Source organism: Eumetopias jubatus, unplaced genomic scaffold (genome assembly GCF_037043125.1).
Source record: "Eumetopias jubatus isolate StellerSeaLion01/CBP00866 unplaced genomic scaffold, mEumJub1_p1.0 scaffold_11, whole genome shotgun sequence".
Taxonomy (NCBI): Eukaryota; Metazoa; Chordata; class Mammalia; order Carnivora; family Otariidae; genus Eumetopias; species Eumetopias jubatus.
This window is the reverse complement of record NW_028274817.1, coordinates 14,404,880-14,549,058: the sequence shown is the minus strand read 5'-3', so window position 1 is coordinate 14,549,058 and position 144,179 is coordinate 14,404,880. Positions and strand designations below refer to the sequence as shown.

The 144,179-nt window shown below is 43.1% G+C and overlaps 2 protein-coding genes and 1 pseudogene across 3 annotated transcripts; 2 read left to right on the top strand and 1 right to left on the bottom strand.

Annotated features, from left to right (window-relative positions):
- The first annotated feature begins 1,955 nt into the window (after positions 1 to 1,955).
- On the top strand, positions 1,956 to 3,198 carry LOC114201457 (alpha-1,6-mannosyl-glycoprotein 2-beta-N-acetylglucosaminyltransferase-like; annotated as a pseudogene).
- A 22,560-nt stretch (positions 3,199 to 25,758) lies between these two features.
- MMGT1 (membrane magnesium transporter 1) lies at positions 25,759 to 36,743 on the bottom strand. The gene is made up of 4 exons (XM_028094123.1): positions 36,421 to 36,743; positions 32,525 to 32,577; positions 30,409 to 30,512; positions 25,759 to 28,820 (listed from the first exon to the last, which is right to left on the bottom strand). The coding sequence occupies exons 1-4, from the start codon at positions 36,497 to 36,499 to the stop codon at positions 28,661 to 28,663; spliced, it is 396 nt and encodes a 131-aa protein (XP_027949924.1). The 5' UTR covers positions 36,500 to 36,743; the 3' UTR covers positions 25,759 to 28,660.
- Positions 36,744 to 45,185: 8,442 nt separating this feature from the next.
- On the top strand, positions 45,186 to 96,195 carry SLC9A6 (solute carrier family 9 member A6). 2 transcript variants are annotated; one of them, XM_088028634.1, is made up of 17 exons: positions 45,186 to 45,519; positions 55,742 to 55,941; positions 57,340 to 57,417; positions 57,697 to 57,773; positions 58,081 to 58,193; positions 60,927 to 61,032; positions 64,650 to 64,791; positions 66,874 to 66,979; positions 67,272 to 67,360; positions 70,153 to 70,266; positions 74,318 to 74,429; positions 75,336 to 75,489; positions 79,595 to 79,684; positions 80,872 to 80,902; positions 83,186 to 83,265; positions 88,704 to 88,809; positions 93,496 to 96,195. In XM_088028634.1, exons 1-17 carry the CDS (start codon positions 45,186 to 45,188, stop codon positions 93,766 to 93,768), a joined length of 2,205 nt encoding a protein of 734 aa, XP_087884760.1. In that variant the 3' UTR covers positions 93,769 to 96,195. The 2 variants fall into 2 exon arrangements, with proteins under 2 accessions (XP_087884760.1, XP_027949909.2); XM_028094108.2 differs by lacking the exon at positions 79,595 to 79,684.
- Positions 96,196 to 144,179: the final 47,984 nt, after the last annotated feature.

The following is a 144,179-nucleotide window of genomic DNA, read 5'->3' as shown; positions in this document are numbered from 1 at the left end:
CCCTCTTTCGGTGTTTTAAAAGCATAGAATGTGCAAGTCAACCCGCACATGGTCTTCCCTTCCTACCTGCCTGACCGGCTCCAACATCATACCTGCAGACAATGTCCTTAAGGGACTGCTTGAGCCAGTTCTAAGTAGCAACCAAGTTCATTTTATATATTTATATATATATATATATATACACTCGTATATGTAATATACATACATTAAAATCTCCCATTAGTTCTGCTTTTCGGGTTGAAGGCTGACTGATACAGATTGTGGCACTGAGAGTGGTTCCAAAGGAACAGAATCTTAACAGTGCGTTCTCTGAATTTGTACTGGGTTTCCTGGAATACATCTCCAATTAGACTGGAAGGCTTTAAGACCCTGTTTCCAATGGTAAAGTGGGCACTGTTAGTCCACAGCAGGAAGTGGCAAAAGCGGTAGTCAAAAGTTCACCTTTAGTTACCTATGATTAAGTACCTATAAAAGACAAGTCTCCAGGTCACCAAGTGTATGATATGTTAGAATATTTTCATCAAAATAAGGAGTATGAAGAAAAAAAAATAGGAGTATTATGGAGTTGATTTGTCATTTCTAAATGAGCTTCAGAACTTGAGGAAAGAAGACTGAGCTCAGAACCTTACAGTCCCAGATCAAGGTCCAAATGAAGGACCTGAAAAGTCCTGATAGAGGCCTGAAAGAAATCGTTATCTCTTGTAGGCATGGGTGCAAGACGTGGGGAGTCCAGATCCAAAGTTTAATCTTTGAGTGGCTGAATTACAGCACAAATTAATTTCACAACCTCACCAGGGCTCTTCTGTTAATATTAGGGCACTGATTGGGAGAAACAGGATACTGGAATTTGAAATGGGAATATATGGGTGCATGTCAGTGAGTCCAGGTCACTGAACCTCTAAATTATGTGTTTTTGCCAACAGAAGCAGCCCTTCCACTCCTACCTGAAGAGGTTATTTCCCCTTTGCCTGAAGAACCTCTAAGGGTCTCACCTGAGATGGTGGCCTGCAGGGCCCTGCTCATCCTCCTCTGTAGCTCCTACCATCACCTCTCACTTCTCTTTAACCTATACCTAGACTCGAGGGCCCACAGGCCAAGACAGTGAGTGAAAAACTGAGACCCATGGCAAGATGTGATAGTCACCAAAACAACAGCCCATCTTTTCCAATAGATATACAGTAGCCTGGGGTAAATGTGTGAGAATGGTTCTAAAGGTTGGGGTAAGGAGGTGGAAGCAGTATAATGTTGGATCTTGTTCATGTACAAGTTCTTGTGTGGACACATGCGTCTATGTCTCTTGAGTATGTACCTAGAAGTGAAATTGCTGGGTCATTTAGTAATTTTATGTGTAGTTTTTTCTTTTAAAGATTTTTTATTTATTTTTTGACAGAAAGAGAGGCAGTGAGAGAGGGAACGCAAGCAGGGGGAGTGGGAGAGGGAGAAGCAGGCTTCCCGCGGAGCAGGGAGCCCGATGCGGGGCTCGATCCCAGGACCCTGGGATCATGACCTGAGCTGAATGGCAGACGCTTAACAACTGAGCCACCCAGGCGCCCCTATGTGTAGTTTTTTGATGAAATGCCAGCCTGTTGTGCCAGGTTGCCTCATCATTTTGCATTCCCACCAGCAATGTGGGAGGGTTCCAATCTTCTCAGGACACTTGTTAAACACCTGTTAACAGCTATCCCGGTGGGTGTGAAGTGGTAGCTCATTGTGGTTTTCATTCCCAGCCCCCTCCTGACATGTTGAGGATCTATTCCCATGTTTAAGACTGTAAACATGAGGTCCCCCTCGCCTTGCTGGGTGTCAGCCAGAGGCCACTGTCAGGTCCTAGGTCCTCCTGCACACCTTCTCACGTGGACCCCTACACCTTCAAAGCGTCAACCCGTGGCAAATCCTTCTTGACTTCCTCTTCTTCCTGACCGAGATAGCTGCCTGCCTTTAAAGGACTCACCTGCATGCGTCAGGCCCAGCCACAGGACATCTCAGGGACAGTGAAAATAGAGAGCTTCTGCCAGCGGCAAAAGCCCATCACCAGAGGTCACTGCCGGGGTGGGAGGAGGCTGCGGGGCAGTGGCAGCAGCGAGCACCAGGACACGAGGGCGCTGGAGGACCAGGTCACGGAGCTGGGGTGCGGTAGGGCGGCGGCGGTGAGACGCCTTCCCAGAGGACCAGGACCGGGCAGACCCTGAGCCCTGGCTCCCAGTGGTGGGGGCGGTGGCCACGCTGCAGCTGCCGCGCCGGGAAGTGCGGGGAGGGGGGCGGGGCCCGGGGGTGCGCGCGGGCGAGCTGAGAGCCTTCGGGGGCGCCCCCACCCATTGGGGCCGAGGTGAGTCAGCGAGGGCAGCTGCGGGGTCTGGCGACGGCCCCGTCAGTTTCTGTCGGGTCCCGCAGGTGTCTGTCCTGGCACCATCCAGTCGTTCCTCAACGAGTCTCCAGGCAGTGACCCAAGAGACGGCCGCAGAGACCCGCGTAATGCAGCTTTGAAGATGGGGTGCATTCACGCCCAATATCCCAACTCCTTCGGCCACTAAGGAAGGGTCAAGTTCTCCCAAACCAAACATCGGTGGGGGAAGCGGCATTTTGTATGGGAAATGGTCAAAAATACTCAGGACGCTGCTGGACTTGCGCTTATACTAGACAAGGATCACCACTTAGCCGCAGGCTTTTACCACGTCTTCAAAAAGATGGGAGAGTTAGAGCAGCAGGAACGTCCTGAGCGCGATGTTCTCTCTCTAGGGACCGCGACTGCTGGGCGCAGTTTCTCTGGCACTGCTGACAAGCTGAAGACACTTGGCAAGCCCGCGAGCACAATATGGGGCTGGCCTTGACCCAGGATGTGTATCAGAAGCTGAGTGAATGCAGACACTTTCTGTACTGATGATGATTATCTCTGGGACAGGATTCTTCAATATTTGACAGGACCCTGGCTGCCAACATTCTGGAAAGTGCAGTTCCTCAAGTTCCTAGCATTTTTCATGCTGGAGACTGGTATGCAGCACAAGAAAACCTGTAGGCCACTTCCCAGAATGCCCAAACTGAGTCCCTCTTAAATAATAACAAATGGCACATGTTTCCAGAAACTCTATCAGTGAGAAGTTCATTGTGGCAGCCATTTCTCCACCCACGAAACCGGGGGCGGGGTGGGGGGGGAATGTTAGGGACCGTGAACTCTGTGAAAGCTGTGGAAGACCTCAGTGAAAAATCACAATCACAAAAGCAAAAATGACAGTCCTCTATCAGATATTAGTCCAATCAGGATATATAATTGAATAAGAGGTTTGGGGAACTGGTTTCTGCTTTAATACAAAAAAGAAAAGGTTTTAGAAAAGGTATCCAAATATAAGTAAACTTTTGCAGTTATATCTGATTAAGATTTAAAACCTAGGTTTTCAGGGAAACAAGCCATAAGTGACTCTTAATGACAGAGAACAGACTGAGGGTTGATGGAGGGAGGTGAGTTGGGGGATGGGCTAGATGGGGGATGGACTTTAAGGAGGGCACTCGTTGTGATGAGCACTGGGTGTTGTATGTAAGTGATGAATCACTGAATTCTACTCCAGAAACCAGTATTGCTCTGTATGTTAACTACCTAAAATTTAAATTTAAAAAATGATAAAAGGAAATAAAATAAAAAATAAAACTTAGGTTTTCATTTGAGGGGTTGTATTTTATTTTATTTTTTAAAGATTTTATTTATTTGAGGGGGGTGGGGGGCAGAGGGAGAGAGAGAAGCAGAGACCTCACTGAGCAGGGAGCCCGATGCGGGCCTTGATCCCAGGACCCTGAGATTACGACCTGAGCTGAAGTCAGATGCTTAACCAACAGCCACCCAGGCACCCCAGAGGGTGCAATATTTTAAAATTTAACTCCTAGCTGCTAAAGGTAATCATTGATGATGAGGGAAGGGGAAACCTTATTAAATTGCATCTCTTAATCATTTTATCTGGAATTTTGTACACTTTTCCATTTTCAAAGCCTATTTTAAGTATAGCAAAATTTATATAAAATTGTCATAGCAGTAAAAAGTATTACAGTGAAATTGTTAATTAATGGAACATGCTGTTTCACTCTTGACACAGTTGTTTGGAAGGGATTGCTTGACTGCTTTTAGAATTCAAAAAATGTTTTCAAACACCCTGTCAGAGAGAGTTATTTTCAGTATTACAGATTCCTGTACCATTGTGTTAAGATTTGCCTGTGCTTTGGGACCTTCATAAAACATACTCTCATTTGGAAAATATTTGATTGATAATGAAGTTTAAACATTGTTTTCACCTCACTGTAGAAATATCATTTTGTTTTTCTTTTAATGCTATCAAAATAAAATACTCATTTTTGCATTAAAAAACATCCCACCACAGCAGTATTCATACTAGTGCTTGAATAACCAGAAGACTGGAATATGGGGGGGGGGGGCATAATTAGAATCCTGCCTCCTACAAAGGCCAAAAGTGGACAGTGGCTGCACTACAGTCCCACCTGGGACAGCCCTGAAGGACACTGGTGAAGGGTCAGCCTCCCAGAGGGAAAATTTTGAGCAGTGCGCCTGCTTGTTCACTCTGCCTAGAGGAGAGATGGCCAGAAGTATGAGTGTATAACCATGCATAGGCCATGTCCGAGTCATTAGCTGAATGGTCAGGGACTTTGAAAATACATGATTGAAAGTTTGTGACAAGGAGGCCTAGGGAAGAGGTATATGGATACACTCATCCGAACAGACATATGATATGAAGTGTGTCCCATGGGTGACCAGCAAAGAATAACCTTACCAGCGCAGAAGTTTAATAATCTGCTGGCTAGAGGACCCATTATGTAAATACCCATCAGGCCCTTCCCCAGCCGTCATGTCAGAACCCAGTGGGGCCCAGAACTAAGTGGCCAAGTGGCAGGGATGGAGGTTATACTCAGCAACATGGGCCTCCACTCACCAAGGCTGATCTCACTACAGCCATTGCTGAGTGCCCAATCTGCCAGAAGCAGAGGCCAACATGGAGCCCCTGATACAGCACCAATCTGCAGAGTGATCAGACGACTACCAGATGGCAGGGCGTTCACAGTGGAACACTTCTATTAAGGGAGGAGCCGTGCTTTGTGCTTACTCAAATAGATACTTAACTCTGGATATGGATTTTCCTTCCCACCTGTAGTGCTTTTGAGAAACCAATATTTGTAGATTTGAAAACTGCCTTATTCATCATCATGGTATTCCAAAGACCATCATTTCTAAACAAGGAACCCATTTTATAGGAAAGGAGTGCAGCAATTGAGCAATATTCATGGAATTCACTAGTCTTAGGTTTCTCCTCATCCTGAAGTGGAACTTTTGGAAGACCCACTTGTTTCTAGCTAAGTGGCAGTAACTTGAGGATCTGGGACAACAGCCTCTAGGAGATGGTCATGATCTATCTAAGCATTTATATGCATAGGTATAAGGTGCTGTTCCTCTTATCACATGGATTTTTGGAGCCTGCAATCAAGGTATGGAAATGGGAGCGCCTCTCCTCACTATTACCCCAGCAAGACAATAGAAACTTTTTGCTTCCTGTCCCCACAACAAGAGCTCTAGCTCTTCTGGACTAGAGGTCTTCGTTGCAAAGAAAGAAATGCTTTCACCGGGGGATAAAACAATGACTCCACTGAATGGGAAGTTGAGACTTCCAGCTGGCCACTTTGGACTCCCCAGACCTTTCAATCAACAGGCAAAGAAGGGCTGTACTGTACTGGCTGGGGTGACTGAACCTGACTATCAAAGGAAATTGAGTTCCTACTACAGAAGAGCTATGGAGGCGTATGTCTGATATGTTTAGAGAGCTTCTTGATACTCCTGTGTTTTGTGATTAAAAATCAATGGACAGCATATGTATATCACATCATCACGACGTACACTTTAAATATCTTACACTTTTATTTGTCAGTGAAGCTTGGAAAAAAGTCAATGGATAATTATAATAACCTAGTGGAGACAGAACATACAATGGCCAAACGATTCAAGAATGAAGATCTGAAGGGCGCCTGGGTGGCTCAGTCAGTTGAGCGTCTGGCTCTTGGTTTCAGCTCAGGTCGTGATCTCAGGGTCGTGAGATCGAGCCCCGCACCAGGCTCTGCACTCAGCTCGGAGTCCGCTTCGGATTCTCTCCCACTCCCTCTGTCCCTCCCTCCCCCCTGCCCCCTGCTGTCTCGTGCATGCCCATGCACATTCTCTCAAACAAATAAATAAATAAATTCTTAATAAAAAAAGAATGAAGGTTCGAGTCATCTCCCCAGGCAAAGAATCATGAGGCGCTGAGGTGCAGCTGAGGACAGCGGTAGTGAAAGAAGGCCGGGGTCAGTGCAGCAACATGACCTGCTGTAGACACCAGGACTGTAGTAGGATTTGGCCTGAAGAGTTAAGACCGTACCCTTCCTCTAGTGGGAAAACAAACAAATAAGAAAGCAAACTATATTTTCAATGGATATTCTTAAGGCCAAAGCTAAATTTCACTGATGGAGAATCATAACATTAAAAGGCTCCACTGCTCTTTTGTAACCTCTAGAAGGCAATTAATTCCCTTGAGTGCCACAGTCTAGGAAGCCAGCAATATCCAACACCGTTCTACAGCACAGCAAACTTGTCCTTGTTTCTCACAGATAGATGTGATAAGAGGTTATGTTTGTGATGTAATTAACTTTGTTGTGAAGACGGTAAAAATTACTTTTTCTAGTGCCTTCTCAAGGTCGTGAATCTTTTTTTTAAACCTGAAAATAAACAGAAATGTCATTAACCAAAAGATGCCTAAAACACCATGCTGTGCAAGACATTGCGGGGGATACAAAAAGGAGCTTACAGTGTACATGGGACTATAAAATGAATCTTCATGAAAAGTTGCAGGATACTAAACACACAAAAATCAATTGTGTTTCTGTACACTAACAATGAAAAATCTGAAATGGAAATGAAGAAAACAATTCCATTTATAATAGCATCAAAAAGAATAAAACACCTAGAAGGGCACCTGGTGGCTCAGTCAATTAAGTGTCCGACTCTTGGTTTCAGCTTGGGTCATGATCTCAGGGTCCTGGGATCGAGCCCTGCGTTGGGCTCCATGCTCAGTGGAGAAACTGCTGGATATTTTCTCTCCCTTTTCATCTCCCTATGCCCCTCCCCGCCCCGTGTACTTGCACACACACACTCTCTCTCTCTCTCTCTCAAATAAATAAATAATTCTTGAAAAAAAAGAATAAAATACTTAGAAATAAACCTAACAAACCAGTGAAAGATTTGTACGTTGAAAACTATAAAACATTGCCGAAATGGGGCACCTGGCTGGCTCGGTCAGTAGAGCATGTGACTCTTGATCTCAGGGCCATGAGTTCAAGCCCCATGATGGGTGTAGAGTTTACTTTAAAAAATTGCTGAAAAAAATTAAGATGACACAAATAAATGGAAAGACATCCCATGTCCATGGGTTGGAAGATTTAGTATTGGTAAGATGTTTATACTACCCAAAGCAATCTACAATGTAATCCCTATCAAAACTGCAATGGTGGGGCACCTGGGTGGCTCAGTCGTTGGGTGTCTGCCTTCGGCTCGGATCATGATCCCAGGGTCCTGGGATCGAGCCCTGCATCCGGCTCCCTGCTCAGCAGGGGGCCTGCTTCTCCCTCTCCCACTCCCCCTGCTTGTGTTCCCTCTCTTGCTGTGTCTCTCTCTGTCAAATAAACAAATAAAATCTTTTTTAAAAAAAAGAATAAAAAGAATCTTAAAAAAAAAAAGAAATCAACTACTTCAACATTCAAAAAAAAAAACTGCAATGGTGTTTTGTGCAGAAATAGAAAATAGAAAAATTCATCCTAAAAATTCATATGGAATCTCAGGAGACACTGAATAGCCAAAACTTTTTGAATTTTGAAAAGGAAGAATAAAATTGGAAGACTCACATTCCTGATTCTAAAATGTATTATAAAGCTTCAGTAATTAAAGCAATGTGGTAATGGCATAAAGATGCACAAATAGACCAATAGAATAGGGATCCTAGAAATAAATCCTTGCATATATGGTCAAATGTGCTTCTACGAGAGTGTCAAGACCATTCAATGAGGAAAGGAGTCTCTTCAAAAAAATGTTACATGGTAGGGGGCATGTGGCTTGTTCAGTCCCTAGAGCATGTGACTCTTGATCTCAGGGTCATGAGTTTGAGCTCCACATTGGGTGTAGAACTTACTTTTAAAAAAAATGTTAAATGGTACTGGGATGGAATATTACTCAGACATCAGAAAGGATGAGTACCCACCACTTGCACTGACATGGATGGAACTGGAAGGGATTATGCTAAGTGAAATAAGTCAAGCAGAGAAAGACAATTATCATATGGTTTTGCTCATATGTGGAACATAAGTAACAGTGTGGAGGACCACAGGGGAAGGGAGAGAAAAACTGAACAGGAAGAAATCAGAGAAAGAGACAAACCGTGAGAGACTCTGGACTCTGGGAACCAAACTGAGGGTTACAGAAGGGAGGGGGCTGGAGGGATGGGGTAACCAGGTGATGGGTATTAAGGAGAGCACATGTGATGAGCACTGGGTATTATACACAACTAATGATTCGTTGGACGCTACATCAAAAACTATATGCTGGCTAACTGAACATAATAATAAAAAAATAATATAAATAAACTGGGAAAACTGAATACCCACATAAAAAAGAATAAAGTTGGGCCCTTATCTAACACCATAAATAAAAGTTAACTCAGAATGGATTAAAGACCTAAATGTAAGACCTAAAACTATAAAACTCCTGAAAGAAAACATGGGAAACTTCATGACATTGGACTTGGCAATAATTTCCTTCTTTAAAAGATTTATTTATTCATTTGGGGGGGCGCCGAGGAAGAGATCAGCAAGCAGACTCCCCACTGAGCATGGAGCCTGACCCAGGGCTCAATCCATGACCCATGAGATCATGACCTGAGCTGAAACCAAGAGCTGGACACTCAAACAACTGAGCCACCCAGGCGCCCCAGTGATTTCTTAGCTATAACACCAAAAGCCAAAATAGACAGTGCTGTATGTAGAGAAGGTATGTGCAAGGGAGGAAGTTCAGGAGTTCAGTTTAAACACATGGAATGGGTTGAGTTTTAAATGTCTCTTAGACGTGCAAGTGGAGATACCATGTATGCATTTGAATTTGACTCTGGAGTTCAGGAGCAAGTTGTAATCTAGAGGTATCAATTTGGGAGTTGTTGAAATACACATCATCATATTTAAAGTTCCAAGACTATGTGGGATCATCTAGGGAGAGGGTATATTCAAGGGAAGAAGGCCCAAGATCAGGATTAGTGGCCCTACAATATTTAGTGGTGGGAATGAAAAGAAACAACCAGAAAAGGGGAATGAAAAAGAGTCCCAGTAAGAGGGGAAGAAATCAGGAAAATGTGGTTTCTAGAAACCCAAGAAGGTTTTCATGAAGGACTGAGTGAATGACTGTGTCAAATACTGCTGAGAAGTTAAAGACAACATGCAGCAGACACTGGGGACTTGACAAGGACAGTTTCAGTGGGGCAGTGGAGGCAGAAGCCAGACGGCACAGGGTTAGAGGATGAACAGGAGGTGAGAACATGCAGAGAGTGAGTGCAGGCCCATCGTCCTGTTGAGCCCATCATCTCCTACTGCCCCAGAGACCTGTTTCATCCTACTAACTCTGGCAGCAACTCCAAATGGTTGCAGCTTATTAGATTCTTTCCCTTCAACTTGCAAACATTCTCCTATCTGTTTCTCAAAGACATAATTACCTTCTTCCTCCCTATTTCATTCACAGCAAGGCCATCCTCTACCTTCTCTTAGAGGACAAAGGACTGCTGGGTTCTCCAGGATTTTTCATTTTGTTTTCAAGCCCTGCAGCAAACTCATCTGCTTCATCGGTCATCAGTCACTGAAAAAAAATCAATCAAATTATCCATTAGTGACAAAAATGCAACTGTTGCAAAGTTGGAAAGTCTGCATATGTGTCTAAAATCATGTATTTGCATCATTAATGTAAGTTTTAATCATGCGGCAAAAATTTACCATCCACCAAGAAAGGCTCTGTTCTCAGAAATGCAACTTAATTTTAATACAGTCTAAGTGGAATGAGGAGGAGGAGAAAATACAAAGTGTTGTCCAAAGCCAAACATGATACAACCATGATTCATCAAAATGTTTGGGGAATGAGTGGCTCTCATCAACCAAAAGAAGCCATACACATGGTTACCCATTAAAGAAGTATAACCCATTCTGTGTTAATCCTCTTTAGGGGAAATCATTCATGCATGTGTGGGTCTTTTTATGCTTTAAACTCATCATTAACAAAACTGATTACCACTTAACTTAATGCTACACATAGATGGTGAAGGGTAGGGTACTTTGAAAATATAAGTCCCCAAACACAGGGAGATTCAAATATGTACACCTAGGTGCCAGGTAGAGAGGGGTGCTTTTCAAGGTTGGGGAATATGGACCAGAAGTATAGAAGGTTATCTTAAAAAAAAAAAAAGGTTATCTTTAATCTGTTATCATCCAAGAATAACCAAAACTATGCCCCCTGTTATTTGAATAAAAGCACAAGAAACAATTTTTCATACAATTTGCATTTCCCACAATGGAAGAGTACAAAGAGGGTGAAAACATTTCATTGAGCATTTACTACCTGCCAGGTACTATTCTAAATGCTTTACCTGTAACTCACTTAATCCTCTGCAGAGCCCTGTGAACTAGGTGTGATTATCATCCTCATTGTTATAAATTTCATGAAAGAAATTGAGGAAGACACAAAGAAATGGAAAAACGTTCCATGCTCATGGATTGAAAGAACAAATATTGTGAAGATGTCAATGCTACCTAGAGCAATCTACACATTTAAAGCAATCCCTATCAAAATACCATCAACTTTTTTCAAAGAAATGGAACAAATAATCCTAAAATTTGTATGGAACCAGAAAAGACCCCGAATAGCCAGAGGAATGTTGAAAAAGAAAAGCAACACTGGTGGCATCACAATTCCGGACTTCCAGCTCTATTACAAAGCTGTCATCATCAAGACAGTCTGGTACTGGCACAAAAACAGACACATAGATCAATGGAACAAAATCGAGAGCCCAGAAATGGACCCTCAACTCTATGGTCAACTAATCTTCGACAAAGCAGGAAAGAATGTCCAATGGAAAAAAGACAGTCTCTTCAACAAATGGTGCTGGGAAAATTGGACAGCAACACGCAGAAGAATGAAACTGGACCATTTCCTTACACCACAAACAAAAATAGACTCAAAATGGATGAAAGACCTAAATGTGAGACAGGAGCCCATCAGAATCCTAGAGGAGAACACAGGCAGCAACCTCTTCAACCTCAGCTGCAGCTCAACTTCTTCCTAGAAACATGGCCAAAGGCAAGGGAAGCCAGGGCAAAAATGAACTATTGGGATTTCATCAAGATAAAAAGCTTTTGCACAGCAAAGGAAACAGTCCACAAAACCAAAAGACAACTGACGGAATGGGAGAAGATATTTACAAATCACATATCAGATAGAGGGCTAGTATCCAAAATCTATAAAGAACGTATCAAGCTCAACACCCAAAGAACAAATGATCCAATCAAGAAATGGGCAGAAGACATGAACAGACATTCTTCTTTCCAAAGAAGACATCCAAATGGCCAACAGACACATGAAAAAGTGCTCAACATCCCTTGGCATCAGGGAAATCCAAATCCAAACCTCAATGAGATACCACCTCACACCAGTCAGAATGGATAAAATTAACAAGTCAGAAAATGATAGATGTTGGCGGGGATGCAGAGAAAGGGGAACCCTCCTACACTGTTGGTGGGAATGCAAGCTGGTGCAACCACTCTGGAAAACAGTATGGAGGTTCCTCAAAAAAAATGAAAATAGAGCTACCATATGATCCAGCAATTGCACTACTGGGTATTTACCCCAAACATACAAATGTAGTGATCCGAAGGGGTATGTGCACCCCAATGTTTATAGCAGCAATGTCCACAATAGCCAAACTGTGGAAAGAGCCAAGATGTCCATCAACAGATGAATGGATAAAGAAGATGTGGTATATAGATAGAATGGAATATTATGCAGCCATCAAAAACAATGAAATCTTGCCATTTGCAATGATGTGGATGGAACTGGAGGGTATTATGCTGAGTGAAATAAGTCAATCAGAGAAAGACATGTATCATATGATCTCACTGATATGAGGAATTCTTAATCTCAGGAAACAAACTGAGTGTTGCTGGAGTGGTGGGGGGGTGGGAGGGATGGGGTGTCTGGGTGATAGACATTGGGGAGGGTAGGTGCTATGGTGAGTGCTGTGAATTGTGTAAGACTGATGAATCACAGACCTGTACCTCTGAAAGAAATAATACATTATATGTTAAAAAAAAAAAGAAGAAGATAGTAGGAAGGGAAAAATGAAGGGGGGAAATCGGAGGGGGAGACGAACCATGAGAGACTATGGACTCTGAGAAACAAACTGAGGGTTCTAGAGGGGTGGGGGTTGGGGGGATGGGTTGGCCTGGTGATGGGTATTAAAGAGGGAACGTATTGAATGGAGCACTAGGTGTTATACGCAAACAATGAATCAGGGAACACTACATCAAAAAGGAAGGAAAGAAAGAAAAAGAAAAGAAAGAAGAAAGAAAGAGAAAAGAAAATAAAAAATAAAAAATAAAAATAATGATAACAAAGAGTAAGATATAAGGTTAGCATACAAAACTCAATTGCTTTCCTAAATACCAACAATTAAAACTGGAATTTGAAATTTAAAAAACAATACCATTTGCAACAACAGTATTGTGTTGGCTATTCAGGGTCTTTCATCTTTCCCTATAATCTTTACAGCCAGTTTGTCAATAACTACAAAATAACTTGCTGAGATTTTGATTGGAATTACTTTGAATCTATAGATCATGTTAGACAGAATTGATATCTTATTAATACTGAATCTTGTTTGAAATCAAACAAAATATGTACCGGATCTCTATGTGGAAAACCACAAAATCTATATAATAAAGAGATACTCCATGTTCACAAATTGGAAGATTCAGTATTAATCCTTTATTATATAGATTTTGTGGTTTTCATCACAACAAGTGCCCTCCTTAATCCTCATCCCCCACCCCCCATCTAGCCCATCCCCCACCTCCCTCCCTCCATCAACCCTCAGTTTGTTCTCTATCGTTAAAAGTCTCTAATGGTAGGGCGCCTGGGTGGCTCAGTTGCTTGAGCATCCGACATTTGATTTCAGCTCAGGTCATGGTCTCAGGGTCCTGAGACTGAGTCCCACCTCGAGCCCCACATCAGGCTCCATGCTCAGTGGGGAGTCTGCTCAAAGATTCTCTCTCTCCCTCTGCCCCTCCCCCTGCTCTTTCTCTTTCGAAAATAAATAAATCTTTGGAAAAAAGAGGCTCTTATGGTTTGTTTCCCTCTCTCCCTTTGGAAATGAGCTTTTAAATTCAAAACCAAAAGCATGATTCATAAAAGAAATTTGATAAGTTGGACTTTACTAAAATGAAAAACTTCACTGTGATAGACACTGTAAAGAGAACAAAAAGACAAACCACAGACTGGGAGAAAATATTTGAAAAACACACATTTCTAGAAGACTTGCATTCAAAATATACAAAAAATTCTTGGGGGACGGAGCAAGATGGTGGAGGAGTAGGAGACCTGGGTTTTGTCTGGTCTCAGGAATTCAGCTGAATAGGGATCAAACCATTCTGAACACCTATGAACTCAACAGGAGATGAAAGAAGAGAGTAGCAACAACTCTCTGAACAGAAAAGCGACCACTTTCTGGAAGGTAGGACGTGCAGAGAAGTGAATCCGAGGCGATATTCAGGAGGATAGACGGCGGGGGAGGGGGCCTCCGTCGGCCGCTTCTGGCAAGTGATAGAGCCGCGGAGCACAAAATCGGAACTTTTAGAAGTTGGCTCTGCTGAGGGACATTGCTCCAGTGGCTAAGCGGGGGGTGGAACCCTCGCGGGACAGTGTGGTCTCAGGACCCTCGGGGTCACAGAAAAACCGGGGGTGCCTGAGTGCGGCAGAGCTCCCAGGTATCAGAGCGGGGAAGCCGGCTGCAGAGATGGAGCCGAGGCGCGGGCGCTCAGCTCGGGGTTGCCATAAACTGTGATCTGCGGCCCAGTCGGGCCACTGCTCCTCCAGCAGGGACCCAACAAGCGGCAGAGCCAGGGAGACTCCCCTTCCTTCCCGGGGAGGAGCGGCGCGGGAGCGCACCACAGGGATCTGCTGGGTTTGGAGACTCCACATGGGATCGGGAGCCAGAGAGAAACGCTTGGTCACAGGCCGGGTGAGCACAGAGTGCGGCTGGAGACCAGGGAGACGGGAGTGATTGCTTTTCTCTGGGGGCGCACTGAGGAGCGGGGCCCCGAGTTCTCAGCTCCTCCGGGTGGAGATTGAGAGGCCACCATTTTCACCCTGGTCCTCCAAAACTGTACCAAGAGCTTGCAGGGAACAAAAGCTCCTGAGAGCAAAACCGAGCAGCTTGCTTAGCCCGGACCGACAAGGGCGGGGCAATTCCGCCTCCGGCAAAGACATTTGGGAACCACGGCAACAGGCCCCTCCCCCAGAAGATCAGCACGAACAGCCAGCAAGCCAAGACCAAGTTTACCGATCAAGGAGAACGGGAGAACTCCAGCGCTAGAGGAATACTGCACATAGAATTCATGGCTTTTTTTTACCATAATTCATTAGTTTTTCAAAGTTAATTTTTAACTGATTTTTTTAATTTTTCTTTTTCCCTTTTTCAACCAACATCTTATCAATCCCTTTTTTAAAAAAATTTTTATTTTTCATTTTTAGAGTCATATTTTATCCCTTCATAGTAGTTACCCTTATTTTTGGCATATATATATAAGTTGTTCTCTCTTTAAAATTTTGAGATACAGTTTCTCCTAACAGATCAAAATATACCCTAAATCACTAGTGTATGGCTTTGTTCTAGTCTCCTGCCTGATCACATTCTCTCCCTTTTCTTTTTTCATCTTTTTTTTTAAATCTTTCTTTTTTCAAACAACTTCTTATCTTATCAATTCCTTTTATAAAATCTTTTATAATGTTTATCTTTACAATCATCTTCCATCCCTTCATTGTATCAACCCTTATTTTGTACATATATGTCTTTCTTCCTTTAAAATTTTAGGAGGCACTTTTTTCTAACAGACCAAAATATGCCCAAAATCTAGTGTGTGTCACTGATCTATGCACTAGCCTGATCATATTTGATCATATTCTGTTTTTTTGTATTGTTCTGTTTTTGTTTTTATCTTTATCTTTTTCTTTTTCTCTTTCTTTTTTCTTTCTTTCCCTTTCTTTCCCCCTGGTTTCAGGTCTTTTCTGATTTGTATAGAGTATATTTCCTGGGGACGTTTTAACCTGTTACATTTTGTTCTTTCATTCATCTATTCTCATCTGGACAAAATGACAAGACGAAAAAAATCACCTCAGCAGAAAGAACAAGAGGTAGTACCGTCTGCCAGGGACCTACTGAATACAGACATTAGTACGATGTCGGACCTAGAGTTCAGAATCATGACTTTAAAGATACTAGCTGGGCTTGAAAAAAGCGTGGAAGTTATTAGAGAAACCCTTTCTGGAGAAATAAAAGAACTAAAATCTAACCAAGTCGAAATCAAAAAGGCTATTAATGAGGTGCAATCAAAAATGGGGGCACTAACTGCTAGGATAAATGAGGCAGAAGAGAGAATCAGCGATATAGAAGACCAAATGATGGAAAATAAAGAGGCTGAGAAAAAGAGAGAGAAACAACTACAGGATCACGAGGGCAGAATTCGAGAGATAAGTGATACCATAAGACAAAACAACATTAGAATAATTGGGATCCCAGAAGAAGAAGAAAGAGAGAGAGGGGCAGAAGGTATATTGGAGCAAATAATAGCAGAGAACTTCCCTAACGTGACGAAGGAAACAGGCATCAAAATGCAGGAGGCACAGAGAACCCCTCTCAAAATCAATAAAAATAGGTCAGCACCCCGACATCTAATAGTAAAACTTACGAGTCTCAGAGACAAAGAGAAAATCCTGAAAGCAGCTCGGGAGAAGAGATATGTAACCTACAATGGTAGAAATATTAGATTGGCAACAGACCTATCCACAGAGACCTGGCAGGCCAGAAAGGACTGGCATGATATCTTCAGAGCACTAAATGAGAAAAATATGCAGCCAAGAATACTATATCCAGCTAGGCTGTCATTGAAAATAGAAGGAGAGATAAAAAGCTTCCAGGACAAACAAAAACTAAAGGAATTTGCAAATACGAAACCAGCCCTCCAAGAAATATTGAAAGGGGTCCTCTAAGCAAAGAGAGAGCCTAAAAGCAGCATAGACCAGAAAGGAACACAGACAATATACAGTAACAGTCACCTTACAGGCAATACAATGGCACTAAATTCATATCTTTCAATAGTTATCCTGAATGTAAATGGGCTAAATGCCCCAATCAAAAGACACAGGCTATCGGAATGGATTAAAAAACAAGACCCATCTATATGCTGTCTGCAAGAGACTCATTTTAGACCCAAAGACACGCCCACATTGAAAGTGAGGGGGTGGAAAACCATTTACCATGCTAACGGACACCAAAAGAAAGCTGGGGTGGCAATCCTTATATCAGACAAATTAGATTTTAAAACAAAGACTGTAATAAGAGATGAAGAAGGACACTATATCCTACTTAAAGGGTCTATCCAACAAGAAGATCTAACAATTGTAAATATCTATGCCCCTAACACGGGAGCAGCCAATTATACAAGGCAATTAATAACAAAAGCAAAGAAACACATTGACAATACAATAATACTGGGGGACTTTAACACCACCCTGACTGAAATGGACAGATCATCTAAGCAAAAGATCAACAAGGAAACAAAGACTTTAAATGACACACTGGACCAAATGGACTTCACAGACATATTCAGAACATTCCATCCCAAAGCAACAGAATACACATTCTTCTCTAGTGCCCATGGAACATTCTCCAGAATAGATCACATCCTAGGTCACAAATCAGGTCTCAACCGGTACCAAAAGATTGGGATTATTCCCTGCATATTTTCAGACCACAATGCTTTGAAACTAGAACTCAATCACGAGAGGAAAGTCGGAAAGAACTCAAATACATGGAGGCTAAAGAGCATCCTACTAAAGAAAGAATGGGTCAACCAGGAAATTAAAGAAGAATTTAAAAAGTTCATGGAAACCAATGAAAATGAAAACACAACTGTTCAAAATCTCTGGGATACAGCAAAGGCAATCCTGAGAGGAAAGTATATAGCAATACAAGCCTTTCTCAAGAAACAAGAAAGGTCTCAAATACACAACCTAACCCTGCACCTAAAGGAGCTGGAGAAAGAACAGCAAATAAAGCCTAAACCCAGCAGGAGAGGAGAAATAATAAAGATTAGAGCAGAAATCAATGAAATAGAAACCAAAAGAACAGTAGAATAGATCAACGAAACTAGGAGCTGGTTCTTTGAAAGAATTAACAAGATTGATAAACCCCTGGCCAGACTTATCAAAAAGAAAAGAGAAATGACCCAAATCAACAAAATCATGAATGAAAGAGGAGAGATCACAACCAACACCAAAGAAATACAAACAATTGTAAGAACATATTATGAGCAACTCTATGCCAGCAAATTAGATAACCTGGAAGAAATGGGTGCATTCCTAGAGATGTATCAACTACCAAAATTGAACCAGGAAGAAATAGAAAACCTGAACAGACCTATAACCACTAAGGAAATTGAAGCAGTCATCAAAAATCTCCCAACAAACAAAAGCCCAGGGCCAGATGGCTTCCCAGGGGAATTCTATCAGACATTTAAAGAAGAATTAATACCTATTCTCCTGAAACTGTTCCAAAAAATAGAAATGGAAGGAAAACTTCCAAACTCATTTTATGAGGCCAGCATTACCTTCATCCCAAAACCAGACAAAGACCCCATCAAAAAGGAGAATTACAGACCAATACCCTTGATGAACATGGATGCAAAAATTCTCACCAAAATACTAGCCAACAGGATCCAACAGTACATTAAAAGGATTATTCACCATGACCAAGTGGGATTTATCCCTGGGCTGCAAGGTTGGTTCAACGTCCACAAATCAATCAATGTGATACAATACATTAACAAAAGAAAGAACAAGAATCATATGATCCTCTCAATAGATGCAGAAAAAGCATTTGACAAAGTACAGCATCCTTTCTTGATCAAAACTCTTCAGAGTATAGGGATAGAGGGTACCTACCTCAATATCATAAAAGCCATCTATGAAAAACCTACAGTGAATATCATTCTCAATGGGGAAAAGCTGAGAGCTTTTCCCCTAAGGTCGGGAACGCGGCAGGGATGTCCACTCTCACCACTGCTATTCAACGTAGTATTAGAAGTCCTAGCCACAGCAATCAGACAACAAAAAGAAATCAAAGGCATCCAAATCGGCGAAGAGGAAGTCAAACTCTCACTCTTTGCAGATGATATGATACTGTATGTGGAAAACCCAAAAGACTCCACCCCAAAACTGCTAGAACGCATACAGGAATTCAGTAAAGTAGCAGGATGTAAAATCAATGCACAGAAATCAGTGGCATTCCTATACACCAACCACAAGACAGAAGAGAGACAAATCAAGGAGTTGATCCCATTTACAGTTGCACCCAAAACCATAAGATACCTAGGAATAAATTTAACCAAAGAGGCAAAGGATCTGTACTCAGAAAACTATAAAATACTCATGAAAGAAATTGAAGAAGACACAAAGAAATGGAAAAACGTTCCATGCATGCTCATGGATTGGAAGAACAAACATTGTGAAGATGTCAATGCTACCTAGAGCAATCTACACATTCAATGCAATCCCCATCAAAATACCATTCACTTTTTTCAAAGAAATGGAACAAATAATCCTAAAATTTGTATGGAACCAGAAGAGACCCCGAATAGCCAGAGGAATGTTGAAAAAGAAAAGCGAAGCTGGCGGCATCACAATTCCGGACTTCCAGCTCTATTACAAAGCTGTCATCATCAAGACAGTCTGGTACTGGCACAAGAACAGACACATAGATCAATGGAACAGAATCGAGAGCCCAGAAATGGACCCTCAACTCTTTGGTCAACTCATCTTTGACAAAGCAGGAAAGAATGTCCAATGGAAAAAAGACAGTCTCTTCAACAAATGGTGTTGGGAAAATGGACAGCCACATGCAGAAGAATGAAACTGGACCATTTCCTTACACCACACACAAAAATAGACTCCAAATGGTTGAAAGACCTAAACGTGAGACAGGAGTCCATCAAAATCCTAAAGGAGAACACAGGTAGCAACCTCTTCGACCTCAGCCGCAGCAACTTCTTCCTAGAAACACCACCCAAGGCAAGGGAAGCCAGGGCAAAAATGAACTATTGGGATTTCATCAAGATAAAAAGCTTTTGCACAGCAAAAGAAACAGTCCACAAAACCAAAAGACAACCGACAGAATGGGAGAAGATATTTGCAAATGACATATCAGATAAAGGGCTAGTATCCAAAATCTATAAAGAACGCATCAAACTCAACACCCAAAGAACAAATAATCCAATCAAGAAATGGGCAGAAGACATGAACAGACATTTTTCCAAAGAAGACATCCAAATGGCCAACAGACACATGAAAAAGTGCTCAACATCACTCGGCATCAAGGAAATCCAAATCCAAACCTCAATGAGATACCACCTCACACCAGTCAGAATGGCTAAAATGAACAAGTCAGGAAACGACAGATGTTGGCGGGGATGTGGAGAAAGGGGAACCCTGCTACACTGTTGGTGGGAATGCAAGCTGGTGCAACCACTCTGGAAATCAGTACGGAGGTTCCTCAAACAGTTGAAAATAGAGCTACCATATGATCCAGCAATTGCACTACTGGGTATTTACCACAAAGATACAAATGTAGGGATCCGAAGGGGTACGTGCACCCCGATGTTTATAGCAGCAATGTCCACAATAGCCAAACTGTGGAAAGAGCCAAGATGTCCATCGACAGATGAATGGATAAAGAAGAAGTGGTATATATACACAATGGAATATTATGCAGCCATCAAAAGGAATGAGATCTTGCCATTTGCAATGACGTAGATGGAACTGGAGGGTGTTATGCTGAGTGAAATAAGTCAATCAGAGAAAGACATGTATCATATGACCTCACTGATATGGGGAATTCTTAATCTCAGGAAACAAACTGAGGGTTGCTGGAGTGGTGGGGGGGTAGGAGGGATGGGGTGGCTGGGTGATAGGCATTGGGGAGGGTATGTGCTATGGTGAGCGCTGTGAATTGTGCAAGACTGTTGAATCACAGATCTTTACCTCTGAAACAAATAATGCAACATATGTTAAGAAAAAAGAAAAAGAAGAAGATAGCAGGAGGGGAAGAATGAAGAGGAATAAGTCAGAGGCAGAGACGAACCATGAGAGACGATGGACTCTGAAAAACAAACTGGGGGTCCTGGAGGGGAGGGGGGTGGGGGGATGGGTTAGCCTGGTGATGGGTATTAAAGGGGGCACGTTCTGCATGGAGCACTGGGTGTTGTGCACAGACAATGAATTATGGAACACTACATGAAAAACTAATGATGTAATGTATGGTGATTAACATAACAATAAAAATTCTTAAAACTCAATAAGAAAACAAACAACACAATTTGAAATTGGGAAAAAGATCCAAATAGATACTTCACCAAAAGAGAAATACAGCTGACAAATAAGCATATGAAAAGAGGCTCAACATCATTTGTCATTAGGGAACTGCAAATTAAAACAAGATATCATGGGGCTCCTGGGTGGTTGACCCAGTTAAGCAAATGACTCTTGGTTTTGGCTCAGGTTGTGATCTCAGGGTTATGAGATCAAGCCTGGTGTCAGGCTCTGCACTTAGTGAGGAGTCTGCTTGTGACTCTCTCCCTCTCCCTCTGCCCCTCCCCCTACTCTTGCCTTCTCTCAAATAAATAAATCTTTTTTAAAATAAATAAGCAAAAAAAAAACAAAAACAGGATATCACCACATACCTATTAGAATAGCTAAGACCTGACCATGCCAGCAGCTGACGAGGATGCAGAGCAACAGGAACTCTCATTCACTGTTGATGGGAATGCCAAATGGTACAGCCACTTTGGAAGACAGCATGGCAATTTCTTATAAAGCTGAACATAATCTTACCATATGATCCAGCAATCATGGATCTTGGTATTTACCAACTAATAGGAATAATTATGTTCACACAAAAACATGCATGCAAGTGTTTAGGGCAGCTTTATTCATAATTGTCAAAAACTGGAGATGTCCTTCAATAGGTGATGGGTAAACAAACTGTGGAACATTCATTCAATGGACTATTATTCAGAGATTTTAAAAAATGAGCTAAGCCACAGACAGACATGGAGGAATCTTGACTGCATACTGCTAAGTAAAAGAAGCCAGTCTAAAAAGGCCACATACTGCATGATTGCAGCCATATGACATTCTGGAAAAGGCAAAACTATAGAGACAGTAAAAAGACCAGTGGTAAACTGGGGCTCCAGGGAGAGGGACAGGGTTGAATAGGTGAAGCACAAAGGATTTTTAGAGCTATGAAATTATTCTATATGATAGTGCAATTGTGGATACATAACATTATGGATTTGTCAAAATTGTTGAACTTCAGGGCACAAAAAGTGAACCCTGGTGTATACAAATTTTTAGAAATCATTTAGGTCAGGGGAATTCCAGGGCAGAAGGCAGAATGTGACAAAGCAATCTAACTGTATTAGACTTGTGAAACAAACATACTGAAGGAGAGGGGGTGCTGACTTAAGTAACTTTGGAAATGAGTGGGGTCTGTAAAATAATGGCAAACACACACACAATCACTGCTCTAGTTGGAAATGCTGTCTTCCATGGGAGTACAGGGTAATGTTTCTGAAATTGTGTATACTGGATTTAACAATTCAAGTAAACGGGTAGCAGATGGTGGGAACCAGGTTTCTTAGTGTGGGAGTGGAAGTCTGCAGATCAGCAGAAGTGGTTAGAAAGATTTATGTGGTGATGGATGGAACATCAGTATGAATTCGTGTTTCACTTAATAGAAATACAGAGGTTACATCCAGAAATATTTATATATGTGTATATGCACAGGTTAGTGCACACATATTTTCTTGCTCTGTCAGCTAAAAGGGCCTTGAAGCAACAAAACGCCAGCAGCACTGGGTACAACTAGGACCCAGATCCTGGTTTCTAATACCATTCTTCTGTAAAAGGAACCAGGTTCCCTGGAGAAAAGGCTGATTCTAAGACTGGGGAAGGAAGTATACACGAAGAGCCTGGGACATCTTGTAGTGCCAGAAAGTATGGAAGTGCTCAAAACAAAACAAAAAAGTCCAAAAAAATTTTTATGAGTATGTCAACGGGAACAGGAGTCTAATGAAAGAGCTCTCGATGTCCAAAACTGGAATAATTTCAACCTCAAAATAAAGCAGTGTTACATGATAACCCAAAGTATAAAAAAAAAAAATCCAAGAGCCCAAACTCCTATAAATAAATGATTGAATAAATTAATAAGTGGGAAAGAAGAAATATACCTCCTGTGCAGAAGAATGCCAAATAATTGTTGTAGATCCTCCATCTTTGAGGAAGGTGGAGCATAATTCCCCACTCCCTAAGTGTGGGCTACGCATAGTGACTTCCTTCCAAAGAGAACAGTATGAAAATGGGGAAAAAAGGGTAGCTTCACAGTGGAGAAACCTGACAAACACTAACTTAGGTGATCAAGAATAATATCAACAGTGATGTCATGTTAATAAATATGCACCCTTGATATGATAAAAATAGCACACATAATCCTAGTATAATAATGGTAAAAACATCAGACAAATTCCAATAAAGGAACATTTTACCAAATACCTGACCAGTATTCTTCAAAGCTCTCAAGGTTGGGGCGCCTGGGTGGCTCAGTCGGTTAAGCATCTGCCTTCAGTTCAGGTCATGATTCCAGGGTCCCGGGATTGAGCCCCGTAGCGGGCTCCCTGTTCAGCATGGAGTCTGCTTCTCCCTCTCCCTCTGCCCCTCCCTCCAACTTGTGCTCTCTCTCTCTAATAAAATCTTAAAAAAAAAAAAGCTGTCATCAGAAACAAGGACAGTGTAAGGAACTGCCACAGCCAGGAAAAACCTAAGAAGACATCACAATTAAATGTAATGCAGTATCCTGGAGTCCTGGAACACAAAAAGGACATTAAGTAAAATCTGCAGAAACTTGAATAATAACTGTAGTTTACAATAATGTATCAATATTGGTTCCTTGCTTGTATCAAATGTCTCATGGTAACCTAAGATGTTAGCAGTAGGGGAAACTGAGTATGGAGTATGTGGGAACTCTGCACCATCTTCCCCATTTTTCTGTAACTCTTAAAACAGTTCTGAAAAATAAAGTTTATTTAGAAAATATCATTTTAAAAAAAGAGGTAGGGGGACTGTTTAAAGTTAGAAACTGGAGAGACACACTAAACAATATAATTTGCGATCCTTGGTGAGGGCAGCTATGAAAGTCATTCTGGGGACACATGGGGAAATTTGAATATAATATTGGATGATTCACCATTTTCTTCAGTGTGAGAGTGGTACTGTGGTTAAATGGGAAATGTCCTCATCCTTATAGGAACAGAGCACTGATGTATTTAGGGATGTCATGGTGTTGTGAAGTGTGATTATGAAGTCCACACTTAACCATAAACTATTCAGGAGGGGACAAAAGCACGTTTGGAGACAACAAAAGCAAAAGTGGCAAAATGTTAGGAATGGTGACCAAATGAAAAATATATTGGCATTCCTCATATTATTCTTTCATGATTTCTGTAAGTTTGAAATTTTTCGAAGTAAAATTTTAGAAAAATATCAGTAGGATTCTAGAAATGGACAAAATGATACTTAAAGTCCCTCTGGAAATATAAACATGCATGAATAACTAGGAAAAAGTCCTGAAAATAGTAATAATGCAGTGTGGACTAGCAATGTGAAATATGAAAGAGTATAGCGACTTAAAATAATTAAAAGACTGGTAATTTTTGTAACAGACTTCAGAGCTCAGAAACAGATCTAAATATACACGGAAATTCAATGTATGGATGAAGATGGCTCTTCAAATCAGTGTGGGGAAAAAAGTAAAAAAAGTGGGGCTGGGATAACCAGATAGCCATTTGGGGAGAAAAGGGTTGAATCCTTACCTTGTTCCTTCTACCTAAATAAAGTCCAAATGAATAAAAGATTTAAAGGTTAAAAAAAAAACTTAAAAGTACTGGAAAAATACATTAAATTTATTCTTAAATGTAAAGAAGGCCTTTTTAAGCAAGGCATGAATCCCTGAAGCCATAAAGACTGATAAGTTTAACTACATAAGTAAATAAATAAATCTCAGGAAAATATTCTTAAACATATGACAATGGACCAATTTTCTTAGCTTACAAAGAGCTCATACAAATCAGTAAAAAACAAATCATCTAATAGAAAACAGAACATGACCACGCAGTTCACAGAAAATGAAATATAAGTAACCAATAAGTATGAAAATGTGTTCCATATCCTTCATTAACATGCAATATAGCTAACGCAAGTTTAGCTTATCATTTATTCCGCTTCAGATGATCAAATGTTTAAAAGTTTAGTACCCAGTATCAGCGCGGGCCTTGGAAATAATTGTTCTTACAAATTATACGTGGGAGAATAACTGGGCCAAGATTCCTGGAGAACAATTTGGCAATAACTACTTAATTGAAAATGAAAAATATCCTTTGATCCAGCAATTCTATTGCTAAGAATTAACTATGTGGGTATAATCTCATTACATGTATAAGTATGTTCACTGCAATATGGTTTAGCTATAGTAAAATATTGAAACCTGAGATCCTCTCAGTGTTTGGACACTTGTAACACATTCCTACATTGGAAAACCACACAGTCATAAAAAATAATGAGGTATTTCTGTATATTCTGATACAGAAAGATCTTGTAAGACACAGGTAGCAAAAAACAGCAAGGTACAGAAGAATGTCTCATTCCTTTAACATAAAGTTTTTAAAATATATATTTGCTGGCAAATATTTTTCCCCAAACGAATATACAGGACACTCTAAGCTGATTCCCTTTGGAGAGAGGCATTAGGCACAGGAAGGAAGGGGACAAGTTTTAATGACATGCCTTTCTGTACCATCTGATTTTTTTTGTTTTTGCCACATGCATATATCTTTCTTTTTCCCTTTCTAAAGAATACTTGATTTGGATAAGTGCCAAGTTTTACAAACCAGAACTGCCCCTTGGGTTTTCATCAGACTCTGGATTTGCCCCTGATGCTTTAATCATAATGATTTCCCATTAAGTCTAAAGTTCTAACAAATCTGTGATGGAATGATTGGACACTGCTACTCAAGGACTGAAATTCTTATATCCCAAAGGTCCTTTGATAATTTATAAATATAAATGAGATTACACATTCTATTTCGACTCTAAAAAAAACATAAAATTGCAATTCGACTTTACATGTACAATAAAAAGTAAAGTATCCATTGAATTTAGTAAAACAGCATCACACTTGGAAAAAAAATACAGTCATAAAATTATCTCTTACATTTTTCTGGGGACAGAGAAGAGAATGAGATTTAAAAAACAAAAACAAAAACAAAAACCACTACCAAAAACAGGGTGAGACAATCATTTATTTATTGGACAGGGCAAGGCCATTTAAAGAGAGGAAACATATCCAAAAGAAGGTGTTTAGCTTGGTGTTACAGGCATTGATGTTCACAACAAACAACACTACTCAATACATCATGGAAACAGGCCACATACAACCAGGAAGCTGCTGTCATGCCACTCAAAAATAAGCCACAGTGCTTTGGAAACAATCATTAGGGAGTTACAGAGCATCATGGTGTCCAATCCGCCGATCTGCATTTTCTGTGGCTGGGCCATTAGCCCATAGCATTTGGCTGGTTCCCTAGTTATTAAGAAGTCTCTTCCTATATTCTAGACAGCCTTCAATAGTGCACACTTCTGAATGTCACTACAATCGCAGTCAACTGCAGGCTTAACTAGTCACAGCATTACATTTTTTTTTTGGACTACCCTAGGTAGTCATGGACTGTCTCAAAGTATTATAAATAAAATTCTGAATTTAATCCATTTAGCACTGTTATGATGCACCCAAATCACCTCTATTCCTATGGTACATACTGGAAAAAGAAAACAGAAATTCACTGGAGGAAACTGAAGAAGAAATTTGGGAAGCTCACCTGGCCTGAGGTATACAAGCTGCTAGCAAAGTTAGATGCACCTGAAAACCATGTCAATTCTCTGCCAAACTATGGGGCATCATTTTTACTGGGACTTTCCTGACTGGGCAGGCAAAGATTTCAATATCCATTCTAGAGACTAGCCAAAATATTATAAATAGTAGTATATCATGAGTGCTTGGTTATGAGGAAAAGCCATTCAGCCTATGATTGACGAAGAAACGTGGTAAGTGCCTGGCCCTCCCTACTCCACATCTGATTTGACCAACCACTTCCTTTCACAGCGATCACAGTTCTCAAGGGGAGAAGTTCTCACTCCACATAAAACAAAACTATACTTGGGAAGCCAGTCACTAAAGACCAGACATTGTGAGAATCCATTCATATTAAAGGACCAGAATAGGCGAATCTAGAGAGGCAGAAAGTACCTTAGTGGTTGCCTGGGGCTGGGAAGCGCTGGGGCAGGGGGATATGAGAGGCGCCTGCTAAAGGGTACAGGGTTTCTTCTGGGGGTGATAGAAGTGTCCTAAAATGCATTGTGGTAGTGGTTGTACAACTTTGCGAATATATGACAAAACCACTGAACTGTACCCTTTAAATGGCTGCACTGAAGGTATGTAAATAATAAAAAAGGAAGGCAGCCCCCAAAGAGAAGAGGTTCTTTTGAATCAAGTCACACCTGAGGAAATGGCAGGCCAGCCTGATGGAAGGAGCTTGTTTCTCATACAATATTTTGATTTAATTATCACATTAACCCCTGAATTCCATTTTTAACTCATTTCTAAATTATCTTGGGCTATCAGCAGATTTCTAACTTTGTTCTCCTTAGAGAGCAGAGTCAGTGTTCCATTGACATATTGGGTTGGCAAAACAAAACTAAACAACAGTAAAAGCTCAATGACAAAAGAGTCTCGTGCTTTGGGGCTGTGTGTTACCAGGCAGAATAGAAGAGCTGAAGTCCATTTCTAATGGGAAAAATGCCATCCAGCAGAAGGGCCTCTTATGACTCTTGCCGAAAGCGTGTTGCTTTTCAAGTCTGCATAGTTATTCCCTTTGCACCTATACAATTCAAAGAAAGCAATGTTTTCATACCTGCACAGTTCAACAAAAGCAACCTTCTTTACAAAGAAATATTAAGCTACCTGCAGATCAAAGGGCTAGCCAAATCCCCTAAACCCAAAATTACTGTCTCTAATAAAAGTCTACTCTGTCCCCTCATCCTCAACTTCGGCAGCATCCAACAAAGATGGAAAAACTCTAAGCCTGCTAACGAATCCGAAGCTATAAAATAGTTTCTTAAATGACTTGGATTGTTTTTCATTGAAGATATTAGTTCCAAATATTTAAAATGTATTTGTCCCAATGCCTTTGAAGCCTACCTTTGATGAGAAGTTTCCTGTAGTTTTACTAATTTGCTAGTTTAGTAAGCAATAAAATAACAGAGACTTTGAATAAGTTAAACTGGCTGATGACAAGTAATCAGTTTTCTTCAGTGTTTACGATTTTTCTACACAAACAGGATAATTCATGAAATCATGAATGGTCTTTTGGTCTATCTTCAACTATTCTTTAACTATATAATCAATTGGGGAAATTTCTGACAGAGAAATGAAGAGAACACAAGTAGCTTTACAGCAAGTTGAATTTGTTAAATATATTTATGACAAAGAATTTCTGACACAAGAATTGCTCACTGCACACAGAACCCCAGAGAAGTGATGAAACAAGACAGTCGATGTTAGAAGGTATATGGGAGTGGAGTGGGGCGAGAAGTCATGAGAAATTAAAAACCGGCAAGCATCTGCTGAAGCAGAGCCACTTTTTAGGGGTCATAAGAAAAACTGATAAGCCACCATTTTGGTCTCTTTAGAGAAGTCCGTTTGTTGTTAAGAACCGAAGACTTTTTAACTTTCGCTCATGCTGCAAAATGCAGTAGTCACATTGTTTCCAAAAGGATCCTAAAAACTCAAGTGCAAAAGAAAAGAAATCTAAGAAAATAAATAATTACAAAATCATCAACATTTTTCAAAGTAATGTGTTCAAAACAGTGACTTTTACAAATGATATGAATTTGTTTTAAATGGAAAAAAGAATTCTCTCTATGAAAGATCGAAGACTCACTTCACAGATAACTTATACTCCATTAATGATTTGATTAACAGTGTACAAACAAGGGCCATAGACTTTTTTTAATTAGGTCTGAAAGATCAATATAATATAAATACTGATGATGGGGGGAGTGTTTTATACCCCAAACTCCAATATTCCAGCTCTGTGTCCTGTCCTGTTATTATAATTTGTAAAAATCTTAACGACGCAGTGATTCAAGTTTTCGTAACTTCAATGATGTGTTCGAGGACAACGCATCTTGATTTGAAGAGTTTGTTGTATCCGAAGGCCGGAACAGTACTCGACCACGATGATTAAATACATAAAATGATGGGTGATTCCTTAATGTGTCAAATGTCCTTAAAAGAAAAAACAAAGCATCCACTTTAGATACATCTGTACAAAAGCCTATTTGAAAACAAGCAGGCTTCTAATGAATTATGAATTTGCTATGGGTTATACTCTTAACTAAGTTTAAATCCATGAGATCAGGCTATACATGGCAATCATACTGTCTCGTGATTTTTTTTCCTGTACAAGGAAAATAAGAAACCTGGAACAGCAACATAAACCTCTCAAATCTTTCTTTCAGCCACTCCTTCCAAGATGCCTATGAGCACAAATAATCGCTCAGCTTTAATCACTTCTGTAAATCTTAAAACTAGCTAGCCCGTGCCAAATAGTCTTTTAAAAAGCCAGTACACAGATTGTACCTTTGATTATTCTCATTTGGCCCTCACTATTCAAGCAATATGATCGTTTCACAGATCTGTTTCCAAGAATCTTTCAAATACAACAAAAAAACTCCTCTGGCCTTCTGTACCTACTGTTGTCCAAACTCATATATTTTGCTACCACCTACTAAATTTATATATTTTGCTACCACCTACTTAATACCATTCTGTTTTACTTCTTCCTTTCCTGGCCCTTTGCCTGTGATTCCCGGTAGACTCTTTGTAAGAACTATAGTGGGTGGTAATAGTAGAGTATCCTTTCTTCTTTCCCAGGGAGATATGTGTAGTCGAAAAAAGTTCACAAACACCTAAGTGTACGGCTTTTAGTACTGGTTTGTTTAAACATTATTTTCCTGAACAAAGACAACTCTGGCTTGATAAAAACTCAAATCTCAAAGTCAGCCCACCTAAAATTCCAAGCATACTCCTACATAAAATAGGAAGCCTGACATGTGACTATTTAAAATGTAAATTGAAAAGTAAAAGTAACAAGAGGGTGAGTTTATTCTAACAAATGTTTATTGTGAACCCTTCTGAGGACACACTGTAAAGGGTTAAAATTTCCAGGCTCAAGAAGGTAGGTAAAGTCCAGAGATGGAATTGAACAAAGCTAAAGGATAACTTTATGAAAGTAAGCAATATGGAAAAGAAAAGCAAGCCAAGCTCAAGAAAATAGCTTAGAAGCAGCACAGGAGAAAAGAGAAAGCAGAATAACAAATATACTGTAATCCAAGAATAGGAAAGGGCCAAAGAGCAGTTTAGGTCACAGTCTAGGCTCAAGTGATAGAGGAAACGGACCAAAAACCCCTATTCTTCCAAAGACTAAGCTGGGACATGAGGATAAAAAGAGGAAAGAATGGAAGGGAGGGGGGTGGGAGGGGAGGGAAGGAAAAAAGAAAAGATGAAAGGAAAACATTTCTGAGGGAATATCTTCCTATTTGTCTATCCCCTTCCACCCATCGAACCAATAAATAATTTTAAGCAAATATAACATGACATCTGAGTCTAATGCCAATAATCTGTCATTCAACTTCCATTTTTCTATCATATCAAACACTGCCTCAATATTTTGACCTCATTATTCACACAAACTGCATCATCAAAATGTAAAAACAAAATCAGCTTTTATGTACCAGAAAACATACATTTTAAATTATGTAAATGAAGCGAAACCCCTAGGAAACGAAGTGCCTATGAAAAGGGAAGGACTTACTTATTTTTTAGTTCCGAAGTGGCATCCATGTCTTTAAACTCTCCTGCAATATGAACTATACCGTAACAGGTAACTGCAAAGGCCAGGAGTGTCTGAAGAACTATCTGTGAGTATAAAGATTAAGATTATCAAATAACATACAAATGTTATCATAAAAATGTATAATTTTCCCTCCATCTCTTTTTAGCCTCTGACACGTATTTCTCCCAGATCCTATCAAGGAGTCAATTCTCACTTTAAATAATTCGAACTCAGACACAATAAAATCTTCTATAAATTCTGTGGAGCAGCTGCAAAAATACTTCTAGGTTTTGCTCAAATAGCAAACAGGTACTGAGCCATTCAGAACTCGGTTACCAACAATTACCTGCTTCCAAGAGCAACCAGGAATTTGTTAATGTATTATCGTTAAATATCATAGAGTATAAAGAAGAATACCCCTGGACCCACCACCCAGCTTAGGAAATAAAACTACCAGTCCCTTTCAAGTCCCACGTGTCCCTCTCCAATTATTTCCTTCACCAACCCCCTCAAAGTTAACGATAGTTAACTATAGTTAACTATTGTACTGAACTGTACATTAATCAATTCTTTAAGGTTCTTCTTTATAATTTTACCAGCTATGTATGTACCTCTAAAAAGTATATTGCTTACTTTTTCCCATCTTTGAACTTTTTTTGTGAGAGTCATCCCTGTTGTAGTATATCGTTAGAGCCATTCATTTTCTTTGTATTTTATATTTCATTATATGAAAATACCCCAATTTATTCATTCCACTGCTGATGGCTATGTGGGCTGTTTCCTGTGCATTACTTTCACAATGCCTATATAGATATCCTGCAGTAGGTCTCCTGGCACATGGGAGTAGAACCACTGGGGGACAGTATACACACATTCAACTTCATTAGGTAATAACCAAAACGTTTTCCAAAGAGGTTGTGCAAGCAACAACTTGCAGTGTTTGATATTAACAAACCTGGGATTACAGGCACATTTGATTTTCTTGATTGTGATTTTTCTGTATTTTTCAGATTTCCCAGTTTGTAAACAGAAGCAAGCCATTTTAAATAGATATAAATGAGTATGTATGTGGTATTGGGGGAGGGGTAATCTACCACAAAGCAAAGCAAAGGTGATAGGAGAGTGGCTTAATAGTCCCATCTATCATAACTTTCATTACAGACAACTAAAGTCAAAATTAGCCACAAGCTATTACTCTTTCTAAATTAAAACTAATGTCACATGTTATACCAGCTTACACATTCCCGCCACCAGTGAACCAAGACCTATTTCATACAATGCAATCATAGGCACCATTAACAAGAATGTGGCAAATCTATGAGTTATCATGAAGTTACGTCAAGATAAATAATGTTAATAAAAGGCTAATTATAAAACTATACACATATACACATTTTATATATAGAGAGAGAGATAGTAACTTTAAAAGAAGAACTGTTTTGATTAGGTAAAACTACACATAATGTAAATAAAGAATGCTGTTTATGCACAGGAGGAGAGCTGAACTACTGACATACTCCAAACTGGTGGGAGTAGCAGCAGAACTGCTGAGCAGTGAGGTCACTTGTCTTTTTTATTGTATGGGGTCAGTTTTACTTTTTACGCTTACTGCTTGATTCTGTTACAAAGAAGTTACTATTTTGTCATTTAAAATCCATTAAAGATTAAAAAAATGGTGACTGAAGTTCACATAGCATTTCAGCTTAAAAAAAAAAAAAAACCACTTCCTTGTTTTTCTTTACTTTTGCCACCTACATATATGTCCCTAAACAATGTTTAGTTTTGTTCTTAGACTTTACATAAAAAGGAACTTTGCTAAGAAATAAAGTCAAGTAATCAACTTAAGTCCATCTCAGACTATGAACAGAGCAACTTCTAGAACAACTACTTAAACTACAGTTCGAGAAACCAAACAGAGAAATCTTTTGTTTCCAAATCTTCGGGTTTCACAATGAGTGACAAAGAGTAAAGTAGTGAACAGATGTTACTTCATGTCGGGAAAATTTTAAGAGAACAAGAACCAGTAAAAAATTATTATAAGCTATGTGGCTAATTTTTAAAATATATTTTAACGGAATATAAATGACCAACTTACATCTATTGGCAGTGATTCATCTTCCTTTTCTGTTAATCGCATATAAGAACGATCTATAAACCAGAAGCATACCATTAAGGAAATTGTAGCCCATTTTTCTTTCTTAAAATGCAAGCAAATCAATATACCAAAGAAGCGGCTGACTTATATGCTACATAAAGTAATGCTAATCCCGGATTCCTCAAAAACCTCTATCTTCTAAGGCAGTCAGCCTGATCTTGAACTATTTTACTTTCATCATGACCTGCTTTGTCACCTTATAAAACACGGTAAGAGTGAAAGGTGAGCAAGTATGAGGAAGAAATACCTAAACATATTTTTTTTCCTTTCGGTACTATGGGAAAACTAGAATCCTCTGAAACTAACAAGTTTCTTTCACTAACTGGTCAAAGAAATCACAATTATTTAAAAACGGATAATCCTACAGAAAAATCTCAACTCTGAAATAGCACCGCCATCACACAGTATGGATAAAATAATACTGGCATGGACATGTTTTTTTCCTGAGAGACTATGTTGGGGCAGTGGTGGGATAGGATAAATTCCAGAATGTCAATTTCTGCCTCTCTGATTAAGTCCTAATTCTGCGGCTGCCTTAGCCTCAGGAAGCATCAATGTATGAAAGAAAAGGACCAGGATTTGGAAGCTGATAAGCTTGGATCATAAAACCAGTTCCTCCACTTACTGTCACTGACTTTATCTCATCAAACCTTAAGACATCTTCGTGCACTGTAACATGTATCTCAATTTCGGAGTGTTAAAATGTAGGAGTGGGAGGGGGAGTGTGTCTTAGAATCAAAGAAATACAGGATCTTTCTGCTGCCTAAGTGTCTGCAACAGTAAAATGGGGACAGTATGAATATTACAGCAGATTACGTGGTAGCCATTCCGCCATAACAAAGTTCATCCCAGCAAAGGTGAGCGTGCCATAGTACAACAGTGTGCTATCTGCTGCTACAGTCTGACATGACACAATTAGCTTCAAAGGTAAATATTAGTCCTTTTGCAACATGAGCATTATAAAGAGGTCCCACTGCTGTGACAAATGCCACAAGGCATTCTCATCTCACCGGAAACACAAAAACACAAAATCCTAATTCTAGAAAAACCTGGCACAATCCCTAGTTAACAATGTGCTGTGGACTTAAAAACCCAAATTGCTGTGAGTGAACATGCAGTGACTCTTAAAAGAAAATGTGTTTAGAGACATTTCTGAAGTTTTATCTTACAGGTTTAACATAAGGACCGGTGTAAAAGAAACATCAATCCAATACCAAAAATAGGTTTGGCTAACTTCCTATTTGTCCGTTCAATTCCTAGCCAGCTTTCTTCTTTGCATGCAGCCTAATCTGATTCTAACACTACCTCTAACACTACCTCTAACCAGGCATTTCCTCATCTGTAAAACGAAGGGGTTGGACTTTAGAGATCTCCTTGCTCGAGTACTGTAAAATTTTACAGCTGAAGCCAACTGTAGAAAATGACGCAGTACTCCACAGTATCCTGATCTCTAGGGTAGTGTTTCTCAAACGAATGTGCAGACAGATCACCTGGGGATCTTATTAAAATGCAGATTAGGATTCAATAAACTCTGGGGCGGGGCCTGAGTTTCTGCATTTCTAACAAGCTCCCAGGCGGTTCCCTGAAGGCTGGTCCGTTGAACACCCTTGAGCAGCAAGGCTCTAAGATAGTCCCTTAAGCCCCTCGTCCCCCACCTCCCATCCCCGGCCTGTCTCCACACATCCTGACATACTCTTAGCATAGCATCTGTATCACTTTATTGTGGTTCTTTATTGATTCCACTTGACTTTGAACTCCCTTGGGGCATCACTGTACCTCTGGCACCTAAGCACAGCGCAATTTCAACCACTTACACAAAACTGAATTTCACAAAGCAGTGTAGCACACAGGCTCTAGAGTCAAACTGCTTGTCTTTGAATCCTGGCCCCACCATCATCGCTGTCAGTTTGTGCAAGTTTCCCAGCTTGCACAAACTGCGTGTCTCAACTTCATCTTTCAAGAGCGGTAACAACAATAGCTACCTCACAGGGCTTTTGGTAGGACTGAATTAGATAATACATGTAAAGCGCTTAGTTCCGTGCCTGGCACATAGTAAGCATTTAATAAACGTTAGCTATTATTATTGTTATCATTAAAGACTGGAGCTTTGGAGAAACTGTCACAGAATAGAGAAGACCGGGGAAACATGACAATCAAATGTAATGTGCTACCCTGCTTGATTCCTGGAATAGAAGACCTTATTGGAAAAACTGGTAAAACCCAAATAAAAGTTAGACTTTAGTTAGTAGTATTATACCAACGTCAGTTTCTTAGGTGTGACAATATACCGTGGTAATAGAAGGTGTTATCAATGCAGGAAACTGGGTGGGGGTATACAGTAACTCTACTATCTTTGCAACTTTTCTGTAAAATTTCAAAATAAAAATGTATTTAAAAAATAAAGCAGAGTTTCCATCAGACAAATGTCAATACATGTTTATAAAAAGTAGTTAAAATAACTGGATCATTTTAATTCTATATAACAAACAAAAGGTTTTATCTTGAAAAAAAAATAAAGCTTTGGAGGAATTCACATTTCATTTTCTACTTTATTCCTGAAGATGGAAGGTAATCTAGCAAATGAATAAAGTTCAAATTTGAAGTCACTTCCTTCACTCAACAAATTTATTGAGTACCTACTGTGGGGAACATTGTGCTAGGCACAAGGATCGCAGCAATGAATAAAATGGGCTGCCCCCGTGGGCTCTACAGGCTGGGACAAAGGTTAGCAAACTTTTCCTGTAAAAAGTCAGATAACAAATATTTTGGGCTTTGCAGGCCATACTGTCTCTGTGTCAACTACTCAACTCCCCACTTGGAAGGCAGCCAGACAATACCTAAACGAATGGGTGTAACTATCTGCCAAGAAAACTTCACTGATGGACACTGAAACTTGGATTTTATATAATTGTCATGGATCATAAAATGATATTCTTTTGCTTTTATTCCCCAACAAATTAAAATGTGAAAACATTCTTAGCTCACTACAAAAACAGGAGAGGCCGCATTTGGCCCACAGGCCAGTTTGCTGACCCCTGGTCTAGTAGAGAAGGAAGACCACAAAACAGATCAGCTGTCTCAAGAGTGCACTACCTCCTCTGCTAGACTCCAAGTTTCTTCTTGATAATACAATTGCATATGTATGCTAAAGTACTTTTACTTTTTTTCTTTTAAACTTCCCAGTGACTCTGTGACATAGAAAAAGAATTAAAATCCACCTCAATGAAGGCTCAGAGAAGGGACATGACTTGCCCAAGGTCACACAGATTTAGCGGTTAAGCAAGTTTTTCAGAACCAGCCCCCCCAGACTCCCAGTCCAGTGCTCTTTCTCCTGTACCACAGTGCCCCCATGAGGCAAACGGTCACTTAACTTCTCAGTCTCTGCCTGGACAGCCCAGGCGTGCCCAAGATGTTGTCCACCTAGTTGTCATGGGACCATGAGCATCGAGGTCCTCAATCTGACACTTTCTTTGCCTGCTCAGCCCCACGCTGGATCTGACATCACCTGTCCCGGATTCCCGGACCGACGCCCTCTCTGGCCACCCTGCAGCCTGACATAGACTCCCTCTTTGCCCACCCTGCAGCCAGCTCAGAGCCCTCTCCCAGACACCCTCTTCCCCTTCCACCCCTGCGGCAATCTCGGGTGCCCATCTCCTCAAACTCAGACTCCGAGCCTTCCACCAGGAAGCCCCGCGCCGCTTCTCGGAGTCACCACCTAACTCTAAGGGTTCAAATGACCATTCCTGGGACACTCGGTCCGACACTCCCTCAGGGTGCTCCCACACACCGCCCCCGGAGTCCCACACAGGAGCGGTCGCAGTTCCCCCAGCACTTACGCTGCGCAGCGGAAAAGGCCGCGTGGGCTAGGGCAAAGAGGCCGACGCCCACCAGCCCCTTCCACAGTGACGGCGCCATGATTCCGGAGGAGCAGCAGCCCAACAAAAGAGGCGAAGGGCGGCGAGCGGTTCCTTCTTCCACTGGCGGGTGTCCGCGCAGCGCAGAAAGATGACGTCACCGAACCCCTGGGCGCGAAGTGCCTCAGAGGTGGAAAAACCAAAGAGCCGTGAGAAAGCGGAAGCAGGAATGCCGGGAAGAAGGGGAAAGCGACACGGAATAAGGTCCGCGAGTGACCATGAGCCGAGCCTGCGTGCGCGGTCTCTCCGTGAGGGGCGGAGCTAAGCGGAGAGCGTACCAAAGGAGGCGAAAGCGGATCAATGGGGAAGCGGAGCGGAAGGGCGCCAGCGAATGAGCGCGGGCCGCGGGGCAAGGGGCGGGGCCCGCGAGAGGCCCGGGCGGGGCCGAGAGGCGGGGCGCCGGGAGGGCTGGAGGCGGAGGTTCAAGGCCGGCGGCGCTGGGTCTCTACTCCTCGCAGGGGGATTTGTTTGTTTGCTTTGCTTTTTCCTCCCGCTGGGTCCTTTGTTTTCTGCTGGCGGATACAGTGCTTCGGCCCTCTGGGAGCCAACACTGCTGAAGGAGGCAAGGGTGTGAAAGCGAAGAGGCGGGTGGGGTGTAGAGGAGAACAACCCGGTGTTTGGAACCCCAAACACGTGGCACGCGTGGGATGCTCCGTAAAAGTTAGTTCCCTTCTCCTTACCTTCAAAAGGTCTTGAAGAAAGACTCGCGCCTCAAGGGGTGTGGTGCCGCGCGGGAGGGTTTTGTCCTGAAGAGAGGCAGTTTACGTTAGGAAGAAATGGAAGAATAAAAGGACGCGCACAACGCCAGCCCACCTCATCTATCTCTGATCAGAAAAAAAAGCGTACTCTCCTTTCTCGATTTGTCTTTGTCTTCATCCCCTAAAATGTACACATTCATTAGTGAGAGTCTCCCCTTCTTTCCACTCTGCTCTCCTTTGGCGAGCTCTCCTCTTCATTCCCACCGCAAGCGGTAACACAGTAATTCCAAAGCGATCTCAAATGTCTCTCTTTGGCTCCAGACCTGCTAATCGCTTATTTCTATCCTGCGACACTTCAAACCGAATATGGCTAAGACAGAATTCATCCATTTTTCCAAACTCTGCACCAACTCCTCCAGTGGCCCTTGTCAGATTGGCACAGCGTTGTAAGCTGCATATCACAAGGTAAATGCCCTCAACCTTGTCAGGATTCTACTTTTTAGCTGCATCAGTTTTGCTAACTCTCATTTGCTCAAAGATGCCTATCCTGGACACCCCTTTTGAACTTGCAATCTTCCCGTTCCTGGTCCCCTTAGCCTGCTCTATTTCTTTCTTTTTTTTTTTTCAGTATCAACTTCTGAAATATTCTATAATTTACCTGTTTCTTATGTTTGTTGTGTTATTATTGTTCACTGTCTCTCTTCCCCCATTGGAACATAAGTTCCAAGAGAACAAAGATTTCTGTCCATGCCTAGAACATTGCCTGTCACATATGGTAGGCATTCAAAGAATGTTTGCTGAATGAATTATGGGAAAGAAGTGGGGAGTGAGGCTACATCACTTTCAAACAAGGATCTCTATAGAGAGTCCTTCCATTTTTTTGAATTGGGTTCAGAAATCCCTGGGACTTGCATATACTCTTAAATTTTGATGACCCCTTGATTGATGATAAACATTTTCTGACATACTTGAGCTTCCTCAAAGCTGAAAAAAAATTAGAATATAAAGAAGGCATCCAAGAGCCTTCAGATTACCTTTATACGATTTTTGTCCTCCATCTCATTTTCCAAACCTTTAATTATGGTCATTATTTTCGTCTGGGCCCACTCCAGTTCTTTCACCTCTAAGCCAAGATTTGACACAGTACTCAATCAATGTCAAGTACAGTGTAATGTATTCCTTACAAATGTAGGCATATTTATAAACCACACAATCAGGAAGAACCAGGAAATAATCTTTCTGTACTTGACAGGAAAGTGCTTCCTTCACCCCTGGGAGGTGGCAAGATAGAAAAGATAATTGACCGGGAAAAAAAAGTCTCAACCCTTGGTTTTAGCTTTGATAATGGTAAAATTGAAAATAGCCTTTTCAGGCATCCTACTAAATTATCTCTGCTAATATTAATTTATCCGAAGCAGAAAAATGATTAGGTTTCTTAAGGGAGCTGAGATCTGGTTCCTTTCCTTTGAAAAGATGAGGTTACAGAAAAGGATCGAGTGAGACAACACATATAAGTTGTTTAGAATAATCCCACTCTTGATCTCTGGGTTGTAATTTCGAGCCCCATGTTGGGTGTGGAGATCACTTAAAAAAAAAATAAAATCTTGAATAAAAGAATAACCTCGCATGGTGAGTACTCAATAAGTGTTAGCCATTATTATTGCTGCTGCTGCTTCTGTAGACTCTTGTAGCTATTTTTCCAGACTAAAGGGGTTCTTTATCCCTTTAGTCTTTCTGAAAACATTAGTTGCTTCTCCCCTTTGGTTATTTTAATTGCTCTTCTCTGGACCATTTCTAGATCTACTAATATCTCTCTTGGGGGTTCATTACCACATCTGCACAAAGTATCCTAGGTTACTTGTCTGGGGTTAATATGATTATTTATTTCAAGTAGCCTTGACATTGAAAATGACACCAAAAGTCTTATTCGCTTTTTTAGCACACTGAGCTGGTATGTTCAGGAAATAAATGTAAAACTCTAGCACCATACTGGGTCCTAACTGATATTTGGGTTTTTGTTGTTGTTGTTTGTTTGTTCAGAGAGCAAGAGAGAATGGGCAAGCATGCATGTGGTAAGGGGGAAGGGCGCAGAGGGAGAGGGAGAGAGAATCCCAAGCAGACAATGTGCTGATCAGGGAGCCCAACGCAGGGCTCGATCTCATGAACCTGAGATCATGACCTGAGCCAAAATCAAGAGTGGGACATTTAACTGACTGAGCCACCCAGAGACCCCTCCAACTGATATTTGTGACCTATTCTTCCTCCCACTTCTTCTTCTTTTTTTTTTTTTTTAAGTAGGCTCCACACCCAGCATGGAGCCCAATGCAGGGCCTGAACCCACAACCCTGAGATCAAGACCTGGAGCTGAGATCAAGAGTCCGACGCTTAACCGACACTTAACCGACTGAGCCACCTGGGTGCCCCTCTCCCACTTCTTGAATATACACATTCCCTATACCACTGCCCTAAAACTGGGTCTCTTTCTACCCTTGGTTCTTCGGAGAACACACGAACTCCTATAACTTCAATGTTGTGTGTGTAGCTACCACATCTTTCACTGGTCCTGACTTCACTCCTGAATTGCAGAGTATCCCTCCACTTGGATATCCCGCCAGTCCCTTAAATCCAACCTGTTCACAGCCAAGCTGTACCTCCTGACTCCCATTTTTAATGCTATTAGCAGCCCTGTGTTTTCAGGTTATGTGGGTTCAAAACCTTGGAGTAGTCTTCCAATCGTTCTTCCTCAAGCATTCCCCATCTACCCACCCGATCAGTTGCCATGACAGGTTAGTCCTACCTCTTCATCAGCTGCTGTACCCAGCCTCCCTTCTCTCCTTTCCATTCCTACTGCATACAGTAAGTTAAGGCCTCCTGACTTTTCAGCAGGACTACGTTTCTAGCCCCCCCCTTTTTTTCTTTTACTTTTCTAACCTGAACCGGCCTCCCCTACTGCCCATCTCTCTACATTTCATTCTTCCCCCTTTCTGCTGCCAAATTAACATTGGGGAAGCTTTGACCAGGGAAATGAATGAGTTAAAAATGTCTGTGGCGTAAAGATCTTCCACAGTATGGCCTCAGCTTTGCTTTCCAGCCTTCCCCTTTCCCCCCAGTACGGGAATGAGTCAATTCAGTGTTTATCAAGCACCTCAGGTAAGCCAATGACTGTGCTAACCACTGGGCTAAACTTATCTACACTTTTCAGTGATCAGGTATTTACTGAGCACTTACTATGTACCCAGTACTGTAGAGTTCTCTTTCAGTTTAATCCTTGAACTGAGTCTATGTCCCTAAGAGAATTTAATGTCATCTGCAAACACGGAGATTTCCTTGGTCCTCAGTTAAATTTGAGAGACATTCATTGATGCTTAGGTGTGTTTTATTTTTTTAAAAAGATTTTATTTATTTGACAGAGAGAAAGAGAGAGAGAGAGCGCACAAGCAGAGGGAGCGGCAGGCTCCCCACTGAGCAGAGAGCCTGACACAGGGCTTGATCCCAGGACCCCGAGATCATGACCTGAGCCAAAGGCAGACGCTTAACCCACTGAGCTACCCAGGCGCCCCTCAGATGTGTTTTATTGTGTACCTATTTTGGTTAGACCTTATGCTAGATGCTGTCAGTAAAGAAATAAGTAATGCCTAGTTCCTGCCCTCAGAGTACCCATGACCTGTGGAGTAACAAAAGTGTAAATCAAGCATGACAATATTTCAGGAGGGCTAAGAGAGAGAGAGTTGCCCAGTGGACTGTGGGAGCTCATACAAGGGGCCCCAAACTCAGCCTCAGGACATCCCGGAAAGCTTAGTGACCTTTATTCTGAGTTTTGTCAGAGGATAGAGGTTAGGTGAGGAAAGGGTTGAAGGACATTCAAGCAGAGGGAACACATGGAAAGGCACATACATGTGTGGAAACCACGTGAAGCATTCAGGAAACTGCAGAGTTCAGAATGGCTGAAGCAAAAGATATTTGAGGGAGAAGGGTAGGCTATGAGGTGAAGAAGTGGTCGGGAGTCGGGGCTTATGGAGCATCATGGGCCAGGCTAAGGAGCCACAACTGACGACAACGGGGTCACTGGAGGGTTTGGAGCAGGGCTGTGCTATATATAATCAGATGTGTGCTTCAGAAGGATCCCTCTCATAGAAGTATGGAATGACAGTTGGTGGAGACCAAGGCCAAGGTCAGCAAACCTTGCCCGTAAAGGACCAGACAGTAAATATTTTAGGCTATCTGCAGACTCTACAGTCTGGCAACTACTTAACTCTGCCTTGCAGTGCAGAAGCTGCCACAGACCATAGGTAAACAAATGGGCACAGCCGAGTCCAATAAACCTTTACTGATGGACACTGAAATGTGAATTTCACATCATTTTCATGTGTCACGAAATGTTCTTCTTTTGATTTTTGTTCAGCCATTTAAAAAAAATGTATAAAGCATTCCTAGTTTCAGGCCATACCAAAACAGGTGGCAGACCAGATTCCATTGGCTGTACTTTGCTAATCTCTGGACTAGCAGATAAGAGTGTAGAGAATGTAGCCAACTCTTTGGAGAAGCTCATCTCTGACGGGGAGAGAAAACTGATGTGGTAGTGGAGGCAGGTGTAGACAAAGGCCTGTTTCTCAGAAGAGATCTGGAAGTGGTTTTGGAGAACAGGAAGAGGTAGTGGGCCAGTTTTGTAAGAAATGAGTCATGGGGATGAAAGGCACAGCATAGGAAATATAGTCAGTGGTATTGTAATGGCGTTGCGTGGGGACAGAGGGCAGCTACACTTGTGGTCAGCACAGCAGAACGTATAGACTTGTGGAATCTCTATGTGGTACACCTGAAACTGATAATGTAACACTGTGTGTCCACTAGACTTCAATAAAAAGAAAGCTAGTGGGGCGCCTGGGTGGCTCAGTCGTTAAGCGTCTGCCTTCAGCTTAGGTCATGATCCCAGAGTCCTGGGATCGAGCCCCGCATTGGGCTCCCTGCTCAGCGGGAAGCCTGCTTCTCCCTCTCCTGTTCCCCCTGCTTGTGTTTCCTCTCTGGCTGTCTCTCTCTCTGTCAAATAAATAAAATCTTTAAAAAAAACAAAAAGAAAATAAGAAAGCTAGTGGACAAGGAGTCGTTGAAGATGGTGGAGGGAGATGATGGTTGGAGTAGATCCTGGAAGAGGCAGGGAGGAGGTGATGGAATGCAGAGTACAGACTGCAGTGTATGTTTCGTAAGGGAGGAGGAAACATCTCTTTCACTGAGGCCAGAGGGGAGGAAGAAAGGAGGGGCATTAATAGGATACCTAAGCAGGTGGCAGGGTAAGGACGGTGAGGACTATTTTCTTGAGGATCTTGATTTTCGCAGTGAAAAAGGAGGCAAGGCTCAAATTCCAGGTGATTTATTGGTACGGGCCTCGAATCAGCCAGGATGAAAGCAGGGTGGGGGAGGGAGGTTGCTGTGACCCAGATGCCCACAGCCTCCATGAATGTGCAGGAGTGACCAGGAAGTCATTAGGTGACAAGGAATGGAGAGTGTTAGAGCTTAAAATGAAGGCTGGAGGAGTGAGGAGCTTGGAACAACAATGGGCAAGTGAGCTGAGTGGCAACTCCTTCAGGCCACATGATATAGGGCGTGAGTTGCACTTATTGTCTGTGTGCATGTGTAAGACAGTGGGGTGGTGAGGAGATAGCACCCCCTGAAACAGCCTCAGAGCACGTGATGTCCTGGGTGATTCAAGTACCCGTTAAAGGAGGAGACAGAAGGGACATCAGTGCAGCAACTGGCTTGGGTTGAGAGAGGGATACATTCTCAGGGGAGCCAAAACTCATGGGGATTGGCCCACTTGGTAGAATCATTGCCATGTCAAGATTCCTCCTGGAACTGTGATATAAAGAGGTGGCTGGGTGAGGGGGCATACTAAGTAGCTGGGGCCTGTAAACAGAGGTAGAGTCCGGTGCTTGAAGACATTTGCTTACTGGTCAGGCAAGCAATCTCTGACTTTGGTTTTTTCTTTTTTTTTTTTTTTTCCAAGTTCCGAACACTAAGAGACTGAAAAATGATTTTGTGCTGAGGCAAAACAGCCTTGGATTAGGTTGGTTCTTCAGGCAAAACAGGTAAACTAATTTGCTAGGTCTTCTGGGGTAATCAAGCTAGGTCTGGGGAAGGGACAGTGGGGAGACTGAGAAAGATCCTCACCTGGGTCTCCTAAAGGCCAGCCCTGTGTGCACAGGGCAGTGTGGTTAGGCTGGAACCAGGGTATAGGGGACAGGCAGCCATGAGATTTCTTGGGAAGGTACAGACAGAGCCAAGTACTAACAGGAGAAAAATGGCCTCACAGTCCCTGGGACAGTTCCTGACCTGACAGGGACAGAATTTGGAGTTGAACACCTGTTCTAGGTCTTTTTTTTTTTTTTTTTAAGCTCACTATCCTCACAGAACGTAAAGAGCTGGTTAGTGGGAGTGAATCCAGAATGGGGTAGCTGGGAGTTGCCTGGATGTTATTTGTCTTAGCAAGGAGGTGATATAGCCATGAGATGAAAGCGTTTAAGAATCAGGACTTCTAGTAGGACGCCTGGGTGGCTCAGTCGGTTAAGCGTCTGCCTTCCGCTCGGGTCATGGTCCCAGGGTCCTGGGATGGAGCCCCGCATTGGGCTCCCCACTCAGCGGGAAGCCTGCTTCTCTCTCTCCCTCTCCCACTCCCCTTGCTTGTGTTCCTGCTCTCGCTGTCTCTCTGTCAAATAAATAAATAAATAACATCTTAAAGAAAAGTCAGGAGTTCTAGACAGAATGATAGGAATTGGATTGATAGTACCATTGATGGTATGCAAAATTTGAAAAAGAATTCATGTTTGTAAGGGGAAGATGAGCTCATTTCAAAGCTGTTCTAGGTTTTTGAGCTTGGTAGGTCCCTCAACAGGATGTGCTCAGTATCCCACTGGTAGAGTCCTGAAGGGAGAGTGGCAGGTCAGGGCTGGGGATTTGTAGTGCAGACGTGTAGAGGTAGAAATGAAAGTCCGGAGAAGACAAAAAGCCCACACAGACTAAGGTGTGATTTGATAAGTATGGAGAAAACAGGAAGCCACTGTTCTCCAAGAGGTGAAAACTGTGAATCTTCTGGGGTGCCAGGTGGAGAGGCTGAGAGTAGAGAAAATACTCTTGGAGGAAGAGAGATGAGAGATGGTGTCAAAGGTGACTTCCAAGCTGGGGAAATTTGTGTTAGAACAGCAGGAAAAAGGAGCAAGAAGAGAAAGAGAAACGCACCACACCTCAAAAGATTTCCTCTTTGGGAAGGGAGAGGACTGTTTGGAGCTTGGGTAAATTTGAGCACACACCGACTGAATCTTCTTTGCGAGATGAACGAGTGTCTCTGTACAGGTTCCTGACGTGAGAGATGACTCGCATCTCGGGTGGCTGACATGTAAGGAAAACTGAACGTACAGACACACGCATATTCCTTGCCTTTGAGTCAATTTTTTTATGAACTACTACAGTGTTGTTGGTTTTTTCCCAGTGAGGACAGAACAAGGAGAATCCGATTTAAATGACAGAGATGGAGTTCTAGGCGTCCCCCGAGGGGACAGCTTCTTATCCAGTTAAGAGACACTGGGGGACAATATTGAGATGGGTTATGAAAGCTCGATTCCCCTGAGAGCTCTAAGAATGGGACCAAAGTAGACCTATCTCGATCCGCCTCTGCTTGATTACGCCGAGCTGAGGTTTCTTTTCCAGAAGGCCGTGGGCTAGATGCGACAGCCTTTCGTTCCCTGGCAGGACCTGAGTGTGCGGCTGCGGGGAGCCGGTGCGGTGGAGGCCCGAAGGGCAAAGGGATGGGGCCGAGCGAGCCGGGCGTGCCGCGTCCCCTTTAAGAGCGGCGGCGGTGGCGGCTGCCGCGGCGGCCGCGGCGGCGGCGGCGCGCGCTCCGACGGCTACCCTGGGGCCCCGCCCCTTTCCCGTGAGCCCTCGGGGAGTGGTCCGACCGCGGGCGGCTGCGGGTGAGGAGCGGGGCGGGGGGCGGGGGGAGTCATGGCTCGGCGCGGCTGGCTGCGGGCGCCCCTCAGCCGCGGCGGCGGTGGCGGCGGCAGTGGCCCCGGGGCCCGCCGGCTCATGCGGCCGCTCTGGTTGCTCCTCGCAGTGGGCGTCTTTGGCTGGGCCGGGGCTTCGGACGGCGCCGGCGGAGCGGCGAGAGCCATGGACGAGGAGATCGTGTCCGAGAAGCAAGCCGAGGAGAGCCACCGGCAGGACAGCGCCAACCTGCTCATCTTCATCCTGCTGCTCACCCTCACCATCCTCACGATCTGGCTCTTCAAGCACCGCCGGGCCCGCTTCCTGCATGAAACCGGCCTGGCTATGATTTATGGCAAGTGCCTCAACCCTTGTCCGCCCCCTGGCGCTCCCCCTTTCTCTGCCCGCCGGCTGCTTCGCCTCCTCTCCTGGCCCTGCTCGGCCTGCGTTCGGCTCCCCTTCTGATTCCTTTCATTTTCTGCCTCGCCTTCTCCCCCACCCCCGTTTCTCAGCCTCGTCCCCCCTTTTTCTGTTTTGCCCCCCGTTTTTCTACCTCACTCCATTTCCTCAGCTTCGCCCCCCGTTTTCTCTGCTTCGCACCCCCTTTCCTTTGCCTGTCCACACCTTTTTTTCCTCCGACCCCACCCCCTTTTTCTTCCGCGCATCACCCCCCCTCCGCCTCTGCCTACAAAGCTCGGGACCCGAGACTGAGGATGGGAAGGGAGTGGGTGCGGTGTCTCGGATTGGGCTGGGGACTGGGGGAGGGGAAGACAGCATAGCGATCTATTTCTCTGGGGTGTCAGTTTGTTTAAGGTCCACTGAAGCTGCAGTAGTATCTCTACTGCTCAGGATCTGGCGTCCTTTTGGAACCAGAGTCCACCTTTACCCATCACCCAGCTCTTGCTACGCCCTGTCCTTTCGAGGTTGAGAATGAAAACCTTACCTCCCGTGTAGCGCAAGTGAAAACCCGAACGCAAAAGAAGCTACAAGGAAGGCTTGGGATATTTTTAATGACATCCTGATTTATTGTACTGTGCTCGTAATATCTGACTAGGATACGTATGGTCTTCGGTCCTAATCGAGGCGTATCGAGGTGAGGACAGGAAAGAGTTAAAGATCTCCCAGCAGTGTGTTGTACTATACGCTGATCAGGACTGTTCAGCCAAACAGTGATTAGGAACACCACACATATGCAGTTTGGGTGACTTGCTGATGGCATAAGGTTATTGACAGATCACTGAGTAAATGGCTTCAGTTCTGTTGTCTTAGTGTGCTTTTTCCTTTTGAGGTTTCTCATTTATGTATTTTTATATTTTGGTCTTAAAGCGAGAAGGGCAAATCAAACCATGGGCTCACAGGCATTTTGGCCTGCTCCGAGGCCTCATGAGAGGTAAAGATGTATATTTTGCTGACTGTCTTAATGTGACTGTGAGGGTATAGGTGGCTGAAGACATGAGGGTGGACAGACAATCCTTTCTGTGCAGTCCGTGAGTGAAGATTATCTTCATATGGAACAGGCTTAAACTGATGAGCTTGTTGAGCTTTGTTTCTCAGACTTGCAAATAGGTAGAAGAAGCCTTGGCACAAAAGAGACATTTCTCCACGACCCTCCTCCCCAGCCCTTTCCAGTAAATACAGACTTCTGGAATGTGCATATGTGCATCTCAAGGGTGACAAAACAAGGCAGTTATGTGCATCAGGAAAATGCATGAACTCAGGTTTATTTTTCATCTGTAAGGTAATATGATTCTAAGCCTGTGTGCAAATATCTCTGCTCCCTAGGATTCTTAGTTTTTAGACATATTAGATGGTTTTCATACTTCATATTTTTTGCATTTTACTTGCAGCGCCCCTTAAGCTACACATCTCTATATAATTTCTCTGTATAACAATGTATGATTTATATTTACTATATTGAACAAACATTTGCTAGTCAGCCAACTATGTATTAGGCACAGAAAATACAAAGAAATAGATCTCCACCTTCAAGGCACTTAGCCCTCTTGGGTAGACAGATCACATAAAGAAAATAATGGCATCTTAAATTCAGTTAAATGCCAAATGAGTATTATGGTGTTAAAATAAGGAACTGATCACAGAAGCCTCTTTCCTCCCTATGGAGAGAGTATGATGTAGTGATTAAAGGTGCAGGGCTTCAGGGGCGCCTGGGTGGCTCAGTTGTTGAGCATCTGCCTTCGGCTCAGGTCATGGTCCCGGGGTCCTGGGATCGAGCCCCGCATCGGGCTCCCTGCTCAGCAGGAAGCCTGCTTCTCCCTCTCCCACTCCCCCTGCTTGTGTTCCCTCTCTCGCTGTGTCTCTCTCTGTCAGATAAATAAATAAAATCTTTAAAAAAAAAAAAAAAAAAGGTGCAGGGCTTCAGACCAGACACAATTTTTTTCTGTAAAGGGCCAGATAGTAAATATTGTTGACTTTGTGGGTCACATAGGTCTCTGTTGCATTTTCTTCTTTTTGTTTTTTTCTTTTTACAAAGCTAAAAACCATAAAAAAAACTATTCTTAGCACATGGGCCATACACAAACAAAGCATCACTGTGGTTTGCCAACTCCTGCTTTAGAGTCAGACCAGGATTCCTGTCCCACTGTGCTAACTGTTCTGTGTGATCTTAAGCGAGTCCCTTACCCTCTTACACTGTGATCTATAAATTGGGGAAAATGATAGGAGGGTTATTGTGAGGAAGAAATGTTTTTAGCTTAGTACCTGACCCCTAAGTAAATGTTCAATAAATGATAGCTGTGATACTATTATTATTGCTGTTATAACTGCATTTTCTCAGGTTAGGCTTAAAATAGTTCTTTTAATTCCTTAGTCGTATAAGAGGCAAACAGTATTTTTTTAGTATCAAATAAGTACTTAGAATTGCCCCAAAAATATTTGCTCCTTGGTAGTTGATACCATTAACTTCCTCTAACTCTTCAGCTAAATAGAAAAGTGGTATTACTGACTGCATTTCCTGATGTTTCTGGTAGTAAAAGGTAATGGAGTACCTTAGTGTTAGTATTTTGTAAAGGAAAAACAAGAGTATCTCTTGCCGAATATCAAGTGGAAGGGTGTTATCGGGAGTCAAATCTGGGCTTGCTTTGCCACGACTTGGCATTCTTTAGCCTGTTCCATTTTCTCAGTATGGCAATGGGGGATATGGATAAACAGCCTCCTAACTAACCCCCAAGTCCAGTTTGAGAACAGATGGGATTGGGTCAAAGAATTTTCAGTGCCATGGGAATCAATGTTTTCTAATCCTAATTACTGTCTGCCATTTACCTTTTCTTTGACTCTTATACCATCATAGCTGTTATGTCAATATATTATTTTAAGACCTTTATTTTTCAGCTTGACTTCTGGATGAAAAGGCTCCTTACTCTGGGACTATCTACCCCTCCAAGATTCAGCCCACCGATGATTTTATTTCTGTCATGTCGGTTTAGCTACCTAAATCCTGGAAAATGCTATTTAAAATAAGCCTCTCCTTTATCTTCTCGAGAATCAAGAGTAAAAAAAGAAAAGATTAAATTGTGATCAGTTTCTAGATTGTAATATAGCCTCATTGCTCCAATTGCAAACACAATGTGAAAGCACCCAAGTGTTCTGTTCACTGGGCTAACTTGCTTAAGAAGCTTAAAAGTGAGTCACCATTAGTAAAAATTGTCAGGGTAGTTAACTAAGTCTGAAAAGTGATCACTCACTGTAGTGTGTTTACAGATAGTATAGAAAGCAAGGGACAGGGAAGAAATATTTTGCCTGAAATTTCCAGCATCCAGAGTCCTACGCTTAACTGACGTGCTTCATCAATAAATATTAAGTGTCTTTGACGTATGAGATATGATGGAAAATACAGATATGAGTCATCATCCCTGCCCACAAAGCACTTACGATCTAGTGCCTTAATAGGTAATGTTTATTGAGCATTCTAATGTGTTCATTTAAACCCCCTAACAACCTTGTGAGATGGGTACTAGTATCTCTCCCATTTTACATATAAGGAAATTGGGGCAGAGAGAGGTTAAATGACCTGCCTGAAGTCACATAATTTGTAAGTATTGAGCCAGGATTCAGACCCAGTCAGTCTGGCCCAGCAGCCCCATTCTCTTAGCCCCTAACCTTATTGCCTTATACTGAAGAGATAAAACTTAACCATAAAGATAAACCGGTTAGTATTATCATCACTACACATAAGGAAACTGAGGTTCAAGGAGAGGTTATCAACCCTAAGGTCACAGACTAGAACTTGATGGAGCCGGAATTCATACATCTATCTGAATTTCAAACTTGTGCTTTTTCTCCTACATCATGCTATACTAAATTTCATAAGATCATATATGTAGAGAGATAATACTTATGTTGTAGAGGTTTTGGAGATAGATTGTGAGGGAAGGCTGTGAGGGAGTAGAGACCTTAACCACTGGAGCAGTTCATTGTGATATGAGAACGAGAAGATGATTAGGAAGTTAAGGGAGGCTTGGGGGACTCAGTCGGTTAAGCGTCCAACTCTTGATCTCAGCTCAGGTCTAGATCTCAGAGTCATGAATTCAAGCCCCGCAGTGGGCTCCACGCCAGCATGGAGCCTACTTAAAAAAAAAAAAAAAAGGATGGGGGGCGCCTGGGTGGCTCAGTTGTTAAGCGTCTGCCTTCGGCTCAGGTCATGATCCCGGAGTCCTCGGATCCAGCCCCACATTGGGCTCCCTGCTCAGTGGGAAGCCTGCTTCTCCCTCTCCCACTCCCCCTGCTTGTGTTCTCTCTCTCAGTCTCTCTCTCTCTGACAAATAAATACAATCTTTTTTAAAAATTAAGAAGAAGAACATTAGAGAGGCTTTGGAAATAGAAAAACCAGACTTCAGTGCTGGTTTTATCACTTAATGCCAAATACTGTTGGCTAAGTCATTTATCCCCATTTTAGAGATGAAGAAACAATGATTGAGAGATTTGTAATAATATCTACTACATAAGGTTATGAGGATTAGATAATATATGAAAGAATTAGGATGGGGATTGATTGATTCAGGTGCTAAGTGAAAGAATTCCCTTGGAAAAGAGGTTGATCTTTCCCCAGAGAGGGGCTAAAGAGAAATGAGCTAATGTTGACACGGGGAGGCTTGGAATTGAGGCAGCTTACATCAGATGGCCTGTGGCTTCTCCGAAAAGGAGGCAGTGAGATTGAAGATTTGAGAAGGAGGGTAAAGGTTGGAGGAGCTGCTGTAGAAAATGTTCTAGGAGACAAAAAGATGAATAAACACATATAAAACTAACCAGAGGTCGGCAAAGGCCTTGCCTTTTTTGGCCATCTTGAAGTTGAATTAGCTTTTTTTTTTTTTTTTTAAGAAAGATTTTATTTACTTATTTGACAGAGAGAGACACAGCGAGAGAGGGAACAGAAGCAGGGGGAGTGGGAGAGGGAGAAGCAGGCTTCCCATGGAGCAGGGAGCCCGATATGGGGCTCGATCCCAGGACCCCGGGATCATGACCTGAGCCGAAAGCAGACGCTTAACAACTGAGCCACCCAGGCGCCCCATGAATTAGCTTTTAAAACAAATTCTAACAGCATTCTTCAAGAAGTAGATAAATGTTATATAATACACACACATACATATGTGTATGTAAATCTCTTTGTACATACATACGCTTGTTAATCTGTAGAAATTTTATCAATTTTGACCACAGTTGATATCCCAGCAATATTCCTTCCATATTTTTGACTATCAGAGGCTTTTAGTGTCATAGCCTGGGAGAATGGGCCGAGATCCCTTAGAAAACCAATTTCCATTGACCGTGAGCCCCATACAGTGTTGGAGCCCTGGGTGATACACTGAGTTCTTTATCCCTGGGAGGGGATCCAGCACAAGAGGGTCAGGAATGTGTAGGAGAGGTGGGACCTTTCTATTCTGTGAAAGATATGTCTTTGAGGTTGTATTCTTTGTTGCCTATTAGTGGTAATTTTAAATTTCATGATGTCAATGTTTTTTTGTGCCTCTAAGTAGGAGGCTGAAAGTTTTCTCCTTATCCCCTTAACAAAGCACTCTTTTTGTGTACTTCTCTTCACTGAGAATTGCTTTAACTCTATGATTATGATTTGACCTTTCAGAGAACCCAAATTAACTTGAACTGTCAACTTTATTCAGAGAAATTCCAATTTTTCAGATGTCTGATGCTGTAATAAAAGGATCTCAATTTTTTCCAACCTAAGTAATTATTCTCCTTGCTGAAGTTTTGACTGCCAAAGTGTGTGTTTCAAATTTGTCCAAGTGCTGAGTCCTCCTCAGGGCACCCAGTGACATTTCAGCATTGAGTCGGAGTGCAAAACTGGTAGATACCATTCCTTACACAGTCGGCCTTAAGGACATGGAAAGAATTTGTGCTGCTGTTATTATTTGTAGTGGCTTAGCTAGGCTTGTGGCACATAAATATAAAGGGGGGCGGCTTTTACTGAGCCCCTTAATTAGGAGGTCTTACGGGATAGTAGAGAAAGAGCTCTTTCTGTATCATATAGGCAGGATGACTGTGGATCTATAGTCTTTGCTCACCCAGGTTATGTTTATCAAACCCAGCTAATACCCAACTGTCCCTTTTTTATTTTGTTTTTTTAGAGGTTAGCTATTTTCACAGTGTATCTTTCATTTTTTTAATTTTTAAATAAACATACACGTCTTCACTAATTTCTTCCACCTCCCACACCCTGCCTCTGGCAACCACCAGTCCGTTCTCTGTTATCTATGAGCTTGGTGTTTTGTTTTGTTTTAGATTCCACATATAAGAGGGATCATACAGTATTTGTCTTTCTCTGTATGACTTATTTCACTTAGCATAATGCCTTCAAGGTCCAGCCATATTGTTGCAAATGGCAAGATGTCATTCTTTTTATGACTGAGTAATATTCCATCATGTATATACACCACATTTTCTTTATTCATTCATTGATGGACACTAGGTTGTTTGCATGTCTTGGATATTGTAGATGATGCTGCAGTGAATATGCGGGTACATATATCTTTTTGAGTTAGTGTTTTTGTTTACTTCAGATAAATACCCAAAAATGGAATTGCTAGATCATATGGTAGGTTGTTTTTTTTTAATATTTTGAGGAACCTCCATACTGTTTTTCACAATGGCTGCACCAGTTTGCATTCCCACCAACAGTGCACAAGGGTTCCCTTTTCTCCACAGCCTCGCCGACATTTAGTTCTTGTCTTGTTGATCTTAGCCATTCTGACAGGTGTGAGGTGATCTCATCATGGTTTTAATTTGTATTTCCCTGATGCTTAATGATGTTGAGCATCTTTTCACGTACCTATTGTCCATCTCTATGTCTTCTTTGGAAAAATATCAGTTCAGGTCTTCTGGCCATTTTTTATGGAAAAATGTTCAGATCTTCTGGCCATTTTTTAATCAGATTTTTTTTTTTTTGGCTATTATGTGTATTTTGGGATATTTTGTATCCTTATCAGATATATGTATTTTAGATATTAGTCCCTTAGCAGATATATGATTTGCAAATATTTTCTCTTTCATTTATTTTCAATCTGGGACTTTGTTAAAAACTTTTTAAAAATTTCAGGTGATCGTACTGTTTAGCAGTTACTCATTGCTGCTCGCTTTAAAAAACGTGTGACTGTAAGTTGCCTGGAGAATCCCTCATCTCTGCACCCTCCCCACTTCCCACATTTGTCCCCACTTCCCACATTTGTCCCCTCTCCCGCATTTATCACTTCCCACTTTGGCCTGGCTTCTGCCCCCACTGCTCCACTGGAACTGCCCTTACCAAGGTCACCTGTGAGCTCCTCGTTCCCACACCCGATGGACCCTTCTTAACACCTGTGTTCCTTGAGTTGGCTGCAGCATTGGCTAGTTTTCATCACTTCCTCCTCTTCCTTCCTATTCCTGGTACTTTTCTTCCTTCCACTCCTTCATCAGCTCCTCCTCCTCTACCAGCTCCTTTACATTGGCTATTAAATGTTGGGATAAAATTCTGGGCGTATATCCATAGTCCTCTTCCCATTTTATTTGCTCCCCAGGTAATCTCAAAGGCACCTGACTTCAGCCATCTCCACTTGAGACCCCCTACTTCCTTGAGCTCCAGATCCCACACACTCAACTGTGCATGTTGTCACAGGTACATCAAACTCAATAGGTCCGAAACAGAACTGTACGTTTTCCCCTGTGAACCTGTTCCCTTTCTCACTGAATGGCCCTGCTACCTATCTGGTTGCTCAGGCCGGCTTACCCATATAGTTGCCAAGTCAGTTTGGCTCCTCTTAGTCTTTCTCCCAGTCTCCCTTCCTCCTGGTCTACTCAGTCACCGAATTCTTCTAAAAGATAATACCTTCTAAAAATCCCTCTCCATCCCTTTCTCTGCCCTCTTAGATGAAGCCCTAAGCTCTTAGTGCCTGAAGGACTGCAGTGGCCTTCTATCTGGCCCCTTCAAACCACTGTGGTCTAGAACAACCAGTCTTTCTAAAATAGAAATCTGATGTCAAGCCACTGTTTATTTATAATCCTTCTATGACTTCCTTTTGCTTTCAAGATAAAGTCTAAACTCCCTTCCCCAACTTGCAAGGTCTTTTATGACTCAGCTCCTGCCGATCTTTCACGCTCAACTCTCACTTATAACCCAGCCATACTGAACTACGTGTGAGTCCCTGAATGGCCTGTGTTCTCCCACTCTTCCATGACTGGATGTGTCCTACTGTATCTCCTACCTGGAAAACCTCTTCTTTTACTTTGTTTCCTTGCTTAGGTGACTCCTCTGGAAAGACTTCCCTACCATCCCACTACCCCTTCCCACTTTCCCCGGCTGGGTTAGGTAACTCTTTTCTGTTTTTATAACACCTTGTATCCATATCTACCATACTATAATTGTTTATTTGGTCTGTTTTCTCTGATTGGGCTGAGAAGGAGGGACCTTGTTTTCATCTCTGAACCCCGGGGGCCTACTCAGCGTAGTACTCTAGTCACATATATTAAAAGAGTGGCTGGCAGGTTAGTGTGAAAGGAAACAGGGAGGTAAAGTGTAACTGATAGTGGTATGCAGTACATCTTGGAGTTAAGGGAAGTTCCAGAAGTTTGAGTTCAGTTTGCAGTTGAGCTATATCTATACCATGGAATATTATTTGACCATGAAAAGGAATGAAGGTCTAATACATGCTACAACAGGGATAAACCTTAAAAATATGATGCTGAGTGAAAAAAAAAAGCCAGACATGAAAATTCAAATATTGTGGGATTCTGTTTAAATGAAATGTCCAGAATAGGCAAATCTATATATAGAGAAAAAAGATTAGTGGTTGCCAGGGGCTGGGAGTTGGGGGGTGTGGTGAAAAGTGACTGCTAATAGGTATGGGGTTTCTTTTTGGAACATTGAAAATGTTTTGGAATTAGTGGTGATCAGTATATGACCTTGTGAATATACTAAAAGCCACTTAATGGCTTAAAAGGGTAAACTTTATGGTATGTGAATTACATCCCATTAAAGCCATTATCAAACAGTTTGATCAATATAGGTGTTAGTACCTAGAACATTGTGCACATTTAAATATCAATATGATGGTCCACGTACAATTCTAGCAATATGTTGATGTCATAGCACTGGCCTGAGGACTTCTATTCCATGTTTTGATTTTGAAGCACATATTTTTATATCTTTTTAATTTTTTAAAGATTTTATTTATTTATTTGCCAGAGAGAGAGAGAAAGAGAGCACAAGCAGGGAGAGGGAGAAGCAGGCTCCCCACTGAGCAAGGAGCCCGATGCAAGACTCGGGGATCATGACGTGAGCCGAAGCAGACGCCCAACCGACTGAGCCACCCAGGTGGCCCAAAGCACATATTTTTAAATTAAAATATGACCTTTTAGTGGTAGAAGAACTCAGTCGATCTACAAATGCAAATGACATTCCGATTTGTTAAATGTGTATTATTTGGCCAGCCAGGTGCTGGGAAGTGTTGCGTGTTTAACAGTCTTATGAATTGATGGGTGGAGGTGGAGGTGGTAAACACATTTGGTTGGGACACCTTGGAGCATATTCTGTGTACAGATCATTTGAAGATATTTTTTATTTTGTTACATTCCTAATCACCTACTTATTATCTTGATCTAGAAATGCAGTGATATATGCTGTAACCTAGGGAATGTTTTTTCCTCTTGTCGCACTGGATTAGATGAATATTAGACTCTTAGATTTTCAAATTTAATAATACTTTAAAATGGGGGCACCTGGGTGGCTCAATGGTTAAGTGTCTGCCTTCGGCTCAGATCATGATCCCAGGGTCCTGGGATCGAGCCCCACATCGGGCTCCCTGCTCCGCGGGAAGCCTGCTTCTCCCTCTCCCACTCCCCCTGTTTGTGTCCCCTCTCTCATCGTGTCTCTCTCTGTCAAATAAATAAAATCTTAAGATAATAATAATAATAATAATACTTTAAAATGTAACTGCATTTGGTCTAGAAATTGGTTCTGAACCACAGGGGACTATCATAAGAGCTTTCCTGTTAGCAATCCAAAGGTATGTGTGGGGTACACAAGAAGCAGTCTTTGTCCAAAAGAAGAGCTTATATGGTTCTTTTATTATTTCCAGGTCTTTTGGTGGGCCTTGTGCTTCGATATGGCATTCATGTTCCAAGTGATATAAATAATGTGACCCTGAGCTGTGAAGTGCAGTCAAGCCCAACTACCTTATTGGTAAATGTTAGTGGAAAATTTTATGAATATACACTTAAAGGAGAGATTAGTTCACACGAACTCAATAACGTTCAAGATAATGAAATGCTTAGAAAGGTAAGTTCTTCGTTAAAGGGAATATTTGGATGTTTTTTTGAAGTGTGTAACTAGCAGCAAAGCGATTCAGGAGAAGAATTAATAGTGAATGTTTAATGATGTTTAAAACCAGTCTCTTAAAATGGAGAAAATCTCAATTAACAAGTGTAATATAATGCTAAGGAAATGGACATCTGTACATTTCATTTTCTGATTGAGGCTAAGTACTATAATCCTTTTTGTTCCATTCTGTGATGTTTATAATTGTAATAAATGGTGACTAGTATTGACTTAAGCAGAATTTGTAAGCATTTCTTTCAATTTGCAGATGGTCCTTAGAGTTTATTGGCACATTGAGTTTATTTGATAATACCTAAAATATTTCATTAATATTTCTTTGAATATTATTATTTCTTTCTTGTTTTGACTGTGTCCTGTATGGAGGACAATTTAATCTTTCTTTGATTCATAATCTGGCACAACTTTAGGGGCCTCATTCTGAGGATCAGTTACTGTACCATGCTGTGCATAAAGCTTTATGTAGGAGGCTGTGCCGCAGTCTTACTGGCCCCCAGACGTTCCTGGAGCTGTTTTCTCCTGTCCCTGCCATAGTCCCCCATGAAGCTTCTCGGGGCCTCTTTGCTCGGGTCTCTTGTTTGCCGCCCACCCTCGGCCATGTGCCTCCACTTCTGTCTTCTGCATGGGCAGGACTTGGCTTTCATAGCTATTTGGATTGTGGTTCTGACCATCTTTAATGCTTTTTACAATTTCATACGAGCTTAATTTACTTTGCAGCGAGAGTCCTTTCCACCTGTGGAAAATTCCAGTTCCTTAAAAGTTCTAGTAAATGAAATTTTAACATGGGTATGTGTGTAGCTGCTTTGTGTTCATGTCAGATCCTGCTGCAGCCTTATGAACAGAAAGGGGCATCTCTGTTATTATAAGGAATAGATATTAAAAGAAATAGGCTGTCAGGACTAGAAATCTTAGTCATTCAGAAATTTCTTACCATAATATTATGCTGTATACCTTTAGAGGCATGACCTGTGTGAGAAGTCTGTTTCTTAATGCCAGCAATAATGGCATACCCCCAAATTTTGTTACCAGTTTGGGGGTGTCTCTTGTATTTAAAGCAAAGATATGTTCATGCTTTTTCCCGTTTTTAAGATTTTTAATGTCATAGTATTTTACCACTCTTTCCACAGATATGACTTAACTGATTGCTCCAACACTGTCTCCTTGTCATTTGGTTGAGAAATAGAACCACAGCTATCCTATATGAAATATTTTTCAGTGACCACAGTAATAATCTTGCCTTTCACCAGTTTAACATTCAATCTTTTTTCTTTTTCATAATTTGATAATGTAATACGAGGTCTTCTACGAGAATTCTTCTAAAAGAACTCTTTATTTTAACAGGTTACCTTTGATCCAGAAGTATTTTTCAACATATTACTTCCTCCTATCATATTTTATGCAGGATATAGTCTGAAAAGAGTAAGTGCTTATGTATTTCATATACTTTGAACAACTTTAAACTCCCTGGACTTTGTCATGTCTGACACTTTAGAAACAGGCAGTTCTTTCCAGCTTTCCCTCCCTTCTCCTCTCCTTGCTGAAATTTATGCCTGCACAAAAATTCTTTCTCTTATTTCCTTTAATGAATAATGCATTTAATATTAGCAAAGCACACTAGAATAGAAAACCTTTTCTTTTTCAAATAATTGGTAAGTATTCTAACACACTGTAACTTTTTAATTTTTTCTTTTTTGTTAGAGACATTTCTTTCGAAACCTTGGGTCTATCCTAGCATATGCTTTTCTTGGAACAGCAATTTCTTGTTTTGTAATTGGGTAAGTACTTGAAGGTTAAAACACTTTTTATCCTTCAAATTATACTTTTTAAATAATGCATATTTGATTTATGCAGTATTGTATTCTTGAGTGTGTCTAAGGACCTTTTTCAATGAAATGCGTTCACATAGATAATAAGTTGTTTGAATTCTCCTTAAGGCCAAGGTATTACCATATTTAAATGACACAAGTTAAATTTGGGATTAGTCACAAAGTACTACAGTAGACCCATCTTATTCTTACTGTATTCTGACTTCTTTAACAGTTGCTGTTTTTTTTCTAAAGTAGAAATGTGTTTATTGACCAGGTCAATAATGTATGGCTGTGTCACACTGATGAAAGTAACTGGACAGCTTGCAGGAGATTTTTACTTTACAGACTGTCTGCTGTTTGGTGCCATTGTATCAGCAACTGACCCAGGTATGTGTCCATGAGAGTGGAGCTTCAGTGCTTAAAGTTACAGTGTTTTGCTAGCAAAAGCACATGTGTGCAGTCCTTCCTTTAGGTGTAGAATTCATAAATTCCCATAGTACTGTACTTCCAGTTGTAGAGGAAAAAAACAAAATTCATAGGTCCTTTTGGCTTAAGCACACATTTTTTTTTATTTCATTTTATTTATTACATTTGCCCATTACTGGTCCTCAGCTTGATGCTGTTTAGACAACGGCTGTAAGGCCTTTTCTTTAGAAATTCAGGTTGGTGTCTATCTTTAGTAATTGGGTATTTGGAGAATATGAACTAGATTAGTTAAAATGGGTAATAATGGTACACTCCCTTTAATGCTTCTGGAAAACCAGTTCCCTAAAAATCTTCTGTTTATATTCAGCTATCCACATATAAGAATAAGAAAAACAGTTTTTCAATGATTGTTAGAAGGCAGTTGTGCTACTGTTAGTGTGATTTGGCATCACTGGTGGGCCTTACTATACATTAAAGAATTGTTTTTATAAAATCAGCTATATGGTTATGAAATAGTTTTTTAAGGTTTTATTTATTTGTTTTAGAGAGAGAGAGCTGGGGTATCTGCATGGCTCAGTGGGTTAAGTAAGCATCTGCCTTCGGCTCAGGTCATGATCCCAGGGTTCTGGGATCGAGCCCCACCCCCCCACACTCCCGTCAGACTCACTGCTCAGCAGGGGAGTCTGCTTCTCCCTCTCCCTCTCCCTGTGCTCCTGCTTGTGCTCTCTCACTGACTCGCTCGCTCTCAAATAAATAAAATCTTAAAAAAAAAAAAGAATGCTTTAGAGAGAGAGTGCACACATGCAAGCAACCCGGGGGTGGGGGTAGAGAGAGAGAGACTCTCAAGCAGACTCCGCACTGAGCACAGAGCCCCATGAGGGGCTTGATCTCACAACCCTGAGGCCATGACCTGAGCCAAAACCAAGAGTTGGATGCTTAACCGACTGAGCCACCCAGGCACCCCGGAGATAGTTCTGATATGAGCACAGCTGGAGAATGAATACAATTCTATGGAGTTAGGTGGTAGTTTTCCTAATACAGTATTGGTGAGCCTCACAGCTATGTTCACTGTAGGAACTTAGAGAAGATGCAGGCTGAAGACCTAGCATTGGGACTGGGGTTTTTGAACTAAGGATGCAAGGTTTCTTTCACCGGGCTTTAGGACCTTGGCATAGGTTTGTTCTGTTTTATTTTTTGCTCTTGTAAGTTAATCATCTTCTTAAATTGTCATGCAGCACAATTAAAGATAGGATCCTAAGGTTATCTCTGAATTCCTTTGTTAACTCTGATAACACAGGGCATTACATATAGGGAGTAGGAAAATATGTTCTCTGCTCTATACGAGATGATTTTATAAAGCTCAGAGGGCATTTTACAGAGCGATTTGTATAGTTCAGCATTTTTAAAACTGAAAATCAAATTGCTCCTTTCAAGACCATCAAGGCTGCCCCCTTACTGTTTAGAGCTGCTCCCATTATCTGTATGAAGGTAAGATGGTTTTTGCAAGGAGCCAATGGTCTCCGTTTTCTGTGTCCTTTTGCTTAGAAGCAAAGTCCTTGACTTTTCAACATCTATGAGAAATCTAAGTCAATCGGACTGGCTGTGTTACTTCAGCCTTCTGATTTTGTGTTGGTAGAAGTATTGCCGGGATGCTCAAGCAAAACTGTTCTGCTCATATTAAGTTGGACAGTTACATTTCTTCTGAGTTATATAGGCCTTTTCCCCTATAATAATTCTGTTATTTTGCAATAGTTTACTTGCTAGAAGGGTGAGCCATAGGTTTTCTTTGCAAAATTCTTCAGCACCGCTTTTGCCCTCCTTTTCTCAGTAAGCTTTTTATCAGTATATTCCAGATGAAATGCTTTGCAGTAGAAACTACATCTTTTAAAATGCAAGTATCCTGTTTTTGTTGGTTGGCATTTGAAGGGGCTTTCCCATCTCTGGTTATAATAATCTTTCATGTCTGCTTGGGCTTATTTAGTGAGTGATCTGTATGTGACTCAGCAATTAAAGTTATATTACAACTTCAATCTCATCTGATTTTTCTAAGAATTCTCATGGAATTGTTGCCTAGAAGAAGGGTTTGTTTGTTTGTTTGTTTTTTTAATCTTCTCAGGCTGTAATAGCCTGATCATTGGCTTCTTATTAAGCTAAATATAGCAGCTGTAATTCTGGTCATAAATTTTATCTCAGCCAAAAACCAAACTTGTGCTTTCATTTCCTAACTGTCTTTGCTAAACTAAACCAGTGTGCTTGAAATTTGCAAGTCAAATAGAAATGAGTTGTAAGGCTCCAAGGAGAAAATGAAGTTTGTAGCAAAAGATGCTTTTCGTAATACCCTTCTTCATCAGATTAATGATCACCTGGTCTGTAAGAAGTTCTGTATATATTCTTTATGGAAAATAAATGTGCAAGACAAGCTGATTAGCATTTGCATGAAACATATAGGTCAGCTCAATCCTCCAGGGTTAATTTCAGCTGTTTGTAAGCTAAAGGAAATATTGCGGGTACACAATTAGGGAAAAGAGAAGTATCAGCAGGAACATACTGAATCTTTAATATGGTAAGAGAATGTTTATTGGGATCGGATCCTAAGAGGAAGAGATGAATTTCTAAGTAGCCATCATAATCATCTATGAAGGGGACTGTGTTACATTCGTGATGTCTAAATACTCCCCTCTTTCTATTTGCTAGTGACTGTCCTTGCCATATTCCATGAGCTTCAAGTGGATGTTGAACTCTATGCACTTCTTTTTGGGGAGAGTGTCCTCAACGATGCTGTTGCCATAGTGCTGTCTTCGTAAGTGTTTGTTTTCTTGTTATTTTCTGTATTTAGAATGTTGGGGTACTAGGAACCGAAAGTCACTTACTGAATGAAGTGCATTATGAATGCAGATGTTTGAAAGACTGAGGCATTGTGTTTTTCCTCTTAAAGAAATACATACTTACGAAAATGTGGGGAAGAAAAAATGGTATATCCTTCTCACACCTAAAGGCAATTACTGTAAAGATTCGAGGGCACTGACTTTTATTCTTGTTTTCTATGCATGCTGTTTTTACACAGTTGTGATTGTGGCGTGTATATGATTTTTTATTCTGTTTTAACGTTATAACATGAACATGTTTTCTTTTTTAATTAAATTAAATTTTTGGAACAGATAATATATTTACATGGTTCAAAAATCAAAAATGTACAGAGAGGTAACATAGAAAAGTCATGTTCTTACTCCTCTTTTTATCCACCTGTCCCCCCAGCCCCTTATATGTAACCATTTTGATTAGCTGCTTGTGTATCCTCCTATTTCTTTATCCAAATGCAACCACACATATGAATAAATATTCTCATTTGCCTCTGATTTCTTATTTTAAAAGTAGCATGCTAAATATATTCTATGCCTCACTTTCTCTCACATAACTATATTCTGGAGATCTTTCCATGTCGAGGCAGAGAGTTTTCTCATTCTTTGTTTGCAGCTGCAGAGTATCCTATGTGCTGTACTATGAACTGTTAAAGTTGATTTAATCAGTCTCCTATTGCTGGAAGCATAAAAGAGTTTTCAGTCCTTTGCTATCCCAAACAATGCTGTAGTGATTAACTTGACCTCACCTGTTTTATACATTAGTAGGATAATTTTCCAGAAGAAGTGAGATTAGTATGTTAAAGGATAAATACATTTGTAATTTGGTAGACATTGCTACATTGCCCGTCAAAAAGATTATGCCGTTTTGCACTTTAAGCACTGAATTATGGGAGTGCCTGTTTCCTCATAGCTTCCCCAACAGAATATTTGTCAGACTTTTACATTTTTGCCAGTTTGATGATTGAGCAATATCTCATCGTAGTTCAATTTGTATTTCTCATATTTAACATAAGCATTACAGAAATGTTTGTTAATTTTTAGAAGTGTTAAGACAGTTATTGAAATGAGCAATACTTTAGTCTACTTATAGAAGTTACTATACATGTTATTAGAAAGTGTTTGCAGGTGAAAGAATGAGTCTGAACCTCTGAGGGACTCAATCCTGCCAACCCACTCCTACTAAGGAAATATCTAGCCCCGGAGACAGTTGCCTTTACTCCATGCCATCTAGTGGGTGGAGGCCAGGGACGCTGCTCAATATCCTTCAGTACACAGGACAGCATCCACCACCCAACAAATAACTACCTGGCCCCAAATACCAACAGTGCCGGAACTGAGACACCCTGGTGTTTTAACCAAGATCACTTGTACATTGTTCTCAACATTGCAGTTGGTATTGTCTACTCTTTGTATGGTACCTTTTTGTCATTATTTATGATAATAAAATTAATAATGTTTGTAACAATCTAAAGTATTTGACTTAGTAGAAAATTCCTGAAATTTCAGCTCTCAAATAACCACTATTAAGGTTTTCATCTAGGCTTTTCTATTAGGATATTAACATACATATAAATATATTGATAATTTTTATTTTATTTTTTAAATTTAATTTTTTATTTAAGTTCAGTTAATTAACATATATGTATTATTGGTTTCAAAGGTAGAGTTCAGTGATTCATCAGTTGCATATAACACTCAGGGGGCGCCTGGGTGGCTCAGTCGTTAAGCATGTAACACTCAGTGCTCATTCCATCAAGTGCCCTCCTTAATGCCTGTCATCCAGTTACCCCATCCCCCCCACCCTCTATATTAATAATTTTTAAACAAAAAAGGCATAGTATTAAACATACTCTTCTGTAACTTGTTTTTCTCACTTGGACATTTTACTGTGTTAATACTTCTATTATCCCATTGTATGGTACACCACAAATTTACCTCTCCTATCCCTTACTGGTTAATGTTTGATGTTTTCTAATATCTTTTATTGTGAATGGCACTGCAGTGAACATATTTATGTGCAAATCTCTGTGAATCCTTGTGAGTTTTTCTGTATGATGGTTTTTAGAAGTCGAATTTCTAGGCCAGTGGATATGATCAGTAAAAAATTGAGAGATACAGTCCTATTTCCCTCCAAAAATGTAATATAGGTCTAATTTGAAAGCAGTTGCACTACATGTAAGAGGAGCCATAGGTATAGTAATACCCAGCTTCCAAGAATGTAGCACAGGGAAATAGTCCAAAATTTGGAAAAAGTGCAAATATGCTCTTTCACCTCTTTATTATAGTAGCAAAAATATTAGAAGCAACTTTTACATGTCTAACAGTAGGGAAATGGTTAAACAAATGGTTATATCCATTTGGACCATTTTTGGTCTTAAAAACCATAAATGGTGATGGGACCCTTTATGTATAGATAAGATAGCATGACATTAGAAGCCATTTCATATTTATGAAAATAATATTTTTTTAACTTAACTATGGAGGTATGAAAAGAACTTGGTGTACATGCAAGCCCATTTTTCAGACTTGAACCTTAAAAAACACTGTTGTAACCACGGGGAGAATTCATTATATTCCTGGGAATGTGTTTTTTCTCTTTTTTTTCTTTGACATGACTTGTATGATGTCTTTGAGTCCAGACTTTTTATAAAAACACTGGTACGTCAATTAACTGAGATGAGAACTGATTTACTAATGGTAGACACTCTCTCCAGACACCTGCTGACAGTGATTTTCTCAGCCACTTCTATTTCCCAGGGTGACTATTTTAAAAAGAAGCATTTTTGGACCAGGTTTGGACTCGTAAGTTCAAGACAGAGAGTGTCTCCTGTCATTGTGTGTCTTGGCCTCTTGCAGAGTGACTTTCTTTTCAAAAGTTTGAGGTAGAGATCCAGCTGGGTAAGCTAAGTGGATTCTAATTCCTTGGATGGACTTTCAAGCCCTTTTCCCTATAAAAGTCTATTTCAGTGAGTGAATAGATGTTAGGCATTGGGCCCATTCTGGTATTCTAAAAGTTGAAAGGGTACTTCAGTCATCTTTTTTTCCCATAGGAAAAACAAAATGTGACCAGGTTGAGTATTGAGCAGTATTCTTTATATTCTTATGCCTCTGCTGAAAACAAGTGGAATTTTTCATTAGTTTGTTCACATTAGTATGTTAGGGCTTGTAGGCACTCAGTGCTAGGAAGTCTTGAACAGAGTCATAAAAGAATAGTACGGCACAGTATCTTGACGCTGGAGAAAAAGGCTCGGTACAACTTCACACAGAAGACCTTAGAATATTCTATCTCCTGAAATTGTCATTTAAATTTTAGCTGAATTTTCTTGCCAGCTGGATCCACCACAGGGTGTTTTAGTAACCTTTTGTCCTTATTTTGGCAATTTAAATCAAAAGTTTTTGTCCCCTCTCCCCCCCCCCCACCCCTCCCCCGGCCCTGATTTCATCTTTCAAGCTCTACTACCCTAGAGAATGTATTTATTTATTTATTTCATTATTTTTTAGATAGTTCGTAACATAAAAGTTGCTTCTAGAAGTAAAAACAATCTCTCTCTTGCAGCTCAATAGTGGCATACCAGCCAGCTGGGGACAACAGCCACACCTTTGATGTCACAGCCATGTTCAAGTCTATTGGGATTTTCCTTGGGATCTTCAGTGGATCTTTCGCAATGGGTGCCGCTACGGGTGTGGTGACAGCTTTAATATCCTTTTGTTAATCTTTCCTTGTTAACCTAAAAAGTGGTTGAATCCTGTATTCCATGGTCTCTCCTATTCCAGAATTGCCAGTGTGTTACAATTATGTTTTTAAGATTTATTTTTTTAAAGATTTTATTGATTTATTTGACAGAGAGATAGGGAGCATGAGAGAGCACAAGCGGGAGCAGTGGCAGGCAGAGGGAGAGGGAGAAGCAGACTCCCCACTGAGCAGGGAGCCCGATGCAGAGCTCCATTCCAGGGCCCTGAGATCATGACCTGAGCTGAAGGCAGATGCTTAACCCACTGAGCCACCCAGGCGCCCCTATTTATTTATTTCAGAGAGAGAGAGAGAGAGTGGGGAGAAGGGCAGAGGGAGAGAATCTTCAAGCAGACTCTCCACTGAGTGAGGAGCCCAGTGTGGGGCTTGATCCCAGGACCCATGAGATCATGACTTGAGCTGAAACCAAGAGTCGGATGCTTAACCGACTGAGCCACTCAGGAGCCCCCATTGTGTTATAATTATTAACCTTATAACCAGGGACTTGGTTTGAAAACATTATGTAATCATCTTTACTGATAAATAAATAAGGGAATTTCCTTGTTTTGCATTAGGCTCCATGCTCTCCAACTTACACTACACAGGTCTGATTAGATGCAGTGACCCTCTGGGAGTGAATTTTAAGGTTGTAGACGAAATTGATATAAAGGTAAATATATTCCAAGGAGCCTCTGGGTATTCTGCGCTGCTGTTCATTTGCTCTTTGTTGAATAGGACAAATAGGAAGTGTACGACCATGATGTCAATTGAACAAAATCAGCTTCCTGGGTTTGGACAGATGGGAGTTCATCTCAGCTCTCAACGGTTTTAACCTTCTGTTCTAGAGTCCTTGGCACGGCCACCAGGTTGCTATTAAAAGTGTTGGGCAAGTCATTCTTGTGCTCATTCAGAAAACACTTGATTGCCTGCTGCATGCCAGATGCAATGCTCTGGGCATCAAAGATGGACAAGACAGACATGGCCTCTGCCTTCCTAGAGCTTCCAGTATAGGAGCACTGACACTTCACCTGTGGGCCCTCAGTGTAGGAAGGTGGCAGTTGGGGACAGCAGGGAAGATGAGTGGGACTTGATAATCTCTAAAGAGCTTCCAGCTCTAAAACTTCTAAGATATTTTCATACAAAACAAATACTTTTGAGAGCCCCTGACTGGCTCAGTCAGTAGAGCGTGTGACTCTTGACCTCGGGGTTGTGAGTTCGAGCCCCACATTGGGTATAAAGATCACTTAAGATCTTTCAAGAAAATAAAAACGCAAATACTTTTTTTCAAGGATCTGTAAGTTTGCTCTCCTTCAGCCTAGTGCTGGAAGAGACTTGTCTTATGGCTCTTTACAGGTGAACTAAGGCACAAAGAGACAGTAAAAGGTTCTGAAGGAGGAGCCAGGACAAATCGTATCGCTGTCCCATTACAATGTCCTTGAGGGGAGGGAGTCTGTCTTGTTCATCTTTCTGCTGTGGTACACATTTGTGGAAGCAGATGCAGATTCCAGCCTGAGATTTGTCACAGGTCTGCATGGGCCCTTCCCCGGTTGACTAACAAATACTTTTTAGATTCGTATAAGTGAGTGACATGCCCCAGTTTCTTTATCGTGGAATGCTCTACATCACGGAGGTGCTAGGGGATCAAATAAACATGAAATCTCATGGAAATGTCATGTTCTTAGTAATTGTAAATTGCTATAATTAGGGAAGCTGTCTTGCTTTGGGTTGCAGATTAATAGAGGTGGCCTGTTGTGTGTCTGATCTGTTGCTTGCATCTCTGTCCTTTATGATGTGGTTCCTGGCAAGGCATGCGATACCCATAAAACAATTGACAAAACTGTGTGACTTCCTCATGGAAGCAAAGACTGCTGACTCCTCAGTACAACGCTCATTTTAAGAGGTCCTTCACTTTGGCGCTTCCTTATTCTGTGACTTGTGTGAGATTGGAGAACCCTTCTTGCCCTTTCATGGTTGTCTTGCCTCGACTATTATTCTTTGTAGTCTTACTTTGTGTATTACAAGATCTTGTTACCAACCTTGACAGTCTTACGTGACAAAGTTCACCAAATTACGGGAGTTCCAGCTGTTGGAGACAGGCTTGTTCTTCCTGATGTCCTGGAGTACCTTCCTCTTGGCTGAAGCATGGGGCTTCACAGGTAGGGTCCTTTCTCCTTTTGATCGTAAGCCTTCACAGGGAGTGACTTTGCCAGTCATTGTTTCTACACGGGGGCACATCCTCTAGCATTTGAACGTACTTGTTAGCATTGGGATTTATGCTGCCACTTTAGAATATAAGAAAGATGTTTAATGGAAGTGGTTCCTCTGAACAAAGTAAGTCACAACTGGAAATTTCAGCACTGAGCATATGATCTTCTGTAAAATACAAGCCTCAGTATGAAAGTTGGGAAGTCTCCTTTGATGTGAACTTGGAACTTGCTCTCTTTATAGGTGTGGTTGCAGTGTTGTTTTGCGGCATCACACAGGCCCATTATACATACAATAATCTGTCCACAGAGTCTCAGCATAGAACTAAACAGGTAAGAGAAGCTTTATAGTTTGTGAAGAAATGTTTCCTCCTTGGCAGCAAACCGAAGTCTTTCTTTACTGAAAAATCATCTTTAGTTGGTTCCAAACGATGTCTACTCATTTCAGCTCCTCTTCCTTTGACTCCAGAGAGAGATGGGATTGGCAGGTCGAAGGGTGGCCACACTGAGGGTAGAGATAGTTCAGCAGAATAGCTAGGGGCCATTATTATTGTGGTTCCAGTGATCAGTTGGCTTCCCTTCCTTGTTTTCCTGATCAAATCCCTTTTAAGAGGAATGTTTTGGAAGTTCACTCAGGTCTGACTAGAAGGACTGCTGGGTGATAGAAACAAGATTAATTTCTGATCTGACTGGCTCTACTGCTGGGTGACACAGAGAAGATTGACCTCCTTCGAGTGCCTCGCAGCTGCTCTGTCTCCAGGAATGTCAACTACACCAGTGGTTGCGTTTTATATGGTGCCAAACGATCAGGTGTGCAGGGTACCTGAAGGGAATTATAAAGGAAAGAGGCATAGCATTTCCTAGCTTCATGAGGCGTTTGGGACAAATGAATGAATAATATGTAATGTCTGGAATAGAAACAAATGAGTACTTGATTATGATTAGATGCTTTCAGTTTTGCCAAATGACTAGAACAGAGTGAGATTAGCCTTGGAAGGACTCCTGATAAAGCAGGAGCAAATGTCCTTATTCTTTTCTTCTTTCTTCTGGAGCCACAAATTTAGTATGTGACCTGATTAGACTTTTCTTCTCCCATGCATATACACTGAGGCTACAAATCCCTTTTACGAATTAATTTACTGCAGTAAGTGTAGAGAAGAAAATTAGCTGGGGTGTTTGGTATTTTTCTAGACGATGGAGTGGGGAATTAAAAAAAAAAAACAAACAAACAAGGTAGGCGTTTCCAGTCTTGTTGGTGATATGAAGCTTGAATAACATTAAAAAAAAAAAAAACCCCAGACTAATGGAACTTCTAGATTGTATGTTTCAAATGATATGTCATACAACAGGTCAGAGAAGCGGGGAAATGGTTTGAGGCTTGAGGAGGCTGGAAAACTGTCATTGAAGAAATGGTGTACCTAGAAAGATCGGAAGGATTCAGAAAAGCATAGAAAAAGGATAAGAAAAGAAGCCATAGGGGAAACAGTACTCGTAAAGGCAGGAACAAAAAAGTAGCTAGCATTAATGAATGGAAGGCCGCAAAGTGTGGCTCAGGGGTTGGCAGACAACGGCCAGACCTCCCTGTAAGGTCTGTGAGCTGGGGATGATGTTGACATTTCTAAATGGTTGGAAACAAAAGAAGATTTTTTGACACGGGAAAATTATATGAAATTCAGACTACAGTGTCCATTAGTAGTTTTATTGGCACACTGCCACACCCATTTTTTTTTTTAACATGTAGTCTCTGGCTGCTTTTGTGTTACATTGGTAAAACTGAGTGACTGTGACAGGGACCATGTGACCCACAGAGCCTCAAATATTTACTTTCTGTCTCTGATCCTTCACAGGAAAAGTTTGCCAACCCTTGGTGTTGTGGATTAAAGCAGAGAGTCTGTGTTGTTCCAAATCCTGGTTCCACTACTTGCTGGCTGTGTGACCAGGGGCAAGTTACATAACTTCTCTGTGCTTCAGTGTTGTCATCTTTAAAATGAGGATAATGATAGTACCTACCTCATGGAGTTGTGAGATTAAAATGAGATAAAGCTTGTAAAGTCCTTAGCATAATATCAGGCACATAATAAAAACCAGATAAAGCTTAGCTATTATCGTTAAACAAATAAGTATAATTATAGTATATTAAGTCATTTAAGGTAAATTAGATATATACTTATTTCCATTTTTAAGTCTCATTTTTCAAGAATGAGGCAAGCCCGGTTTAGAAAGGTTAACTTGCCCAAAGCCATGCAGCCAGCAAGTGGGAAAAGCAGGCTTGAAGCCAGAGCATTTTGACCCCTGGGCACGTGTTACTTCACCACCACCCTGTTTAGTGGCGCAGAGGGCGCATGTGCAAGAGCAGTGGTAGATAACTACGACAGACCGGGGGATGCTGGGTTACAGAGGGCCTGGGACTCATGCATTGGGGGGCAAGTCAAGTTGCAAGTGTCGGGTCCCTGCTGTGCCAGTAATCCTTGAGGGGCAGTGGTGTGAACGGGCGGGGCACGCAGGCAGCCTGGGCAGGGAGGAGCATGCGCAGGGCTATAACCCGCAAGCCCCTGCTCCCCGAACAAGGGCTGAGACCCACGTGAAAAGGGAAACCACACGACAAGGCGGTGATACGGAAGTTGTCATGAAGCATTTGATGCCAAGAGAAAAGAATCTGTACTGGATCTTCCAGCCTAGAAGAGGGAGGTGTCTTCAAAGTGGCGCATCCAGAGAGACTCACTGGGTGAGGGTGTAGGATGGGGGCAGCAGGATAGAGTGAGGGGCCCTTTGCAGTATTAGGGGTGGGGTGTGATGATAGCTTTAGACTAAGGTGGTGGCAGGGACAAGGAACATCCCCAAAGAAAACTTGACAAGGTTTGGAGGAGGAGGAGGAGGACAGTGACTGAACATGGGGATTGACAGAGGAAGTGATGGGGGGACGTGCGGGGGCAACATCTCTGGCTTTATCTGTGGGACTAGAAATGTCATCTCTACATTTGCTCCCCTCTGAAGCACCTGCTTTGGGGATATACATGAGCTTTACATACGTGGAGTGTCTGCTTCGTTATCTTAGCGATACTCATGTTTTCAAATGATGTAACTTAATGTATTTACTGGACTAACCTTTTAAAATTTCGTTTCAGTTGTTTGAGCTTCTCAATTTCTTGGCAGAGAATTTCATCTTCTCCTACATGGGACTGACACTGTTCACATTCCAGAACCATGTCTTTAACCCAACATTTGTAGTAGGCGCATTTGTATCCTTTATTATGTGTTCTATTTTGAAAAACTTCTTTTCAGTTGAGATTCGCCCGTGTCTTCTGGAGAGGTGGTTGATAAGAATACATTTAAGTATATGAAATTTTCCTCTGAGTAAAACAAAGAAGGATTGCAACTCTTTTTTCCTATTCCATTTATTCTGTTCTCTCTTCATTTTTGTTTACTGCACAAATAACACAGGTTGAGATGACAGAAAAAGGTCTCCGGCCATTCCATCAGTCCCCCAAAATAAAACTATTTGTCCTCTGTCACTGAAGGGAAGAGAGAGAGAGAGTAGACCCTGGGAAAGAGCTCTGCACCACGGGGCAGTAGTTGTAGGATGGTGAAGGGCTAAAGGAGGCTGCTTGCCTCTGCCTCTGTCTCTGGCTTTAAAAATCAGTCAAAATGGAGAAGCGGAGCGCATGAAAGAGCACACTCAGGAGTGCCAGCCTCGGGAGAAGGCAGGAGAAAATGGAATCTAACACATGTGGGGGGCGGCCGGCCTCCACCATTGTCCTGGGAGAGGACAGGGGATGGAAAGCTGCAGGTACACACCTGTAAGATGGAGTTCCTGTCTGATGGCTTCTAGTTTTATCTGTAAAGTAGGAGGTGAGGGCATCTGCTGAGAGGGCGGGAGGAGCAGGGGGCCTATCAGTTATCTATTGTATAACAGAGTACCCTAAACTGTAGCAGCTTAAAACAACAAACAGATCACCTCACACAGTCTCTGAGGGTCAGGAATCCAGGGACAGCTTAGCTGGCTTCTGGCACCTCTCCTGAGGTTGCAGTCAGGCTCTGGACTGGGGCTATGCTCTTTCAGGACTTGACCGAGGCTTGGAGGATCCTCCCCAAGCTCACTCACATGGCTGCTAGCCAGAGGCCTTTCTCCAGGGGACCTCTCCATGGGCAGCTCACAGCACAACTTCCCCCAGAGGGAGCGAGCTGAGAGAGCAGAGCACTAAAGATGGAAGCCGAAGTGCCTTTTATGACCTAATCTTGGAAATGACCATCATCCCTTCCACCACATTGACTGTTGGCCCCTGGTACTTAGTGTGAGCAGGGACTACATGAAGGTGTGACTACTAGGAGGCAGGGATCGTTGGGGACCATCTTGAAGACTGGCTTCCACAGGCGATAGGAATTTTGAGGAGAAGGTTGGGAAACAGACGTAGAGAGTGTGGGCGAGCGAGTGAGTGAGTTGACCAAAGAAATGCAGTCGGATTGCTGAGCAGTATTAAGGATGCATGTGAGTTTGAGGAATAGGTACAAACAGTAGAATCAGTCTACTTTGTCCAGGAGTACTACTTGGCTGGAAGCATGGAGAAGAGAGATGGGTCCTTCGAGGTTTGGGGTTTAGTCAAGTGAGTGCAGTGAAAACCCAGAGAGGGGCACATGAGTATAGGGTACCAGGAGGAGTGTTGCTAAGATGTGGCTGAGAAAGGAAGTGAAGAAGGGAGCAGACTGGTTGTTTGAGGAAAGAGTTGAGGGCTCTTTGGATGGGAGGTCCCAGAGAGGGGAAGGTGGGGGAGCCAACCAAGGGGGATAGATAAACGTGAGACATGGAAGCAGAGAGTGTGGTTAGAGAGGGGGAGGTTTGAGTTAGTGGTTTCCAAAAGAAATATTTTTAAAAACTACTTCAGAATGAAGTTTCTGCCAAAGAGATTACCAGGAATATTTTAAAAATTAAAACTCTAAATAGAATCTCTTTTAGAAAATAAGGTATTACTGAAATGCCATTCTGTTGTGTTTTAGTCTTCTGGGAATGAACTTCAGGCAAAAAAGAGAAAACCCTTTTAATAAGAGAAGAACTCCAGCTGGAAGACTCCCATGAGATCAGTCCCTTCATATCCTGCTAGTCTTTGAGAAACTTGAGCAGTCACCTGGCGTGGTCTACTATACTTATCCAGAAATGAGGCCAAATATTCTCTATACATTTCTGAGTCTGTGAGGGATTCAGGTTCCTCAGTGCAAGAGCCTACCGTGAAAATTGACTTACCAGGAGAGAGTTGTCCTCTTGCTGTAGTTAGGATATAGGCTTGACGTGACGTGACAATGACCCAAATTAACCAAGGCTTAAACAAGGTAGAAGTTTCTTTCTTTCTCATGTCAAAGTCTGAACTGTTGTGGCAGCTCTGCTCCACAATCATCAGGGACCCAAGCCGCCTTCTTGCACCCATCCCTCAGGAGTTGCCCTTATTCTTAGGGGCCAGCAAGGCTCACCCCTCTGTCTGCCACTTCCCTTTAAGGGCATGACCCAGAATAGGCACACATCACTTCCAGTTAACATCCATTGGGTTACACGTGCAAGAGAAGCTGGGAATTCTGTTCTTCATCTAGGTGACTATGTATGCCGATGAAAATTGGAGGTGAGAGTGAGGGAGGGCCCACCGCTAGAGAGGAAGGGAAGGGTGGATATTGAGGATGTAACTAGCAGTCACTGCCACATTGGCCCGTGTGTTTTGTTGTTATTTTCTTATTTTTTTAGGGAAGCACCATTTTTAATAACTTTTGCATTCTCGAGTAGTTTTAGATTTACAGAAAAGTTATGAAAATACTACAGAAAGTTCTCCTGTACCCCACACCCAGGTTCCCCTGTTGTTAACATCTCACACGAGCATGGCACACTTGCCACAATTAATGAACCAGTACGGACACATTATCATTACCTGAAGCTCATACTTCATGCAGATTCTCAGTTTTTCCCTAAAGGCCTTTTTCTAGTCTAAAATCCCATCCAGGATGCCACATTTCATTTAGTTGTCATGCCTCTTTAGGTTCCAGTTGACTGTGACAATTTCACAGACTTCTTTTTGATGGCCCTTGATAGTTTTGAGGGGCTCCTGGTCAGGTACTTTGCAGAATATATCACAGCTAGAATTCCTGATGTGTTCCCCATGATTAGACCGGGCTTGTGCACTATTCCCAAATAAGACACAGAAGTAAGGTGCCATTCTCATCACATCATGTCAAGGGTACATACTTATTAACATGTGAATGATGTTGTTATTAGCCTTAATCACTTGACTGAGATAGTGTTTGTCAGGTTGCTCCACTGTAAAGTCATTGATTTTTTTTTTTTCCCTTTCTATATTGTACCACTTGGAAGGGAGTCACCATACGCAGCAGGGAGTTAGGTTCTTAAGGACAGAGTATCTATAAAATTATTGGGAATTCTTTGCATGGGGGATTTATCTATTGTCCATTTTTATTGTCATTTATATCAGTATGGACTCATTGATATTTATTTTATACTTTGGGTTATAACACATTACTACTTTTTAAAATCTTGTTGCCCAAACTGTTCCAGCTTTGGCCATCAGGAGCTCTTTCAGTGGGTACTTTGTCCCTTTAGCACACTCCCATCACTATGTGTTTTGAATTTTTTTTAAGCACTTCCTTACTTTCTATGGAAGATGCTTCAATGCTCATCTTGTGTATTTTCTGCTCCAGCCTCAGATCAGCCATTTTTCCAAGGATCCCAGGTTCTTTTTATTGGGGAACGGTATTAGAAACCAAGATCTGGGCTGTAAGTGTGTTCAGTGTTATTGGGTTGTCCTGGCTTCTAGGCACTCTCAGCTGACACAGGGAGGAAACATGTATGTATATACTAGCTCCTGTATGTACATATACCTATACATATATATGTAATCATCCGTATCTCTATTAAGCTAAGCATAAGTTCATACTGATGTCTCTACTGCTAATCCATTACCACATGCATCATCCTGCCCTCCTCTTCTTGATGACCTGTGAACTCCCATTCCAGTAGTGAGAAACGTGGCTCCCACTGTCCACCATCCCACTCCCTTAAGTGTTCCATTCCAGCATACATAGGGGCATCAGAATTGTTAACCAGTACTCCCATGGGAAACAACTTGACCAACAAGCCCATGATGCTTATGTGCAGTTCTTTGTGCCTTTAGTCTTACAGACTCTGTCCACTTCTCCAAAGTTACTGAAGCTTCTGAAGATAGTCTTTCACCGTCTTGAGTGTGTAGTCTAGATAATATTAATAGTGAAATGAAATTAACCTTAACCTATTAATTTTAGATTGCTATTTTCTTGGGAAGAGCTGCTAATATTTACCCCTTGTCCCTCTTACTTAATTTGGGTAGAAGAAGTAAGATTGGATCAAATTTTCAGCACATGATGATGTTTGCTGGTAAGTTGTAACTTTCCCTCTCTTGGCCCACTCCACGAAACCACTCACAACACATATGCTAGCTTGATTTTAAACAGAAATGATGTGCTAGTAATATAAGAGTCCCTTAAACATTGAAGTTGCAACCTCCAATAGAAAATTCTTTTTATAGTGTCCCATTCCCTTCTGTGGAAATTTTCTGGTTTCAAATTCCTGGTTCAGAAATCTGTCACATGTAGTAAAGAAGATAAAGATGTATATATTTTCACACAGAAACCTGTATGTGAGCATTTATGGCAGTTGCAGTCATAATTGCCAAAACCTGGAAACAGCCCAGTGGGTGAACAAATAGGCAAGCTGTAAGACGTCCATGAGGCCGTGGGGTGCTCCTTAGCACTAAAACGCACAACTGGGGATACACTCAACAACATGGATGCGCCTCAGAGGCATTGCGCTGAGTGAAAGAAGCCAGTCTCAAAGGGTTACATTCTCAAAAGGACAAAAGCACAGTGATGGAGAACAGCTCAGGGGTTTGGCAGAGTGACAGAAAGGTGGGGCTGGAAAGATGTAGTACCAAGGAATTTGGTGAGGGGGTTGGCGGGGGTGGTGACACTGTTCTGTGTCTTGGTTGTGCTAGTGGGCCCACGCCTCTATGCATTGTCAAAACTCGTGGGACTGTACGCCCAAAAAGAGTGGATGTTACTGGGTATACGTTTAAAAATAAAATTTAAAATATTGTTAAAAGGTCAGAGCATGTCAGGATCCTCTACCAATTCTCTGTATCTGTATATACTTTTGTACGTTAATACATGTTATATATTTGTTCACATGCTTCTATGTTCTTAGAATGTGCCTTATTTCTCTGAATTTCTGAAGCTAGCATTGGTAAGGAGTTATGGAAGAAATGCCTCTTTCATTCCATTGCAGGCCTCCGTGGCGCGATGGCATTTGCCTTGGCCATTCGAGATACTGCCACTTACGCACGGCAAATGATGTTCAGTACCACACTTCTGATTGTGTTTTTTACCGTGTGGGTATTTGGTGGTGGCACCACTGCCATGCTCTCATGCTTGCATATAAGGTAGGTAGTGCCTGGGAACCTCATTTTACTATTAAGCTCTAATTTAGGGTTTTCTTTTTCAATTATGAGAAAAGTTTAAGCTTTGACAAATGTATAATGTTTTATTTTTTCCTTTTAAAAATTATGTAACCTGTAGTACAGAGAAAATGGGAAATGTGCAAAGGAAAGTTAAAAACCATTGTTTACACTTTGAGGGATGTCCTTCTAGATCTCTTGCTATGCATTATATGTATTTTTAACAAAAAGGGGCAACACTGCAGGTGATCTTGTAAGGCAGTTTGTAAATGTAATACAGCATGGACATTTATGTTAGGAAATATATTTACATCAGAACTTCATGGCTGCATACACCATAATTTATTTAACCAAATCCCTATCTTTGGACTTTTGCATCGTTTCTAGGATTTTTCTGTTAACCATTACCATTTGAGGATTTTGCTATTAAGTGTTACCATTAACAGCGTGAACATTCATAAACGCACACACCACTGTGCACTTGTTTGATTATTTCCTTAGGATCCATTCCTAGGAGTGGCATTGCTTGGTCAAAGGATATGCATATATTTAAGGCTTTTGATCCATATCACCCAATCAGACCGAAAATGTTTCTTCTCATCTGCAGCATATGAAACAGTCCGGTTTATCTCAACCCTAATCAGTACTAGACATTATCTTTCTTTCTCAACTTTATGATCAGCACTGTCTGTGACCTGACAATCTGAGGCCAAAATTGCAAGGTCTTAGTGTTAAATGCATACTAGTTAATGTATTCAATTGGAAAGCTCCCTGTCTCTCAGGAGTGCTGCATTGTTTCCATGGATACAGCAGCCTGTGTTGCTAAAGCTTTTGTAGATTTTAGTTCTGTGTTTGGCTGAAACTTCATAGACCTTCTGCTGAGCCTCTAGAATGTGTAGGGTTCATTAGAGAAAACAGTATTTCACATTTTATAGAATCTGTTCTCCGTTTTTTCCATTCTATTATGCCTTTCTCTTAAACGTTCTAGAGACCAGCCGGCCCTAAATCACACTTTGAATGTTGTTGTTATTGTCTTGATTTCTTTTTACTTTTCAAACTCCTTTCTTACCATTTCTGTGCTATTATTGCGTATAATTGAAAATAATGTTCTTCTAATCCTGATCATGACTTCAGGGAGGACCTGGCATTTGTTGAGCACCTACTATGTGCTGGGCATCGTGCTAAGTACATTTCACGTATTTATCTAATCACAATAGCTCCATTTTACAAGTGAGGAAGTAGTGGCTCCAAAAGTTTCTAAGTTGTTCAAGGTCATACAGAGAATTAAGTCTCAGACAGAGGACCCTCCAGTCTCACCTCATTTCTCGTAGACCATACTGCATCAAGAAATGAGGGTGTTCACTTTTGGAAGGATTAAACTCCTTTCTTGCCTTAAGAGCTTGTAAATGACGATTCTTCCTTATTCTGAGAAGAACAAAATTAAATATAAGATAATTTATGAAAAATAATGCTCTTCAGTAGTCTCAGCTTTTCCATGGACTCAGTTCTCTTTCCTGACGACCCTCCACACAAAATACCCATGCCTCCCACCCCCCTAAAAAAAAAAAAAAAAAAAAAACCCACCTAGAGTTGAATCCACCTCACCAGATTTGCAAGCCGTTTGGCCCCATCTTGCCTGTCCTGGAGCATAGTTTGGCACTTAATTATATGCATTGCCTTACAATCTTAGGTTAGTTCTTATTGTGGTTGTTTGGCGGGTTTTTTGGCCTCTTTGTGAGCAGAGGATGGATTTTAAGTTTCCTTTCCCTCCCCCCGGATTTGTCTAGTACAGTTTTGGAGATGCTGAGAAGTCCTTAAAGTTTAAGACTCGGGCAGACTGAGATTTGACTTTGAGTTCTTGCTCCTTCATTCTCCAATTCTGTGGGCTTGGGCAAGTTCTTGACTCTTTTTACGCCTCAGGTTCCTCATTTGTAACGTGTGTGATAATACCTGCCTCCTTGAGGGTTGCTGGAAGGATTCAGTGAGCTAATGTCTGTAGAGCTCTTAGCACAGCATTTCCAGTGTGCCTTTTTATTCATTCATTTGATTAATACCAATTGATCGCCAACCATGTGCCAGGCACTGTTTTAGGCTCTAACTTAGTGGTTCTCAATGGAGGGGTGCAATTTGGCAATGTCTGGAGACATTTTTGATTGTCACTAAGAGAGGAGGCTGCTCCTGGCATCTAGTTGGCAGAGGCCAAGGATGCCTCTAAACATCCTGTGGGGCATAGAGCAGCACTCCCACAACAAAGAATTGTCTGGACCAAAATATCAGTAATGCAAAGGTTAAAAGACCCTGCTCTGGAGGGATACAGTGCTAGCAGTAAGATAGAAAAGGTCCCTGGTCTCATGAAGTCTACACTTTAGTGGGAGAACACAGACAATAAGCTAGTAAACAAAGAGATGAAGGAAACAATTTAGATGATATTAAGTGCTGTGATGACAAACACAGTATGGGATAGTGACTGGGGATAGAGTGAATTTTATACGCAGAGGTCAGGTGAGGTCTCTCCGAGGTTCCTTTGGAGCTCAGTCCACTTGAATGACAAGAGATTGTGAGTTAAACAGTGAGCAGGAACAAGAGTGGCCCAGCAGTAGGGAAAAGAAGTGCAAAGGCCCTGAGGCAAGAGCAAACTTTGCCTGTTTAATGAACAGAAATAAAGCCCACATGGCTGGAATATTAGTGAATGAAGGGTAGGTGGGAGCTGAGGTGGGCAAGATCCTACAGGGGCAGGGGTTGGCAAATGTGTCCTGTAAAGGGCCAGATAGTTAATATTCTAGGCTTTGCCGGCCATATGGTCTCTGTCTCAGCTGCTCAACTCTAGCGTGAAAGCAGCCATAGACAATGCGTAAATCAGTTGGCCTGGCTGTATTCCAGCAAAACAGGAGGCATACGGGATGGGGCCCTGCCATCCAGTTTAGGGAGCCCTGCTCTCTGGCCTTGTAGGATGTGGTGAGGAGTTCAGATTTTAAAATCTTGTAGGATTTTAAAGCAAGGGGGCGACACGATCTGTTTGACCGTGTGACAGGATGGCTCCAGCTGTTGTGCAGACAAAGGATCCTCAGTGAGCGAGAGCCAACCAGTGAGCTCTTCCTGTGTCCTTTCACGTAGTTTGTGACAGTGACACTTGGCTCCCTGTCATTTCCCGCACAGACTTGGCACTTCTTGGTCTCCGAGCCTTTGCTCATGCTGTTTCCTCTGCCTGGGCTTCTCCTTCGCCCCCCAGGAACTAGCACAGCTCAGAGGCCTCCTCCCTTTGCCCTGTTCTGTGGGACCCCCTCTTCCCTTGGCTGAACGTGGGCATGCCTGTTACAGCGCCCCTCTCGGCCAGCCTCGGAGGGATAGCAGCGTCAGAAGAGCTACTGTGTGGTGAGAGTGAGATGAGGCATCAGGCACTTGAAAAATCTTTAGGTACATTTTCTCATTTAATCCTTGCATCAACTCTGGTGGATATGGTGCCCATTTCCCAGGTGTAAAATTGGGGTTCATCGGGCTGCATAGCCTAAGCTCACCCAGCTAGAAAGGAGCTGAGGCCAGATGGGAGCCCAGCCCTCCCCAGTTGCAAAGCCTTTGGGGATTGCACTCTAGTTGTGTCTGTGCTCCCCACTAGTCTGTGAGCTCCTTGAGGGCAGGCGCTGTGTCTCATTCATGTCTATGCCCTGTGCCTAGCACAGTGCCTGGCAGATAATAAATGCTCTATAAATGTTTATTACACTGAACTGGCTTCCAGTAACGTTCCATCTGAGTATTACAAATGTGCTATCCCCAAGACCACTAGATGTCACTTTAGATGCACAAATGTGTCTAGAGTTTAATATGGCTAAGAAGGCATTAAACAGCTTCTGGCCATTTAACAAAGACGAGACGAGCCTGTCTTTGAATTATGAATCTGGTCATGGCCATCTGTTTTCAAGTACTTGACCATGATTCACTCGCCTTCCGGATGAGGTCTTGCATCATTTTCCTCCCTTTCGTGTATTCATATTCTGGGATGCTACTGCTACAGCTTCTCACGCTGCTATTTTTTCTGTGTTGTCTGTAGTAGTGACCTTAATCGATAAACATTTGAGCACCTATTGTGTATCAGGTACTGTGCTAGACTCTGGGGCTACAGAGATGAATTGAGACATGGCCTTTACCCTCAAGGAGCTCGCAGTCTATTTGGGGAGACTGACAGGTAAATAATTATACTCTACTGCGCTAAGTATTATAATAGAGTAATCTAGAAAGTGCTGTAGGACAGAGGAAAGAATGGTTCCACCTGCAGGGGTCATAGAATGGTTCCTTTGGAACTTGCCGAAAGAGCAGGAAAAACATGAGGGACAGTGCATTTCAGATAGAGGGCAAAGGCATGGAGGCTTGGGAGAGGACAGGTCTGGGGAGAGGAGTAGGCGGGGGTGGCTAACATAGGGTGTATAGAAGAGAACGAGAGGAAATGAGGGTGGAAAGGTAGGTTGGAGTGGCAGGGGTCACTAGTCTGTAGAGAGTCTTCAGTGCCGCCCAGAGGGCTTTAGACTTGACCCTCTGGGTTATAAGCCACTCTCAGAGTCTTCTGCCAAGGGAACGACCCTGTGAGTTCTGTGCTTTAGACAGCGAACTCTAGGGGACAGCCTGGCAGCCGGACAACTTTACAGCCAATTGCAACAGACCTCCTGAGTCACAATGAGGCCTGAGCTTGAGCTGTTGGAATGGAAAGGAGAGAAGATGGAAGAAACCATGTAGGGAAAGAACGAACAGAGTTGGTGGGTGCCGGTGTTGAGAGAGAGGAGGCAAAGAGAGCTTCCTAATGAAGCTGTTCCCTGGGCTACGGAAAGCAGGAATTTTAAGCAGATAAAAGATAATTATGAAGAAGCCAGGCTAGTATCTGTCCATTAGGCTGTGAAAACAACAGTAACCGGGCCCTCTCTTCAGTCATCATAACAGAACGTTGCCATGAGAGCCGAGAGGCCCGCAGACACGCAGCTCCCTCCTGGAACTGCGCCGCGCCGGCCTTGTGTTCGACACTACCCGGTGGTTCCTATTCCGCAACTAGGGCAGCTCTCCTCCCCCCGCCCCCCCCCCCCCCCCCCCCCCCGCTTCTAGTGCCCTGCCATTCAGGGAAGAGAATGTTATTTTTCCGAAACTGGTAAGTGGGATTGCAGGAAGAGACTCCCTAGTAGACCCTGCCTGCCTCAGGATCCAAGCTGTTGCTAAGGAAAGTGGCAGGAGCCAAAAGTCTACATCAACAACCAGAGAGAAGCAAGAAAAATATTCACCATTCCATAGCTTGTGTGTTGGGGAAAGTAGCAGCCTGACAAGGCACGTATGGGAATAGACCTTGTTTTGGTCTCAAGATCTCATTTGCCTTTTGTGTTTCTCCTTTAGGGTTGGTGTTGATTCCGACCAAGAACACTTGGTAAATATGCATTTGTGTTGTCTAGCATTCCTGTCGAACGTGCAGCCGTTCGGAAAGAAAATGGCCTACCGTAGACTTCCTGCCGCTATTATTTAGATCCCGTCCTGTTTGTACCAGCTTTTAACTGACACCGTCCCTGGCTTTTCTCACTGCTTGATAGAGACAAAACCAAATTTTAGACAACATGTGGTTATCAGGGGTGACAGCTCTCCTATCTGTGGGCCAACCCGGGCTTTGGCCAGGGTGGGGAACAGTCCCGTAAGCGCTCCTGGGTTTTCAAGTGACGGCTCTGGCACACGGAGCTTTTTTCCACTCCGGTTTGCGCATGAAGGCTTGTCTCTGATGTCAGCCCCACTCCAGCTGCTCTTCCTGTGTAACTTTCAAATTGGATGACCAGCAGCTGCCCTTGAGAACCGCCCAGAAGCTTTGCAGTCCTCAACCAGTCTTCCCTGGCTGTTCAGGAGAATGTACTTTCTTGTCCCATGCCTCTACCTTGCCCACGTCTCCTTGCTTAATTCCAGGTGTCCTTTTCTCATTGGTTCCTCTGAACCTGAGCCTGGTAGGTGCCTTCTCTAAACTGGCCACCCTTTTCTGGTGTTTTTCCATCTGCTTTTTAATGCTTTCTGAGCACCACTGAATACATGACTCCATCCTAGACATTAGATGAGAAATCACAGAAATTATGTCTTTAAAGATGGAAAGCCTCTCTTCCAAAACACATTCTTTTTCTTGTCTGAAACAAGCCACAGTCTATTTGTCTTCAGGGTGTGGTTCCAAAAAAAAAAAAAAAAATTTCTCAGATTCGTTTCCTAAATGCTGATTTTGTTAGCTGTTGAGTGATGAGTGTGTATGTAATATAGTCAGTACTTGCCTCTTTTGTGGTCAGAACCGGACTAGTATAGTTTCATGGGCTTGAAATACTTGTGCAAACCAGGCTGGATAAATCCCCATGATGCCGAGCTGCTGGGGTAGTTTCTATGTTTCTAAGTAGTTCCTCAAGGCTCCACCCCATGTCCAAATAAGAATCGAGTATCATATGATTCACCAGACAAATGCTTGGTCATGAGCCACGTAAGTCTCCACCTGCTATGTCACCTCTGTCACCACAGGGGAGAAATGGGAATGGCGAAAGAAAGCCAGGTAGGTGAGTAGCAGCAGTGAGATACAGAAAAAAATGCCACTTTTCCCTTGCCCTCAAAACCATATGGGTGTCTTGCTTTGTTACATTGTGTAGTCAATAGTTCAAGTGTCCACTGGGAAGCAGAGAGGAACATGATAGTAAGTATGGAGTATGTGGGCGTTAGGTGTATAGGTGTTTATGTGGTGAAGGGATCGTGAGATTTATAGACCCACTGCTCTTCAAAACGCAGAGACGTACAAACCTTTGTGTACCAGTGTGAAAGGAAGTACAGGTGTTTTTCAGCTCTTGTAAGCCGGTACAGTGTTCTCAAACATTCTTATTTTGTGTATGTTTTGATACATGTTGAGAGGAAGGCTTATTTATTTATTTTGAAGATCAGGAAGGACAGGAAAGAACCAAAACCCAGAATCTGAACTCTTTGTTCTTCAGAAAGCCTGGGACCGTGCATGGAACATCCATGCTAGAAAGGGCCTTTGAGATTCTTTACCCCTCGCCCTGTGTACACGAAGAAATCCAGGCTCAGAGAGGGGAAGGGACTTGTCCAACTAGTTCGTGTCAGAGCTGAGATGAACCAGATCACCGAACTGCCCCACTGCTGACTGTACCACATTACAAATAAGGACCCAGTTTGGTTTTGGAAGCTATTTTAGAAGGGGCCCGCTTGCTATGTTAGTTTTCCCTTCTAGCCTCTCAGGCTTACCATGGAATTTTTCTGCTTGCTTTCATTTTGCTAGTGGTCTAAGAACATAGTAGCATCTTTGCAAAAGCCAGTTACTTTTGGGACCCATAGCAACTCCCAAAGATAGGGATGTCGATGTGATGTTTTCTACTTAAGATGCAATTCACATTGTGGGTGTAAGTCTTGCAGATTTAAGGGCAAATTATCCCACATTGATTTTTTTTTAAATGACAGTAGACCCATAAATCAGCAGGCAGCCCGAGTAATAGAGGTGTTTAGAAAAACATTTCAATTTAGTATTCCAGAGCTGCAAAATACAAGCTATTAAATTTCTAATGTTACCCATGATAGAGGGTATCTTGTATGAAGTAGGCTATATTTCCAAGTCTGCAAAGAAATGATTCTAAATAAATGTGTTTTTTATCTTGGTGTATGTATTGATTTCTTTATTATCTGTTTGCAGGGTATTCCTGAAAATGAGAGAAGAACCACCAAAGCAGAGAGTGCCTGGCTTTTCCGGATATGGTACAACTTTGACCATAAGTATCCTTAACTGAGGGGAAAAAATGGTCGTGTGAACAAGGCCAGTTACAATTTAATGGAATGGCTGTTTTGATTTTTCCCTTCCTGAAGTGGAATACAAAACCTACCTCTGGTCTTCCCTTTCCCCTCCAGTGTGGTGGACGGAGAAGGTTATTAAAGACAATCCACACAAATGAATTCCCCTGAAAACCCAGGACGCCAGCAGGGAGCGGTTCGTATAGAAGGTGGCTGTGTGATGGGCCTCCGGAGCCCTTATGGTAGACTTTCTTCCCTCTCTTGGCCTATTTATTGAGCAATCGTCGTCTTTTACCTAATTTAGTGAATCTTGCAGAAGGTTTTTGCCGGTTCTTGTCAGTGCACCTGCTAGGATAAAAGAGGAAATGCTGCCTCAGGGAAAAGCGTGAGTGTGAGGTGAAAACAGAGTCATGTTAGATCCCACAGTAGCCAGTGGCGGGCCTGCTTTCCCTGACCTGTCAGGAGACTGGAAGATTTGCCTCTCCACTCAGGGTGCCAGTGTTTCATTGTTTACCAAATCTCTGTCCTCTATAGTAACTGTCTTCTTCATAATGCTACGTTGGGTTGTGTTACGTTGTATGACCTGTTTAAGTCATGCCTTTCAGAAAACATTTTATCCCTTACTATTTACTAAAATCAATTTCTTGGGGGCACTTGGGTGGCTCAGTCAGTTAAGCATCAGCCTTCAGCTCAGGTCATGGTCCCAGGGTCCTGGGATCGAGCCCCACATTGTGCTCCCTGCTCAGCGGGGAACCTGCTTCTCCCTCTCCCTCTGCCCCTGCTTGTGCGTGCTCTCTTGTGCTCTCTCTCTCTCTGTCAAATAAATAAATGAAATCTTTAAAAAATCATCTTATTTGAAAATTGAACTGGGAAAAGGGACCATGCAGTTCTTTCAGGCTGAGGCTTATTAGTAAATGAATCAAAACCCGGTTTGTGTTCCACCAAAGCCAATTTGGGACAACCAGGTAAAAAATGTTTCCCTTGCTTTTGACTTGCTGATGAAAGCCTTATATATTTAAGAAAAATGCACTTGGCTCTTATCATTAGAAGCTACTACTTACTATATTCCATTTGCTAGATTTTTACAATCACTTTTTGCAAGTACTCAAAATTAAATTACTGTATGGAAACAAGAATGCAAGCATATCTGTGGTATTAAGACTCCCAGTAGGGAGAGAGATCCTGGCTCTTTAAAATTGTTTAATGATTATGTCATTACTTCTGGCTCCATTATCAGCATTTTGGGTATAAGCCATTCCCATATCTCTTGGGGCTTTTTCTTCCCTCTGATTTAACAAAAATTGTGTAATGTTTCCTGCATAAAATGTTTTGTACGTTTTCTGCATAATATATGTACAAAACAACTAAATAATCCTGATGTAGAGAAAGAGCAGAATAATAGCTTATTTTTCTGTATATTTTTATAGAAGTGAACATTAAGATTTGACTCAGTACTACTAGACTAAGACCCAGTAATTTTTTTTTTTTTTTTTTTTTTTGAGAGAGAGAGCTGGGGCAGGGAGGGCCAGGAGGAGAGGGAGAGAGAGAATCTTAAGCAGGCTCCACACCCAGCACAGAGCCTGACATGGGGCTCGATCTCACGACCCTGAGATCATGACCTGAGCTGAAACCAAGAGTCGGACACTTAACCGACTGCGCCACCCAGGCGCCCTAAGACCCAGTAATTTTAATACCTAGTGCCCCTAGTAGAATTAATCATTCATCATTCTGGATTTCAGGTCCTTTGTGTAGCCAGATTGTTATAATTGAGATATAAATGAAATACCCAAATCTTAAGCTTGCAACCTACGTATGTACCTGTGTGCTTGCTACCCTTGTAAAGATATTTAGAACATTTCCAGCATCCCCGAAGCTGCCCTCTGTTCCCTTATAGTCCGTGCCTTCCCTGCCGTTCCTCCCTGCAAAGGGCAACCACCATTCTGATTTCTAGCAACATGGATTAGTTTTACCTGGTTTTGATCTTAATAAAGATGGAATCATGTATCACATAATATTTTATGTCTTGCTTTTTTCACTTAGCAACATGTAATTAATCCATATTGTTGCCTGTACCAATAATCCATTCTTTTTCGTTGCTTTGTGGTGTTCCATAGTGTGAATATACTACAGGTTGGTTGGTTTGTTTTTCCAACCGTTCTACTGTTGATAAACATTTGGGTTGTTTCCACCTTTTGGCTGTTACGAACAAAGTTAAACATCCACGTATGCATCTCTTGGTGACCATCAGCATTCATTTCTCTTGGGTATGTATACCTAGGAGAAAAATTTAGGGCAAGTGTATTGTTCAGCTTTCATAGATACTGCCAACCAGTTTTCCAGAGTGGTCGTAACCAGTTTACATTCCCACCAGCAGCTTAAGGGAGTCCCACTTGTTCCAGATCTCCACCAAAACTCGATATTTAATCAGCCTTTTAAATTTTAGCCATTTCCGTGGGTGCGTAGCGATACCACGTGTGGTGTAATTTGCATTTTTCTGATCGCCAGTGAGATCGAGCCTCCCTTCATAGGTTTATTGGCTATTTGGACTTCATTTTTTATGAAGTACGTCTGTTTAGTTCTTTTGCCCATTATTTAATTGATTTGTCTTATCTTTTTCTTACTGACTTGTAGTTCTTTCTGTGTTGAATTGGGTTCTCTGTTGGTTATATGTACTATGAATATCTTCCCCCAGTCTGTAGCTCACCTTTTCATTTTCTTAATCCTGTCTTGGAAGGAACAGAAATTCTTTATTTTAATGAGGTTTACTTTTATTACTCTTTTCTTTTGGTGCTTTTGTGTCTTGATAAATCTTTTATATCCCAAGATCCTATGTTTTCTTCTAGAAGTGTGATTGTCTTAGCTATCACATTTAAGTTTTCGACCCACCACAAATTAATTTTTGTGTATGGTGTGAGGTATGGGTCAAGACCTACTTTTTTCCCATATGAGTAGGCAATTAACCCAGCACCATTTATTGAAAATGCCATCCTTAACCCACTGAAGTGCAGTGGGGCCTCTATTGTAAATCACATGGCCATATAATTGGAAGTCTGTTTCTGGACTTTCTTTTCTCTTTGTCTTTTTTTTTTTTCCCACATCAATACCACACTCTATTAATAACTGTACTTTTTAATAAATCTTGCTATCCAATTGGGGAAGTTCCATAGGTTTGTTATTCCTTAGTATTGCCTTGTCTATTTTAGGTTCATTGCATTTTCATCTAAATTTTAGAAACAGCCTGCCACTTTCCATACACAGACTCACACACACTCACACTCACCCACTCACCAAAAAAACCTGCTGGCAATTCTCTCGGGTTTGTATTAAATCAATAGATGAATTTGGAGAGAACTGACATCTTAACAATTTTGAGTCTTCCAATCTATGAACACAGTATATTCTTTAATTTCTCTCATTAATGTTTTATAGCTTTCAGTGACAAGTCTTGCACATCTTTTATTATATTTATTATCCCTAAGTATTTGATGCTATTGCAAATATATTGACCTTGTATCCAGCAATCTTGTTAATAAGTTCACTTATTATTATAAAATAGTTTATAGATTTTTTTAATTTACTGTTCATAAAATCAGGTGAAAAATATTGTGTCTTTTTTTCTTTTCTAACATCTTACTTTTTTTTTAATGTCTTATTACACTGGCTGGACCTCTCCGGTACAATGTTGAATGTAAGTGATGATAGTGGACATTTTTGTCTTATTCCTGACCTCAGGAGGAAAATTTTCAATATTTCACCATTAAGTATGATGTTAGCTGTAAGTTTTTTTTAGGATTTTATTTATTTATTTGAGAGAGAAAGAGCACAAGCAGGGTGGGAAAGGACAGAGGGAGAGGGAGAAGCAGACTCCCCACTGAGCTGGGAGCCCGATCCCAGGACCCTGGGATCATGACCTAAGCCACCCAGGCAACCCAGCTGTAGGTTTTTGAGATAGCCTTTGTCAAGGATATCCCCTTCTATTTCTAGTCTGCTGAGAGTTTTTATCATGAACAGGCATTGAATATTATCAGATGCTCTTTCTGCATCAGTTGAGATGATCATGTATTTAATTTGTTCTCCTTTAATCTGTCGTTGTGCTATTTACATTGATCGACTATTAAACCAGTCCTGCATGGGTGGAACGAATCCCATCTGGTCGTGATACACCATCCCTTGTGTGTGTCACTGGACTTAATTTACTGATATTTTGTGTCTGATTTTTGTGTCTGTTTTCGTGAGTGATATTGGCTTGTGGGTTTTTTTGTCATTGTTGTGATGTCCTTGTCAAGCATCTATAACAAGATAATGCCGGTTTGATGACATGAATGGAGAGGAATTTTTCTCTTTTTCTATTTTCTGGAGGATTGGTATTTTTTTTCTTCCTTAAGTGCTGGGAAGACTGTACCAGTGAAGTCACCTGGGCCTGGAGTGTTTTGTCTGAGAGACATAGGACTCGTCCTCATTTTTTAAAAAAGGTTTTATTTATTTGAGAAAGAGAGAGAGGGCAAGTTGGGGGAGGGGCAGAAGGAAAGGCAGAGAATCTCAAGCAGACTCTGCGCCGAGCGCAAAGCCCAGCACGAGACTCAGTCCCATGACCCTGAGATCATGACTTGAGCTGAAACCAAGAGTCAGACACCTAACTGACTGAGTCACCCAGGCGCCCCAGGACTATTCCTCATTTTTAACCGAGAACAACCTTAGGTTGTGACTTTAGAAAGTGGGGAATATGTATATGTGTCTTTCTCCCATTGTCTCTACTTTTTCTTACTATTCCCTCTTGTTTTCTTCTGAGTATTATATATATATTATCATGTCTGTTTTTATTTTTTTAGAGAATAAATGAACACTGAAATGAGGGTCTATGATAGAGGAACTCGTGATACATAATTTTTTTTGACGTTTTTGGAATTGAATTTCCTTTGATATGAAGTTTCAACTCATTCAAGATGCTAGCTGAATTCACAATAGATGATTAAAACCATTTTTGTTACTAAATTCTGCGGCTGGAAAATTCCATCTTTTTTCTGACTCTTACCACTCTTTACTTTCCACCGCATCTCCTTCAGCGCTAAAGTGAGAGTGATTCTGTCTTCCCTTTGGTTTTGGTAAAAGCAGAAAGGCAATGTGATGCCGTGGACGTGGCACAGGGCTTGGAATCCAACCAATCTGAGTTCATGTATGGGTCCTTCACTTGCTTCATTGTGTGACTTTTCGGCGGGTCATTCCTTTCCCTGAGCCTCAGTTTCCATTTCTGTGAAGCAGAGATCATAACGAAATCTCCCCTTGCTGTCTCACTGGCATAATGTGAAGGCCCTCTGCTGCCCTCTGAAGTGGCGGGTGCACCAGGAGGGCGGTGGTGAGCACACGACCTGTTCTTTTGCATTTGGGAAGAAAGGGCCATGGCTCTTCCTTAACCTGCGGCACAGCTATCTGAAGCCCCTGCTGACGCACAGTGGACCTCCGCTCACTACAACGCTCCCTGCCTGCTGCGGGCCCATCGCCAGATGCCTGACCAGCCCCCAAGCTTATGAAGTAAGTTGCTTTTATCCAAAACCTAAGTTGTTCATGAAGTTAAATTGTTCCGCTGTGTGGATGCGTCACTGGTTTGGTTTTGCTTCACTTGCCTTTCAGGTACAAAATCCATGAGAGGGAATATAAGCCCATTTTGCCCAGCCAGAAAATACATATAGATACATAGAGAAATCTAGAGATACAATTTCACGGTCTTTGAAACATCATTTGAAAAGAGATCTAGTGTTATTACCTCACTTACTGTCAGTGATTTTAGTAAATAATTCTATTTCCATGCTGGTTTTGACTTATTTACAGTATGTGGCCCAAGCTCGGTACAGAATGTGTTACGTTTTCATCTAGGAATTAGAGTGGTCACAGTCATGTTGAGAGGATTAATAAAACAATTTTTGATACTCCTAAAGTGCACCAGATGGTCTTTTACTTCAAGCCTGCCAACTTCGGGCTATCAGGGAGAGTTTATCTACCGGTGCTCCTGTTCCACGCTGCTAGGCAGCACGAGCACATCTAGACAGTACCTAGAGTCCCTGTTTTCTTTTTCCTTAGCTGCCAACATGAGATTGGTGATTCGGCGAGCGTCGCAGCACAGAAAGAAATGACAAATGCTAACCAGCCTTCATTTTAAAATAGGAACATCTTATTTTTCAAGTTCTTTTTAAGAAACCTTTGTTTCCAGCCCAAGCCTTCAGAAATCATCTGTGGCATCAGATACAGTGCCCACATTAACAAAGCCCGCCACCGGGTCTAGTCTGATGCAGCAGCTCGAGTACAGTGACAAGGCAGCGGCGACACGTGTAGACAGGCACTGGGCAGTTCCCCGCGCCCTCCTCTGTGGTGTGGTAGAGCAGAGCCCCCAGAGAACGGACGGGAAGAGGGGTCTTAGTAGAGGCCGCACCTACAGGGTGGGGCGCCCCAAGGCTTTGTGGGACGCTGAGTCTGTGCACCTTTTTGAAGATTGTGCCCGGGGGTGGGGGGAGCAGGCATGTTGTCTCGTCTCTCCCTTCCACATTGCCCGGGCTCCCCTCTCGAGCAGCCTCCATCTCCTCTGTGCCCTGTCAGCCCACGAGGCTCTGTGCAGAGGGGCGGCCAGCTTTGTCAGTTCAGTCAGTGAGGCTTGGCTCTTGGGTTCCAGAGACCCACTCACCGTCACCAAAAGCCGAGAGTTCCACAACAACTGTGCGTCCTGTGGAATATAGCAAAATACAACATGGTTGTATTTGTCCCCTAGGGCTGCCATAACAGAGTACCACAGACCAAATGGCTCAACAGGAATGTGTTGTCTCGTAGTTCTGGAGGCTCGAAGTCTGAGGTCAAAGTGTGGGCAGGGTTGGTTCCTTCTGAGGGCTGTGAGGAAGGATCTGCTCCGGGCCTCTCCCCGGCTTCTGGTGGTTTGCTGCCAGTCTTTGGTGTTGCTTGGCTTGTAGGTGCATTACATAGATCTCTGTCTTCATCTTCACATGACACTCTGTGTGTGTGTGTGTGTGTGTGTGTGTGTGTGTGTGTGAGTGTGAGAGAGAGACCAAATTTCCCCTTTTGTAAGGACACGCACCAGTCATACTGGATCGGGGCCCACACTAATGACCTCATCTTAACTCGATCATCTGCAAAGACCCTATTTCCATATAAGGTCACATTCACAGGTACTGGTGGTTGGGATTTCAGCATCTTTTGGCGGGGATATCATGTAATCCCTAACAACCAAAAAACTTAATTTTTAATGTTATTTTTCATTTATTAATTACCTACTTTTTTAGTTATAAAAGTTACCACACTTGTGGCCAGATATTCAAACAGTATGGAATGTACAAAGTGAAAAATCAGTTTGCTCCTTCTCCCACCTACATCCCCCCAGAGACAGGCTTTATTAAGGATTTATTGTGTTTACTTCCTAATACAGAGGAAGTACATGTTACTTACATATGTATATATAGCTTTGCACAGACTTAACGTATATAGCTTTGTTACTGTTTTATACAAATGAGATCACAATTGCATTGTCCGGCCACTTGCATTTTTCACTTTAACGATAGATCATGGCTACTTTTCTACGAGTACATTATCTTCTCCTTATTCGTGGCTGCATAGTGTGTGGCTGGAGCAGCAGTGATTTAATCAGTCTCCTACGGATAGACCTTTAAGTTGTTTCCTTTCCTTTTTTGTCATTACAAACCATGTTTTTAGTAAATATTCTTGTACCTATGAATTTATCCAAGTACATAAATGTATATAAGTAGATTTTAAGGGTTAAATTGCTGAGTCAAAAGGCATTATATGCATTTTAAAATTTGATAGATATTGCCCCAAACCTCAAACTTAATATTAAGTCCTTAGACAGTGCTGAAGAGCCTCTGCTGGTGTGTGAAGGAGCCCCCAGCTTTGTTGCGAGTATCACTCAGTGAGGGGACAGACCCCGGTGGGTCTTCACGTTATACTATACAGGGCAGGAGGGCATTATGGTTGGTTGGTGAAATGGGTTTGTTTGGTTTTTAATTCACCTGGCTTTGAGTATTTAGGCAAATTTCTAGCCACAGCAACTTAAAACTGTTTTAAATTTATGTCTAACAGTCTCCTCAATCTGACTGTCTTAGACAAATGTAAGACTTTCAAACACATACAGCTTAGGAGAGCCGGATATACGCTGTTTGTATCAGTTCTACTTCCCTCAGGGAGTATTAGTCACAGACTTTTTTTGCCAGATCCATAGGAGTGTTTAGAATGATTCTTATGCTATATATTAGAAAAAGGTGACTTTCTGATTCTTAAAAGTAATATGTACTCAATATAATAAAATTTCAGTACAGAAACATAAGAAAATAAAAATCACTAGCAATTTTATCACGCAGAGCTAACGATCATCATTTTGTTGACTACCCTTCCAGACTTTTCTATGCACATATAACATTCTTTTATTTACCAAAATGACATTATATATGCTTGATTTTTCCCCCCTTTGTAGAACTTTATTTAATTCTACTTTTTTGGCCACAAAGTCTCCATGAGAACCAAAAGCTTATTGAGCTGGGAGACAAGTATATGGTGAGGGTTCAACATATTTGGGGGATATTATAACTCTAGGCATTGTTCGCACTGAAGTAAAAGCTTCACTTCTATACCTCCACTTGGTGATCCATTGAACTTACGTTTGGAGAATACTTTCTGTGTGCCCCGAGCTGTCTGGTGGCCAGACTAGAGCATAGAAGGGGCTCAGAGGCTAGTGTGGGCTGGGAGAGCAGACCAGTGTGCGTGCAGCTCTGGTACAAGGGTGAAGGGCACCGTAGGGCCAGGGCTAAGTGTGGGACGCTGGGAGAGAGCACAGGAGGCACACCTAAGCCAGCTTTGCAAGATCAAGGAAGACTTCCAGCAGGAGGGGACTTTCTTTTAAGCCAAGACCTCAGTGATAAGCAGGCCCTAGTCACAGGAAGGAGGGCGGGGGAGACAGGAAGAAGGGAAGGCATGAGTGATTTGAGCACCTGTCAGCAGTTCAAATGGCAGGCACACAATGGGCAGCTGGAGTGGGTGAGGCAGATGCAGGGGCGGGGCAGGGCTGGGGGTGAAGGGCCCAAGTCACCACTCAGTGCCTTTATTTTTATTTTTTTTGTTAATTTTATTTTGTTATGTTAGTCACCATACAATACATCATTAGTTTTTGATGCAGTGATCCACGATCCATTGTTTTCATATAACACCCAGTGCTCCATGCAGTACGTGCCCTCCTTAATGCCCATCACCGAGCTAACCCAACCCCCCACCCTCCTCCCCTCTAAAACCCTCAGTTTGTTTCCCAGAGTCCATAGTCTCTCACGGTTCATCTCTCCCTCCGATTCCCCCCCCCCTTCATTTCTCCCTTCCTTCTCCTAATGTCCTCCATGCTGTTCCTTGTGTTCCACAAATAAGTGAAACCATATGATAATTGACTTTCTCTGCTTGACTTATTTCACTTAGCATCATCTCCTCCAGTCCCATCCATGTGGATGTAAAAGTTGGGTATTCATCCTTTCTGATGGCTGAGTCATATCCCATTGTATATACGGACCACATCTTCTTTATCCACTCGTCTGTTGAAGGGCATCTCGGCTCTTTCCACAGTTGAGCTATTGCAGACATTGCTGCTCTGAACATTGGGGTGCATATGGCCCTTCTTTTCACTACATCTGTGTCTTTGGGGTCAATACCCAGTAGTGCAATTGCTGGGTCATAGGGTAGTTCTATTTTTAATTTTCTGAGGCACCTCCACACTGTTTTCCAAAGTGGCTGTACCAACTTGCATTCTCACCAACAGTGTAAGAGGGTTCCCCTTTCCCCACAACCTCTCCAGCATTTGTTGTTTCTTGCCTTGTCAATTCTTGACATTCTGACTGATGTAAGGTGGTATCTCAGTGTGGTTTTGATTTGAATTTCCCTGATGGCTAATGATGATGAACATTTTTTCATGTGTCTGTTAGCCATTTGTATGTCTTCTTTGGAGAAGTGTCTGTTCATGTCTTCTGCCCATTTTTTTTACTTTGATTTTTTTTGGGGGGGGGGGTGTTAAGTGCCTTTAAGCCAGGGTGAGGACTGTGGACTTTATCCTGAGGGCAGCAGGCTAGCCTCGAAGGGTTTTAAATAGGGAATCCTTGAAAAGCCTTCTACTGGAAATGTTTCTTGAGTCACATAGCAATTCTTAAGACTTATTTTATTTGCATTTAGAACCAGGAGCAACTGAAAGACGATGACTCCGATCTTATTCTCAATGATGGCGATATTAGTTTGACATATGGGGATTCTACTGTGAACACCGAATCAGGAGCATCCGGTGCCCCTAGGAGGTTTATGGGGAACAGTTCTGAAGATGCCTTGGATCGGGAGCTTGCATTTGGGGACCACGAACTGGTCATTCGGGGAACACGCCTGGTTCTTCCTATGGATGATTCTGAACCCCCATTAAATTTGTTAGATAATACGAGACACAGTCCAGCCTAAGCTTACTAATGCTCACTTAGTGATTTGTAAAATTTGCACATGTGATTGTGAAGAAATTTGTACTACCTAAAAAGTCCCAGTGCATGTCTCTGAATGTTTAAGCTATATAAATACTCTTTATATGGCATCGAGAGAATATAAATATCCTGTACAAGGCAGATTGTGAACAAACTATTCTTTTATGTTTCGTTGGCTGCACTATGTAGATTGGATCTGTTTTAGAAAAAAGTTATTTTCACAGTGCTGTTGTGTGTTCCGTTAGCTTTACCTCTCAGTTAAAGTATACAAAGTGACAGATTTACTCTTTCTTACACTTACCTGATACTTAACCAGAATACCAAGTTCTTGTGCCGTGAATTAATTTTGTTTCGTGGGAGGGGAGGGAGAGGAAAGAGGGAGTGTTATCTCTGGGGAAGCCCATGGAGGGAGAGGTTCCTTTGTTGGGAAACTTGTGTTCATTGCTACTGCCTTGGTCATGACCTTTGTCTCTCCTTTTTCTCCGGATGGTGTTCGGATCTTGTCCCGTTGGAGTTGGGAATGAAGTGGGGAGGGGCTGTCTCCCCCGCCCCTTGCTATGAAGGAACAGATTCATTGACTTATAGCACACTGGTGTTCAGAAAAGAAGGGCTACAAATGACGTCCAAGACTGTGTTGCTTTTCTCCCAGACCAAGACCGTAGGAAGGAGTTGCATCATCCTGCCAGGTTAGCCGAAGTACAGGTGTAGATGGCACAGGGCACGTGGTCTGCATTGGCGGGGGCCGGGGCAAAGCGCAGGAGCGGAGGAAAGAGAAGGGGGGGTGCTTCGGATATCTCTCTTCCCAAATGTGTAAATATTCCATATCAGATAAGTTTAAATAAGAAACTCAGTTGCTGCTTACTTTTGGATTATATACTTTATCTGTATAGCAAGCTTTGTGGTCAGGTGTTTTTTATATCGATTTAAATCGCTGCTCTTTAGCAGCCAAACAGGAGCAAAATGTAAAATTTTTGAACTTTACTATGTCTCATTGTCATTCGTTAGTCTGTAGTTGATGTTTAAAGTTAATTTATGACTCCATGATCGTTCCACACTACATCAAAGTCAGTCGGAGAGAAGCGCACCGCTCTGGAGCTTATCGTAAGGGCAGTGTTCCTTTATGTGCACCGGCTAGACTTGTCTTCGTTTCCATGTTACTTTTTAATATGAAATACTGAAGCTGCCGTGTGGGTGTGGGTGTGGGTTTTTTTTTTTTCTTTTACAGTTTTCAAGGAAGAGTATATAGCAACTTCCCATTTCCTATTCAGAGAATGAAAGTAGATTCTATTTTGTAATGCTGAAAAAACCTACAGGTGCACTGAACGCTTAGAAGGGGGGTACGTTCTGATGTTGATCCTGACCTGTTAATGTTTCGGAAGACAAATGGGAACTTTTGTGGGTCTTTCCCCCCTTCGTTCTGAGTAGCATTGCCTTAAATCTTAACCCAATTTGCAAACTGATGTGTTTACATGATGTTCAAATTTCCCAGCAAAAGATGTCTTTCCAAACAAAATATGTACTTATTCTCCCCAAGGTGTCTGTACTGTTGTGAACACTCCTTGAGATTTTAAGGGAATTCTACTGTTGTACCCTCGAGCGGCAGCTCTGTTGGCACAGCCATTTGTTACGTAGTGGTAGCGACTTTCCTGCTATGCAGGAGCCCCGTGACGTGTGCGTTTGATAGAACGTGTGCCTCTTCATGCAGTCTCTCATTTCTTGTTAATGTGTGTTTGAGGGGCTTTGAACTTCAGCGTCATTCACCCACGAAGTTATTCAAGTTGTAAGAGGTTATACAAGAAATTAACAACTACCTTTTTTATTCTGTCAGGTTACTGAGCTCACTTTATGAAAATGGCTGTAAATACTTAGCATGACCCATTCAGTAACTCGTCTCTTTCAGCATGCATAAGACTTTTTCTTAGGGAAACCGATACAGCTTGAGTCAACTAAATCTGCCTTCGTACTTTATCAAAGGGGATCCAAGGCTGCTGTGCTTATGTCAGCATCTGAAAACTTCTCCTCTCCTCTAATCTGTGTGCACATCTCCAAGCAAAGAAGAAACAACAAACTGTGCTCATATACCTGTTGGTTTTCGACACCTGAGTGAACTCGAATGAAGGACAGTCTGAGGTTACCATCACGCACAAAGTAGAGCTGCTCTCGGACTTAACTGTTCTGTTCTTTGTGAACCCTACGTGTTTGAATGACTCAAACATTGCATCTTTTAAAGTTATTTTGTAAGGTTCTTGGCATTTTATCCTCGTCGTCCGTGTTTGGCAATGTGCTGTTAAAGAAATAGACTTAATCTGTATGTATTTTTTGTTTTCCCTTGGAGTACTTGGACAGATGTTATAGTGGTTTCTTTTAGGAAAATCTGTCATTAAAAAAATTATAGCCTTGCAAATAACCACTCACCGTATTTGAGTCACAGTTTATTCTAGTGAGAATTAAAGAGTGCTGACTTCATTTATTTTTCTACCTATACACTTACTGGGAAAGCGGGGAAGACCAATGCTTAAAAAAAGAACAGACAGAAACCTACCAGAATGTAATATATGGGGTTGCCAATTTGGGGGGCTTATGTGGAAGGCTGGACATATTTGCTTGTGGTCACAATTGGACCATTTAAGAAATAAGACCCAAAGCAGTCAAAGTCTTGTCACATTGATTTGTAACCTGTTAGCTCGGTAATGGATAATGTCATGAAAATGTCAGTCCCATTATATAGCGAGAGTAGATTCTGTGTCCGGTTAGGTAGAAAGGCTGTTCCAAGTTCGGTTGAAAGCATGGTCACGCAAATAGCCCCTTTTCCAAGTTAAAGATGGGTCTTTCTTTCTGTACATGAGCAGTTTTACAGGTTAGGGTTTGCTCACAGCAACTTTGTCTAGTAAAGACACCAGCCACACTAGTACTCTGTTTTGTTGCCAGCTTTCTTATTCATGGTCCAGTGAGACACACAGGTGGTGGGCCTACACACATTTCTTTTCTGGAACAAACCATGTTTTCTTTTTTTTTTTTTTTTAGATTTTATTTATTTATTTATTTATTTATTTATTTGACAGAGAGAGAGAGAGACAGCAAGAGAGGAAACACAAGCAGGGGGAGTGGGAGAGGGAGAAGCAGGCTTCCCGCAGAGCAGGGAGCCCCATGTGGGGCTCAATCCCAGGACCCCAGGATCATGACCTGAGCCGAAGGCAGACACTTAACGACTGAGCCACCCAGGCGCCCCAAAACAAACCATGTTTTCTAATTCACAAATAAAACCTGACATTCAATTTGAGCAAGTACATTTGTTAACCTGACTCAACACAGGAGTGTAAAGAGATGAAGGGTAGGGACGCCTGGCTGGCTCAGTCGGTGGAGCGTGCGACCCTTGATCTCAGGGTCATGAGTTCAAGCCCCATGTTAGGGGGGTTGTTTTCTTAAGTTTACTTAAGTTACTTAAGTTTAGCTACTTAAACCTAAGTTTACTTAACAAAAAGAGATGAAAGTATAGGTGTTTGAACTCCATCAGGCAGTCCTTGATAGGAAGCACCCCACACAGATGATGCAGCGTAAGGTATGAGGCTTGGAATAAATTGGAAATGATAACAATATCAATTCCCATTTTTTGAGCCCCCCTTGGATACAGGCTGTGTGTATACATGGTCTTCTTGAAAATCTACATTTTAATTTAATCCGAATCATGCTGTGAGAGTACATTCTTTTCTTCTCATCTCACAGATGTGAAAGGTAAGGTGCAGGGAGGTCGTCACACTGCTAGTAAGTGACAGAGCCAGGACTCAAATCCAGTCTTGATCCAAAGTCTAGATTGGTTTTTTTTTTTTAAAGATTTTATTTATTTATTTGAGAGAGAGAATGAGATAGCATGAGAGGGGAGAGGGTCAGAGGGAGAAGCAGACTCCCCGCTGAGCGGGGAGCCGGATGTGGGACTCGATCCCGGGACTCCAGGATCATGACCTGAGCCGAAGGCAGTCGCTTAAACCAACTGAGCCACCCAGGCGCCCCAAAGTCTAGATTGTTAACCACTCCTCTAGTGGCCCCAGTGGCAGGCTGCGGGCTAATCCATCTTGAGAGCTAGAAGGAGGGTGCAGAGAATTACAGACTTCCATCCTGCTGCCCACTGCCTGCTTGACATCAGGCCAGGGAAGGGCGTGAAGTCTCAGCTCTGTCCCTCCATTCGCTGCCCTGTTGGCTGCCAGACACGAGTTTGCCCGGTTGAGAAGTTTCTTGATTTCTTAGTGAAGTGCCCTCCTGTGTCTCTTTGAGCCCATAAGCAAGGCAACCTGGCTAGCACCATGCCTTCCACTCTACCTTCCACTATTTTCGCAAAGGGGGTCCATCCTTTGTGGCAGAGTATGTGGTCCTGAACAGTGGCTCTGTGTCCACATAATTTGGTGTAGTAGAAAAATCCCAGGCTGGGGAGTTACACAGATCTGGTTTCAAATCCAGCCTCCACTGTTACACAATGTCAGCTCGTTACTTGACTTTGCTGAGCCTTTCCACTTCCTTAGCTATAAAGTGAATTCATTCAAGGAATATTTGAGCACTTTCTTTGTGCCACACGCAGTGGCTATAGTAGCACATGATTATACAACGATCCCTGCTCTCACAGAGCATATTCTACAGAAAGACTGATTGCCTTCCAGTAGGGGAATATCTGTCTTAATTAATCAGCAGATAACATAAAATACAATAGCCATAAAGGCTGTGATGGCAGAGTACCAGAGGCTGGGAGAGGGGACTGTTGCCTGGCGGTAGGGGAATAGGGCAGATCTTCTAATGAAGTGGTATTTAAGCTGAGACCTCGAAGCTAAGCACGGGGTCACCCAGATGAAGGGGGGTGAGGACGAGGAGCATTCTGGGCAGAGTGAACAGTGACAACTCGCCACCTGTAATCGACCTTCCACCCAACCTTCATCCAATCAAAGAGTTACTGACAAGACATACCACGTGCTATGCTATATACACAGAGCGAGGAAAAAGATCGACGCAGGCTACCCTCCTAGCACTTACGTGTCCGTGTGGAAGGCAGTGCCCACCGATTTTAACAAGGGGCACCTCAAAGCCAAACCTGCCCCTGTGACTTCCTCCCCTTCAGCCCTTTCCGGCCACATGCGCAAGGCAAGTCCGTGCCCTCTGTTCGCTCGCAGCCCGTAGACATTTGAAAAGAGGAGCTGGTAGTATGTGTTCTGGGTCTTTCTGCCCCCAAGCTAACATCCCCATTCTCTTCCTGTCTTCTGGACATGCACCAGGAGTCTGTTGTTCTAGACATTTTTATGAATGCGCCTGAGACCATGTTGAGTTTTTGTTTCGGTGGCCACATCTCCCTCATCTTGCCATGGGCTGACTGTCCCCAGAAAGTCTGGGCGGGGGCCCCCTGCCCTCACAGAGCTTTTGTTCCCGTCGGAGCAGGCCAACCATAAATAAATGCACACACAAAATAATTAGAGATTGGGATAAGGGACAAGTGGTGAACGTGGTAGAGGGTGATGGGCATGAGGAAGCCGCAGGGTGGGCGTGGGAGGGCTCAGGAGGTAATGTCAAAACCAAGGCTTGAAGGAACCAGCCAGGCAGACCGCAAACGGGGGAAGAGTGGCGGAAAGGTCTGGTTTAGGGTAGATGCTCAACAAATGTGTGTCGAAAAGGAGCAAAATGTCCTCCTGACCTTTACTGAGTTGGATCTGGAAGGCCTCCGTGGTGGAATAGGAGAAGCAATAGGCCAGAGGCCCCGCCCTGCCTCCCACTGGGCACTCTTGGGAAGCCCCCTAAGCCCCTCTGGGCCTGTTTCTTCCCTTATAAAATGACGCCAGCTGACTGACTGAGTAAACATTTATTGAGCTACTGTCAGGTACCAGCACTGTGGTAGGTACTGGATTCTGATTCCAGCCCCGTGTGGCCGCCAGCCCTGTTCAGGGGAGAAAATGAAGTGATGTACATCGAGACATCATTTGACCAGGATTCCGAAGGCTCTTGAAACTGAGGTTGAGTACTCTGTAAGGTTTTGCTGATGAGGTGCCATCTGAGTAAAATATGGGAAACACTTTACAGACCATGATTCGACTCTGGGCTGCTTTCTTTTGAAATCTCCAGTTCAGCAAGTTGGAGGTGTCCCAAGCCGTTGCCATGGTGAAGACTGAACTCTGAGAACTGGCTTAGCTGGGGCTGTCATGGCTGGAGCCGGAACTCCATGAGACCTGACAGTTTCTGGACAATTCTGTCTGCCTAGTGAAAGAGCTTCTCTCCTTTTTCCATGCACCACACTGTAGCTGGACCCCAGGTCTGCTCATTTTCCACTTGGTGCTGGCTGATGGGCGCTGGGTCCCACTAAAGAGACACAGTTGTTGTGCAAGTTATTTCTTTTGCAGCGATGAAAAAAATGCATCGAAGGCTCAGTGAGCACTTCTTGGAAACAAGGTTTAATTTCTCCAGATTTGTTGGAATTGAAGTGGCTCGCTGTGTGTTTAAATACTAATCTTACAAAAATTGCTTGAGAAGTATTCAATTCTTGGTTGCTCTGGGAGTCACGAGGCTTTATTGCATGCTTTTTTTTTCTTTTGTTCATTTGAATTTCCTATACAGCTGTGTTCCCGTGTAGACTGGGCAAAAAAGCATGTGAGCTGTTTTGTTGTTGTTGTTGTTGTTGTTGTTGTTGTTTTGTCCGAAAAAAATCTGGAAGACTTCTGTCAAATAATGGAAGATGCCTGTTTTTGGTTTTGTTTGTTTGTTTGTTTGTTTTTTAACCGTAGAGCTGGTTTAGTGTGAGAAAGCAAGACAATGGCAATCAGACCCCTGATTGTGCTACAAAATTGATTTTTTAACACTTTCTTGAAACCTCGACCATCAAAGCTCCCTTTTCTCAGGGGAGCCAAGAGGTTGATATTTAAACATTCCAGCCAACCAACACTTCACTGCCTAACTTCCAGTCGGCAAACACTGAACATGTCAAATGGGCTGAGCCCTGGGCCAGGCGCTGGGGACACGGAGGGGACTCAGTCACAGTTTTGATCTCCAGGCAACTATGGCCCATTGGGTAAAAGCATTGCAGTTGTGTGAAAAGCATTAGCAAGGAACTTCAGATGGAATTCCCTCACCCGTTGCTGCTTCCGGTTGGCAGATCAATGGTCCCTAAAGATGTCCGCGGGACATCCCGGGAACCTGTGACTATGTTAGGTTACATGGCAAAGAGAATTAAGGCTGTAGGCAGAACCAGAGTTGCTAACCAGCTCCTCTCGAGACGGAGATTATCCTGGGCCCGTCTACTCGCACAGGCTCACAAAACTAGAGCCCTTCCCAGGCCGTGTTCGGAGAAAGAGCTGAGACAACAGAAGCAGGGTCAGGGAGATGCTACATTGCTGGATTGGAAGAGAAAGGAAGGGCGTCTCTGGAAGCTGGAAAAAGCAAGGAAATAGATTCTCCCATACAGCCTCCAGAGGGAATGCAGCCTGCTGACACCTTGACTTCAGCCCAGTAAAACCAGGTCAGAATTCTGACCTCCAGAACCATAAGAGGACAAGCGGGTGTTGTTTGAAGCCGCTAAGTCTGCGGTAATTTGTTAGGGCAGCAATAGGTCGCTAACATGCTGCCTTCGAGGGAAAGGATGTGGTCTCTGTTACTATTTAGTTCTGAAGGTCTGCTCTGTGCCAGGCACTGTTCCCAGTGCTGCAGACACACCACTGAGAAAATCCACAGTCCACAGCCCAGTGAGGAAGACTAGCAACACAGCACCATGATGGAGGGGAGTCCAGATGATAAATGCACAGCCGGAGGAAGGATCGGGTGGCTGGGAAGGCCCTGCCGTTCCTACGACTTGAGCACTTAGACGTTACTCACTGGTGTCAGGAATTTTTCCAGGGCACCATGCCCACTCCATTTCCGGAGAGTGGCAGTGTATGGAAGACATGATCATATTTGGGTTCTAGAAAGGTCGCTCTCCTTGCAGCTGCAGTAGGAAGGATGGATTATCCAGACAGGGGCAAAAGTGGATGCAGGGGTAGTGGTTAGAACACTTGGCCAGGTGAGAGAGCTGGCCCGGACGAGACAAGAGTCATTTGGTGGGTAGACTCGGCAGGATTTAACGACTAACTGTAGAGAATGACCAGGGCGGGGGGTGGGGTGGCAGTTACAGTGACACCCTATCATCTGGGGTTGGGCAAATGAGGGGGGCAGAATGACAGTAACTGCAGTTCTAGAAAATACTTTCATGACAAAGAAGTTAAGAGATGGAGCAGTCAAGGTACAAATCTAAGTTTGCCCCTGGATCCCTGCGGTAAGGAAAGACAGAGCCCAGTTGGGAAGGGGGTGGGAGAAGGGGACTGAGGGCCCCCAGTGAGAAAGCTGAGGGAGGATGCCAAGTTTGAGAAATGCCAAGATTTGTAATCCGTTCTCCCGTTATAACCTAAGAACATCTGGAGCTTTCTGCTATGGGTGGTGTCTGGGGAAAATAATTGCTCTGACCCAAGTACAATAGATGGAGGAAAAAATAAATTATTTTCCCTCCTTACAAAAAGCAGAAAGCTTCCGAAGTTCTCAGGGAACGATGGGTGGTGTGATTAGGAAATTAAAAAGTGCGTCACTCTGGATTTCGGTGTATCCTCCACGGGTCTGGCCAGAAGAATGAAAATATATGTTGCGGGCTCTCTAAAATGCAGTTCTTAGCATTTTCTGGGTGGGTCAAGGGCCAAGGAATGAATACTGGATCTGGAGAGGAAGCTGCGGCTAGTTAGCCAGACCCTTGCTGGTTCCGTGGAGGTTGATGTGCGAGCACGGAGACTGCTTCACCCCGCTTCTCCCCAAAGGCGGTCGCCAGCATTCTCTAGCAAATCCCAAGCTCTCCGGTCTGCTGTTCTCAAGCCCTCTGTGCCATTGGCTTTGCTGAAACCGTCGGTGCTGGGGCTGCAGTCTCTGTGGAAGTTTGAGCCAAATAGCAACTGTTGGGACAGAGTTCATCAGATATGCAGGGACTCAAACTCTTTTAAAAATTGATTTTTGCCTCAATAGAAGGAAATCGGCAACGGACAGTGTAACTGACAAAAGAAAGCATAGAGGCCTATAGTAAAGTGAAGGAAACATCTGGTTTTTGTTTTCTTAACTTTTATTAATTCATCTGAGTTGTGAGTCACCAGCTCACCCAGCCAATGTTTCCAAAATGGAGTCTCCGTTGCCTCCAGAGTCGTTGGGAAAAGTCACTTCAGAACTACCTTGAGAGAAAGATGACCTGCAGGGAGGTGTCAGGTTTTTCTTTTTTTTTTTTTTTTTTTCAATGTAATGTTGGCCCTGATTGGTATTTCCTAAAAATGCTTTTATGTTAACTCACGATTACAGTACTTCCTCAGCAGGATTTTAGTCCTCTGCCCAGAAATTGTAGGACTAATGTGCTGACCTAAAAATGTGCATTAAACTCAGAATCTCACGAAGTATGCCCTTCATACTATAAAGAAAACTTTCTTGGCTCACCTTAGACTTTCCCAGGAGAGGTTGGGGTGAGATGCATAGCCCCTGGAGACACTGTGGAAGGAGAAAAGGCTCTCTCTCTCTCTCTCTCTCTCTCTCTCTCTCTCTCTCTCTCTCTCTCTCCCTCTCCCTCCCTCTCCAAGGTTTTCTTGAACCAACACCAACCCCACCCCACAAAGGGAGCTCAGGTGGAGACACCAAGGAGAGGGGATGATGTGCTGGGGCCAGACCCCACCACCCTTGGGGCTAGTGATTCTCTGTTCTCCTCCACAGCTCTTGGTGACCAACATTACATTTTCAAGATGGCTGGTCAGAGTTCAAAGTTGGCCTATGGCTACCGTCCAGGACAAGCTGGCTGGTCTGTGGAATGATGGAGCCAGCAGCTTTGCTCTCGTTACTCTGTACTCTATCCAGCTGGGCTCTACTTTTTCTGACCCATTGGTAGTGATGTCAGTAGTGGGGGTCAAATCTCTACCTTTCATAGGTGGCTAATTACTTGATTCTACTAATCATTTATTTACTGAACAAACTTTGACTGCTTACCCTGGCTACTGGGAATTCAAAGGTGAATAAGGCAAGGTTCATGCCCTCGAGGAGCTCACAGATTAGTGGTAGAGACAGAGCTGCAGGAAGGGGGCATTGAGTTGAGCTTTAAAGGACATGTTAGATCTCTGAGCCTGAAGCACAGGAGAGAGATCTTGGCTTTGGGTGTGGATGAGATCACCAAGAGATCTTGGTCTACAATAGAAAGAGTCCTAGAAATAAAATATGAAATAAACCAAAACCAAACCAGAGCAAACAAAACCAGTGACATTTAAAGGGCAAGTAGAGGGACGCCTGGGTGGCTCAGTCGGTTAAGCATCTGTCCTCAGCTCAGGTCATGATCCCAGGGTCCTGGGATGGAGCCCTGCATTGGGCTCCTTGCTCCGCGGGGAGCCTGCTTCTCCTAAAAAAATAAATGAAATCTTTTTTAAAAAAATAAAGGGAAAGTAGAATAAAAGGAGACTGGGAGGGAAGAACTTGAGGGGTTGGTGGGAAACAAGAAGAACGTGGTGTTAGAGATACCAAGGGAGAAAAAGGATTTTCATAAAGAAGGGATGGTCAAGAATGTCAAAATCAGTCAAGAGATCAAGTCAAGGTGCCCTTCAAGTGCGAAGGGCATCCACTGGGTCCAGGAATATGGAGCCATCACCGCCCAACAGTGATGGTAAGAGAACGGCCAAAGCAGGTTAGGAGAGACCTCCTGACTGCTTGGAGGTGGGAGAGGAGGGAGAGTGGAACGTTCGGGATAACTACCAGGTTTTTGGCCCGAGTGAGTGATGAGTGGTGGTTCCATTCAGGAAGAGCAGGTCGGGGGAGAGGGAGAGGGAAGGAGTTCAGGTTTGGACCCACTGAACATGAGGTACCTGTGGGTCTCTGAGTGAGGATGTCCAGTGGGCTATTAGCTAAATGGGTCTAGAGCTCCAAAATCCTAGTTTGTAAGTCAAGCAGACTAACGTGGCCAGGTTTTTTTTTTTTCCCCCTATGGGGAACTCCATGCCCCCTTTTCATTATGCCCTTTTCCAGGATCAATCGCTTAGAAATTTCCTGATTCTCGGTATTTCTCTGTGAGTTCTCAACTGATTTTATTTGAACCAGAAACATCTGTACATGTAGTTTCTGTACCAGGCATTTGGAGCCACTTGTAAAGGGAAACAGAAGAATTTACAGGCAAATTAAAAGGGAGCTGGAACAGCTCTTCTCTCTGTACTGAGCCAGTTACCCACCTCCTCTCCATAGCATTGATGGATTATGATAGAACTCTCTCTTGTTGCTAACCTAAGGAAGAAACCAAAGGGTAGCTTTAGATTCTATCTCAGTTTTTTTAAAGATTTTATTTATTTTCGTTTGAGAGAGAGAGCACGAGCAGGGAGGAAAAGCAGAGGGAGAAGCAGATTCCCTGCTGAACCGGGAGCCCAACATGGGGCTCGATCTCAGGACCTGGAGATCACGACCTGAACCAAAGGCAGACGCTCAACCATCTGAGCCACCCAGGTGCCCTAGATTCTATCTCAATTATACAGCAGCTAATGTCATAATGATGGACAATGATCTCATTCTCTATTAAATAAAGCACAAAGCAATTGCAAACATTTAAATGACATGACTGAATTGGACAGGGTCTGCCCTGGTCATTCGGGACAGGAACCACAGTGCCTGTCCCTATGCCGTAGATAGAATAAGCTCTCAGGTCCTTATGTATGAAGGAGGGTCTGTGTCTAGGTATTCCCTCTTGCCTTCTACGGATAATCTTCATTTCTTGCCAGCTTCAGGCTCATATAGTTTCCTACTCTAAGAGAGTCCTTATGTTGTGTCCCTTGCAGTAAAGGAAAACTGCAAGCTTCATAAAGAAAATGATGTCATTGGCCTACCCTGTTCTCGATTCCCCATCTGATTGAAAGTAGATACGAGACTGGCAACAGCAACAGTATAAATGATCAATTTCTGATGCGTCTGGTCCGAGGGGGATTACTTTGACAGTCTGCTCTAACTGTACAAGCAATGTTTCCAATAAAAAGTTTTATTAGGTGTTGTCACAGATGTAAATGTTTCATAAAGATATCACTCCAGTTGTAAATCATATACTTGAATTCATACTAAAGTCACCTCATTAAATACCAAGAAAAACTATGTCTTTCACATAAATCCTGGTCTCAAGTGACTTTTTAAAAAAAGGAGCAAAGAGCGAAAAACAAAACTCAAGCCCCAGCCACCTAAGGCTGAACCTGGGGAGACTGACAGGCGTAGGAAAATCGTCTTTGTTTCTGTGATCTTCCTTTGAAAATTGTGTATTCCAAAATACTTACTATCTTCCTACATTTATCGGATTCTCCCGAGATAATAGAACTGGAGAAATGATCCACACTCTAACTTAAAAAAAAAAAAAAAAACTGATTTATTAAGGAACAATTTATATACAGTAAAACTTACCCTTTTTCATGTATAGTTCCATGGGTTTTGAAAAACACACAGTCACATAATCACCACAAGAAGGACACAGAACATTTTTAATCACTCCAAAAAATTCCCTTGTGTCCCCACCCCAGGTGCCTGGCAACCACTGACCTGTTTTCTGTCCCTCTAGTTTTGCCTTTTCCAGAATGTCACATAAACAGAGTCATACAGCATGAGCCTTTTGCCGGCTCTCTGCTTTTGAAATTAACGGTGTTTTTCAGATAATAAAGATTAATACATGTTCAGTGTGGGAAAACGTAAATGTTTAAGAAGCAGGAAGATGTAAAAATGCTTCCCAAAGACAGCCCTCATTAACATTTTGATGTGTTTCCTTCTACTCCTTTTGCTGGATATGCACCTGCACTCCCGCATACAGAAACAAAATGTTCTATGAAATTGGAATCCCACCATCTACAGGATTTTGTCTTTTTACTTCGTGAGCATTTTCTAACTTCAAATCGTGAGCATTTTCTTAAGGATGAACTCTTGCTGGAGGGTTGGAGGCGAGAGCCTGATCGGCAGGCTCAGGGGTGGTGGACAGGAAAGAAAACCAGAATCGCCAGGACCCAGAGGAATGGGCTCGAGAGCTGCCTTTGGTTTCCTGGGCTGCTGAGCTCCACCTGTTTTCATCAAAGCCTATTTTTTGTTGCTGCTGCTGTCTTTTTCTTGGACTGAAACAGACTCGCTCCCGGGATGAGCTCGAGGCCCATTCCTCTGGGGCCCACTGCGCACCCCCCCCCCGCCACGCCCCGCCCGCCGTGCTCCTCTCCTGCAGAGAACTTTGCAGGGCACATTGGAAGGGCTCATTTATTTCATCCAGCTCCCCTGCTAGACGGTGCGCACCTCAGGCACAGTCACCTCATCCTGTTCGCTCCATTTCCTCCCCCCCCCGTGGCATGTTATGCAGCAAAGAGTAGATACTTACCAAGAATGAAATGAATGAACAGGACGATGCACCAAGATGAAACGCTCCCTTCGCTGGACCAGTTGCTGCCCCTCAGTTTTGTTCCCTCTTCTGCTTTACCCTCAGAAATACCTCTGGGGGCATTATTTTGGGTGGGCCATCACAGAAGGAGTGGGTTTTCCTTTGGGATGCCTTGGCGTTTCTGATTCACAGCTACAAGCCCGGCAAGATGGCCCACCAGCAACTCTTCACCGGGGAGGCGGGCCACAGTCACGTTATCCAGGGAGAGGTAGAAGGCAGACCTGGCCGGGAGGAAGGAAGAGGCAGGCTGCTCAGAGTCGCCGCTCGCCAGGGATGGCGTCGTGCTTCCCACCCGGCCGGCTCAGCCCTTGCCCTGCCTGCCCTCTTGGGGGGTCAGGAGAGAATTGAAAGGCTCTACTCTCATTTCCCCCTTTGATCCTAATCATTGGATATTTTTCACGTGGACTAGTTGCCACTTACGTACAGAGCGCCTAACGGGGGCCAGGGACACGGTTAAGCCCTTCACACACATCGCCCCGCTGAGTCCTTACGGCAGCCCTCTGAGCGAAGCACTGCCACTATCCCTCTTTTACAGATAAGCTACAAACTGAGGCTCAGAGAGGGTCAGGGAATGTCCGAGGTCACACAGCTACTCAGGACGGCGTCTGGGCTACCGGGAACACTCTGTCAATGGTAGCTGTCATGGATGTTATCACTATTATTCGTCATAAGCAGTGGCTGATGCCTGGGCTCACAGAGGCCTGCCCAGGGGGCCACGAGACCCCCTCGCCCCCCTTTCTGCGTCTTCAAGACTTGGGAAGGTGGCTCCTTGGGTGGTGGGAAAAATGATACCATGCTTGTGTTTGGCTCCTTCTTGGTTCCCACAAATGCCCTGAACATTTTCCATTTTCTGAGCGCTTTTGTGAAACAGCTATGATGTGGTTGATAGTATTTGTAGTCAGAGCCAAGTCAAGCCTTCCTCTGGAGGAGAGCTGGAAACCTCTAAGGGTCTTGTCAGTGCTCACGAAGCCCACAGGCCCCTTCCCGGGGTCCCCCGAGGCTGAGGCTTTCCGGGCAGGCAGCAGCCGAGACAGTGCGCCCATTGATCCCCACGCCGTGTCTCCGGGTGGGGAAACCGGCGCTGTATTGGCCTGGCAGGGCCTCGCTGGGGCCTTTCTCCAGCAAGCCCTCTGCTGGAGCCTCTGATCTGCTCATGATGCTCTTCGTGGTTTCAGAACTGCTACGGATGGCTCAAGATGATTTCCCCTCCTGTGTTTTCTGCAGTTTTTTTTTTTTTTTTCCAGGACCCAGGAGAAACTTTGAAACTTAAAATTACCCCCGTGCCAGGAATCCCCACAGCCTCCAGCTGAGGGGTAGATGAGCACCATATGCTGTTTATATAAAAATAAATGGCTTCCCCCCATGAAGCACATGGGTCTGAATCACTGGCTAACCCCTCTTTTACCTTAGCAGCTGGAGCAATGGCCCTCTGGATGAAGACGCGTCTGCAGAGATCAGTTTGGCTCCAAAAAGCCCCGGTTTGTTTGTGCGAGAGCTGTCTCCTAGGGAGGCAGGTGGTGGGCAGGCCAGCAGCCCCGGTGGGACCAGCAGAAGTCAGGACCCAAAGGCCGACAGGTAGTGCTGGGCGATGCCCTTCCGCCTCCCCAGGTGGACTTTCAGAGGGGTCCCCTCATCTAATGCCCCCCAACATCATGAGCTCTAGAGATGAGGGAGAAGGGGGGGTCTCTTTTCTTGGACTTCAAACACCAAAGGACTTGGCTTGGGCAATAGCTGTTCGTTCAGTCATTCATTGGTTTGTTCATTCGTTTGTTCATTTGTCAAGGAATTATTGAGCACCTACTACATGCACATCCTGATGTTGCACAAAGTCTAACCTCAGCCTCCAGTCCCCAGTGATGACCCAACCAGGCCACTGGGCCCAAACTGAGAGTTTGGAAGTGAGGCAGATGGAAACTCACCAGCCTAGGCATAGTGAGTGAAGGCATCGGGAGCTGCATTTCAGTGGGGTGCCTTTCATTCACTCAACAAACAATCTGTGAGTGTCGACTGTGTGCCAGGCACTGTGCTAGGCTCATGGCTCATCAGAAGGGAGAATCCCAGCTCAAATCGAAGGGAATTTCAGATAACAGTAGCGAACTTTTTTTTGAGCGCTTGCTGTGTGTGCCAAAAACGATGCTGAGCGCTGTGCATGCCTTGTCTTTTTGAATCCTTATTCCAGAGCCGGCAAGATGGGGAAACTAAGGCTCAGAGATTTTACCGACTTGCTCGAGGCCACCTAACCAAAAAGTGGCAGAAGTAAGCTTGAAAAATCCAAGTGAGTCCAAAGGCCTGGGGCTGTTTTGTGTGCATTCCTGCCTGCTATAGAGGTCAGTCCACTGTAGCCCAGAGTCCAGATCTGGCCCACTGCCTGTGTTTTTGCTGCCGAGAGCTAAGCATGGCTTTTACGTTTTTAAATGGTTAAAAGAATCAAAAGAATAAGCTTCTCTGAGGTGAAAATTACATGAGATTCAAATTTCAATGTCGATCAATAAAGTTTTATTGAGACACAGCCACACCCATTCGGTTACACATGGTGGAAGGCTTTTCCTCTGCAACAGTGGAGTCGAGGAGTCATGACAGAGACCTTATGGCCCACAAAGTCGAAAATGCTATCTAGCTCTTCACAGGAAGAGTTTGCCAAACCGCCCTCCCCATCACCTTGCGGGTCCCTGGCAGAAAAAAAAAATTAAAAAAAAGCAGGTCTCAGGCCATGTCTGAGCTCAGGTGGTTTCCAGAGCCCTGCTCTCCTCTCCCAGCCCCTTCCTCAGCCCCTCGCAGAGAGCTCCAGGGAGCCTCCAGCAAGCATCTCCATGATGGCTGCCTTTGGGGTATTTTCAGCACTTCTTTCAAGAATCTTTGAGGCCTGAGATGTGTAGGGTGGTATTGGGTTTTTCCTCAAATGTTTAGATGAAAACGTAGACAGCAGAGCGAGGAGTATATGTGAACAAAGCCCCGAAAGCAATCCTGTTGGTCTTTGCCGAGAGGTGCCAAATTATCTCAGGCTCCACTGGGAGCTGCCTGCAGGACCTTATATGGGCCTAATCTCCCAACCCAGGCTTGTCTTGCTCTGCAGCATGGTCAGATCCACTTTTAAGGTTATGTGTGACCATTTCTGGTCTTTCCATTTGCTCGGGCTGTGGGGGAATTCGCTTCTGCCACACTTGAAGGAAACACGAATGCTATCAACTCTGCCCCCGTCTTATTTGGACACAAAAGATGACAACTGACCTTTTTTGGGGCAGTCATCTCCCTTTATGTTTGTGGGTGAGGGGAAGCATCTTTGGAAGCACCGGAGTCGGGGAAATGCGGCTTCATTACCCTAGTTGTTTCCTGGGATGCACGGGATTGAAGAGATGTTGATAAAGAAGACATTCACAGTATGCCTCCAGGCAGTGGGTACTGCGTGAGGCATTCCAGGTGGGTTATGATACTCAGACCTCGCTGCATTCATTCATGCATCCCACAGCCAGCTACTGAATGCCACCTGACGTGCCAGGCGCTGTGCCAGGCCAAGGCCGAGACAGTGAGTAGGATGGATGGCCCCTAGCCTCATGGAGCTAACCCACCAGTAGGAGAAGCAAATCACAAACAAGTCAAGACACGTTACCAATCATTACAGATGGTGTTGAGGGCGACAAAGCAAGACAACTGTGGGCCAGGCCGGAGCCATGGGGAGACCTACCCGTGACTGGGGAGTCAGGGACAGCCTCTCTCAAGAAGAGGCCCTAAGGATGAGCCCCTGGAGCATAATAAGGAGCTGGCTGAGAGACTCCCAGAAGCAGGACTGAAAGTCTTGGTGTATAGGAGCTCAGTTAAGAACGTTAACGGAAGGGACGCCTGGGTGGCACGGTCCGGGCCGTTGAGCATCCAACACTTGGTTTCAGCTCAGGTCAGGATCTCATGGTTGTGAGATCAAGCCCCGCATCGGGCTCCGAGCTCAGCACAGAATCTGCTTGAGATTCTCTCTCTCGCCTTCTGCCCACCCCCCCCCCCCATGCTCTCTCTCTCTCTTTCTGAGATAAATAAATAAATCTTTTCAAAAAGAAGGAAACAAAGAAAAGTTACCGGAAGAACTATGCCAGTGACTCGGTTGACGGGAGCTTCGTGCTGATCTAGAAACCTTAACCTGGAGCCCTAACTCAGGCTAGCCCTGGAAAACACAGCTTTGGTTCAAAAGAGAACAGCCGGGCAAGTAAGGTGTCTCCACGATTGGGCATCCACGTCCACAGAGGTTTCTGGAGTTCTTCCCGAGCGCCAGCACGCTCCCCGCCCTGGGGATCCAGAGACGAACCGGACCGCAAGGAGCTCACGCTTTACTGGAAGAGATCAGATAAGCAAATAAATGACCGGAGAGTGTGGTAAATACAACAGGAGAACCATGTGTAAGAGCCCAGAGTAGCCCAGAAGAGGGGGTGCTGAACACATTTGGGAGGGGCAGGGAACAGCTAAAAGAGGCTGTATTTTGGAGCTTGGAGTACAAGGCAGAGAGCGGTGGGCACCGAGGTTTCAGCAGGGGCAGGTCACGGGAAGGCTTTGCGGAGAGACGTTCCGGATTTGAGCTGCACTCAAGGTATGTAAACAGCAGAAACAGATCTGCCCGTTGATCTGCCTCGATTAATGCCGCTCTTGTTGCCTAATCCCGCTGGTTTAGACTCGGTTTTCTAGGAAGCTATGGCATTTCAAAGAAACTGCCTGATCCTTTTCTAGACAAATGTCATGCTTTTGGATGTAGCTGTCCCCCCGCAAGTACTTTATACTTTTCTTACAACTTCTCAAAGCATCTACCATATGGTGTCCCTCCCAAGTGAGAGATGATTACCCCTTTATTTGGGGGGAGCTGAAATGGAGTCATCTGTCCACTAGAGTGACAGTGGCAAGCAGAGAGGTGCTCTCCTGCCATCTGAGCCTGACCCGGCGCGCCTCCCTCCGCGGGAGTGACTGTCCCCCAGCACAGCCACCCCTTGCTGCCTTCCCTTTGTCCTGGCTTCCCATTATGTAAGAGCGTTTTTGCAGAGATGAGCTCTGGGCTTGTTCTGAATATTTTAGGTGTCAAACATCCTGTTTTTCTGAGTAATGTGACCCTGTCGATGACCCACTGCATTGCGGAATGACATCATGGGATTGAACTGAGAACGGTTGAGGAGAAGTGATTATGGGAGCCTAGGGACCAAGCCTGTCCCTTTACCTTTCAGCAAGTCGTTTGGAGACGTTCAGCAAGAAGTCTGCAAATGAGTGTTCGCTTTGCAGAGAGCAGAGGTCGCCAGCTACAGCTTGCAGACCAAATGCAGCCTGCAGAGCAAAGCTGGTCCCGCTGTTTTTGCAAATAAAGTTTTATTGGCACACAGCCACGCTCGTTGGTTTGCACACCGTGGCTGCCAAGTTTGCCAAGCCCCCCAAGCCCCGCCAGCCCCGGAAGAGAGCTTGTGAATTTAGTGGCATCCCCCCCCCCCGCCGCCCCGTTCCCTTCCCCTCCTCCCAAAACACACGGCATGCAAAAAAAAAGAGAGATTGATTTTTAACAAGCGTATCAAAGCTTTCATATTTATTCAATGACATCAGAACTTTTACATTTAGTAAATGAGCATTGTCCTTCCAAGAAGTTCCCTTGGGAGATTGCACATTTATTCCAATGCTGCCGCCAGCGCCCTGGACATCTCGGGGTGGGGGGGGCTGCTCCTCAGAGCCCAGTTCTGTGACACCTGAGAAAATCCCCTTCACCTTTTTTGGACCCAAAGTAGTGTGGCCTTGTTGAAACATCGGCTGGCCTCGTGGCCATGAATCAAATGCTGGCCAATTAAAAAACAAAAACAAAACAATCAATGTAGCCCTCAGGCTCGCTCAAGGAATTGGCTGCAGGTTCTGAATGGAGTTCCCTCAAAAGCATTCCGCAGATTTCTTCAGGGAAAAAAAAAAAAAAAAAGAGGTCAGCCTTACCCAAGGGATTGGGAGTCAGAGTTCTATTCCAGAAGACACCTTTTGGGATTTGGGTGTATGTTTTCAGCATTTGGGCCATGTGATTTCTCTCCCTCTTCAGGGACTGCTGTGGGCAGGCCAGGGTTGCTGGGGGAGGTGTCAACATTTGGGGGTCACTCCTGTCTCCTGGACCGGACTGCCTGCTGTGTGCTCTGGACTGTGGAGGGGTGGGGGGCTCTGGAGTTGGATGGTTTCTGAAAACCACGACATGCCTGCTTTCTGCTCCCCATTTCTGCTTTCTCCTCTTCCTGAAGCTCGTTCTGCGATGGGGATAGGGCGCGGCCAGCCCTGAAGCAAAAAGATAACCAGTTCAGCAAGTTGCTTTTCGGTGTGTTCTTTCTCTGTCTTTCTCTTTCTTTCTTTCTTTCTTTCTTTCTTTCTTTCTTTCTTTCTTTCTTTCTTTCTTTCTTTCTTTCTTTCTTTCTTTCTTTCTTTCTTTCTTTCTTTCTTTCTTTCTTTCTTTCTTTCTTTTTCTTTCTCTCTCTCTCTCTTTCCTTCCTTCCTTCCATCCTTCCTTCCTTCCTTCCTTCCTTCCTTCCTTCCTTCCTTCCTTCCTTCTTTCTTTCTTTCTTTCTTTCTTTCTTTCTTTCTTTCTTTCTTTCTTTCTTTCTTTCTTTCTTTCTTTTTCTTTCTTTCTTTCTTTTTCTTTCTTTCTTTCTTTCTTCTTTCTTTCTTCCCTTTTTCCCCCAAGAGCCACTGCCTCCCACACAAAATGTCTGCATTTCCTGAGCTCACAGTGGCTTCGCTGATTTCTGCTCAGCTGCATCTCAGACGCAGGCCCTGGGGTGGGGTGGGGGAGTTACTCAGATCCGTGTTTGTGTTTATACTTGCCATGAGCTGGCGTGGAGAAGTACGATCGAGTGGGTTACTGAGAGGCGACGAGGATGAGGACTGGAGCCATGAGTGTAAATTCCTCCCCAGGGCTCCTGGGTTCGCGCCCCACCCTGGCGCCGCGGGGGTGAGGCTGGGCACTCTCCAACCCACTCTCAGTTCCCGAAGAATGGAGATCTAACAGAGAGAGATTTCGAATGGGAGGCTCTGGTGCTCTTCTGAGATTTTCTTGCTCCAGGGAGCCAAATTTAAACTTGTGCTGTTATCTCTAGCCCTGGGTGAGGGGTGGAGCCTGGGCCTCGGGTTCGGGAGCCCCAAGGACACCGGGAGCCTCTGACCACTCACCAGAGGCAGTGCAGGGGGAGAATGCTGGCCGCACCGTCCGGGCGTCCGCACTGCGAGATTCTGCATTAACATGTACGTCTTTCCCAAGTATGTCGATCTGGCCCCCCTAGACTCTTTCGGGGGCAGGAATGATGTCTTCTTCTGTTCAGGCAGCACCACACAGGGTCTCTTGAATGAAGGGCACATGAAGGGCCGAACTGTCCACAGTGGTATGGGAAATAGCGAGCAAATGGGACTCTGGGCATTGGGTTTTACCCTTGGAGTGGAGTGTCCACTCTGCTAGTATTTAATAATCAAGAGGCCTTTGGGTGTGAATCCTCCGAGCGTTGAATCCCACAGGATTTTCATCCATCAGGCAGCATTTGAGGGAACTTGTGCTTTGTTCATAAAAAGCCTGGCATAAAAAGTCTGGTCCTTGGGAGATGTCCAAACTGGCATGGCTCTCCAGCTAAGGAAAAGGTGGAAGAGAGGCTTCTTGCGAGAGAGCTTTACTTTGCAGTTTTGACAAAAGAAAGGGGGTGGCTTCAGAAATGTTTGCTGGAAAGCTCAGAACCTCAATTTTGATGCCGAGCAAGGGAGAAGTGATGTTGGCACGGGCTTCGTTTGGGCTCCCTTCTTAGTATTCACAGGAGTGAAGAGCTCCATTTAGTAGGTTGGACACGTTCCTGTGGGCAGAATTTCTGGAGGTGGAATGATGACTTTCTCTTCCTGCTGGTAGGGGTGGGGGGGAGCGGGGAGGTGGGAGCGCTGAAGATGGGGGGCAGCAATGGAATGCAGGAACTATTGGCCAAAATTCCTCTCACTGCTCTCCAGGAAAGCTGGGACTGTTCAAAAGGACCACCAGACATCCAGGCCACTCGGTCCTGCCCTGGGTCTTATCGCTAGCCAATGGCATGCTGGTTTCCATGAGTGTTCATGGGACATCTGTGTCCCAGGCCTTACCTGTCACCGATTAACCAGTCTCCAGCAGCCACTAGAAGTTTTGAGAAGCCACTCCCCGCCAGCCCCTTTTTTCCCAGCCAGCCACAGGGGGACTGTTTTTTCTTCTTTCTATATCAAGGGTCTGTCCCATCTGGAAATTTTCAAAAAGCACCTTTCATGAGTGCCAGAGGCAATTCATGCTAGGAGAAGGTAGGCCCTGGCCCTTAGGGAACTACTGGGGACCCATCTTAGGCCCCAATTCAGGCTTCACGGGCTCCCCACTTAGTTTATCACTTCTGCCTGGGGACTGCTGCTCTCCTCTGAGGGTTACATCTGATTCATTCATTCATTGGTTCATTCATTCAATTCATCCATCATGTATTCACCCAGTATTCATCCTACCATGTACCAAGCTTTAACCCAGGCGCCATGTTACAGTGTGGGGCAAAACCAAACAAGGTCCCTGTTCCCATGGAGTATACATTCCTGCCAGAAAAGATGGACAATAAACAAACAGACACACACACACACACACACACACACACACACACACACATGGAAATTCAAGAGTGGCAGGTGCTACACAGCAAATAAAAGCAGGGTAAGGTGGGGGTGCCTGGGTGGCTCAGTCGGTTAAGCATCCGACTGTTGGTTCAGGCTGGGGTCATGATCTCAGGGTCCTGGGATGGAGCCCTACATCGGGCTCTGCGCTCAGCGGAGAGTCTGCTTGAGATTTTCTCTCTCCCTCTGCCCCTCCTGCTTGGGCTGTCTGTCTGTCTCTCTCTCAAATAAATGGATAAATCTTTTTAAAAAGGAAAGCAAGCAAGCAAGCAAGCAAGAAAGAAAGAAAGGAAGGAAGGAAGGAAGGAAGAAAAAGAAAGAAAGAAAGAAATAGAGAGAGAGAGAGAGAAAGAAAGAAAGAGAGAAAGAAAGAGAGAGAGAGAAAGAAAAAGAAAGAAAGAAAGAAAGAAAGAAAGAAAGAAAGAAAGAAAGAAAGGAAGGAAGGAAGGAAGGAAGGAAGGAAGGAAGGAAGGAAGGAAGGAAGAAAAAGAAAAGAAAGAAAGAAATAGAGAGAGAGAGAGAAAGAAAGAAAAAGAAAGAAAGAGAGAGAAAGAAAGAAAGAAGAAAGAAAGAAAGAAAGAAAGAAAGAAAGAAAGAAAGAAAGAAAGAAAGAAAGAAAGAAAGAAAGAGAAAGAAAGAAAGAAAAAGAAAGAAAGAAAAAGAAAAAGAAAGAAAGGTAATGTGGTAGAGTGACTGGGTGGGCAGGGCCAGCATCCATGATGAGATGACCATGAGCCTGAAGATGCGAAGGATGAGTAGCCAGACTTTCAAAAATGAGGGTTAAGTCTGAGCTGGAGCGAAGAGCTGACTATGAGCTGGACACATGGCATACAGAGAGGAACAAGAGAGAAGAGGTCTCTGCCCTCCAGAGTTTTCTAATCTAGATGGAGAGACAGAAAAGAAGCAGTTACAATTCAGTTAGATCAATACTATGACAGGAAGAATATGTAGAGAGCTCTGGGAACACAGAGCAAGGGCCCCAAAGGCTGAGTGTGAGGGCCAAAGTAAGCCTTCTGGAAGAAGTGACATTTAAGCTGTGACATGAAGGATGAAAAGTCAGCCAGGTCAACAGGGTGAAGGTGAGGTGAAGAGAAGGGAAGACATTCTTGAAGGGCCAGTGCTCCCAGTGCATAGGCATGTCTGAGGGACCAAGGAAAGTTCCCAGAGCTTGAGGAAGGAAGGGGAGGGAGTCCTGGGAAGGGAGACTGGAGAAGTAGACACAGTCATGTCATGGATTTGGGATTCATATTTTGATGACAGTGGAGGAACCATCAAACAGCGTTAAGTGGGGGAGAGACATAATCCAATCTATGTTTTGAAAAGACCACTGTTCTGGCTGCTATGGGGAAACCGGGCTGTAGGGGAGTGAGAGTGGAGGCAGGAAGATCAGTTAGGAGTGAGTCCAGTTATCCAGGTGAGAGAGGATGTTGGCTTAGATCAGGGTGGTGGATGGAGACGAGATCCACGAGATATTTAACATGCTCCTGTGGGGCACCTGGGTGGCTCAGTTGGTTAAGCGTCTGCCTTCAGCTCAGGTCATGATCCCAGGGTCCTGGGATCAAGTCCCGTGTTGGGCTCCCTGCTCAGCGGGGAGTCTGTTTCTCCCTCTCCCTCTGCCTCTCCCCACTGCTCGTGCTCTCTTTCTCTCTCTCTCTCTCAAATAAGTAAAAGCTTTAATAAAAACATGCTCCTGTGTCTCCTGTATTTTTTGTATACTGGTGGTTGAATCTAAAGGATTAATCAGATTTGGGTTTATTTATTTATTTATTTATTTAGCCAGACCACTTCATTGGTGGTGGTGTGTGCTTCCATTGGGAGGTACAAAAATGTGATAATGCCTCTTTGTGTGATGTTGGCAGCTATTCCTAATATGGCTAATCTCATGCATAGATTTCCACTGAGGATTGCAACATGGTGATATTAGAATTCTACCATCCCATCTTCACTTATTAGCTGGAAATACTTCAAAAAATAGAAATGTCCCCTCATGTACTATGTGGTGTTACAGTGGTACCATTTCTATAGAAAGGCAGGAGGGATGCTTGATTCTCTCCCTCTATTTACCAGTTCTTAAAATAATGAGTTGGATCCTTAGCACCCTCCAAAAGTGACCAATAATTTCTTCCCCATCTCACGCCAGTCAAGCTTTCACCCCCATCATCCCACCTAAATGGCACTAGTCAAGGTCATCAATGATCTTCACGATACTAAATCCAATGATATAGCCTCCACCTAAGTGAAGTCTCAGCAGCATTTGACACACTCTTATTGAAACATTATTTTGCTCTTTTCTTCCAGAACAATCCACTCTCCTGGTTTTCTTCCCACCTCAATGACTGCTCCTCAGTGTCCTTTGCTGATTCCTCCTCTTCTGACTTCTTTTTTTAAATTAATTTTTAAGTAGTCTCTATGTACAATGTGGAGCTTGAACTCATGACCTCAAGATCAAGAGTCACATGCTCTACCAACTGAGCCAGCCACGCAACCCCTCTGACTTCTTTTTTTAAAATTGAGATATAATTCACATGCCATAAAATTTACCCTTTTATAGTGTACAATTAAGTGGGTTTTAGTGTACTCACAAAGTTGGTAATCATCACAATGATCTAATTCCAGAACATTCTCATCACTGTAAAAAATAACCCTTATTTAGGAACAGTCACTCTCTATCCCCACCCCCAGCCGACCAGGAATCTACTTTCCATCTCTTTGGATTGACCCATTCTTTTTTCTGACTTCTTAGCATTGGAGTGCTCTAGAGTTCAGTTCCTCTTCCTCTTTATCTATCTTTACCCCTTGGTGATCTCATCCAGTTCCATGGATTTACTTATTTTTTTAAAAGATTTTTTATTTCTTTGACAGAGAGAGACACAGCGAGAGAGGGAACACAAGCAGGGGGAGTGGGAGAGGGAGAAGCAGGCTTCCCGCGGAGCCGGGAGCCCGATGCGGGGCTCGATCCCAGGACCCCGGGATCATGACCTGAGCCGAAGGCAGACGCTTAATGACTGAGCCACCCAGGCGCCCTCCCCCCCCACCCCCGTTCCATGGATTTAAATACAATCCACATACTGATACCACCATCATGGGCCTCTCCCCTCAGTTCTCGACTTGGATAATCCACCTCCCTACTTAACTTGTCCACATGGATGTCTAATAGACCTCACAAAACAAGCTGCTGAGCACCTAGAATCTGTTCCCTCTGTGTAGTCATCATCTCGGATTATGACAATCCCATCTTTCAGGTTGCTCAGACACCAAAACCTTGAAGTCATCTTTAACTCCTCTCTTCTACTCACACCCGACATTTACTAAATCAGGAAATCCTGTTGGCTCTAACTTCAAAATATATCTAGAATTTGACCATGTCTCCCAACCTCCACTGCTCTTACTCTTGTCCAAGCTGCCATCATTTCTCATCTGATTATGTCAAGAATCTTCCTGCTGCCACCCTTGTGCCTTCTATAGCTTTCAACCCAGAAAAGGATGATTCTTTAAATATTTAAGTTTGGTGATAATGATGGCATTGTATAATAAGACCTATGACATGCCGGGCACTGCAAGGCCTTACATGATCTGGCCCCATTACTTCTCTGACCTCATTTCCTACTACTATGCCCATCATTCATACCACTCTACACTGTTTTTCAGTAGACTAAAGATCTATTAGAGAAGGGATTTGGGTTTCTTTTTTAAAAAAAAAATAATTTATTTATTTAAGTCATCTCTATACCCAACATGGGGCTCGAAGTCATGACCCCGAGATCGAGAGTCATACGCTCCACTGACTGAGCCAGCCGGGCGCCCCAAGGTTTTGGTTTCTTTATTAACTGCTGTATTCTCAGCACCTAGAACAGTGCTTGGAAAATAGGTACTCAATAAATATTCATTAAATGACTGAATGATTATGCCAGGTAATGCCAGTTAACAGACACAAACTGTGCCACTAGACACCCAACATTTATGACATCACCTAATTTTCCTAAGAACCCTACAAAGTTGTATTACATCCATATTTTGCAGATGTGGAAACTGGAGAGTTAACTGCAACTCACACATCTGGTAAGTGCTAGAATTCCCAATCAAGCTTCCAGAGGGTCACAGTGTGGTTGCTCTTGCCTCCTCTCAAGCTACCTTGTCTCCAGAGAGTATTCTTCTATGGGTATCTGTGGGACTTTCGATGAGAACATGTAAATGGGGCCCAAATATGATATTTACATTTTAGAAGTTGTCCAGGCTGTGCTTTGTAGGTTTATTTTTCTTTCATGGTTTTGCATCTTTGGAGCTACAGCCACAAAGGACAGACGTGGTCCTGCTCAGACACCAGAGATGATGGAACTGACACACACATGAGTGGGAAAGAACAATGTGATGGGACAGAAGATGAATTATTTTCTGGAGTGAAAATTGTGTACAGCGGAGGCAATTTATCATGTCATATCATCACTGAAATTATCTCCCTGCTGCCTGCCAGCCCATCAGAAGCTTTGCTTCAGTGGCTTCCTTAGTGCTATTTAAGCAAATGAAATATGCTTGCTTCTAGCTTTGTTTATGCAATTTTTTTGTACTGCTTTAGTAAGAGAATGTGTTTTAATAACTTTATGTACTTTATAGATAGTCATAGATAGTTGTGACAATATTTTTGCAGCCGGATAATAAAATAAGCATTGCATTCTGGACAGGGTCAGATTGACCAACACTTGCTGGCAGAATCCTTTATATTTGATGCCAACTCTGCTAAATTAAATACAGTTAAAGCAAAATCACTTTATTATGAGCATAAAGATCTGGTGGATTTTCCACATGGCTGGACTTTAGTTTTGGAGGGGCAACGGGAGTGTGGTTGATGGGGATGTCTTCTCAAAGGGTTAAAAATAAGGTGCTCTCTATGCCGCTTGACAGAGGCAAGATTTTGAAATGGGTGGCCCCATAAATGGACAGGAGAGTCTGGACAGCACTTGCAACTGGTCTCTCTCTTCTGAGAACATAATGCTGATGGTTGATCTTAGCTCCATTTTACAGAAGTGCCTTGGGGAAGCTGCAACACCCTGACCTTCTACTTCTGGTTCATTTCTAGCTATAAACATTTGATGCTTTACCTTTACGGGCACCCCCACTGACCCCCACTTGTAAGAGATGGCAAATGGAGAGTAGTGATGGAGCATGGGTATTAGCACGTGTCCTTTCTCATGATCTTTGAGATTTCACCTCCTTCCCCTTGGTGCCATTCTTTGCTTCTTCACATCTGGAAAGAGGCACTGTGCCTCAGCTGTCCTCTGAGCACTAGCCAGCCTGTGGTCTTTGAGTGACCGCCTAAACTCTTCCATCACGGCCAGCTCTCATTCTTTCTCAGGACCCCAGACATTGGGTGGTCCCTTCTTAATACAGAACACAGGCAAACGTCACCATCACACCTACCTGCAGGTTTAGCTCTGCCCCTAGGAATGAACAGATATGCCCTCTTCTGTATGTCAGCCCTTCCAATATTCAAAATGAAAGGAACCTTCCATGTCCCTCCTTCATTTTTTCGTCTCAAGTTCCTCCATATATGGCAGGGTTACTTCTCATTACCATCCTCATTACTGGCCTCTGGATCCTCTTAAATTTGTCAAGAACTTTTGAATGGCATTGCATTTGGTCTCTAAATCTAAGTCCAGGTATAAAGAAAACAATGCACTGGACTCTTGCTCAACATTAAAAATGGTTGTCTTAATTAGGAAGAGAGTTTCAAGGCTTTGCTTTATTTTCCTAGCTAGGAGTTTTTTTTACAACCTCACTCTGTCCTACATGACAAAATGAAGGTCCCAAGAGGTTTGAAAATGATGGGCTAGAACCAAAAAGATGAAATATAACAGAGGTTTTGCATTTGCTAAAGCAGCTTAAATTACATGCATTTTAAGATTGCCACGTCACATGGCTGACTCATACAGAACTTGTGGTCGACTGAAGCCCCCAGGTTTTTCTCCACGCTGCCAATCGGGTCTTCCTCATGCTCTACTTTAAAATTGTTAGATATTAAAGATCTCATCTTGTTGGTTTCAACTCATTATTCTGGCCTGTTTGGATCTTCTTCTTACTTAAAGCCATTTTATTAAGGTATAACTTAAGTGAAGTGTATGGGTCTTAAGTGCACAGCTTGACTGTTCTTCACACACACACACACACACACACTTTTAATCACCACTCAGATCAAGAAACAGAACATTGCCAGCACCCAGAGGCTTCCAGTCAATAGCTCCCACCCCAATGCAATTACTATCCTGATTTCTAACAGTGTAGATGAGTTTTGCCTGTTTTTGAACTTCGTCTGAATGGAATCACCCGGTATGTGCTCATTTGTGAATGGCTTGTTTTGCTCAACCATTATATCTGTGAGATTCAGCTATACTCTTGCATATAGCGGTAGATTGTTCTTTTCCATTGCTAAGTAGTAGTCCTTTGTGTGGATATGCCACAATTTACTTATCCATTCTCCTGTGGATGGAAATTTGGGTTGTTTCCAATTTCAGGCTAACACATATAATGTTGTTATGAACATTCTTGTACATGACTTTTGGTGGATACATGGATTTATATTAGGTATAAACCTGGAAGGATACTTGCTGGGTCGTAAGAGTACATGTATGCTTAGCTTTAGTGTATGCTGTCAAACAGTTTTAAAAGGCGACTGTGGCAATTTAAAGCCTGTGGTGACCAGTTTTATGTGTCCTACAGTCCCCAGTTATTCAGTCAAATACCTATCTACGAGTTGCTTGCTCTGAAAGTATTTTGTAGATGTGATGAAAATGCATAGGCAGTTGACTTCAAGTAAGGGACATGATCCCAGATAATTTGGGTGGGCCTGATTAAATCAGGTAAAAGACCTTAAGAGCAGAGCTGAGGTTTCCCTGAAGAAGAAATTCTGCCTGTGGACAGCATCTTCAGCTCATGACCAAGAATTCCAGACTGCCCTTCCTGTTGGTCTGTTCTGTGGATATCAGACTTGCCTAGCCAGCTTCCACAATTGCATAAGCCAATTTCTTCCCATAAATCTCAATATATATTTCATATTGGTTTTATTTCTCTGGTTGAACATTGACTGATACAGATTTTGTATCAGGAGAGTGCTGCTACAACAAATTCGGGAATTGGGCAATGGGTAGACGCTGGAAAAATTTTGAAAAGCATGATAGAAAAATCCTACATTGGTTTGGACAGACTGTTGATAGAATATAGGTGTTAAAGATTCTGCCAGGGAGGGCTCAGGAAGAAGTCGGGAGCATGGTAAAGAAAGCCTAAATCACCTACAGAATTCATATGTCATCATAAAAAGAACGTTGGTAGGATTCTTTATCCTCTTCATTTTTCAAATATAGATAAATCAAAGTGTAATTCTAAAAAAATGTTCAAGTGATCCACAGGAAGGCAGGAAAAAGGAAACAGAAAGAGCAAAGAGGAAAAAATAATAAAATTGTGGACTTAAATCCTAACATGTCAATAACTATATTGAATGTAAATGGTCTAAATATATCAGCTGAAAAAAGAAGAATGGCAGACTTCAGCTCGGATCATGATCCTGGAGTCCTGGGATCGAGTCCTCCATCAGGCTCCCCGCTCAGTGGGGAGTCTGCTTCTCCCTCTGACCCTCTTCCCTCTCGTGCTCTCTGTCTCTCATTCTCTCTCTCTCAAATAAATAAATAAAATCTTTAAAAAAAAATAAGAATGGCAGAGTGAATTAAAAAGCATAACCCACTTCAAACACAATGACATTAAGAGGTTAAAAAAAAGTATAGGAAAAGATACATTGTACAAACATGAATTTTTTTAAAGTAGGAGTGGCTATGTTAATATCATATCCAATAGACTTCAGACAAAAACAAAAACTACCAGGTGAAAAGGGGAAATTACATAATAATCCACCAATAAGACACAGTGATCGTAAATGTATTCATCAAACAACAGAGCTTCAAAATACATGAAGCAAAAACTGAAAAAACTGGAAGGAGGAATAGAAAATCCACAATTATAGTTCAAGACTTCAACACCTTACTCTCAGCAATGGGTAGAACAATTAGACAGAAAGTCAGCAATGATATTGGAGACCTCAACGACACCATTAACCAACAGTATCTAATCAACATTTATCGAACACTCCACCCAATAAAAGTAGAATACACATTATTTTCAAGTGCCCATGGAACATTCACCAAGAACATTCACAAATTTAAAAGCATTCAAATCATACAGAATGTGTTCTCCAGCCACAATGGGATCAAAACAAAAACCAAGAAGAAACTAAGAGCAATAACAGAAAAATCTCCAATGCTTGGAAATTAAGTAACACTCTTCTAACTAATCCATGGGTTAAAAAAAGGAGGCTCAAGGGAAACGAAATAATACAATCCCAAAAATGACAATGAAAGTACAACATATCAAAGTTTGTGGGTCACAGCCACAGCAGTGCCAAAGGGAAATTTGTAGTTTCACACATGAGAAAAAATGTCCCAAATCAATAATAAAAGTGCCCACTCAAATTGAAATGGAAAAGCAAGAACTTAGAATAGCTTAAAACAATTTTGAAAAAGGAATATGAAGTGGGAGGGATCATTCTACCCAACGTAAGATGCACTACATAAATATGGTAATCAGGACAGTGTGGTATTAGTGGAGAGACACACAGACTGGTGTTTAGCTGGAGTAGGGCAGGTATGGTCAAAAAGGTTTTCTATTCTTATAGGCCACCCTTTTTCTAGTCCTTTGGATAGAGAGAGCAGACCCTTCTTGGAGATTTTTTCATCTCTGCCTGTTGGTTGTTCCAGGTTGCAGGCTTCTCCAGTGCCCATTCCAGATATATGGTAGGCAAAGGGAAACCCAGAGAATTCACTGCCATGTCATTCCTGAAGCCTCAAGGTCCCTAGCCAAGTCTGCCTTCTTCTTGACACCTTTTAGAGTCTTCATATGTTTGTTCTGTTGTGTACAGGGTTTTTTAGTTGTAATAACCATCTTACTAGACCAGGAAGTCAGATTCCTTTACAGATTTTTCTTAAGATTTTATTTTTAAGTAATCTCTACACCCAACGTGGGGCTCAAACTTACAATCCCGAGATCAAGAATCACATGCTCTACCGACTGAGCCAACCAGGCATCCCTCGAGTCTTTTTGAAACCTCATTCTGTCATGCAAGGTGTTTAAATCCCTTCCAAGCTGTATGCCACTTCCAAATTCAATTAATATTCCCTCTAGTCTTTATTCCAGTTACCTATAAGAGATGTTGAACAGAAAAAGAGGGTAAGGAGTCTGGCCCCTGTTTTCTTTCACTGTGGTTTATTCCCAGTCATCTCTGGCTTCTTCCAGTTTCCTGGCTGACATCCCAATTCTCCATATTGGCTCCAATTTGTCTATTCCATGATTATTCCATTTCTATAAATTTATTCCTGGTGCACCAAAGGAATTCCTGTCTTTTCTACAAATTTATTCCTGGTGCGCCAAGCCCTGTCAAGTAACCCCTATTTACAGGTAAAGTATATGAAAGAGCTCTTCTTTACATAAAAATAATTTGGCTATACACATTCACATACGGGAACACACTTGACCTAGAAGATTTTTTCTCCTTTCTCACCCCTTTCTTCTCTGAACTCCAGTCAGACCTGGAACACAGAAGCAGTCCAGACTGCCAAGGAATACTCATAATGGGATGTAATTTTTTGTTGTTGATTTTTTTTCCCAAAAATCTGTCACTTGTGATGAATTACCATATGCCAGACACTGTGCTAAGAACTTCACATGTACTCTCTCTAATCCTCACTGTAGTGCTATGAAGTAGGAACTAGTATCTGAAACAATTTTGCAGAGAATAAAACTAAGGCACAGAGAAGATAAGTAACTTTTCCAAAGTAACACAGTCAGCATTCGAACCCAGGTCTCTATAACCGGAGCTCCCGAACTGCTAGCCACGATGTTATATGGCCTTCCCTAATGACTTTGCTATAAAGGGATTTATCCTTGACTTGGCGTAACCAGTTGACCTAACTGGTTGTGCTGATTCACACTAAGGCATTGCCCCGCATTGCTGCCTCAGCGTGAATTCTTCTTTCAGGTTGGGCCAAACATGGAGCAAGGCCATAGGGAACAGGGAGAAGGTTTGGGGAATTGATTGTGAGGGCCAGGGGAGTTTGGTGCCACAGGGATAGTCAAAGCCTGGATTATGAGCCATGGTCCTGGGGTGGTAGGCTTCTCAGGACACTCTAGGGGCAAGTGCAGCCTGGGGATAAGGATGGGAAGAGGAACGAGGGTGAGGGGAGCTCAGTTTTCATCTCAGCTATCAGTAACAAGCTGTTTGACTTTGGGTGATCTGCCTGGGCTCTCTGAATCTCAGGTTTGTCATCTGTCATTGAGATGGTTGGAGTATCACAGAGTACAGGTGTCCTATGGACTGAATAAAGTCAGCAGATGTGTTGTGTTGGCATAGCTCGGTGTTATAAAAAAAAATTTATTTTAAACACCTTTAGGGAAGATACGTGCTTTCCAGATCAATGCAGGCTCCATCATGCTCTCTGTTTCATGCCCAGCCCCCCGGCAGTGCCCTCTTAGTTCACCTGCCGGCTCCTGGAGGCATTTTGGGTTTTGACCACTGGCCTGGCTCCTCCATTTACCTTCCTGAAGAGATGTTCAGCCCTAATCTTCTATGGATGTCATGTTCATTACAAAGTAAACTAAGTCAACCACAGCAGACCAAGCCTGGTAATGTGGAACGAATACTGGACTGGGAATCAGAACGGTTGGGAGCACCTGGGTGGCTCAGTCGGTTAGGTGTCTGCCTTCGGCTCAGGTCATGATCCCAGGGTCCTGGAATCAAGCCCCACATTGGGCTCCTTGCTCAGTGGGGACCCTGCTTCTCCCCTTGCCTGCTGCACTCCATGCTCGTACTCGCTCGCTCTCTGTCAAATAAATAAAATCTTTCTTTTTTTTTTTAAACAAGGGTTCAAGGCCCACATCTGACACACACAACTGAGTGATCTCAAGAAGGTCAGCTAACTTCTCTAATTTTGTTTGCTCATCTGTAAGATAACACGCTCTGCGATGCTCACAGGGTCATTGTAGAAACCAAATGGTATAAATAATATGAAAAAAAAACACAAGACTTCCCAAATGTGAGGGATTAGTAATTAGTTGCTACTGCTCTTCCAGCATAGACACCAGCATAGACGTGCCCATTGATTATGGTGGGTACCATCCTGATGGACTGCAGTGCCCATTCTGATGGATTGGTACCTGCATCAGATCAGCTGTTAAATACCATCGAACCTTTAGAAACTGTGAATGTGCCCTTATTTGGAAAAATGGTCTTTGTGGATGTAATTAAGTCAAGGGTCCCAAGATGAGATCATCCTGGATTATCCAGGTGGGCCCTAAATCTAGTGACAAGTATAGAAGACAGATGAGAGGACACAGATGCAGGGAGAAGAGGAGAAGGCCATGTGAAGACAGAGGCAGACACTGGAGGGATGCTGCCACAAGCCAAGGAATGCGGGAAGCCACCAGAAGCCAGAGGAAGCTAGGAAGGACTCTCCCCCAGAGACTTTGGCCCTGCCTGACACCTTGGTATTAGACTTCTGGCCTCCAGAACAGAAGAAATTTCAGTTCTCTTAAACCAAATTTGTGGTCATCTATTAAAGCAGCCACAGCGAACTAATGCACCACCCATCCCTTCTCACCTGCAACATCCGTGTCCTACTTAGAACGTTTCATTTCACTCCCCAAATCAGGCTTTGGCATTATTCAATACTGCTTGTTAGCTATAGGGCTACATCATGCTGTTAGATAGGCCCAAGTGCGACTCCCTCCTGTTCTACCTATTAGCTTAGTGATCTTTGGCAAATCACTTAGCCTCAGTTGCTTCATGTGTCCAATTGGGTTAACACCCCCTCCCTGGCAGGGTCACTGTGAGCATTAAGGATAATGAGCTATGGCAGGGGCAAACTAAACAACAGCTCTTGATACTCACGAAATGTTATTCTGTGTTGGGTGCTGAACATAAGTGAGGCTCCCTGTCTTCCCCAGTCCACGATCTTCTTTCCTTACTTTTTTTAAGATTTTATTTATTTATTTGACAGAGAGAGACGCAGCGAGAGAGGGAACACAAGCAGGGGGAGTGGGAGAGGGAGAAGCGGGCTCCCTGCAGAGCAAGGAGCCCGATGAGGGGCTCGATCCCAGGACCCTGGGATCATGACCTGAGCCGAAGGCAGACGCTTAACAACTGAGCCACCCAGGCGCCCCGATCTTCTTTATTTTTGAAGGTTGTCCTACTCAAAGGCTCAGCCATGCCTCCCACCACTCTCCTTACTCATACTGGGCCAGCCACTCTGGCTTCTGTGCTGTTCCTCAAAATGTCCAGTACATTCCATTCTCATGGCCTCTGTGCTTGCTGTTCCCTCTCTCTAGAGCACTCCCAGATATCTGCATGGCTTGCTTCCTTACATCCTTCAGTTCTCTGCCCAAACATACCATATTACCCAAGAGGCCTTTCCTCACCGCCCTAAATAGCACACTTCCCCATCCCTCCCTATCATCCTGGGCCTGATTTATTTTTATTTAAAATCTTTATCATCACCTGACATATGTGTCTATTATATGTCTCCCTCCACTAGAATGTAAGCTCCAAGGATCAGGAGCTGAGAGTCTGTCTTTTATGTAAGCTGCTATATCCTCAGTGCCTAGAACAGTGGTGCTCAATAAATATTTGAATAAACGAATAAATATATGAGTAAATGAATGAATAAGCATGTAGTCTAGCTGAGTAGAGAAGTAAACATTCAGTTACAGTACAGTATAATCCATGCTATGGGGCTGCCCAGGTGGCTCAGCCGGTTAAGCATCGGCTGAGGTCATGATCCCGGGGTCCTGGGATCGAGCCCCGCATCAGGCTCCCTGCTTAGCAAGGAGCCTGCTTCTCCCTCTCCCTCTGCTCCCCTGCTCCTGCTCTCTCTATCTCAAATAAATAAATAAAATCTTTAATAAAAGTCCATGCTATGATTTCATGGAGTATTGTGGGGGCCCCTCATCAGGCTGGAGGGTGGACTGGGGGTAAGAACTATTAATGGAAGCTCCTTGGAGCATGTGCCATCTCAACTGAATCCTGCAGAATGAATAGGAGTTTCCAGGTCTAGAAGGTGGGGAAAGGATATTCCAAGAAGATAAAATAGTGTTGCAAAGTCCCATAGGCCAGAGATTTTAGAAATTTCAGATAGTTCATTGTGACAGAAAGAAAGAAATGAGGAAGAGGGGCACCGGGGTGGCTCAGTCAGTTGGGTGTCTCTCTTGATTTCAGTTCAGGTCATGGTCTCAGGGTTGTGGGATCAAGCCCCACACTGGACTCCACAATCAGCACAGAGTCTGCTTGAGGTTCTTTCTCTCCCTCTGCCCCTCTCCCTGCTCATGCTCTCTTTCTCACTCAATAAATCAAATCTTTAAAAAAATAATAATAATAATAAAGGGGTGCCTGGGTGGCTCAGTCAGTTGAGAATCCAACTCTTGATTTCCACTAGGGTCATGGTTTCAGGGTCATGGGATCAAGCCCACGTTGGGCTCTGCACTCAGTGGGGAGCCTGCTTGAGATTCTCTCTCTCCCTCTGCCCCTCCCTGCGCTTGTGCTCTCTCTCTGAAATAAATAAATAAATCTGTAAAAAAAAAAGAAGTGAGAGAAAGAAGAAAGGATGGGAGGAGTGAGGGAAGGAGAAGGAAGGGGGAAAGAAGAAAAGAGGGAGAGAAAGAAGGAAGTCTATGCTTTTAAGGAGCTCATAATTTAGTACTAGGGAAAAATCATATAAACAATTAAAATGCAGTTTGATAAAATCGGTGGTAGAGATATTTGTGGGGTACCATGGGAATACATAGGAAGAAGTCCTCCCTCCGTGAAGGAGGCGGGAGCTGTGGAGAGAAGGAAAAGACTACCAAATTATCACTCACCAGGCAGAGGGGAAGAAGTATAAACAAGACCTGCAAAGACCTAGACCTGCAAGAGAGCACAGCATTGTAGGACAGCTGGAGTGCAGGGTGCACTTAGAAAAGACCGGTGTTTGGAAGTTCGTAGGCATAGAGACCTTCGGTGTGGCACTAAGGGGTCTAGATTGTATTGTAAGAACATTGGGCACTATTGGGGAAATTCAAGTGGAGAGAGGCAAAGACAATGTAACAGATCCAGGATTAGCTTCTAAATCAGTTATTTCAGGGCACCTGGGTGGCTCAGTCGGTGAAGCGTCTGACTCTTGATTTCAGCTCAGGTCATGATCTCAGGGTTGTGAGATCGAGCCCCGCAGTGGGCTCCATGCTCAGCACAGAGTCTGCATGGGATTCTCTCTCTCCCTCTCCCTCTGCCCTTCCCCTTGCTCACTCGCTTTCTCTCACTCTCTCTCCCTCTAATAAAATTAAAAAAAATAAATCAATTATTTCTATCTTCTCTGTGAAGAATGAATTGAAAATAAGGGCAAGCCTGGAGGCAGGAAACCAGCCAGAAAGATGCTGTAAATATCCAGGAGTGTTATGGCATGTTATGGCAGCCTAGATCCTGGCTACTCAGTGTGGTCCAAGACCAGTAGGATGGACATCACTTGGGAGCTTGTCACACATGCGGGATCTCAGGCCCCACCACACACCTGCTGAATCTGATCTGCATTACAAGATCCCCAGGTGAGTGGGGCCTATATTAAAACTGGAGAAGCATTGGCCAAGACTAAACAAGGATGGACAGGAGGGTATAGATAGGAGACAGCTATTTAGGTGGAACACACAGAATTTAGCATCAGATGTAGCGATTCTTTTTAAATTAGTTCATTTCTCCATCTGCTGACATTTCCCCTTTTCCATCAGCTAGGGCTCCAACTGACCGCACACTCTCCTGGACTGGGTTCCCACCACAGCTGAGGAGCTGGCCTTCATTTCGGGTTTGGAGTCATGTGTGGACAGAAAGTTGGTTTCTTTTCAGGAGTCCCAGCAGATGGCCTCTTACGCAGCTCAAAATCAATAAAATGTAAGACAGAACAGTGAAGGATAATTCCACATTTTTTTTTTGTTTTTGCCAAAGCAGACTTAGACTCCAGCTGTTTCAATAATGTCTTTAAATCTCCTCAAAGACAACAGTTGACTTTCATTTAAAAGCATTGGAGGGGAGGGAGGAATTGAATTACCTTGAGAAGTTTGGGAAAGGAAAATGTGATCTCTTGATTCTAGTTGCAAAGCACCAAAGGCATCCTTGCTTTCATTGTGGATACATATCTTAAAATTGGGAGGTCATGGGTTTCTTCTATAGCTGCTGTTAGAAATATGGGGAATGGTGAGTGGGTTCATCATTAATAGAGGATCCAGAGAAGGTTCTTCTCCATGAAGAATAATTCCCACGTGTTATTTTTAGAAGGAAACTGACTTCACCCATGAGTCAATATGTTTATTCCTGTTAGACTAGGACGACAGTTACTTCAGCTGCTGACCTCTTGTTTCCCAGTCCTTCAAAGACTCCAAGGAAAGATGTCGATTAACCAAACCAAAACAAAAGAAAACAAAACAAAAAGAGTACTCGCCATTAGACCACGGCAGCCATGGTGGAAAAGCAGGGGACTCCTCACTGAGTAATTTTTAGTTAGGGGGAACTTATTCAGACACTTAATCAGCAAATACTTGTTGAATGCCGACCAAGTTCAAGGCATTGTGCTAACAGGGTTCTTAGTTGCAATCAACAGAAACCCACTCTTGTTAACCGAAGGAGAAAAGGAATTCACTGGCAGGAAATCAGGTGGCAAACAGAACTGACAGGAAAACCAGCGAACCGGGCTTGGAAACAATCTGAGACTGAGGGCAGCTCAGGGGTCGGAGTCCCAGCCACGCTCACACTACAAAAACAGACTTGGTTAGGTGCCCCTGCCATCTGCGCTGGATGCTGAATGCTGACACCGTCACCACCAACCACTGCCCATGACCACTTTGATGCCACAGCGGCTGCCATCAGAACAAGTTCAAAACTGTCCCTTGCTCCTTTGCAACACTGGCCCCAGGTTCAAAGTCCTGGATAGGAGTACTAGGTCACATGTCCGTGCCCTGGCTGCCAGGGGTCAGGGAAAGGGAGTGTCTGGCATTTTCAGGTTCCCTAGGGGAAGGCCGGCTCTGCCTCCCATCACGACTCATGCAATGGGGATTCCCCAACTCGCTCCCTCCCCAAATGATCTCATCCTGCCCCTTGGCTTTAAAATACTACAACACACCGATGGCCCCAAATTTCTGTTTCTTTCTCCTTTTTCTTTTCCAAATTTCTATTTCCAGCCAACATCTGTACTGACCCCAGATTCATATGTCTGCACGCCTATGTGACATTTCCATTCGACTGTCTCATCAACAATTCAAATTAATCATGGCAAACAAGAAATTCTTGCTTCTCCCTACAAGCCTGCATCTGCTTCAGACTTTCCTGCCCCAGTAAAGAACACCACCAATCACTCAAGCCCAAATCTTAGGAACTTCCCTCCATCCCTCTCTTTCTCAGCCTCCACATCCCACACATATGGACGCCCTGTGGTTTCTACCTCAAATCGGCCTTCTGGTCACCACCTCCTGCACGACTACTGCAGTCCACGGCCGTGTCTTTCTGCCTGCAACTGCCACCGGTGCTGCTCAGGGCACCGGCAGGAAAGAGATGGCACACTCAAAAGGCATGACCAGAGAGAGTCTATAACTAATTAACTATTAACCATAAACCGTTATATATTACCACGATATATTATTATTACTATATATCTTACATATTCTTACTTAACCAGTATATATTGACCATTAACCAAGGTGTGGGCACGTTTAAGAAAACAACCAAAAGGTCGTGGGGGCGCCTCAGTCGGTTGAGCGGGCGTCTGACTCTGGATTTCGGCTCAGGTCATGATCTCAGGGACCTGGGATCGAGCCCCACTTCCAGCTCCATGCTCAGTGCAGAGTTGGCTTGGGATTCTCTCTCTCTCTCCCTCTGCCTCTCCCCACTGTCGCTCTCTCGCTCTCTCTCTCTCTAAAATAAATAAAAATCTTAAAAAAAAAAAAAAAGACAAAGAAAAGAACCAAAAGGTCGTGTAGCACCAGGAACAAGCACCAGGAGCTTCAGGAACAGCTGCGGCCTGGACCTGGTTGAGAAAGAAAGGAAATGGGGCAGAGAGAGTGGTAGGGAAGACCCTGATCTCTCTTCTCCCACCTTCTGATCTCCTATCAGTGCCTGCCATTGGCTAAACTCAACAAGAAACCAGCCAGCAAAGGAGCCCTAAAGATTCTCTCTACAGGGTTCAGCCTTCAGGGTCAGAGGAGGCAGAGAATGTAACCGGGTAAGAGGTAAAGAGGTTAAGGAGAATAACCAACATGGCTTCTGACTGGTCACTTTGCTTCCACTCTTACCGATCTCCCAAATCTATTCTCCACAGAGCAGCCAGAGTGATCCTTTACCATGCAAGTCACACCACGGGCCTGTCTAAACCCTTCCAATGGCTTCTCATCCCGCACAAAAGAAAACCCAAGCTCCCCACCATGGCCTATATGGCCCTACATGTTCTAGCCCTACCTCTTTGATGTCCCCCCACCCATTTTCCCTTGCTCACAAAGTTCAGGCACATGCCAAGCTCATTTCTATCTTAGAGTCTTTGCATTTGCTTTCCCTCTGTCTGAAATATTCTTCCCTCAGCTCACTGCATGGCCTCCTAATTACCCAAGTCCCTTGTCCAGTCACTCTCTAACACATGACCTTATTTTATTTTCTTCATGGTGTCAAAGGATTTTGAGACTACCATTCAGCATCTGAGTTCCATTTGAGATGCCTACATAATCATTCAAGTAGCGATGTCAATTAAGTAGTTGGATGTATGAGGCCCTTTGTGGCTGTTTCAGGCTTCAGGGCTTTATTTTTAATTTTAATTGAATTTTAATTTATACTTTTGATTAAATTTTAATTATAAACTTGTAAAAATTCATTAATCTGAAGTTCAATGAGTTTAGACAATTATATACCCCAATCAAGCCATAAAACATCTCCATCATGAGCACTGAGTGATGTATAGAATTGTTGAATCATGATATTGTACACCTGGAACTAATATAACACTGTACGTTAACTATACTGGAATTAAAATTTAAAACTTAATAAAGAAATAAATAAAATAAAACCTCTCCATCACTCCAGAAACCTCTTTCATGCTCCTTCCCCCCCCCCACTTATAGATTAGTTTTTTCTGTTCCTGAATTTCATAGAAATGATCTCATATGGTATATACTCTATGTCTGGCTTCTTTTTTTTTTTTTAAAGATTTTATTTATTTGACAAAAGAGAGAGACAGCGAGAGCAGGAACACAAGCAGGGGGAGTGGGAGAGGGAGAAGCAGGCCCCCCGGCGAGCAGGGAGCCCAATCCCAGGACCCCGGGATCATGACCCGAGCCGAAGGCAGACACTCAATGACTGAGCCACCCAGGCGCCCCTGTGTCTGGCTTCTTTTGTTCAACATTTTATTTTTGAGATTCATCCATGCTGTTGCATGTATTAGTAGTTTGTTCCTTTTACTGGTGACTAATATTCCAGTATATTCCACAGTTTGCCCTTTCTCCTCTTGATCTATTTATGTTTGGTCCTCTCCCCCTAGTTTTTGACTATATGAATAAGGCTGCTATGAGTTCTCTTATAGGAGTCTTTTTGTGGACACAAGCTTACATTTATTTTGGATAAATACCCAGCAGTGGAAGTGTTAGGTCATAGGCAAGATCTGTGTTTAACTTTATAAGGATCTGCTAAACAGTTTTCCAATATTTTACCATTTTATATTCCCAGCAGCAACGTGTGAGGTTTGCTCTTGCTCCACATCTTTGCTAACATTTTATGCGGTTACTCTTTCTCATTTTAACCATTCTAAAGAGTGTGAAGTGGTATTTCACTGCAGTTGTAATGTGCGTTGCCCCGGACTAAGTGTTGAGAACCTTTTCATGTGTCTGTTGTGTTTATTTTCATGGGTTTACATGACCTATCTTCTTTTGTAGTGTCTATTCAAGTCTTTTGCCCATTTTTCTATTGGGTTTTTTGTCTTTTGTCCTTTGTCAGTGATATGTATCATGAATATTTTTTCCCAATCTGTGACTTGATTGTTCATTTTCTTACTGGTGGTTTTTTGATGAGGAGAAATTTTTAATTTTGATGAAGTTTTGTTTATCTTTGTTTTTCTTTTACATCAGTGCTTTCTTTTAACTTTTTTGTAACTTTTTTCTTTTTGTTTCTTTTTTTCCTTTTTCAAGTAATCTCTCCACCTAACATGGGGCTTGAACTCACAACCCTGAATTCAAGAGTTGCACGCTCCACCCGCTGCGCCAGCCAGGTGCCCCATGTCAGTGCTTTCTACATCTTGTCTAAGAAACTATTGCTTTTCTCCAGTTCATGAAAATATTCTCCTACATATTCTAGAAGCTGTATAGTTTTAACTATGCCTAACTACATTTAGGTACATGATGCAGCTCAGATTAATTATTTAATTAATTTATTTATGAGAGAGAGAGAGAGAGCATGAGGGGGGGAGGGGCAGAGGGAGAGGGAGAAAAACTCAAGCAGACTCCCTGCTGAGTGCAGAGCCCGACACAGGGCTCTATCCCACAACCCTGAGATCATGACCTAAGTCAAAATCAAGAGTCAGACCCTCAACTGACTGAGCCACCCAGGCAACCCTCAGATTAATTTTTAAGTAAGCAGTGAGGTAGAGGGGCAATGTTCATTTTTTCCCCCCATAAGAATATCTAGCTGTTCCCAGCACCATTTATTGAAAAGACTATCCTTTCCCCATTTAATTGCCTTTGCACCTTCGATGAAAATCAATTGAATATATATATCTGGACTCTCTACCTTGTTCCACTGGTCTATTTGTCTATTTTTATGCCAGTACCACACATTAGCTTTAGAATTAAGTATTGATTCAGACACTGTACATCACCCAAGGTGTTCCTTTTTTAAGATTGTTTTGGCCAGATCTTTTGCATTTTCATATAAATTTTATAATCAGTAGGGGTGCCTGTGTGGCTCAGTCAGTTAAGCATCCAACTCTTGGTTTTGGCTCAGGTCATGATCTCTGGGTTGGGAGATCAAATCCTATGTCCAACTCCATGCTAAGTGAGGAGTCTGCGTCTCCTCTCCCTTTCCTTTTGCCCCTCCCCCCACTCACTCTCTCATGCTCGTGCACTCTCTCACTCTCTCTGAAATAAATATTTTTTAAAAAATAAAAATAAATTTTATAATCAGCTTGTTAATTTCTACAAGAGAAATTTGCTGTGATTACAAATGGGACTGCATTAAATTCATAGATCCATCTGGGGAAAACTGACATCCCAACCATATTGATTCTTCCAATCCATCAACATGATGTATCTCTCCTTATTTAGGTCTTCTTTAATTTCTTTTGGCAATGTGTTTTATTGTTCACTCTAGAGATCTTGAATGTCTTTTATTAGATTTTTTCTGGGTGTTTGAAGGGTTTTTTGATGCTAACATAAAAAAATGTGTTTTAAATTTTTATTTCTGAATTTCTCATTGCTAGTATATAGAAATACAATGAATTTGTATATTGATCTTGTACCTGTGACCTTGCTTAATATGCTTATTACTTCTAGTAGTTTTTTTGTAGAGTCCTTAAATTTTTTTCTTTACATAATTATGGTATCTGAATAAAAAGTTTAGTTTTTCCTCCTCAATTTGTATGCCTTTTATTTCTTTTTCTTGACTTACTGCACTGGCTAGAACCTCCAGGATGATGTTGAATAAAAGTGATAAGAGTAGATATCCTTGGGGCACCTGGCTGGCTCAGTGGAGCATGTGACTCTTAATCTCAGGGTCGTGGAGTTCAAGGCCCACATTGGGCGTAGAGTTTACTTTAAAAAAAAAAAAGAGTAGATATCCTTGCCTTGTTACTGATCTCAGTACTCGATATATCTCCAGTAAATACGATGATATATAAGTCTCGAAAAGAATACTCTGGCTGCTGTGTGACAAAAGGGCTCAGTGGATAAGAAAGGCTAGAGTTGGAAATTTGTGATTCATAACTAGATGGAGGGTATTTAAAGCATGAGTCCTGAGGAATAACAAAATTCAGAGGTTGGATAATAACTTAAAATAAGAATAAATCGATAGCAGAACTGGAAAAATGAAAAAGATGCCACAGGAACACTAGAAATTATGTACCATTTATTGAGTGCTTACTATTTACCATGAACTGTCCTAAGCACTTTTCATGCATTACATTATTCAGTCTTTGCAAGAATAGAGGAAGAGGGGAGATCTAGCAAAAGGCACTGAAGGAGAAGCTTGAAGAAAGCCAAGGTGTGGGATGGTACCAAAACCAAGAAATGAGAATGTCCTATGAAAGGACTGACTTCTGGTTATTGCTGAGAGGCTAAATAATAGGATAGAAGAATGTTCCTTTGCTTTGCCAGCAGGGAAGCCAGCTGCCTTGGCAAGAGTGCTTTCAGTCAAGTAGAGAGAGAGGAAGACAGATTGGAGTGGGTTGAGGAGTGGATGGGGGCTGGGTAAGGAAGCAATTCTTTGGAAAACTTGCTCTGTGAGGGAGGCAGGAAAGAAGAGTATCAGATGGGGAGGGCTGTGGGGTCAACGGAGAAATTTTTCTGCCCCCTGTGTCCCTGCCACACTGTCCTTCCCATCGTTCTCCCAAACTTGGCTCTGTCCCTACTGTTCTTTTCTCACGCAAAATTCTGTCTCCACCCTTCTCCACCCAAGAAGCTCTTACTTCAAAGATCCAACTCAAATGTCCCCTCCTCTCTGAGGACTTCAGTAAAGTCAAGGTAAAGTGAGCTCCTTTCTCCACCATGTCTCTAGGTACCATGTACACACTTCTACTGGAGCACTTAGCACATGGATGATAACGGCACCATTTTGCTTGTCATCAGTCTCCTGTATCAGACTATGCCTTCCAGTGCAGAGGGCAGGTCTTACCCATTTTTTGCTCATTTCTTGTTAAAAATCCTCCACCGGAGATTGGTAACTGGTTATGCAGGGGTGGTCAGCCTGTGAAAATTCACCAAGCTCTCCACTTATACTCAACAAAAAAGTTGGTTTTTAGTGCACAAAAAAAATAAAAAATTTTAAAAACTCCCCACCTCAGTGTCTTCGGGATAAAATCCAATTATTGAGCACCTACTATGTTCTCAGCACTGTGCTAGGTTCTTAGATGATCCCAGCAAGCAATCCTTGGCCTCTCTGGCCCTCTCCAGCTCTTAATCTATGCTGGCTAGAGTCTGGAGAGATCATAAACATGTCCCGCTTGAGAACTGTGGACTCCTGAATGGTCAAATCCTTGCTTGGCTCTGTAGAATACTGTACAAGGAGTTCAAAAAATGCGAGATAAACAAAGAGGATGAATTTACAAAAGTTTGGGACTGCATGTTATACTTCTGTTAATATAGTCTGTAAAATAGCAAGGTCTTTTGCAATAATATGTTCATATTTCACACTGTGCTTGTGAGCGATTATCTATACATTCCTGTTGGGCCACATGTCATTAACCAAGAGCAAAGTTGCAAGAAACTATTTCTGGACCAATGTGACGGAATTTTCTACCTACTTTTTTAAAGTTTGAAATAAAATTTACATATGTTTCTCCAAAAATAAAGAAGCGAACATCTTCTTTCTTCATTTATAGCATTGGAGTGTATTACTCACAGTTAATCTGTGTTTAGCAATCTGAAATGGGGCCTTAAGGGGATTTAAATTCCTGGAACCCTTTCACATTTCCGGACTTCAATTGAGTGAGAGGTACACACTCCAAGAGTAGCCATCTGTAAACAGGGAAAATCAACCTATATTAAGCAATTAGAATCAGAATATGGCTTGTGTAACAGTCCGGTTTTGAAATCTAGCCCTGACTAAATGTCTGACTTCAGCTAAATTGTTCAATTTCCTTGCTCCTTAGGCCCTCCATCTTATAAAACGGAATGAATACTGTAATTCTTAAGATTAGTAATTAGAAGGCATATGTTAACAATTATAGAGCTGTTTGCTAAAAGAAAGTATGATTACTCACGTGAATCACTTTATCTGAAGGAAAGATAATTCTGTGCCCCGATTATAAAACCTCTTTAAGTGTCATATGTAGAAGCCTTGCAGAAGACATAGGGACATTGGGAATTGTACACTTAAAACAGGTGAATTTTGGGGGCGCCTGGGTGGTGCGGTCAGTTAAGCGTTCAACTCTTTGTTTCGGCTCAGGTCATGAGCTCAGCGTCCTGAGATTGAGCTCCGCATGGGGCTCCACGCTCAGCAAAGAATCCGCTTGAGATTCTTTCCCCCTTCCTCTTCCTCCCCTTCTGTTCCTCCCCACCCCCCCATAAATAAATAAATAAATAAATAACACCTTAAAAATATAGGTGAATTTAGGGGCAACCTGGCTGACTCAGTTGGTAGAACGTGAGACTCTTGATCTTGGGGTTGTGAGTTTAAGCTCCACACTGGGTGCAGAGATTACTTAAAAAAATAAAATCTTTAAAAAAAACCAGGTGACCTTATGGTTTGTAAATGATACCTCGATAAAGCTGCTTTAAAAAAACAAAAACAAAAAACATAGGTCCGCCTGAGTATAATGTCCCCAAACTAGAAGGACCCGTGAGTGACATTTCTCTCAGGCTTCCAAACCAGGAAAAGCTGCAGTTATCTTGACCAAAACTATGGTTTATCTTATAGACATTATGAATTTGGTCTTGTTTCCTTCTTTTCTTTGCCTACCAGACAGCCCGTATCTAGGTTTGTGAACCACTTGTAGAATTTCAGCATACTGTTTTAGCTTTCCACTGTCATGTTTTTTTCCTACCCATTGTTTCCTTTGGTCATGAACTTTACCTGTTGATTATTTTTGATCCTGTTATATGACATGGATTTATGTGACCCACTTCACATCCCCTTATGTTACTGACCAAACTACTACCTTAGTCACCTCTTAACAGAGGAAAACAGTACGAACATAACAAGTATGTTGAAAACGCCATCCTGGGGCGCCGGGGTGGCTCAGTCGTTAAGCGTCTGCCTTCAGCTCAGGTCCTGGGATGGAGCCCCGCATCGGGCTCCCTGCTCCGCGGGAGGCCTGCTTCTCCCTCTCCCACTCCCCCTGCTTGGGTTCCCTCTCTCGCTGTCTCTCTCTCTCTGTCAAATAAATAAATAAAACCTTAAAAAAAAAAAAAAAGAAAGAAAAGAAAACGCCATCCTTGCTAGCCATTTCAAAGAAAGCGAAGGGGCAACGGACTCAAGCTTCACTTGGCTGACCAGGTTCCTTGGCCATAATGATCTACAAGGATAGGTCTGCATATAACCACTGTCTTCAAATATTCAGTTGGATAGCTACGACATGCTGAAGGCCAAGGCTAACTTATTTTGTCACTGACAACCTGCACCCATGTGCCCCATGACAGTTTACAGAGAAAGAGCCAGTCTGGAACAGAAGGCCAAGGAACAGTAGACTATAAGCAACATTTACGTTTTCTCAGGGCGCTTAGATAGAACAAGAACCCCACGCCTCACCGTGGGCTGGAGCTGGTCCTTGTCTTCCACCTGTTTCCTTCCAATCTGCCTTTTGTTCACTAGGCCACACTGGTCTCCTCTCTGGAAATGACCAGCTTCTCCCCATCTTGGAAACTTTCAATTTTCTATTCCCGCTGCTTGGAATGTTCTTTCCCCGGCTCTGGGCTCCTTGGTTTCTTCTCCCCCACGAGGCCTCTGCTGAATTAGCACAAAACACCCCCACCCCCCGCCCCGGAGAGACCTCTGACCGTCCTTTGTTGCTCTGTTTGTTTATTTTATCATAACCCACAATTAGGTTCATTTTTTTTTGTCTACTTGTTTTTAGTCCGTCTCCCTCACTAGACTGAAAAGTTCTCAGGGCAAGGCTGTCATATTCAAATGAAAAATGTTGAACGTCCATAGTAGTCCCCTGCCCCCATGCCCCAGGTGACTCTCACCATACCTCCATGTTTATGTCTGCCATAGCTCTGCTCACGACCTGAAATGCTCTTCCTTTGTTTTCTTGTTTACGGTCTAGTTCTCCTTACTAGACTGTGAGCATCATGAGGGCAGGGAACAGGTCTATCTTGTTGGCTTCCATACACCCAGTACCCAGCACAGGCCCCAACACGGGACGAATGACAGAGCCTTAGCATTTGTGTTTAGGACAAAACACCATGCTCACCTCTTCTTGAGTTAACACTTTCAGCTTTGAATTGTCTAGTCTAGAATCACGAAGGTGTTGGCTCCTGATTCCCAAGATGCTTTGGCCCATTTGGGCTACTTGAAAAAAAGACCACAGAGTGAGTGGCTCTATGAACAGTGGAAATGTATTACTCACAGTTCTGGAGACTGGAAGTCTAAGATCAAGGATCCAACAGATTCGGTGTCTGGTGAGAGCCCACTTCCTGGTTCACAGACAGCCATCTTCTTGCTGTGTCCTCTCATAGCAGAAGGGGCGAGGAAGCTCTCTGGGGTCTCTTTTTTAAGGACATGAAACCCATCGGGGGGCTCCACCTCATGACCTCCTCACCTCCCAAAGACCTGCCTTATAATACATCAGATTGGGGGTTAGGCTTAAACTTATGAATGAAGATGGCGGGGGGGGGCCACAAATACTCAGTCTATAGGGCTCCTGGGGGCTCAGTGGGTTAAATGTCTGCCTTCTGTTCAGGTCATGATCCCAGGGTCCTGGGATCAAGCCCTGCATCGGGCTCCCTGCTCAGCCAGGAGTCTGCTTCTCCCTCTGCCTCTCCCCTCTGGCTTGTGTTCTCTCTCTCTCTGTCAAATAAATAAATAAAATCTTCAAAAAAATATTCAGTCTATAGTAAAAGGAATTAAGAATAAATGAGAAATGATGTTCCCTATTGTGCACCTAAATCATGGAGGCCTTCAGCACAACGTTTGAATGGTATTGTAGGAATGCAGAAGTGCATAAGCAAATGTTTAAGAGACTGGAAAGCTGTCTGTGTTACTTAACAGCTGCAATGTTGAGAAACATATTTTATGCCTTGTGTGCACTGTGAAAATACAAACAGTCTCTCATTCTTGAGCATTCTCCCAACTCCTAATTTAAAAAATATTTTTCATATTATAAAAGTAGCAATGAAACCAAACCATATAATACAAGCTACATTGACTAGCTTAGAAATTCCAGAGGTTAACGGGAATTAGCAGGGTTAACTGCTACAAGTTGGAGCGAGCTGGGAGGATCCCAAGTTTCAAGGGAGATATTCTTTGGGGTGGGGCAGCCACTCAGAGTTGTGGCAGAGAGGACCTGGCTGGGAAATTGAGAAATCAGTGGTGGCAAGTGGGGAGGGAGGGATGGAAACCAAGCCCGGTCCCCACCCAGCACCCCTCTGCCACCGCTGATTCTCGTCTTCCTCCCCTGTAGCTGGCGGCTTGCCTCGGTAGCTTGTCTTCATGCATTTAACAGATATTTTTTAGTTTGTAGGTACAATGTCATGTCACACTCAAATAATCAAGCCCTAGGGGCGCCTGGGTGGCTCAGTCGGTTAAGCGTCTGCCTTCGGCTCAGGTCATGATCTCGGGGTCCTGGGATCGAGCCTGATGGAGCCCTGCGTTGGGATCCCTGCTCAGCGGGGAGCCTGCTTCTCCCTCTGCCTGCCACTCCCCGTGCTTGTGTGCTCTCTGTCTCTCTGACAAATAAATACATAAAATCCTTATTTAAAAAAATCAGACCCTAAACTTAACTGTCTAGGGATTTGCAGCCATTACACATGGATGAATTCATTTAGCCTGTAACCTGCCCGGCAGTTGCTCAGATGGTGTGGTTTATATGCAATCTAGCCATGCTTGTGTCCTTTACCATGGAAACTTCTGCTTAAAAGTTAAATCTTCAGGGGCGCCCGGGTGGCGCAGTCGGTCAAGCGGCCAACTCTTGGTTTCAGCTCAGGTCATGATCTCAGGGTCGTGAGATCGAGCACTGCATGGCGCTCTGTGTCCGGTATGGGGTCTGCCCAAGACTCTCTCTCCCTCTCACTCTGCCCCTCCCCGCTGCTCTCTCTCTCTCTCTCTAAAATAAACACATAATTAAAAAAAAAAAAAGTTAAATCTTCAGAGTTCCAAGGGGATTCAGGAAGTGGGCTTGCAGACCAAATATACGCTCAGTTGTTTTCAGCCATGGGGTAACCAACATCTCTCTTTCTTATTTTATAATACTCTGATGCAGAACTCCTTTGGCACTGCTTACGGACAGTTGTATAACTTGATATCATACTTCTCAGGCCCCTAGCCTCTTGAACTCAAATTCCAGTTAAGCCTGTGGGGATTCTCTACGCAATTCTATTAAAACACCTTGTTTGAAAATATGCAGATCTTGGTTTTTCAACCCTGCATTTGATCGGGGTCTATTTGCTAAAGATAAAAGAATGGGATCTTGGAAAGCCTCAAGCTCTTGGGGGCACATTGAACAAGCCCTGTGATCCCTGCCCTCTAACCCTCTACCTGGGGACACACACACACACACACACACACACACACACACACACACACACACACACACACGCAACGTTACAGATCTCATCTGTGCTCCAGAAGCCCGCTGGGTCCTGCTTTCCAGCCGATTCAGTGGTTCCACTCTACTCAGTCTTTTTTTTTTTTTTTTATTGTTACGGTAATCAAGAAAGGAGAGACAAGGGCTTGGCGCTATCATTCTGTTGCCATCTGAGAAAGCATTCGTTTTCTAAAATAAGCATCACTTGAGGAATCCGAAAGAACGCAATCTGGCCTTGCAAAAGTGTGTCAAGATTTATTCATTCCCTCACTCAACAAACACGTTATCAAGCTTTGACAGGTGCCAGGCACTCTGCTAGTTGCTGGGGAGACAGCAGTGAACAAAATAGACAAGGTCCCCACTCTGAAGGAGATAACATTGCAATGAGACTCCTCACAGTAAAAGGTCTTCCTGAATATGGATTGAACAAATCTGGCTGAACATTTGTTTGCCTAGCCAGCCTAGTTCAGACCCTTGCTATCTCTTGTCAGGACTGTCACACGATCCTTCTAATTGGGTTTCAACCCTCTGCAGGGTCCACCATCAAAGAACATCCAGAGTTCAATTTTTTTTATAATTGCATCATTTAAAATATATGTTAAGGGGCACCTGGGTGGCTCAGTTGGTTAAGCGTCTGCCTTCGGCTCAGGTCATGGTCCGGGGGTCCTGGGATCGAGCCCCGCATCGGGCTCTCTGCTCAGTGGGGAGCCTGCTTCTCCCTCTCACTCTCCCTCTGTGCTCTCTCTATCAAATAAATAAATAAAATCTTTAAAAACAAAAAAATAAAATAAATAAAATGTG

Bases quoted from the DNA above. Each gene is read 5' to 3' on its own strand.
- MMGT1 (XM_028094123.1), bottom strand. From the start codon at position 36,499: ATGGCGCCGTCACTGTGGAAGGGGCTGGTGGGCGTCGGCCTCTTTGCC. The intron at 30,513-32,524 runs GTAAGTTGGTCA...TTATACTCACAG, and splicing joins ATGAATCACTGCCAATAGAT to ATAGTTCTTCAGACACTCCT. The intron at 28,821-30,408 runs GTAAGTCCTTCC...TTTTCTTTTAAG, and splicing joins ACTTCGGAACTAAAAAATAA to GACATTTGACACATTAAGGA.
- SLC9A6 (XM_088028634.1), top strand. From the start codon at position 45,186: ATGGCTCGGCGCGGCTGGCTGCGGGCGCCCCTCAGCCGCGGCGGCGGT. The intron at 57,418-57,696 runs GTAAGTGCTTAT...CTTTTTTGTTAG, and splicing joins CAGGATATAGTCTGAAAAGA to AGACATTTCTTTCGAAACCT. The intron at 74,430-75,335 runs GTAAGTTGTAAC...ATTCCATTGCAG, and splicing joins GCACATGATGATGTTTGCTG to GCCTCCGTGGCGCGATGGCA.